General features: G+C 38.9%; 2 protein-coding genes and 1 long non-coding RNA gene across 10 annotated transcripts; 2 read left to right on the forward strand and 1 right to left on the reverse strand.

Moving 5' to 3' along the window:
* The first annotated feature begins 3688 nt into the window (after positions 1-3688).
* Positions 3689-98664, forward strand: PIK3CA (phosphatidylinositol-4,5-bisphosphate 3-kinase catalytic subunit alpha). Of its 6 annotated transcripts, XM_056807455.1 has the most exons (24): positions 3689-3877; positions 19563-19655; positions 25788-25884; positions 35916-36281; positions 45340-45767; positions 46386-46595; positions 48758-49008; positions 52244-52489; positions 54167-54252; positions 59494-59599; positions 60430-60582; positions 60680-60814; positions 64570-64694; positions 68482-68563; positions 68903-69067; positions 69347-69450; positions 74307-74478; positions 75905-76011; positions 77452-77573; positions 88321-88399; positions 92077-92247; positions 93049-93166; positions 93283-93434; positions 94164-98664. In XM_056807455.1, exons 5-24 carry the CDS (start codon positions 45416-45418, stop codon positions 94432-94434), a joined length of 3207 nt encoding a protein of 1068 aa, XP_056663433.1. In that variant the 5' UTR covers positions 3689-3877; positions 19563-19655; positions 25788-25884; positions 35916-36281; positions 45340-45415; the 3' UTR covers positions 94435-98664. The 6 variants fall into 6 exon arrangements, with proteins under 6 accessions (XP_056663433.1, XP_056663436.1, XP_056663438.1 ...); XM_056807458.1 differs by lacking the exon at positions 25788-25884; XM_056807460.1 differs by lacking the exons at positions 25788-25884; positions 35916-36281.
* A 3542-nt stretch (positions 98665-102206) lies between these two features.
* On the reverse strand, positions 102207-115624 carry KCNMB3 (potassium calcium-activated channel subfamily M regulatory beta subunit 3). 2 transcript variants are annotated; one of them, XM_007501962.3, is made up of 4 exons: positions 115362-115624; positions 108249-108443; positions 103754-103952; positions 102207-103177 (listed from the first exon to the last, which is right to left on the reverse strand). In XM_007501962.3, exons 1-4 carry the CDS (start codon positions 115421-115423, stop codon positions 102779-102781), a joined length of 855 nt encoding a protein of 284 aa, XP_007502024.2. In that variant the 5' UTR covers positions 115424-115624; the 3' UTR covers positions 102207-102778. The 2 variants fall into 2 exon arrangements, with proteins under 2 accessions (XP_007502024.2, XP_016280690.2); XM_016425204.2 differs by lacking the exon at positions 115362-115624 and adding an exon at positions 110287-110565.
* Positions 110563-119237, forward strand: LOC103103559 (uncharacterized). Of its 2 annotated transcripts, XR_001624373.2 has the most exons (3): positions 110563-110721; positions 115797-115927; positions 119130-119237. It is a non-coding gene; the product is annotated as an uncharacterized LOC103103559 (long non-coding RNA). The 2 variants fall into 2 exon arrangements; XR_471867.2 differs by lacking the exon at positions 119130-119237 and having other exon boundaries at positions 115797-115998.
* The last annotated feature ends 24942 nt before the right edge of the window (positions 119238-144179 follow it).

Genomic DNA, 144179 nt, shown 5'->3' on the forward strand with positions numbered 1-144179 from the left:
GTCCAAAAACAGTTTCCCCAACAAGAAGTACAGTTATGATTTAGTTACTGGAGAGTGATATGGGAGTTAGATTAAGAAGACAGAAGAAAAGGGGGAAAGGTTGAAAAACGTAGGGACAGGGAAATCAATAAAGGCCAGGTCTATTTTACAGCAAAGTTCAAACTATATCACTAATACATGTGGAATTATAATTTTACACGTGAAACAGATATTTAGGTTAAGACTGTCAGGGATAAGAAAAAAAATTATTCCATATACTGGGTTGGAAATTTAATTCACAGGATTTAGAATTGTATAGGACAACTTAGAGACCCTAGTTCATATTTTGCAAATGAAACAGTTGGCATCCAGAGAATTTATGTGATTTGCCTAAGAACACCTCGGTCAAAATCTGGGTTCAGACCCAGGGCTTCTGGCTCTCCCCTGCTTTCATGGTGTTGAATTAGATGATTTTTGAAGTCCTTTCCACTGTATGAGGCAGGGGAATCTTGGGATGTTGGTTCCTCTGCTCACCATTATAGGATTATGCCCTCTAAATTAAAAAAAAAAAGGCCACTAGGGGGAGTAAATCCTAGAAGCTAGGCTTCCCTTTACAATAATTTGCTCCTGGGAAGTGGCAAGTCCATCCATTTGGCAAAACTTTAAAAATAAGAGCCATCCCATATCACCTTGTGGTTGTCAAAGATAAACCTTCATTAACTACAGCTAAAGTCCCAGACTGAATCCTTCGCTAACAAATAAGCTTGGGCCATCTCTCAAGGAAACATTAAGAGGAACTACATTTTACATAGATGAGGGAACTGAAGCCCAAAGTTTATATAATGCTTCTGGGTTTACAAAGCAACCAAAGTAAAGGATCATAAATACAGAGCTCAAAGGGACTTTAGAGGTCAACTAGTCCAACCTCTACATTTTTTCACAGATGAGAAAATATACCCAGGGAAGTTGAGACCAGCCTAAGGACACAGGAGTGGACTCTAGCAGGAGTCCGGAGAAGAATCCTGCTTTCTGTTCTGGTGCTTTTCTATAGCACACAAGCCAGAAGCTCAGGGAGGGAAAACTGACAAGATCATCAGATCATAGATCTAGAACTGAAAAGTACTGCAGAGGCCAAGCACCACACTGCACCCCTTTCCCCCCCATCATGTTATATCTGAGGAAACAGAACAAAGATGACTAACCATATTACCCAAAGCCCCACAGGTAATTTAGTGAGAGGCAGTATTTGAACCCAGAACCCAGAATCTTTAACACCAGAATCAATATTCTTTCCACCTTGTTGCTTTCTATCATGGATTCAGAACTGTAAGGCATCATTTAGTTCAATTTTTTCATTTTACAGAAAAGAAAACAGATACCTTAGGAAATTTAAATGGTTCATTCAAATTTATGCAGGTAGTAAAATAGCAACAGGTAGATTTGAGGCCACATTCTTTGGTTCTAGATCTTTCCATGACACAAAGCTTTAGTAAAGTGATTTCTCCAAGATCACTAATCAGGAAAGGAAAAGGAGTCATCAGATTCTTCTACCCATTCAGAATAGAAAGGATGTGTAAAGGTCAATTTGTTGTTGATCCTCCTAACTATAGGCAGGACTACTTCTTAGACCAAACTGGTTTTTAAAAGCTGTCTGAGTCATAGAGCTCACTCAGAGTTCTGTTGTTATTGTCATTCAGTTCTCAAGACTCTTCATGATCTCATTTGGGGTTTTCTTGGCAAAGATACTAGAGTTCATTTTTTATAGATGAGGAACTGAGGCAAACAGGGTAAAGTAACTTGCCCAGGGTCTCAAAGTTAGTAAGTACCTAAGGTGGGATTTGAACTCAAGAATTCCTAACTCCATGCTCTGTCCATTGTGTGACCTAGCTGTCCCACCAAAGTTTAGAGAATCAGCATTTACCAAGTGCCTACTATGTTGCCAGGGTCTATGCTAAGATAGGTGAATACAAACAATAAGTCAGCCTTTATATAGTGCTTTGATCTTTGTAAAGCTCCTTTAAAAAAAAGTATCTCATTCTAACCTCCAATAACCCCAAGAGATAGGTGTAGTTATTATCTACATTTTACCATTGGAGAAACTTAAAACAAATTAAATGACCTGTCCCAGGTCATATAGCTAGTAAGTATATGAAGAGTTTAATTTAGACTCCTAAATCCATTAAGCTATCCACTGTGCTACTTACAAAAATAAGAATCAGGGGGCAGCTAAGTGGATCAGTGGATTGAGAGCCAGGTCCAGAGATAGGGAGGTCCTAGGTTCAAATTTGACCCTAGACACTTCCTAGCTTTTGTGACCCTGGGCAAGTCACTTAAATCACTTAAGCCTAGCCCTTACTGCTCTTCTGCCTTAGAACCAATATAGTATTGATTCTAAGATTGAAGGTAAGAGTTTAAAAATGAATAAATAAATAAGAGTAAACTGGATGCAATAAACTCCATCACTCTTTACAAAGAAAAGCCTAAAACTGTAAAATATCCCTGTAACATAATTGTTTTCCCTACATGCTCCTCTCACACAAATCTCCTCCTGCCTGCTATTTCGGGTTTTGGTTGGTGGGTTGTGGCAGGGTTGTTGAGCTACTCTACCCCCTGATCCTAGGTCATCATGTGCTACAGTGTCTTTGTTGGGGGTCATACTCTTTCCCAGACAGTGAGCTCAAGGTGGCCAGAAGCCAAGTTTGGTATAAACTGTTTCCCTTAGGACAGAGCTGTCTGTGCAGCTGGAGATGGGTCAAAGTCTGTTAAGATTTCAATGGTGGGAAAGGGGAAGGAGAGGGACACAGAGAAAGAGAAAGGCAGAAATAGAAAGAGTGAGGGGGAAAAGAGAAAGACAGAGACGGACACAAAGGATGGGAAGGAGGGAAGATACAGAGAATGTGAAAGAGAGGAGAGGAGAAAGAGAATGAAAGACATAACAAAGAATGTGTGAGACAGAGAGGGATACAGGGTGGCAAAGAGAGACAGAGATAGAGAGAAGAAAGACTGAGACACAAAGCCACAGAGAGGAAGAGCCAGGGACAGAGATATTAGAGACAGAGAGGAAGAGACACAGCAAGTCAGAGAGAGAAATAGACACAAAGTCAGAGAGATACAGAGAGTAATAGACAGAAGCAGGGAGAATGCGAGAGAGCAAGAAAGAGGAAAACAGAGAGGCAGGGGTACAGAGATAGATACAGAGACCAAAAAAAGAGAAAGAGAAATCGAAGACCAAGAGAGGCAGAGACAGACACCCAGATAGAGATAGAAAGGGAGATAGAAACCGGCAAAGACACAGAGAGAAAGGGAGATAGAGAGGGAGACAAGACTTCGAGGGAGAGACACAGAGATAAGAAACGTCCAGTGGAAAGGAGGTGGAGGAGCGCCCGCAGGCGCAGTGAGCGTCCGGACCTCCCTCTTCTCCTCTTCGGCTCCCTCCTCGCGCCCCTTCTCCCTTTTCTCCCCCACCCGGCGCCTTGGCTTCACTTCCGCCCCGCTGGGCCTGTGCTTCCGGGGCATGGCAGGCTCAGCCCCTGGGAGGCTGCTGGCTCGCTCGCTCTTCCCCTCCCGAAGCCCGCGGGGGGCGGGGGCGAGGAGCTCGTTGTTTGTTTACATGATGTGAGCGGAAAAAGAGACCAATAAAGTTTATTCTGGAGACAAAAGGGAAAAAAAAGCGGGGTGGGGGGGGGAGCCGGAGGCCGAGGGAGAAGCCGGGGCGGGGGCGCCGCGAGAGAGACGCGGGCGCGAGGGAGAGGCGCGCCCGGAGCGGAGCGGAGCAGGGGACCGCGCGGGCCGGGCCGGGGCCGGGGCGCGGGGCAGCCAGCGGGCCTCGGGAGCCGGGCCCGATGCGGGCGGGCGGGTGGAGCCGCCGAGCCTGGAGCAGACTGAGCCCGAGCGGAGCGTGAGTAATGAGGGCTGCGGGACGGGTCGGGACGGGACGGACTGGACTGAGGCCGGAGCTGGAGCCGGAACCCTGCGAGCCCCGGAGGGGAGCTGGGAGGGTGACAGGGTCCGGGGTCGGGAGGGGAGTGTCTGCGGGGCCGCCCCCTCCCCTCTGCTGGACCCCTTACCTCCCCGCTTCTCCTTCCCTTCTCTCCTCCTGTTGGTCCCTTCCACCTTCTCTCCCCCCTTCCCTTGACCCCCTGCCCCTCGTTTTTGTCCCCCTTCCCTCCCATTTGTAGCACCCCTCCCCTTGACCCCCTGCCCCTTGTTTTCGTCTCCCCTTCCCTCTGCTCCCTCCTTCCTTCCCTCCCCTCCTCCCTTCCCTTTCCCTTGTTTTTTCCCTCCCTTCTCCTCTTCCTCCCAGCACTCCCCGCTGTGTGTGCCCCTCACACACACCCACCCCAGGCCTGACTGCAAGATTGGGGTGTCGTGGAAGACCCCGGTGCGGGGAATGGGAAAACGTTCCTTCCTCCCCCCCCATCCCGGGGCTGCCTGGCTGGAGGGTCCTCAGGTTCCCCCTCCCCCCTTACTCCCCCCGGTGCTGTGTCATTTTCTCACGGGGCGGGGGCGCTTGGAGGGGGCAGTCAAATTGCCCAGCAAGCTGGGAATAGAAAAACTATTTCGTCCGCTCTCCTCTCCAGGCTTTCTTTTTCTTTAACCAAAACAGTAAATCATCCTTCTGCTCTGGGAAACTCAGAGAAACATTGTCTTGCTCGACATGTGTTTGGATACTTATTATCACGGCTGTGTCATACTGTAGCTCCAAAGTGACCGAGGCACAGATAGGAAGGTTAAGTGGTGGTGCCCTGTACTGGATTGTAGAAAGGCTAAGCATTTAGGAAATGTGATTTGATCTTGGCCAAGGGATTGTCTTAGAATGACACTGGTACTTAATGATAGGGGTAGTAGGTACTAAGGCTTCCAGGCTTGTGAAACGATTCTGTTCTCATTGGTTTCAAGAATTTGGAACTGTTTGTGTAGTTCCGGTAAAAGGGGTGGGGTGGGGTGGGTAGTTAAGAGGATGCTTTTTAAAGTTCCCTGGTCATTTTTTTAAAATAAACTGCAGTGATTAATTCTTTTCAGCTGAAGCTTCCTCGTTCCAGGAGTGGTTTTTTTTTTTGGTTTGGTTTTTTTTTTTTGGTACATGCAGGAAATCAGTATAAGGGGTGATGGTTGGACACTATAGATACTATGAAAAAGAAACAAAATATTATTGATTCAGTGTAACTCTTGCCAGTTGCTACATTTGAAGCAACTAGAATGATAGTAGACCTCTTTCATTCCTTGGAAAGTGCCATGAGGTTTTATTTTGGTAGTTTCCATGTCATGAGAGTAAAGATTTAAAGAAATACATTTAATTACTACCTTAAATAAGAGAAACAGAAAGCTGTATTATATTTGTTAGAATGACTTCTGATCAAAGTAGGAATTCAGTTGAATGAAAAAGCATTTATAAAAAGCCTACTACACGCAAGACACTGCTAGAAACTATGATTGTTGATATTGTATATTGAAATTTTGGAAGTTTCTGAGAACAAGGAGCAGGTCTTAGGACATCTTAGATTGGTGATGTACTAAGTATGTATTGTGTATATATTTATATTACATGTATATACATTCATAGGCAGTATATATCAATCAACAAACATTCATTAAAGGACTAGCTAGGTAGTACAGTGGATAGAGTGCCAGGCCTGCAGTCTGGAAGTTTGAAAGCTGGCCTCAAAAGACACTTAGGAACTGTGTGAACCCAAGGCAGTCACTTAACCCCATTTGCTTAGCTCTTACCCTTTTGTCTTAGAGTTAATATTAGGACAGAATGAAGTTGTTTGTGCAAGACAGAGTGCTAGAAACTAAAACTGATTGTCCATATTATATATTGAAATTTTAGAAGTTTTGAGAACATGGAACATTTCATGGAAGATTTTAGACTGATGGTGTGCTAAGTGTGTATAAATGTATAGTTATATATAACATGTATCTATGCATATACACAGTCCATATATATAGGCAGGAGAGATCAAGCAACATTTCTTTAAGCATTTACTAAGCACCAAGGACTTTAAATCTTGAGAATACAAAGTTAAAAAGCAAAACCAGCCCCTGCTTTCAGGGGCTTAAATTCAAATGGGGAAATAATATCTACATAAATTAATATATAGAGAATTCATACATGAAAGGTAAGAAGGGAGATGGTATTAAAAACTGAAGGGATTGGGAAGGCCTGTAGGAGTTGAGCTAAATCATGAAGAAAACCAGGTATTCAAAAATGTGTTAGTCAAGAAGCATTTATTAATCATCTATGGTGTGCCATGAATTGTGCTAATCATTGGGGATCCAAAAAGAAAAGATAGTCCATACTCTGAAGGACCTCCTATTCTACTAGGAGGTTACATGCTCTTCACAAGTAAGTAAATACATGAGGTATATAGAGTAGAAAGTGCAACTTAGTATAGGGAGAACTGACTACAGAGCCAGGAAGACCTGACCATTTCTGACATATTCACTGTGTGACCTTGGACAAGGCATTTTACTTCAGTACTCCAAGCAACTCTGTAAGACTATAAATTGCAGAAAAGTTGCCAATCTGCATTGGGAGAAGTTTTTTCATCTAGAAATCATGAGTCCAGTTCCTGCTATAAAAAATAAATACACACTGATTAAAGGAAGGGGAGTTGTCATTAACAATGAGGGCAGGGGTTCTTAACTGGCTTCATGTATTATAGACCCTCCCCCCTTTGGCAGTCTGAGAAAGTCCATGGACTCTTTCTCAGTATGTTTTTAAATGCATAAGATAAAATACATAGGATTACAAAGGAAAACAATTATATTGGAATACAGTTAGCAAAATAAATAATTCACAGTCCTTTTCTTAAGAATTGCTTAAGTAGGAGAATCAGGAGAGGCTTCTTGAAAGAGGTGGCTCTTCAACTGAGTCTTGAATAAAACTCAAGATTTTAAGAGATAGAGAGAAGGAAGGATGAGCTCAGGCCTAAGGAAGAGCCTGGGCAAAAATGTGGAGACAGGAGATGGAATATGGAAGGAGAAATGGAACAGCAAATAAGCCAAACTAACTGCCTGTGGAGGGATGGAGGGGGCTGAGCAGGGAAGGGGTTGATGTGAATCGGGAAAAGAGAACAGAGATAGAGATAGGACTTGGCAACCAATTGGATATATAGGGTGAAAGAGACTGAAGAGTCAAAAACATGACTAAGAGACTAGTGATGCCCCTAACTGAAATATGGAAGATAGGGGGAAAGATGGCATGCTCTGTTAGAAGTGTTGAGTTTGAGATGCCTACAAGACTGCAGAGATCCTATGAGGAAATTTTTGTTTTTTAAAAGTATTTATTTAGGGGGCAGTGAGGTGGCCCAGTGGATAGACAACCAGATCTGGATACAGAAGGACCTAGGTTCAAATTTAGCCTCAGGTACTTCCTAGCTGTGTGACTCTGAGCAAGTCATTTAACTTCAATTGTGTAGCCCTTATTGCTCTCTTGCCTTAGAACCTACTCTTAATATTGATTCTAATACAGATGATTAGGGTTTTAAAAGGTGTTCATGTTTTTTTAACCTGGGTTTTGTTTCCTCATTGTTCTGTAGAGCAGCTTTAGTATCAAAATCACAAATGAGATATGTCTTGAAATATATCAAAGAATTTAGAGCTGGATGTACCTTAGAGAAATTTTTTCTTTTTTCTTTTTTCTTGCGGGTTGGAGAGAAGATGGAATGTGCTCTGGGCCTATGGTTTCATCTATCTAAGGAACTCCCTAACAAATGCAATTTATAGTCTCAGTCATCTGGGATTATCAAGAGGTTAGGTGAATTGCTCACAGTCACACATCCAATTTGTGTAGTTCAATGTATGTTTCCCTGATCCTAGAAACCTAGAAAACTTTGTCAATTATCAGAAGTCAAAAAGCATTTCATTAAACACGTATTATATGCCAGTCACCATGTTAAGTCTTAGGGATACAAAGGGCAAAAGCAAAATAGTTCCTGTCCTCAAGGAGCTTACATTCTGATGGAAGAAATAATATACATATAAAAGTAAATATAGAATGCATATAAGATGAATATAAAGTTTTTTGGGAGGGGATAACTATAAGTGGCAGTAATAAAAAGATTTCATGTAGAAGATGGTACTTGAGCCAAGGCCAAAGGAAGTGAGGTATTCCAGGGAGTAGAGGTGTGAATAGAAGTACATTTTGGGGGTGGGGAGGGGTATTTAGGTGGCTCAGTGGATTGAGAGTCAGACCTCAAGACAAGAGGTCCTGGCCTCAAATACTTTTTAACTGTATGACCCCGGGCAAGTCACTTAACCCCAAATGTCTGACCCATACCTATCTTTTGCCTTAGAACCAAAATCAGTATCTAAAGGTTTTTGAAAAGGGTTTTTTAAAAAAGTACATTCCAAATTAGAAGGACAAGTAGTACAAAAGTATGGAAATGGTGATATAGCTTCATGTGTACCAAATAACAAGTAGAGCAGTCTGATTAGACCTCAGTGAGCTAAGAGAAGAGTCAAATAAAAGAAGCCTGTAAAAGGAAGCAAGGGTACAGGAAATAAATGGAGGGGCCATAAATTTACTTGGCCATTTAAGTAATGCCAGTTGAACAGTGAAGACAGCACAATTTTACCTCCGTCAAGATATGATTCTCCCTATTGCCAATAAATGTCCTCAGTTAAAACTCCAAATATTTGAACTAATAGAGAAAATCCAATTGTCATAAAGGTGTTTATCCTTTGTAGGACTGATTATTTACTATTAGTATCATTTATGGTTCATTTAACAAATTTTCAATAATTATAATTCATACTTACATAGTGTTTGGTTTTTTTTACAAAGCACTTTATATACATTATCCTATTTTATTCTTTTAACAACCCTTTGAGGTAGGTGCTATTATGTTCCTATCCTATAGGCAGGAACCTGGTGCTTAGAAAGGTGATGACTTGCTCAGAGTCACATAGCTAGGAAGTGTCTGAGGCAAGATTGAAACCCAAGATGTTACTGTCTTAAAGGATATATGTTCTCATTATATGTTTCTTTGAAAGGGGCCAGTTCCATTGGATGGTTGATTTTGAAATCATCCTATCCTCAGTTTACAGCTTAATGAAACTGGCCAAGAGAGGCTAACTGATCTACTGTTGAGCATTCAGCTAAGTGGCAGAGGAAGAATGTCAATCTAGGTCTTATTTTACAGGTTCTAGAGTAACATTTATTTAAAGGATTTTTCCTTTCTTGATTCTGTAAATAAATTTCTTCATGCAGTAAGTTAACTTGCATTTTTAAAGTGGTATTAAAGATGTAATCTCCAGGGATACCAAGAGGAACTATCTTACAACATCATTTCTATCAGATCCCTCTTTTCCACTCTCACCAATGCCCCCCTGATTCAGGTACACCTTCATTTAATCTCATTGTTGTAGTAGCTTTGTGACTAGTCTCTTGGCCTTAGAATGTTATTCTGGGCAAGGTCTCTGACAGTCATATAATTAAGTTCTTTTACTTTTGAGATAAGGTAACTGAGACCCAAAAAAGTAGACTTGGCAAAGGTAAATTCATAGTTCTAATGAGAAACTGTTCATAAATGTCAATTGTCTTAAGGATTAGAATTACTAGAATGTTTTTTTTTTTTCATTTCACACAAGGGAGCCTTTCTGTACATTGCTGCTCATGTGAATTTTAGTCAAAAATTAAAAAATTTAAAATAAGACCTGTTTGTTCCTGTTCTCCGTACAATCAATCACTCAGTCATCAAGCATATATTAAGTGCTTATTTACTAGGTGCCAAGTGCTGGGTTAAGTGCTGAAGATACAATGTTCTCTGCCTTCAAGAAGCTTATGATCTAAAAGTGAGAGACTTGGTGCCCACAGAAGTACATGAAGACTATATACAAAATGATTATGATATAGTTGACAAGGGGGATAGTAGGAGGTAGGGAGACCAGGAAAGGCTTCCTTACAGAAGGTGGCACTTGAACTTGAAGAAAAAGAGGAATTCCAAGAGGTAGAGATGAAGAGTGATAGATCAAAGAAATGGAGGCAGAAGAGAGAGTGTCATGGACAGAATAGAAAGTGGGTCAGAATGACTAGATCATAGACTTCAAGGACAAGGATAATATGTAAGGAGACTGGAAATGTGAGAAGGGGCCTGATTGGGCAGAGATTTCAATGTCAAAAGAGTATGTATTAGAACCTTTCTTTAGGCAGTCAGGAAAGCAGGTTGTTAATATGCCTAGACCTACTTTCTAGGAGAATTAGAACAGTGTATTTTGGAATATGGATTGGAGGGAGAAGGACACCCACCTTGAGAAACAATGAACTCAAACCCTTAATTTTACAGTGAGGTGTAGAGAAAACGTTCCCTCCCTTGTAGGAGGAAACCCAACCCAGAAATGAATGAGGCAGAATTTGAACCCATTTCTTCCTCATACCAAATCCAGTGCCCAATCTACTATAGCAAGCTTCCTTTTCAAATAAGCTATTATTTTGTCCAGAAGGAAGTGATAAGAACTGAACCAGAGTGGTAGCTATACATTCTCTCTTTCTAAGATTAAATAAATGATTAGATATATGGGGTGAGTATGAGTGAAGAGCTGAGGATGACATAAAAATTGTGAACCCGAATGACTAGAAGGATGGTGATACCTTCAATAGTAAAAAGGAAGTTTAGAAAAAGGGATAGGTTTTGTAGGAAGAAAAGAGTATTTTGTTTAGACAAGCCTATATTTTATTCAATTAGGAATGCATGATGTCAATTGTGATACAAGACTAGAACTCTGGAGAGAGACTAGGACTGTATATATAAATCTGGGAGTCATCTGCATACAGATAATTATTGGACTCATTAAAGCTAATGTATTCACCAAAAGAGAATCTAGACAAAGAACAGGATCCAGGGCAGAATTGGGGTACATCTTCATAGTGAGTATGACACTGACAAACAAATAGCAGAGGAGATTGAGATGATTAGACAGGTAAGAGGAGAACCAGGAAAAAACAGTGTCAAATCCAGAGGGGAGGGTGCCCAAAAGGAGAGGGTGCTTAATTAGTGTGTTGCAGAGATGTCTAGGATAATAAAAATAGAGATTATTAGGAATGTTGGCATAAATCAAATTTCAGGAGATTAAGAAAAGAGTGAGAGAAGAAATGGAGGCTAACAGTATGGGTAGCCTTTTTTTCAAGGAGTTCTACCAAGTAAGGGAAGGGAGAGATAGGATAATACCTTGAAGAGGAATGGTGTGATCAAGTGAGAATTTTTAAAGAGAAAAAGACTTAGGGTGTGTTTATATGTAGCTGGGAAGAAACTAGTATGAAGAGATTGATAAAAAGAAGGGGATAATCACAGAACTAATCTGCTAGAGATGAGAGATTAAGATGAGGGATATAGGTAGAGTGATTGGCCTTGAAAAGGAGAAGGGACACCTCTACATCAAAGACTAGAAAAGGAAGCACTGGTAGAGAGTGTTTTGAAAGCATTATGAGATGAAGGAAGAGAGAGAACTTGTTAGTCTTAATTTTTTCAGTACAATATTAAATAAGGGCCTCATCTCAGTGAATGTGGATGGAGGTTATAGTTGGAGACTTGAGCAGAGATGACAAGGTTCAAAACAGCTACTTCGAGAGGTGGGATAGAGAACCAATTAGGAAGGAGTAAAAGGAATTCTGCTGACAAAATTTGATCATATAAATTCAGGATTTCATATTGTTTCCAATTCTGAATAGCAACATGTATGTAAATGGTTAGGAGTAGAGGAGGCAGATGGTAGGAGTAATTCAAGGTTGGAGTTTGACAAAGTCTGAATGGTTATAGGACTAGAGATCAGAGGAAATGAGTAGATGCAAATTGGCTCCCTAAGAAGTGAATGAAGGTGAGTTTAGCTAGGGTCTGGAAAAATACTGGGAGTTGGGAAGATTGCAAAGTGTGGAAGAACAGATTTTGTAAGATTAAAGCATCAGGAAGTCAAGATGGCATGCTTGAAGATTGTGAAAGGAGAAAAAAGTTGGGAAAATCATTGCTATGCTCATGAGATTTGGCAAGACTGAGAGCTTCTTTGTACAGAATTGTTTGCATGTTGTCACTCACTCACCAGGCTGTGAGATCCTTGAAAACAGGGTTGTCTTTTGACTCTCTTTTATCCTCAGTGCTTAGCACAGATCTTGGCACATAACAGGCTCTTGATAAATGTATATTGACTGACTGAATAAACATAAGTTATATTCTTGGAACAAATTTCAAAGCATCAGCATTACCTCTTTTCTTCCTTAATGGGTTCAGAAATGGTACTACATAGTCTTTCCTTGGGCCCCCAAAATGAGTGAAATAAAGGCATGTCAACCAGAAGAAGGAAAAATTCAGAATTGATATTGCTTTACTATAAGAGACAGACTTAGAGGAGTGAGTGGAAAGCTGGCCTTGATCCCAGGAAATCCTGGGTTCTACTTTAGAATCCTGGACAAGTCTCTTAACTTCAGTACTCTAGACCAGAAGGATCAGACCGGGACCACAATACTTTCATGCAGAAAAACCATATTAAAATATAATTGGGAAATTCTTAACAAAGGAAATAATAATGTAATACAATGGAGATAATGTTCACATGCCATTTTCTAAATCAATATGCAGCCCAGAGGGATTCTGATGTATATAGCTTAGTGGCCCTATTTCTATTTGAGTTTGACACCACAGCTCTAGGCAACTCTTTTCTTGATTTGAACCCATTGCCATGTTGATAATATTTGCGTTAGAGTGTTCATTTAGAGTCTCTCCTCTAGGCAACTCTTTTAACCTCAATGCTGCAGAGAAAATGCTGACCTGAACTGGGAGAAGGAATTCTCTCACATGGAAATTCCATATGTCAGTGACATCATAAGCCTGTCCCTTTTCTTAATTTGCAGGCCCCATACATACTTACCAAAAGAAAAAAATAAAGACCACAAGCTATCCAAAGGCTAGACCAGAAGACTGATTGAGGGGGTAAACTTGAAGAACAGCAAGAACTCAAGGAAGGCATATATTAAGGATAAATTAATTGTGTTAGGTCAGCCTTTTCCCAGTACTTATAAGAGGGAAAAAGTTGATTTTATTTTACCTCTAGGACAGTGGGCCTAAAAATTAAAATGGACTAAACAAGGGGCAGCTGGGTGGCACAGTGGATTGAGAATCAGACCTAGAGATGGGAGGTCCTAGGTTCAAATCTGGCCTCAGACACTTCCCAGCTGTGTGACCCTGGGCAAGTCACTTAACTGCCATTGCCTAGCTCTTACCACTCTTCTGCCTTGGAACCAATACACAGTATTGACTCCAAGACAGAAGGTAAGGGTTAAAAAAAATAAATAAATAACACATAGCAATAAAATAATAAAAATAACATTTATATGGTACATTAGGGTTTTCAAGAGTATTTTATATATATGAACTTATATGATCCTCACAACTGTATGAGTTGGGTACTTTTATTATTCTAGTTTTACAACTGAGGAAACTGAGGCAGAGATTGAGGGGCCCCATAGCTAGAAAGTATCTGAAGTAGGTAGGATTCAAATTCAGATCTTCCTGATTCTATGTCTTATACTATACAATGTTCCACCTAGCTTTCCAAAAGATATGTTGATTCTATATATGGTCAGAAAAGAAGTTTTATGGCCCTTAACTGAGAAAGAAAGACAACTGGATAGTTGGAGTGTTACCTTGGAATCTTCTAGATACGTTAAAAAATATCTTATTTTTATTAATACTTTTTTACCACTTTAATTTCTAGACATATCCCTCTTTTCCTCTACCACAAAGCCATCCCATTTATTTATTTACTTATTTATTAAGCCCTTTTGTCTGTCTTAGAATAAATTTTAAGACCGAAGAGCAGCAAAGGCCAGGCAGTTGGAGTTAAGTGACCTTGCCCAGGTTCACACAACTAGGAAGTTGCTGAAGCCTAATTTGAATACAGGTCCTCTCAATTCCAGGCTTTTCTCCACTGCACTACCTAACTGCTCCTTAAGCTATCCCTTTTAACAAAAAAATAAAAGGAGGGAAAAAAATCAACCATCTCTAACAATTTAGCTCCATAAAAATGAAAGAGCAGTGTATTTTTAGATTGGTTTTTATAATTAAAGTGTTCTGTTTTGTTCTTTGTTTTTTCTTCTTATATTATTATACATAATATGTAATGACTATACCATGTATGTTATTTTCCCTTTTCAACTACTTCACTATGAATCAGTTCATATACCATTAAGTCTTCCCTTGCTTCTCTTCAGAGAATTCTTTGACTTTATCACGTCTTAGGGTACAATAATATCCCATTACATTAGTTACCACAATTTGTTTAGTCATTCCCCTTTATAAAGGCCAGTTCTTCACTACCACAAAGAGTATAATTATAGAGATTTTGGTATATTAGATCAAATATCTATAATGATTATTTTTATTATTATAAGTGACAAAATTTTCAAAGTGTTTATATAGAAATATTAACTCATGCATACACATGTGAATGTGTGTAGATGTATACATTGCATGGAGCTAGATACATATATACATATATGTTTGTGTTTATATACATGTACACACACATATACAACATTCTCATTTGAAATTCACAACAATCTTGTGAGGCAGGTGGATGATTATCCCCATTTCACAGATGAGATACCTGAGGCTCAAACATATTAAGTGATTTTCCAATGAGCACACAGTAAATAATAGAAATGAGGTTTGAACTCAGACCTTCTTGATTCTGAGTCCACCTCTTTACCTGTGATTTATTGAAGATCATTGACAAGAATACCACTGGATGTTCAGAGGGCTTTGAGGGTTTATAGAACCAGTCTAGAAGTTAGAATGACTTCATTTTCTGGCCCTGATACTAAGGTGCTCTTTTTGAGTTAAACCATATCCTCCTCTTTCTTCATTAGTAAAATAGGAATTATTGCCAAACAACATAAAATTATATAATTCAGATATTCCACATTTGCTTAAAACACCTCACCTTTCTTGTGTTATTCTAAAGAAATAGCTAATTCAGAAAGAACATGATAGATGCTTGACTTAAATCTAAAATACTCAATTTTATTGGCTTATCAAAAATTATGTTGAATACTTCCCCTAAATAGTTGTAGTTTAACTTTTTTTTAACAACATCATTTTACAGTATATACAGAGAGAAGCAATGATGATAGAATGGGAGTAAAAAAGACCTATATTCAAGCTCCATATTAGAAATTATTTAGCTGGAGGCTCTTGGACAGTCACTTACTCATATATGCCTCAATTTCCTAGGATATATCTCCTAAGTAGATGAGCTTTGAGTGTCTCTGAATGCATGTTCTGCCAGTGGAGGGAGTTTCCCCAGTTAACAAAAGCAGTATAACTGAGCCTCTGGGGTCTCTGTAAAGGGAGGCTTAAAAAGCATCTCTCTTTTTTGACAGCTAGGTGGCACAGTGGATAGAAAGCCAAGCCTGAGGTTGGGAGGACCTCGGTTCAAATCTGGCCTCAAATATTCTCTAACTATGTGACCCTGGGCAAGTCACTTAACTCTTTTTGTCTAGTTCTTTCCTTTCTCACCTAGAGTTGTTACTAAGGTATGAAATGAAGGTGGGAAAAGAGGAAAGAAGGAAGGAAATCTGATTTTAGCAAAGAGCTGGATTCCAAAACATCTATTGCCAGTGGTTTCAGGAGATTTACAGAAATGTTCTCACATGCTTGAGAGCCCTTGCCTGAAATTTTGTAGGTAGAAAAATTAATAACATACAAAAAGCAATGAAGTTGAAAGGTTTTCATCAGAAGTGCCATTCATTGTAGCCTTGCCCTTTCCCTGGTTTTTCTCTCTTGGAACTGAAAATCTGCCTTAAAATCTGCCTTAAAAAGGAAAACAAATCATTGCAAGCTAACTGCTAATATTGTCAGAAGCAAAAGGCCTTTCATGACATTTTAGTGCCTACTAAGGTACGAGATACTCTGCTAGATTCTGGGGATACAAAGACTTTCAGAAAAGTAAACACTACACTTTTCCTTGGCAACTTATTTACTTATTGTCCATAAGGCAGATGTATTTTGTGTTTTCCTGTTTAAAAGTTCAGTTTAGCTCAACTAATGGAGTTTCAGAATTGAGAAACGGGTTAATAAATGTGAGAAACATTAGTTTGCATATTGTTTTAGTTCCTGGCTTATTTTTCCCATTAATGTTCATTCAATCTCAGCATGCAGATTATTTGACTTTCTCTTTTGGATGGTTTAAGCCAATAAATTTATCAAGTAGTGGATATTAATTAAAACTACTTTGAGTATGGAATAATTTTGCAATAAGCAAAGCTGAGTTTTATGGCTTTCCTCTGATAAGTGATATTTTCAAATTATTCTTCATGTTTTTGGATGTTGTCTAATTTATGGGATTCTGTAGGGATTGAGGAAGTATTTACCAGTCTACTAGATTCAATTAACATTCAAATGTCTGTTTATTATAGTAAAGTCCTATGCACTCACTAAAGATACCTGGATGAAAACAAACCAGAACTTGTGCTCAAGAAGTCTACATTCTTCTGAACTGCTAGCATAAGTTGGAATAGAACATTGTCTTTATTTAGCATTAAAGTCTACCTTATTGGACATATCTTCCTCTTCATCCCTGAGCTGCCATAGCTGTCTGCTCTGAGGTGACCTTCCTTTCCATCAATTCACTATTATGTATGTTAGGGATTATTTATTTATTTATTTGGTTTTTTCGATTATTTAAGACCCTTACCTTCCAATGGGGGTTAAGTGACTTGCCCAGGGTCACACAGCTAGGAAGTGTCTGAGGTCACATTTGAACCCAAGACCTCCCGTCTCTAGGCCTAACTCTCAATCCACGGAGCCACCTAGCTGCCCCCAGTTAGGGATTATTTAGATTGTCTCCTCCATTCAAGTACGTTTTTTGAAAATATCCCCAGCACTTAGTACAAGCCTTGGCACAGAATGAAGTAAATGCTTGGTAATTGACTGACTAAACTTTCAAACATCTTGGAATTCTTTGCAGCTGCTATTGCTAATCAACATAAGATTCTAGAATGCATTGTCAGCTATGAGGCAGCATTACCAAGAAAACCATGAAAGAGAAATTGAAATCAACAGCAGGTGAAATCCAACTATACAGATCAGTAAGGACAGCAAATAGTTATACCCTCAATGCTTTGCTTTCTGTTTTGTAATGTTACCTAAGAATCTGATAGCTATGGGATGAGTGACTGAAACATTGGTATTTGCTTTTTAAAGTATTCATGAGCACATACATATTGGTATCTGCTTCTTACGGTCTTCATTTTTAATGACTATCCCAGAAATGACTTGTACTTCTTAAGGGGATAAAAAACCTAGTGTTTGTTACTTGTTCCTTATCCACTCTTCTAAGAGTATCAAAAAGCTTTGGCTCTTCCTTCACAGTAGGTGCAGTAACAGTGTTGAACACGGTATTTTCTAAGCAGGTTCTGTACCCTTTGATAATTATAATATCAATGGAAGAATAAAAGTAGTTTCAAATGGCATCAGTCCTTTTGAGATACTCCAAATGCCAAAGACGCTTTGTCTTCTCCACTGGAAGTTAATGCTTGGCTTAAAGAGGAAAACTACATTCCAATCCACTTAGTTTTCCTATGAAACTCAAAATTCCTTAAAAAAAATTTTTTTTAATGACATCCTTTTTTGACCATATCTACTCCTCTTAAGTATAGCCAAACCTTTCATTATAGCTGCCCTCATAGCCAATACCCACTGTCATGGCTCAACTATTCATGCTGTCATTATTTCATGCACAAATATATAGCCTTTCCCATAGACATTAAAAACTAGTTCTGAAGAGTGGAAAAAGTAAGTGGTAGTCTGAAAAGTTACATATCCTTTTAATGTTTACAAAGCCACTTTTTTTTTTCAGATGTAGAAAACAACTCAGATATGAAAGTGATTATCCCATATTTACTCACCTACCAAGTGTCAGATGTAGGATTTGAACCCATATCTCTTTAACTTAATCTGTTTGTATACCACATTTCTGGGTTTGCTGAGTTTACTGACAATTATAATTTATTTCTGCATTATCAAACTATTATTTGGTCCCTATTCTGTAGAAATATAGGAGTATAGATTGGGATCATCAGTTAAGGAGGAATGAAATAGAAGGTATGGAAGTAAATGGATATGACTTTTTGGTATATAAACTGACTTGTGGAAAGCTTTTTCAGGGTGAGAGCAGCCTAATCTTGGAATTACAGAGCCATCAGCAGATGTCTTCTGGAACTCTGCCATCCGTGTAGTGTCTGCTCTGTACTCTTCCTTACTAATCACAATTTTTTTCATACAGTGTTCTTTACTGTATGAGAATGTACTCATGAGTTGATTTTAGACTTTAGTGGAATTTTCATGTTATATTTTGTAACTTCCCAAAGCTTAGTTTTATGTATCTTGGAGTTTTTACGGCCTTGTGATCTCATTTGAGCATCCTTATAAGCTCATTTATATTCCAAGTTCTTGTTACATAATTTATCACAAACCTAGATGAGGTGTTGACTGCACATGTCACTTATAATTAACTGCTTCTATCATTTCCATCAAATCAGTAGAAATGGAGGAATTAACCTTTGCTTGTCAATATAAGACTGTTGTCTACATGTTACATTTTTCCATACAGTTTCATTATTGCCAGTTCAGCTGTCAAAAATCCTTTCCCCCTCCCGCTTCTCCCTGGCCCTTCACTATCCTCTTCTGCTCTCCAAGAACCCTGAGCTAGTGTTAACAGGCCCCCGTCATCCTAGTTATCTTCATTTCATATTCTTCCAACTGACACTCAAAGAACCTTAGTCCTTTCCATAAGATAGGACATAACTAGTCACCTTCTCCAGTGCAGCATGCTCCATCTAAACTTTTATTTTTTATCCTCACAGGTCTCTTTTTCTCTTTGTTCTCTCAGTCTGTCAGTTCTGCTTTGGCTTTAGTTTTTTTTTTCCTTCTGGTTTTTACATTTCAATTACATGTAGTCTTCCACAAGCAAAACTTGTGTGATGCCTCCTGCACCAGGACTTTCCTTACCTCCTACCTCCAGCTATTAGTATACTCTTTCTTCTATCTTTTTGTATTACTTTGTATAGATTTGTATTTACTTGTGTATATGTTATATCCCCCTCCTCCCAGTGTAATGTAAGCTCTATGAGGAGGGCAAGACTTGTTTTTATCTTTGTATCTATCCCCAGTGCTTAGTACCAACCCCTATCACCTCTCACCTGGACTACTAAAAGTCTTCTGACCAGCTTCCCTGCCTAAACTTGCTCTTCTCTTCAATCCATCCTCCTCAGAGCTGCCAAATATTGGTTTAACCATACTACATTCCTCCTCAGTGAGCTCCCATATTTTCCTGTTACTTTAAGGATTAGTAACTACCTTCTATCCCTAATTATTCTTATTTCTATTCTTCCATCCTCTTACATGCCACTACACAACACTGCATTTTCCATCTGCACCAGCTGTCCAGGATATATGTACAGATGAACTATGTTGACCATCTAATTGCATTCCAAAATCTGGACTAGAGGTTTTCTTTCTGTACTTAGCTTTTCCTGTGTAGAGAGTTGGGCCAAACTCTCTAGTATCCAGCATAATTTCATCTTCCAACAGGAATTTTTGGAGCACCTCATCAACTATAAGGAATCACTTTTCCATTTGGATGTGGTACTGGATGTCTTCCATGATGGTGACAATATACTTTTGGTGAGCATAAGTCTCTTTTTAAATTAGCTATTAATATTGATATTTATATATTAATAACCAGAGCTGATTCATAAATGATTCCTACATTGGCAACTGTCATTTCCTTTTTATTCAGATGTAATTGGTTTAATTTATTATGATGCTACATGATATTCAAAATGCTTAATGCCTCCTGACTCTTGTTGAATAAAATATATTTCTCAGAAAATCTAAACGCTTAATCCTAATCTCATGACAAACTCCACTCGTTTGAATCATGAATTACTCTGGACATCTCTACCTGGATATCTTCTAGGCATCTCAAAATCAGCATGTCCAAAACAAAAATCATTCACTCTCTAAAACCTTCCCATTCTGCTAATGGCTGCAATTCTGACAAGAGGTCTATTTCTAGTCACCCACATTAAAAGTCATCTTTGACTCTTACCTTTCCCTCACCTCCCACTTATAATCAGTTGCCAAGTCTCCTCGAATCTGTCCCCATAACATTCTTGTATCTCTCCCTTTCTACCACCCTCATTCAGGCCCTTATTGCTTTTGCCAGTACTACTGAAATTTCTAAATGGTCTCCTTGCCACTAGTTTCTTACCCTAATCCTATGTCCTCTGTTTAGTTGCCAAAATAGTCTGCTAAAAGGCCATTCTGATTTGAACACATCAGAGACCATTTGAAAACCTTCCATGACTCTCTGTTATCCTTTCTGCGCAATAAAAGAGAAACTTTTCAGCTGGGCATCAGATGTTCACCTTTCCATTATCCCATACTTAGTAGTTCAACAATATTGTCCCTATGTCATCTGCTACTACTATTCATTCTTACAAACTATTCCCCATGCTTCCAGTGCCTTGTCTCCTTAACTCTGCCTTTCAAAATCTTCATCTTCTTTAATGACTCATCTTCAACGTCACCTCCTTCTGAAGGCTTCCCTATTTCTCCTTTTCCCCTGCCAACTATTAGTATGTTCTTTCTGTCCTTGAATATTAAGAATATTCAGTTCCCAACTTAATCTTCTTTCCCAACTCTTTGCTATAGTCGAAAAATGCATTCATATTGTATGCTTATGTTGAGATCTAAGTTTGAGAGATAGCTGGAGAAATGGATAAGGTGATGAACTTCTAGTCATGAAGATCTGTATTTAATCCTTTCTAAGTGAAGCCACATCACTTGCTTGATCTTTTTATATTCACTTTCCTTATTTATAAAATGAGAGCATTAGATTTGCTGTCTGTCCAGCTCAGAATCTATGATACTTGGATCCTGTGATCTTCAGGGCAAGAATTGTTTCATTTTTGTTTGTTTCTTCAGTTCAGCACTTCACTTACAAATCCCTTTCAAATGTTTTGACTCCTGGCCTAGTGGTTGTCCCACTGTGTCACCTTAAGTTGCCATCATGTTAAACATGACCAGTGAGGGGATTGGACTACCAACTTCTAAAGTCTTTTCCAATTCTCAATAGAAAATCTCCTGGTCCAATAATTCTATGCATATATTTTGTTCTTGACCTACTACTTAACAACATTTATTAACTTGTCTTGCATATTCAGTAGAATAAATAGCATAACATTGTACCATATTTGCTGACCAGGAACTTAGAGCTATGCTGTGTGGTTATAGGTAACATAGTTCTTAGTGAATTTACTGTTTATCCTTTTGTCTTTGTGGGCTTATAAAGAATGATAGCTGCCTCACTGTGGTGGAAAGTTTTCTTGAGGTCTTCTGATACATGTAAGGGGAGAGTAAATACTGTTATCTGTAGGTGCCTGAAGCTGATTATCTGGAGTTCTGAGAAAAGACCATATTTGTGCTAGTATACAATTTTGATGGTGCTGAGTTCATTCCCTGGTCAGAGGAGCAAGTAGTTATCAAAAGAATTAGTACCTATATCTTATATTAAACCACTTCCTGCTCTGGTCTTGTCTCTGCTTCCTCTATAACCATGACCAAATCTTTTGCTTAGCCTGAAATTTCAAAGAAGAAAAATCAAGGTAACTAAGAAACTTAATTTCTCCAGACAAATTTCTGTTCAATTCATTTTCTCTTCTGATAGGAACATTGGATAGCCAATGTTTTCATCTTGCTTCCCTTACCATTGACATGATTATTTTTAGAAAAATAACATTTTTAATGCTGTTGTCACATATTTCTCTTTTGGAGGTTAAACCCCCCGTTATGATGCCTTACTTTTAAAAAATTTAATGATATTTCATTTTGAGGTACACATTCTCTTTCTCCTATCCCTTACCCCTTAAGAAAGGAAGAAACTGTTGCAAGCATTTATAGTCAAGAAAAACTAATTCCCATGTTGTCTGTGTCCAAAAAATTCTCAGACTCTACTCATCTTTCACCTGGCTATCAATATCAAGAGGTGGGTAGCATGTTCCACCATGAGTTCTTTAGAATTGTGGTTGGTCATTGTGTTTATCAAAGTTCTTAAACTTTCAAAATTGTTTGTCTTTACATTATTACTGATTCTGCTCACTTGACTTTGCATCAGTTCATACAAGTATTCCCAGATTTCCCTGAAACCATTTCCTTCATTGTTTCTTACAGCACAATAATATTCCACTGAATTCATATACCATATTTTGTTTGATCATTTCCCAATTGATGGGAACTCCACCAGTTTCCAATTCTTTACCTCCACAAAAAAAAGGTGCTAAAAATATTTTTGCACATATGGATGCTTTTCTACTTTCTTTGATTTCTTTGGTCTGTAGACCTGGTAGCATTGCAGTAACCACAATTTACTAACTTTTGGGGCATAGTTCCAAATTACTTAGCAATGAATGAATGGACCAGTTCACAGTTCTACTAAAAGTACATCAATGCACCTATTTTCCCACAGCCCCTCCAGCACTTATAATTTCCTTTATTGATCAACTTTTCCAATCTGATGGGTATGAGGTAGGATCTCAGGGTTGTTTCAAAACACATTTCTCAACTTCTTAGTCTTTTAGTGCATTTTACATATAGCTATCAATAGCTTAGATTTCTAAAAGTTGTCTATTTGTATTTTTTTAAATAATTTTTGACCATTTATAATTGGGGAATGAATAGTTTTTATAAATTTGAATTAATTCCCCATGTATCTTAGAAAGGGTATCTTTATCATAGAAACTTACTTCAAAAGACCCTCTTCCCCATTTCTAGCATCTCTTCTAATTTTAACTTCATGGGTTCTATTTGTACAAAACCTTTAAAAACTGTATAATTAAAATTCCCTATGTTGCCTCCTGGGACTGTCTCTGTCTCGTTTGGTCATGTACACTTCCTCTATTTATAAATTTGACAAGCAGTTTCTGCCCTGCTCCTCCTGATGTCACCCTTTTTGTCCAAATCATGTACTCAGTTAGAGCCTATCTCAGTATATAATGTGAGATGTTTCTCTATATCTAATTTCTTCTTGACTACTTTCCATTTTTCTCAATAGTTTTTGTCTAGTACTGAGGTAGTCTTACTTTCCCTGTCCTGTCCTGTCCTGTCCTGTCCTATCCTGTCTTGTCCTGTCCTTTCCTGTCCTGTCTTGTCTTATCTTGTCTTGTCCTGTCCTGTCTTGGTATTTGCTGAAGGAAATGTTCCCATAATGTACAAAATTATTTCTAAGAAACTATCTGAAGGGGAAGGTTTCTAAGGATTTTAAGTCTCTGTCATTATTAATGGATTAGAAAATGGATACAATGAAAGGTGACAAAACTACAGACCATCCTTGTTCCCTTTTTAAACCTCTAAATTAAAAACACTGGATATGTGACAGCCTTAGGTACAAACAACCATCCTGAGGGATGTGTTAAACCCTGTTCTCCTTGAAGTCCTAAAGCTAGAAATGTTGTTGTTCTCTGAGAGCCTATGTTCCTTTGGAGGAGGAGCAGCACTGTGTTCCCTTCTGTTTGGCCAGTGTGGCCAAAGGGAGTTATTCTTGGCTTTCTATATGCCAAAACAGTGACCTAAGATGGAAGCACTCTTAAAGGGAAAATTTTAAGAAAAAATAATATGGCAAGAGAATTTTTGGAAAGTTATCTTTATAGGAAAGTATAGAGAAATATAAAATAAATGTGATTTTAGCCTTAAAAAAATGTATCAGTGACCTTTAATTTGACCCAGAATCTGTATCTGTATTTGTCCTTTTTCTTGTGTTAAATTAGTATTTAATCTATTTTTTCCCAAAATACTTATTCTTTTGTGAAGTGGTTTGACTTTTGTGGTCAGATTTGAAACTCTTCGGTAGCATGGATTTTTCAGGTAATGGCAATCATTGCATGGACTGTGACACATTATATATGTATTTTAAATTTTTTTCTCTTCCTTCAGGGCTTAGCACAGGTGTCACCTCTTATGGAACTATTTTCCATATTACACCTCTCCCATAGTCCAACCCCCAACTATTAGTATTTTCTTTTTCCTTTAATTAAACCTTCCTGAAGGTTTGTGCCTTCATTTTTGTCTTTGTATCTCTAGTATCTAGTTTGGTAGCTTGTACATAGTGTATTTTTACATAGTATGTGTTCCCTGAAATATTAATTGATTTATATTTTAATTCCATAAAACCCCAAATTCTAAAGTTTTACGTATATTCTATTAGTATAATATGCATGTGGTGGTGTGTTTAATGGAGCTCAGAGGCCAGCTGCACAGTTCAGATCCCAGTGTGCCATAGAATACATGGAACTGTGGTTTAAACCAAATGTCACCAATGAAATATTTAGTAGCAACTGTTTTTTTTTTAAAAGAAACATTTTAGAAAATTACAGTCATTTGTAATATCCTCATATCCAGCTGTCAGCTTTATACTTCTTTAGCCAGTATTTTAAGGATGGAAAACAGAGAAATGGAAAGTAGGGTACTACCGTTATCTATAGGCTAAAGAATTTGAGAATATTGTTATGGCTTACAAAAATTTCCAAATAAAGACCATTAATAAATCTCAGAAGATTTAAAAATGCAAATATTTATAACAACTTAAAACCCAAATGTGATTAATCTAAAGTGCATACACACACACATTTTGAGAGAGAGAAAATGAAATAAACCTTTGATTCATTGGTATAGGGAACTTCCTCATAAAGAAACTTACTTTACTAATAATATAGGTTAGCATCTTCTCTGCAGCTTTTATAATCTTAGAGAGTTACCTATAACACTAAGACGTTAAGTGACTTATTCAGAGTCACACAGGGACTTGATCCAGGGTCTCTGAAGGTCAATTTTTTCCCTATCTACTCTAACATTGGAATACATAAATGTGTTTATGTAGATATGTACATACATATAACTATGCACACAAGCACATGTACATGTATAGTATATATGTATATATAATGGTGTTGATATGAATTGGGAATTGAAAGAATTTGAAGTGTCAATAAACAGTTCCAGCTATTAAACTTAGAGATTCCTGAAGTAAATCTGAAAGCTCTAGCCCCTTTTTATTTACAGTCTGTTCTACCGTTTCTTTGCCTTTAATCAAAGCTTATTATATAGCTATTATAAAGATAGACCATACTAAGTTACTTTCATAATGAAAGGTAACAAATTCTGGCATTAAAGACACAATTTATAGTAGTAGCAAAGTAATTTTAGGCAGTGGAGAAGCATATTGTAAAAAATTTTCATACTTTGCCAATTAGAGAAATATTAAATATTTCAAGGAATCTAGGTTTCACAAGAATTTATTAACAATTTCTACTTTTTCTATATAATAAATTTAAATAGGGGTATTTGAGTTAACAAGAAGGTTATTGATTAGAAATGCAAACAAACAAACAAACAAATAAATAAATAAATAGCGGTCTCTATCCCTTTCAGAATTTTAGTTCTTTGAGAGTAGTGACAGTCTCATTTTGCTGTTTAAATCCTCATACAATGGGTGCTTGATAAATGCTTTCTTTATCTCTTGGAACTCTCTCTCTCTCTCTCTCTCTCTCTCTCTCTCTCTCTCTCTCTCTCTTCCCCTCCCTCTCTCTCCCTCTCTCTCCTCCCCTCTCCCCCCCTCCCCCCCCCACACACACACACTACACACCCTAAACAGAGCAACTAATAATTTTTTGACTTGCCTCAATAATCATTTAATCCTTCAAAAAGTGAAAAAAATCAACAGGAGGAAATTATATACTGGATTTTTTTTTTTTACTAAAGGGAGATTGCTCAGGGGGAAATGATGGGATCCTTCTTCCTAAAGCAGCGATAGAGGAAAACTGGACAGCAGATATAAGAGGAGTCAGAGGAAAGAAAGGTAGGTTTTCATGGACTGGAAGTCTTCAGGAGAAGTTAGCTAAGGAGGGATTGGAAAATTCTCAAGAATAGAATTCTGAGTATGAAGAGGAAAACAACTCCAGTAAAGAGGGAAATAGGAATTGTTTGAGACTGACATAAGTACACAAGAAATGTTCAAGGAGAGTGCACTTACTGACCCAAAGATACGGGAAGAAGATGGTATAAAAGGCAGATCACAGAAGATAAATGGTCTTTTCCTTTAAAAACTCAGAATGAGTGGAGACTGGAAAGGAAAATTGAAGTCAGCCATTTAAAAATGTATATGGAAGGAAAGAGGAGAATCAGTGAAGGGATTTGGGCTGTTGGGAGGTGAACAATATTGTGCTAACAAATGAGAAAAGGCAGAACTGTGCAGTTTTGGCTTCGTTTCTGGTTTCTTTGCCTGTGAGAATGATTTTTGCACTAGAAATGACAACCAAAACGGCTCATAGGGAGTTGATGCTCAAGGTAAGAAAGGAGCCCTATTAACCTTGATTGAATTGAAGATGAATTGTATCCTTGGGAACTCAAAGAAGTAGGAGATATAATTACTATGCCACTGAAAGATTAGAGAAAAATATCCGGGGACCAGGGGCACCATAGGATGAGAGAATGGCATTCAGGTTTTCCAAAGAAGGAAGAGAAAAGACTGCAAGCACTATAGTTGATGAAGTTTCTAACATCAGGAGAATATGTGGAATACTTAAGATTTTAGCAAAGCCATATCCCTTACTATTATCATACAGAGATGTAGATAGTGTAGGTGATTCTTAAAGGAATTCAGAACAATGGTTGAACAGTGAGACTCAGATACTTTATTATTTTTTAATATTTATTAAGCACTTTCATTGGGTCAAGCACCATATACAAAGAAAGGCAAAAAGAGTCCTGACCCTCAAGGAGCTCATAACCTAATGAAGGAGATTATAAAAATAACTAGGTACATTATATTTTTATACACACACAGAATAAATGGATGGTAATTTGAGAGGGGAAGGCAGTTGGGGGCGGGGGGGGGGGGGGTAATAAATATTGGGAAAGTAAGAGTGGAGTGAGTTAACAGGTATCAATGTAAAGTGTCATACTTGATTTCAGAAAATCATTTTCGGGAGAACGGGAATGGGAGGAGGAGTTTAGATAGCACTTTGCCTGAGAAAGATTTTGGGATTTTAGTAAACCACAGGCCTATAGTCAATAGGCAGGGTGATATGGTAGCCCAAAAAATTAAGGCTGAATTCAGAACTTTCCTAAATGAAGAAGTGATGACATTCCCTCTGTCCTCTGGTCTGGGCAGCCCACATCTGGAGCTCTGGGTATATTTTGGGCTGTTATAGTTCAGTAAAGATGTGGATAAGCTGGAAAGTATCCTGAGGAAGACAGTACAGATAGGGAAAGGCCTTGAATTCATACCACATGAAGGTTGAAGGAACTATAGACGTTTAATCTCTTTGAAGACTAAGAGAGGACATGATAGCTCTCAGTTATTTGAAGAACTCTCATGTAGACTGGTTTGTTTGGCCCCAGAGAGCAGTATCGAGAGCATTGTTGCAGAGAGATCAATCTTGGCTGGATGAAAACTTCCTAACAACTCAAACCAGTCCAAAGTGGACTGGCCTGTCTTAGTTAATGATAGGGCCTCTCATTGGAATATTGGAAACCTAGTCTGACTCTGATAGAAGAGATCCCACTGGGGATATGTGCTATACTTCAAAGATGACTGTTGATATTCTTTTCATTTCTTAAATTTGTTGTTTCTTAATAGTGCTTTGAACAGAATCATTGTCAGAGATATCAGATTTCCATCGGTGGGACACTGACAATGCTTTGTACATAAATAGTAAACACTTAATATTGAACTGAATTGAAAATTTTAAGTATCTTAAAGCATATACAATTAATATTCAAAAGACTTGAATACTTTGAAATGTATAAACTAATTTGTAGGATTTTTTTTAACATGGATAATGGTAATGAAATCATAGATTTAAAACTGAGAGAAACTTTAGAGGTCATTTAGTACAACATTCTTATTTTTTTTCTTAAACCCTTACCTTCTGTCTTGGAGTCAATACTGTGTATTGGCTCTAAGGCAGAAGAGTGGTAAGGATTAGGCAATGGGGGTCAGGTGACTTGCCCAGGGTCACACAGCTGGGAAGTGTCTGAGGCCAGATTTGAACCCAGGACCTCCCATCTCTAGGCCTGGCTCTCAATCCACTTAGCTACATCGCTGCTCCCACAACATCCTTTTTTTGCAAAAATACTGAAACTGAAACCCAGAGAAGCTTAGTAACTTTCTCAGGATTAGAGACAGAGGAGTGTTGATAAATGGTAAACAACCAGTCTTCTTAGAATTTAAGTTTAACCTGTATTATTAACATTATCTCCATTACTTTCTTAAGTCTAGATTCTAGACAGTCACTAAAAAAATAAAATTAGTCCCTCTTTTGTAGCATTTCCTGATTTCCATGATGTCAGTGCTCACATTGAAAATCTGGCTCCAAGACATCCTTGATTACAAAATAGCAGATTTGGAATTTGAATCTAAGTCCTGTTGATTCTAAATCAGCCAACAGTCTTTATACTATATTCCATGTATAAAAGAGGGCAAGAAAAAAATTTAGATTATTTTCAGCATTTGAGGGCATTGGGGAAAAAATTGTGAGGTTGTAATTACAACCTTAATATTAAAAGTCTCCCAGAATTTGCCAGTCTTCACATTGTAATGCACAAGCATAATTGCATTGTTGAATAAGGATAAGGCAACATATAAATGTGAGAGCTTTTTACCTACAATACTGTTGAAGTTGTTTCTCTGGCATTATTTCTGTATACGCCAATTTTGGAGTGCCTTTGTAGTAGACACTTGCTCTCTGTTTGTCTGTGTGCCCTGGAAAAATGCCAACCTGGCAGGACAGAGGAACAAAAGAGCAGCCCTGAAAATATCGAGACTGAAGGCTGTTTTCCTGTCACCACACCAGATTTGGATTATAGCAAAAGCAGACAGATGGACAATTCTGCTAGTATAGGAGTGACGAAGATGTTAAAATAGAGAAAAGAAACATTCTGTTCTTTTATTCGAAGAAGAATTTCTAGGCTAAATTACTGGCATCAGTAATAAACTTAACATTCTGACCAAAGAAACATTATTTTTTGCCCTAGGGATAATGACTCACACTCTCTTCTTAGAATTTTGCTTTTGTGGAATCCAGTGCAGTCATAGATATGGCTGTATTATTTGGAACTCCATGCTGTTGATGTCGTTGAGTATTGTGATGATGGATAAAAACAGTGGTATAATGAACCCCACTGTAACAAAAGAACCAAAACCTGTTTTAATTATGACTTTGTTAGTTCTTGAGAAAAGCGAATGTAGTTTCTTTTTTAAAAATCTGATAATCCTACATAGATTATAGTTTTTTCATCATAGAATAGGAAAGGGGCTATTGACTTTTCCATTTGTTCCCTTGTAGTTCTACCTACAGATTTGATCTTCATTCCTATGGCATTAATACAGAAAGCAGATTTATTCTAGTGACTCTTTAGCTATGTCCTACTATGTAAGATTGCCTGTGAGAGAGTGTTTTTCTAGGTATATTTGCTTTCATGTCCCTTGAAATAATCTCATGTTATCAAACTATTATGGACCATAAAACAGCTGTCTCATAGAAACAAACATTATTAGATTTTGTTAGTTTGAACTAGAAACCTGAAAGTTAAAGTTTCACTTTCAATTCTCTTAAACCATGTAGGTAAGGAAATAAAAGTTTAAATGTGGCCCTACTAATGATCTCAGTCTTAGTCCTCACAAACAATCCTTTGGGGGATGAGGAGAAACTGAGTCTCTTTAAATTGCCTGCCCAAGCTGGAATGGCACTGGAATGGAAAGGCCACTTAAAAGGCCTGATACTAATACTGATCATTATGTAAGTTTTAACTAGTTCCATGTATCCAGCCTGTGGTATTTTGCTCCTCCTAGTTCCCTAATGGCCTTCTGCTCTCAGAGGTTCATGTTGGCACTAGGTATAGTGTAGACACCCAGCTGGCTTTAGTCTTGCAGCTCAGAATTCCCAAACTCAAGGAACTACTTGAAGGACTCAGACTCTGAGCCTCAGCTTCCCTAGAAGACTCCAACAGAGATATGTTCCACCATGCCCAACACAAAAAATACTTTTAAAAAATATCACAGATGGTGCCTAATTTATCCATCCCTCTAATTATTTTAATGGGTACACATAACACTCTTCTGCCCCAGACTTCTCATTCCTTCCTCTCTCCAACTCAGGACATTCCATTAATTCAAAGCCTCAAACTCCTTGAGTCACATTTTAATTCTGAAGTACCCTTCTCACAAACATATTCTCTCCCTCTATTCAGGGCATTTGCTCACTTGGAATTGTATACAATTTATGGGATTCTCTTTTGAGAACTTTATCTCCTTCTGCTCCTCCCATTTAATATCAACAAAATGTAGTTAATGAATCATAACTTATGAAATTCACAGATGCAGATATTTAAAAATTGATGAGTTAATAACTTAATAAGCATAATGTCTTTTCCCATTTAATAGACAAATATTGAGGAAATACTTTTAACTTTATTTCATTATTGACTGATTATTTACTATATTCCTCTAGCAGGGAGGTGACCTTGTTTCTTTACATACCAGCAGAGTATTAAGCTCTAGCAGATTCTTCAAAGCCAGGAAGGCATAGAGAAGCCAGGAAGACACGGAGTATAGTCCTAAGGACAAAATGCACCTCCTACCCAAGGACCAAACTAATGATATCCAGTAGTCCATCACTGATAGGTTGGCCATTAGGCATGTCTTTGACCATGTCAATTCATGCATTTCATTTTGATTAGCGGGCAAGATATATTATTAAAATGTATCTATATTGCTTATTTTAATTGATAGTTGACTAGAATTGGTTAAAATCAACAAGATGAGTTTCCTAATTAGATTCATTAGCTTGTTCATTAAAAATATCTTAAACATTTCCATTTAGAATTCTTTGAACTTATGTAGTAAGAACTTTGTTCTCTACCAAGTAAGGTGAATATTCTGTTCATTTTACAAATCTATATTTTAAGGAAGTTCTGTTTGTTGGAAAAGATTAATATATGTCTGCTATTGTTCGTGCATGTTCATATAACTCTTGACTAATGGCAGTTGCTACTCTGTACATACTCCTGCTCTCCTACAGCCTCATGTCTTAGACACACACACACACACACACACACACACACACACACTCACACACTCACACACTCACACACTCTAAAATTGAGCCATTCTTTCAAGTTGCAACACTCATAAGGTTTATCCATGGCCCTTACTTATACCAGCTATCAGTGCCCATATATAGCATTGCTTCAAGTTGCTTTCAGTTTTAATTAAAACCCTTTTTTGCCAAAGAGCAAATATTGAAGGATGAATGAATTATGTACCTGGAAACCACCATTTAAGTTGGAGTTGTTTACAGTGCAATTATTTCTTTGTGGTATTGCTAATAAAATACTAGGGTGTTCTGTTATTTCCAGCAAATGATGTAAATAGCAAAATAACATCAAGGTAAAAAGTTGCTGTTAAGGTTTATAGTTAAAACAAAAGACATGTATTCAGGTTTCCATTGTACATAATGCTTTTCATCAAATGATTCAGAATCCCCTTTTTGAAATAAACTTTTTATCAGTAGATTGACTTTGTGAATGAACAAATAATAGAATATTTATGATAAAATTTGTAAGATTCTAGGGTGAGGCCAAGGGCAAGACAGTTTTACTGCTAATTCTTCTTCTTCTTTTTTTTTTTTATATTTAAACCCTTACCTTCCATCTTGGAGTCAATACTATGTATTGGCTCCAAGGCAGAAGAGTGGTAAGGGCTAGGCAAAGGGGGTCAAGTGACTTGCCCAGGGTCACAAAGCTAGGAAGTGGCTGAGGCCAGATTTGAACCTAGGACCTCCCATCTCTAGGCCTGGTTCTCAATCCACTTAGCTACCCAGCTGCCCCCTACTGCTAATTCTTGATAGTTTTATGTTAAGGAAAACTGAGGAAAACCCATCCATCCTTTGTGCTGCAAAGTAAATTTGACACCTAAAAGAAGTCCAATTAAGAGAGTGAGCTAAAATGAAATAATGCTTCAGTCTGATTGATATCATGTTTTAAGTCTACTTAAAAATGCCAGTATGTCAGTTGTTAAGTCAACAAACCTTTGAGTGCCTAGTACAGTGATAGTGCTGGGGATATAAGGAAGACAACAACAGTTCCTACCCTTAAGGAGTTGAAATTCTAATAGAGGAGACAACATACAAATAATGATGTACTTAGGAGATATATTCTGGGTCATTGGAACTTAATCTCAGAGAAAAGGCATTCATATTTAGGGAGTCAGGAAAATCACTTTCTTTAAAAAGGTGAGACTTTCTCTGAGCCTTGGAGGAAGCCAAGAAAGCCAAAAAATGAAAAAGAGATGAGATAGGAGAACATTCCAAGCCAGTAATAATGCACAGTCAAGAGAGGATTATTTGGAGATGGTGAAATATGAGAAAACAAAAAAGTAGGAAGAGTCTAGGTTATGATGGGTTTAAATGCCAAATAGGATTTTGCATTTGTTCCTGAGGGTAGCAGGGAATTTATTGAAGTTTATTACTGGGGGATGACCTGCACTTTAGAAATATCACTGATAGCTTAGAGGAGGATGTCTTGGAGTAAGTAGAAACTTGAGCCAGAGAAACTAACCAAAACTATTGAAGTAATAAAGACATCAAGTGATTATGATTAGGGCCTACACAAATGTGGTAGCAGTATCAAGAGGAAAGAAGGGAACATATAAAAGAGATATTGAGAAGGTAGCATGGACAAAACTTAGGGAGAAAGAGTTAAGATGACATGTTATGAGCTTAAATAATTGCAAGAATGCTCATAGCCTCAACAAGTAAGTGGAAGTTAAGAAGAGGAAAGCATTTGGATAAAAAGATAATTAATTCAGTTTTGGACATATTTGAATTGAAGTTGTCTATAGGATATCTGCTTGGAAATGTACAGTAGACAACTAGAGAAATGAGAGGTCAAAAAGTCTTGAGATCATTAGTTTCTTTTTCTTTTTTTTTAAACCCTTACCTTCCATCTTAGAATCAATACTATGTATTGGCTCCAAGGCAGAAGAGTGGTAAGGGCTAGGCAATGGGGGTCAAGTGACTTGCCCAGGATCACACAGCTAGGAGGTATCTGAGACCAGATTTGAACCCAGGACCTCCCATCTCTGGGCCTGGCTCTCAATCCACTCAGCTACATAGCTGTTCCCAAGAGACCATTAGATTCTTGAGACCCAGTTTAGGGCTAGATAAGTAGATCTGAAGATTATATGCATATGATAATTGAATCCATGGGAGATGATGAGATCATCAAGCAAAGTACTAGAGAAGGAAAAGAAAGGTGACCTAAGACAGCTTTTGGAGATATCCATGGTTAGCAGACATGACCTGGAGGAACATCTTACCAAGGAGGCAGAAGAACCAGGATAGAGGAGTTTCCTAAAAACCTAGAGGGAAGGGGGAGATCAATGGTGTCAGAGTCTTTAGAGAAATTAAGGAGCATGAGGACTGAGAAAAGGCTAGTAGATTTGGCATTAAGAAGTCACTGTTAACTATGGGGGAGAGAGCAGGTTTTGGTTGAATGAGGAGGTTAGAAGCCAGATTGCATAGAGTTAAGAAGTGAGTGAGAGGAAAGAAATGCAAGCACTGTTTATAGACAGACAGCCTTTTCAAGTTTAGTCATAAAAGAAAGAAAAGATAAAGGACAATGGATATCATGGATGGGTAGATTTTTATCTGCTAAAAATCCAATATTTATTTAAGGATGGGGAAGGCATGGGCATATTTTTGGGAAGCAGCCAGTAGACAGGAAGAGATTTAAAATTAGTGGAAGAGTGGGGATGATAGGATATTTTGCTGAAAATATGACAGATATCACTTGTGCACATGGCAGGGGTTGCTGGTCTTGAGGTCATGACTTCAAGATGGACATTTGCAAAGGACACACAACTGGGTAGGATAGCTAGCATGTTGGATGACAATTAGGATCCCAAAAGAGCTTTGCAGATCATTAGGTCAGGTTAAATCTAATAAGATACATTTGAATAAATATAAATTGTACTTGGCCTAAAAAGATTAATTCCACAAATATGAGGTTGGGGAGGCATGTCCAATTAGCAGTTTGTCTGAAGAAGATGCAGGGTTTAGTAGATCAAAAGATAATTTCCTTGCCATAAGAACTGGACCTTTTGGTCATGCTATGTAATGATCAGTTAAAGAAAGTGGAGATTAAGGAAGAGAAACTTGGGGTAGAGAAGGTGAATTGTGTTAAAAAATCAGAAGAACTGTTCTGTGAAAGGCTTATTTTGCTTATCCCCAAAGAATAATACAATTGGAGCAGTGGGACAAGAAACTGACAGGCAGATTTAGGCTTGATGTCTGGTAATTAGAGTGATTTAGAAGGACATGTTTCCCTGAGGAAATAATAGCTTCCTCATTGATAGAGACCTTCAAACAAAGGCTAGAAAGGGTCCTTGTTTGAGTATGGCTTAATCTATGTGGTCTTTGAGGCCATTTCAAGTATAAAATACTCTGATTTTGTGAAGTCTCCAGAAATGTGACCATGGCCTTTGATGGGTAAACATTTCAATCTTGTCTTACTCAGTCTCAGGCTACCATGTATCTTTCCCGCCATGTCTATACCATGCTCTACACCCCTTTCCTTAATCTAGCTCTGATAAGAACTATCAAATCAGTACCATTTCTGGTGAGGACCTGTTGTCTAATTGCTCTATTTCTGCAATTACTCTTCTAATTTCTCTTCTAAAACACTTTTCTAGACACTACTATGAGATGTTATCTTCTTTTATTAGGATGTAGAGTCCTTGACAACAACAAATAATTTGTTTTCTTGTTGTTGAATTAGTCTGCTTAGCATAGTGCTTGGTACATATAGTAAGTGCTCAATAAATGCTTCTTCATGCTTTCATTCATTGATTTAGAACTTAGCACTCCAGCAGCTTCAGAACCATGAAATAAGTATTATCTTATAAGTATTACATATAGACATATATATGTAAATGGGTATCCAAAATAGAGGACCATTTCACACAGAACTTATATTTTACACACTTATCTAACAATCTTGGATGCCTGGTTTCTAATCCTGAAGAAATTAAAATGGGAACAAAGGCCCATTAGTTGCAGGAAGAACAGATTAAAAGTAATTGCTAAGAACAAAGAGGAATCAGGAAGCCACAAAGAAGACTCACATGTTAACAGAGAACTGTGGAGACCTGCTTAACCCAGAGGCAAAAGCCCTGTGGACCTCAGTGACTAGAGAGAAGGGCATGACTGGCACAGTCCATTCCAGCTATACAATGAAAGCTATGGCAAGAAAAGTCAAAGTTGTGTATGTTCTGTTTTAAGAAGTCAGCCTAGGATATAATATATTTTATACATATTTACATTCCAATTAGTTTATAACTTAAAGGTTTTCTTGCTTAAAGAGCACAACATTCAATATCTAGATAGTCAGGTAATATAAAACCATCCATTCCTCAAGAGTTCCAGAAAACTAAAGTTTTACTGTATTTGTAACCATGTAAATGTTCAGGCCTGAAAGACATTGAGTCACCAGTATACAACTCCTTGACTTGGGTACTGTTTTTTGTTTTGTTTAATATAATAAACATATTTAGGTAATAGTTGGAATGGTGATTTTTAAAAAATAATTATACTCTCACCCTTTATCTTGTTCTTGATACTTTTTTGCTTTTCTACATAGAGATTTGGGGTTCTTTAACACTTGAAATTATATGTTGCCCATTATATTCTAAGGTTATAAAGTTTAATTTTTGAAATCTTCTAATTTTGGAGTTGGGAAGAATGACATTAAAAGGTTATTATAACTGAGTTTATTAATGTCTATTATACATTTTTAAAAGGCAAATTGGTATGTTTTTCCTTCTGCTAGATTTTCATCTCTATAGAAATCTAAAGGGAAGAATAAGAAAATAACCACATGCAAAATTCAGAATTGGCAGTTTCATGCCATCATCAAGAAGGAGAGGATCAGCAAGGGATTCCATCTACCCAAGTGGCAAAGAGTCAGCCTGGACCATATCATTATCCTGGAAGTCAAAGAGCTTTGGGAACTACAGGAACATCCACAGTTGGGTCTCCTTCATTGCTGTCCCAGGGTCTACCCAAGAGGATTAGCACTCCCACTGTCAGAACTGATTCCCTGGAAAGGCATACCACATGGAAACCCTTGATTATGTATTTCCATTTGTAACAGAACCCTATGCAGGGCCAAGCATGGAGAAGTGACCCAAGCAGGGTTAGTATCCAGTCTGTTCTAAAGGTTCCAACCTAATCATGAATGTGACTGGTCCTAATTGATTCCAGTGATCTGAACTGGTGGGTAATTCAAAAGGGAATTTGCTTCACTGAGGAAAGGCATGTCCCTAAATGGCCTTTTTAAATCATAGCTATAGAATGTCAAAATTATGGCACAAAATTATATTTTTCTTCCATGATTTTCAAGGTGTTATATGAGAAAGAACTTGGGGTAAAGCACTTTATCATTAGAATTTTAAAGGTATTATTTCATTTTCATAACCTTTCTAGGTTGTATGTGGCATTTTCTTCCATTTAAAGAGAAGTACTAGAGAAAATGAAATTACCCAAAGGCCCATTTATTAATAGGGAATTTTCAACTCCAGTCCCATTCCCACTGTCCCAGTGTATCTCTCTTGTTCTTAGAAGCAAAAAGAATGTGTGTGGTTGATTATTGATATTTTACATATAAAAGATCTGAAGCACAGAAAAGAATACTAATCATAGCTCCTATTATCTGTATTATTTTGAGGCTTAAAGAGTACTTCCTCCTAACTACCTCCCTGTGGAATACAGGCAGACTGCCCATAGAACACTTTATCAAATCTGGGCCCCTGCTAAACCAAGAATTCCAATGAAACTAGGGCTCTTTCTGCTAAATTCCTTTTGGTCCTAGTACCAAAGCTTCCTCTACTAAACCAGCACTTTTTCGACTAAACTACTTCTTCCCCTGGCACATACTTTGCAGTAAATACATGAATGCCCTTCTCCTTATTTATTATATACAGTGGTTACTTCCTCCCTGTGACATTACATGGGGCATTCAAATTCTATAAGCCAAAACATAAACACAGCTGTTGTTTTGATATGTCTTGTGCTTTTGGTTCTGATTTTATTTGAACTTTTTAAAAATAGGTAAATTGTCAAGTTTAAAATTAGTTCAGTTTTTTTCTGTCCATTTTTATAGCTTTTGTGTGAACATGAAGTGAACTTCATGATTATTTCTTTCTACTCCAACTTTAATGAGCTTGCTTTTCTCCTCATCCTGCCCCCCTGCCCCCCTCCATTTAAATGTTGTTTCTAAAAAGATAGGAATAAAAACAGCTTCATTTTTTAAAGTCCCATGACTTTGGTAATTTCTTTTATAAACATGAAAAATACCCATTATCATTTTAAGTTTAAGTATCTCTTCTTATGGTTTTAGATTTGAATGTTCTTACATCAAAATTAGTACCTCTAGGGAAAAGTTTCTTTATTGTTCTCTGGCCTTCCCCAGAAGCGCTACATGAAGTTTGTAGCAGCTTAAAATTTCCAGGTAGCATTAGAGAAATCAGCAGTTATTTGTCCCAAGATAGCTTCAGAGCTCTAGAGATGATCAGGACATGAGAACATTGGTCAGTCCTTTTTATTTTACACAGGAGAGGCAACTTGAGAACAAGGGGAAAAAAGAATTTGTCCAAGCTCACCCAAGTTAAGGGAAGGGCAGAGCTGGGATTTGAACCGAGCCTCTCTGATTCTAAATCCTCCACTTTTTCCACAGTATCACCTATCAAGGAATTTGTATACCCTAGAAGGTGGTTCTTACTAAGGTCTTATTTAAGTACAGAAATGTTGTCTTCTATATACTTCTCTATAGGGCCTAGGCTTTTTGGCAGAGGTACTTACAGTCTGGTACAGTTATTTTATGCTATGTCTCTGATACAGTTATTCCTTTTTTATAGGATTCCTTCCCTTTTACAAATTCTTATATTATTTACAGTCAGCTGAAACTTAATACTTGCTGATAATCTGCCCTATATTCATCCCCAATTTAACTAAACTCAGCAAACATCTATTTAATATATTCACCCATTTGGTGCTGGGCACTGGCCTGTGCCCACAAGGAGCACATACATATTTGTAAGGGAGAAAAAAATGGGCCCAATTCAACAAACACTTAATAGTCACCTACTTTGTGCAAAGGTCAACTATAACCAGTCTCTACCCTGAAAAATCTTCTATTAAGTTAAGGGAGAGAAAGATATAGTGACTCTCTATTACTTCTGAGATCAACTATAACTTTCTTTGTTTGGCATTCAGAGTTTCTGTGTCTTAACTCTTTCTTTCCATTCTTCTTATACATTACCCTTCTTCCACATACACTACAGACTAGTAATGTTGGTCTGTATGCTGCTATGCCCACTTGACACTCATGTCCCATTTCCGGGCCTTTGCACTGGCTCCTCCATCCCTCGAATACTCTCCTTCCTTAGTTCCCCTTCTTAGGCTCCTTGGATTCCTTCCAGACTCAGCTCAAGGGCCATCTTGTACCTGAGATGCTTTTCCTGATTCCCCCAGCTACTAGTGTCCTCCCTCCCAAAACTTCCTGGTGTTCCTCTTGTGTCTATCAATAGTTCTAGATGCACAGATTGTCTTCTCTGTGTGAAGGTAAGCTGCCAGAGGGCAGCAGCCATTACGTTTATGTCTTTTTATTCCAAATGCTTAACATAGTGCCTGGCACAAAGTAGATGATTAATAAATACTAAAAAAAATTTTTTTTTAGCCCTTATCTTCTGTTTTGGAATCAATACTAATATTGATTCCAAGGCAGAAGAGTTTTACGGGCTAAGCAATGGGGGATAAGTGACTTGCCCACAGTCACATAATCAGGAAGTGTCTGAGGTAGGATTTGAACCCAGGACCTCTCTTTTCTAGACCTGGTTCTCTATCTTCTAAGCCACCTAGCTGCCTCAAAAAGAATTTTTTATTTGGAAAAAGCAGTTGATTGATTGTTCCAGCAAGTGTGCAAAGAAGCAAATGCAAGGTAATTTGAAGAGGAAGGAATTACTAACAAGGCTCTCCAGGAGAGCTTCATGGAAGAGGTGGCACCTGAACTGAACTGAGAAGGAAGAGAAGTCTACTGAGAGGCAGGAATACATGCCCGATTTCTCTAGAGTATAGAGCATGTGAAGAAGAATATCAAATCAATGTTGAAAGGTGGGCTGGAAGCACATGGCAGAAGACAATGCAAGGAAGGGGAGTGCACATTGAACATTGGAAGAAGCCAGAGCAGGAATTGAGAGCTATCTTTGACAGGAAATTATTTTTTTTAAAACTCTTTTATCTTCTGCCTTGTCCAAGGCAGAAAGAGTAATAAAGGTTAGGCAATGAGGATTAAGTGATTTGCCACAGCTAGGAAGTATTTTTGAGGTCAAATTTGAACTGAGGACTTCCCATCTCTGGGTCTGGCTCTCAATCCACTGAGCCCTGCAGCTACCCTCAGGCAGTCTTTTCTAAAGGACCTATTGTGCTTCAGGTATTGTACTAGGTCCTGGGGATAAAAACAAAAGTAAGACACTTTCTATCTTAAAGAAACTTGCCTTTTCTTTTCTTTTTTTATAGCCACCTTTTATTTTAACTTTATATTGAATTTGTTCCAAAGTAACTGACATATTAGGGGCTAATTTTAGTATAACATCACATTTACTTATCCTCAGATTCATCAGATCTCAAACATCACTGTTATAGCTCCTTTCTCAGGTCACTGTCTATGCTGTTTTGCTAGTTTGATAACATTTCACAGTAGCTCCCAAGCTACAACCCTGTCCACTCCCACTTGTACAAGCAAATTTGAGGTCTTTTTCAAGGTAAAGCGGCACATTTATTGTATAGTTTCTGGTGTAGTTGCTGCTGTGCATTGAGGTAGGCTGGTCTACTTCCCCATTCCCACATTCAACCACAGCTGAGTCCCCCTGCATCAGTTGTTGCCTACGGAGCACCTTCTCTCACCTACATCAACTCAACTTTGCCAATCCAGATTCTCTGGGAAATGGGTGCAGGCCGAGCAATATCCTGAAGCTGTTAAAACTGCCACTATTTATTATAGGACAAGTATTTTTAATCCATTTAATATCTATAAAACTGCCACTGTTTTTATTAAAGTTTCAGTCCTTTTTTTAATATGTCACTGATGAAAATTTTGTGCCCCTGACCCCACTTTCTCCATTGGCCCTGTGGTTTTTATTTTGCAATTTTTCACAGTGCAGTGATTTTTAGGAATGAATATTTCACATTATAGCATAAATAAGTGTATATCCCTTCCACCCATTCAGTAAACCTCCCCTTGCAACAAAGAAATATTTCAGAAAAATCAACCAACAAATTGACCAAGTCCAACTATATATGCAATATCCCACATCTGTAGTCCCCTTTCTCTGCATTGAAAGGATAGAAATTTATTTTTTCAACTCTTCTACAAAGCAAAACTTGGTCATTATAATTACACCATGTTCACTTTCATTTTGCTTTTTCCATTTTCATCGTAGTTTTTGGATATATTCAATCAATCAAGCATTTAATTAGCATTATATGCAGACCAGCTATATACAGCATAAATGGGCAGTAATCAGAAAGGATAGTGGGAGGAGAAAGTCTCTTTCAGAAGGCAGAATTTCTACTATCTTGGAAGGAAACTAGAAGGTAGAGGCGAAGAGGAAGAGAAGGCAGTGCAGAGAGTGAAACATCAGAAGCATGAAAGGGAGCATCCAATGCAAGGAATGGCAAAGAGGCTATTATTGCTGGACTGTAGTGTACATTGTAGGGAATAAAGCATAAGCAGTTAGAAATGGTAGAAGAGGCCAGGTTATGAAGGACTTCAAAAGCTAAAAAGAGGATTTTTATATTTGATCCTGGGTATAATAGGGAATTATCAGGGTTTTTTGAGGTGGGGGGTTGGGCATGGTTAGTTCTGCACATTAGGAAGATCACCCTGGCAGCTTAGTGGGTGAATGACTGGAGTGGGAGAGACTTGAAACAGAGACCAACCAGAAAGCCATTGCAATAGGTGATGAGAGCCTGGTTCTGCTTACTTGACTTCACGTCAGTTATTTTAGGTCTTTCCATGTATCTCTGAATTGTTTATATCTATGGTTTCTAAGGATAAATAAATATATCATGGTATTTATGTGCCATAACTTGTTTAGAAAATGATAGAGATGACCTAGGATCTGAGTTAAGGTAGGCCAAGGAAACAAAAGATCTGTGGGCAGAAGACAGTGTATGTTGCAACAATAATCAAGATGGAAGTTTAGAAAAGTAAGATCAAAGAGACATATCTGAGCCTGAAAGAGTGGAAAAGAGAATTTCAGAGTTTGGGGTTGTGGGAAGAAGCCCTTTGAATTGACGCTGTGATCTCAGATAGCAGAGGTGAAGTGAAGAGCTGAGAAGATATAGATAAACTGGGAGGAGTGGGAAGAGATAGCATTCTAAAGAGAATACCAGTAATCCCAAGGGCAGGCATTAAGGTGACATGAGGGAGATGACTGTGAGCTAGTTACTGAACTTGTAAAAGGAGAGAGAATGGCCTGGAGCCTGGTGGATTTCAGCAACAAGTATCATAATCTGTCAACAGAAATAAGTAGCTTCTTCCTCACTGGAGTCCAGCTTACAGAGTTTTAGCAGAGGAAAAGTTTAGAAGTGGCATTGGGGGGCCAGTAGAATGCCGGTTCCTCTTTCTCCAAGAGTATGTGTATGTGTGCATGCACCAGTGTTGGGGAGTGCTCGACAAGGAACAAGTCCTGGAGAGGAAGATGACTAGTTCCAGAGAGAGCCACGTTTGGGAGAATATAAAAAAAGAGAAGGAAAAGACACTTAGGAGGAAGTTAATTTATAGGCCAGAAATTCAGAGATCATATAGTAAATTAAAGCAATGGTAAAAGGACTGATTAGGAGTAGGTCTGAGCTAGGTGGAAATGAAAGTTCAGGGAGAGTTAACAAGAGTGTTAGATTAGAAACAAAAGTAATAGTTGGGGGGAGCTCATATCCTCCTAGGCTCTTTGATGATGGTTCTTTGGCCTCATGGCAGTCTCCCCCCCAGGAGAGTTCTATCTTAGATGAGAAGTGAATAGTTACTGATATGGGACCATATCAGTATCTCTCTCTCTCTCTCTCTCTCTCTCTCTCTCTCTCTCTCTCTCTCTCTCTCTCTCTCTCTCTCTCTCTCTCCCCCCCCCCATTTCCCCTATCATCCCCTCTCCCGTCTCCCCCCTCCTTACAGTCTGTCTTAGAATCAATACTGTGTACTGATTCAAGGCAGAAAAGTGGTAAGAGCTAGGGAATAGGAATTAAGTGACTTGTCCAGGGTCATACAGTTAAGAAGGTCTGACCTGACTCTCATTCTACTGAGCCACTCAGCTGCCCCTGGGCCTCAATTCTAAATCATCAGTATGTTAATTTTAACAGTAAAAATCAACAACAAATTAAAGGAACAGGAATGATAGGAACACTATATAAATATAACAGATCCAAGCTGACATTTTTTGAACAAGCTATTGACTGGAAAAAAAAGGAAGTGGATAAAAGTAAGACATTGATGCTGATTATTATAATTTCTTAAAAGTTGGTCCCCATAGTGAGAAAGCTAAAGCACACAGAAACACCCTTAACTGCCAAATCCTTGAACCCCTTGCCAGACAGCTAGTTATAACAGCCAAGGTCAATACCATTTTCGAGTACATGCTTATTTGCAAAACACTTGGGAAGATAATTGACAAAAGATTTTGAGCAGTATCACCTCACAAAACAACATAAAGGAGTGGAGATGAACAGTAATTTGCCAGAAACCTTGATATGAATTCTCCGAGAGCCTTTAAAGTAGGACAACAATTAAAAATGAAATGACGGGGGCAGCTGGGTAGCTCAGTGGATTGAGAACCAGGCCTAGAGACGGGAGGTCCTAGGTTCAAATCCGGCCTCAGCCACTTCCTATCTGTGTGACCCTGGGCAAGTCACTTGACCCCCATTGCCTAGCCCTTACCACTTATTGACTCCAAGATGGAAGGTAAGGGTTTAAAAAAAAAAATGAAATGAAACACATCTGATAGCCTTTCTATGGTAATCTGTTGTCATTGATGACAATAGAACTACCATGTTCATGTTTTACCACCTTGTTATTTTATATATATAAGCATTATTTAATAGTACTTGGGAGACAAAATTAGCAAGAGAATAGCTAAACTTGAATGCATGCATTCAAAAGCTATTGTTTTGGAAGTGGTGCAGTTTTAAAGGAATTCAGGAATTTATTTCAAAGTTAGCAAGAGAAGATGCCAAAAGAGATCACCACAGTTTTATCTACCCCCCTCCAAAAGGTATCCTCAAAACAGCACTATACTTCTGATCTCTAGAAAAGTTTGGTGAGAATTGCCTATATGTTTCTGGAGGGAATCATTAATGAAAATATGAGTAGGAAATAAACAGGTTTTCACAGATGACTTTTTACTGTAGATCACATTTTCTTAGTTATACAATAAGATTAAAATACTGGTGAAGTAAAATCTATGACTCCATTGATTCTAAAATATCATTTGACTTCATGCATAACACAACATAGTGGCTCTTTTCCAACAAGGTGTCTTCCATGAATATATTAGGATCATTAAAAAATTACCTGATAGATAAAATGAAAGAGATGATTTCATCAAACAGTACTCTGTTAACTGAGGCATAAAGGACTGATACTAACTAACCAAAAGTATTCACCAGTTTCATGGAGGATGCCCCTGAAAGAGTCCAAATGGAAGAAGGGGAATTTTGAGTGTGTCTGTGTTTGTATATATATGCAAACAACCCCCCACCCCACCCCCACACACGTGTTTTATGTATTTTTATATTTTATTTAAAACTTATCAAGAGCTTACCATTTGTAACTGGCATTGTGCTAATTGCATGAAGTCCCAAAATATTGCACCCTCACTATCTAATTAAATAATGGCCTAATAACCCGAATAGACAAAACCAAAAGGGTACAGGATGCATAGTACTCAGGTTGGCATGCATATGAATGGGTAGCCTTCAGAGTTAGTTTATTAATATGTAGGCAGTAAACATTTTGGATTTGAGAACTGATTTTTCACTTTTCATGAGCCAGAAGCTACTCATATCTAAAACAACTTCCATCTTGATAGCCTGAAGATTCTCTTGGTAATGCTGCCCTGAGGCAGCATAGAGGAGTAGATGGCATGTGATTTGGAGTGAAAAGACTTGGATTCAAATAAGCTTTGCTTCTTATCACCCATACAACTAAGACAAAACATCTAAGCTCCTTGAGTCTTTCTTTTCCTCATCTGCATAATATAAAGATTGGACCACATGACTTTGAGGTCAATTTTTTATTGACTGACTGTGCTATTAATCTGGGAAACTACTAACCTTTGAACACCACAGTTCAGAAGAATCAAGTTGTAAATGACCCGGTAGAAAGACACATGGCAGATGGAATTAAGATCTAGCATATATACTACTAAAGGTAGGGGCATGTAAAGTAACAAAATATAACCTCAAAGTTTTGTCCAACTGAAAAAGGAAGTAGGACAATCATGTAAGAAGAGTAGTTGGACAGCCCAAATGTTTTACAAGTGACCATGAAATAGTAAACTAGTACATTAAGTAAATCAAATATACTGTACAAAAAGATTTGTAAAAGGAAATGGTCAATAATTGTACAGGATGAGAAGACATAGATGACTGGTAACATGCCCCACATATAAAAGTTATCCATATTATTAAGCTACCCATCCGTTTTATATCAGTATTGGCAAAGTAAAGAGTCGAACTTTAGTGAGCCATAAAAATGTCATGTAAAGACCTCTTCCCTTTAAAGTATGCATCTGTTTTTTTTAGGTGAATCTTATTTCGTTATTTTTTCTTTTGCTTACTTAGACATTGATTATGTAAAGTAGTAACTTTACTGGTAACCATGAAAAAACTGCATATTCCCTATTAAGTTTTTATAGGAGGAAATAGATGGGGAGGGGGAGCAAGACAATTTGGGAATACAAGGCTAATGCACATATTTTAAGCTGTTTGATTATTTTTGTAGATCTAAAGAGAGATTTTAAAATATCTGTGGGTTTCATTAAAACCTCATGGTTTATTCATTTTGTTGTTCATTATTCTCAATAGTTATGTAAGATAAATTTACCTCAGTACTCAGACTATAGAGAACTATGTTCCCAGTATTATCATCAATATTACTCTTCTGTAGCTGCTGCTCTCCTAATAAATGTTTTTGGTTTGTTTAGGTCTCACCTCTGAATGAGCAACATATTTAGATGCTTGAAATAGTTTTATATGTAAGACCACCAAAATATTAGAACCATGCCTCCAAGACCATCATCCGGTGAACTGTGGGGCATCCATTTGATGCCCCCAAGAATCTTAGTAGAATGTCTACTACCTAATGGAATGATAGTGACTTTAGAATGCCTCCGTGAGGCTACATTAGTAACTATTAAACACGAGCTATTTAAAGAAGCAAGGAAATACCCTCTTCACCAGCTCCTTCAGGATGAAACTTCTTACATTTTCGTAAGCGTTACTCAAGAAGCAGAAAGGGAAGAATTTTTTGATGAAACTCGACGACTTTGTGACCTACGGCTTTTTCAGCCTTTTCTAAAAGTCATCGAACCAGTAGGCAACCGAGAAGAAAAGATTCTCAATCGAGAAATTGGTAAGATGATTTGGTCTCCTATTATATGACCTCTTTATTTTTTTTTCAAGTAAATATTATAAGGATCAATTATTAAGCAATTAAGCTGATTTTTACATTTGACTTATTGACATCAGTACTAGGTACTAAAGAATTTTTTGTTGTTTCCAATTCAGGCCCTTTTAAACTTAAAGTTGCTGTCCAAAGTTATGGCAAATGTAAACATATTTCTGACCACTAGCCCTCTGAACTGACTTTTCTATCTCTTTATCTCAATAAGGTTTCTTTAATACAAATTATTTGGCAGGGTTAGGAGGAAAGTGTCAAGTTTATACTTAACAAGGTTTAAAAGTGAAGTTAATAAAATTAAATTCTTTTATTATTTGCAGTGGTTATTAATGTTATTGACTATATTTTGCCAAATGTGACTTCATTTAGTTTTTAAAATGGTCCTTAGCCTTTTCAGAGTCTTCTTTTTAATAGGCCAAGTATCTCTAATTCTCTCACGGGGGAAAGTAGAACCTTCTTTGCCACATAGCCCCCATTACCAAAAATAAGCAATTGCCAGGATATAGGAAATCTTTTCATACCATGATATTGGTTTGGTTATTGAAAATATTATTTTGAATTTGTTTTAAGGTTTTGCTATTGGTATGCCTGTTTGTGAATTTGATATGGTTAAAGATCCAGAAGTACAAGATTTCCGAAGAAATATTCTTAATGTTTGTAAAGAGGCTGTGGACCTGAGGGATGTCCATGCACCCCATAGTAGAGCATTATATGTCTATCCTCCAAATGTAGAATCTTCACCAGAATTGCCAAAGCATATATACAATAAATTAGATAAAGGTAAGAAGCATTAAACAGTTACCCTCTCTTAACATGTTCAGAGGTTTGCTATTGTTACAGTGATTTGGTGTGATAAATCCCACCTATGTGTGTATATATGTATTTAAAACAATTTTTCGTACTAACATTGTAAATTTTTTGTGGGTAAGGATTATGCCTTACATATTACCATTTCTTGATAGCCCAGAACAAAAGGTAAATATACACATATGTAAAAGATCTCTTATTTTGTCAATGTGGGGAATCATACTTGTGGGGACGTCCCTCAGACACAGATTACTACCGATCTGACTACGCAGATAAGTTGCTAAATTCCTCATAGGATCATTGATTTGGTGCTAAAATGAAAATCAGAGGTCATCTAATTCAGTCCCGTCCTGTAGATAAGGAAACTGAGGCAGAGAGGGGAAGTGACTTCCCCTTTATCACTCAGGTGGTAAAGAGAAGAACCAGGATAACTTACAGTTCCTCTGATTCCAGAGCTAGCCAACTCTTCATTAAACTTTAGGGCAAAGATATCCTGGAGCCAGCTCAGAACCTTCGCAAGAACCAAATCTCAAATGTTCAGTGTGACTACCTCAAAAATTGGCAAATACTACACATCAGGGCTTGATTTATTGTTTTACTGACTGTTTAGACTTAAGGTAACAGGGGAAATGGTTAGTGGATGCATTTTTTCCCCCTAGGGAGCCAGTTAGATATTTATCATCATGTTCCTACTTCAATGTCTCTCTTAAGTACCAGGGACTTTGGTGCAGAGGACTCTGTCAAGCACTTTAACTGAGGATCCACAGCCTGAATTAGATTTGAACATTAGTGTTCTTTCCTCCAAGTCCAGTGTATCAGCTGTTACCTCTCATAGTCAGTTCTCAGGAAGCATCTTAAGTGCCAGGAATCAGATTCCCTCCATCTTGGGGTGCTGATAATGTAGTGAAAATTGTTCCCATGAGGCTCAAACTATTGTCTTAGGACTTGGATTGCACAGTAATTCTCAGTATGAGATTCACAACTCCCTTTTCTCACTTAGCCATCAAAAATGAAATTAGAATTAATTGTCAGATTTTAAATGAAAATGGATATTAATTCGGACATTTTCTGAACATGTTAAAAAGATGTTCGTATTGCCACTACTCATATTCTTAAAAATTGTTGATTTTTGTCTTTCATCATCAGATTAGTAACAATTTGGGATAACTACATGCAAGATTCCCATCTTTTATTTGCTTTTTTTACTAATATAATATCAGGCAATTTCTACAATTAACTATTACAGTGGAAATTGTCCTTTTTAGTGAAAATAAACTTCTCTTTGTCATACACCATGTACTTTTAAAAATAATATTTAACTCTAGAATTTTCATCATTTTTTAAAAGGCAGTATTTTGCATATGACAGATTTATTTTTAATTTTTGTTTTACGAAGCATATCGATTCCTAATTTGTATAATGTAAAATATTTGGTGACAGAATTAATAAATTGCCATATTAACATTTTACTAGTCACCTTTGGGCCCAATTTATGTAACATAAGTAAAGTTCTCTCTTCCCTTATAATATACTTTTGATAGTATGCATTCTTCCTTCCTTTTATGTACCTCTTGCTCTCAATCTTCTTTGCCTTAAGAAAATTGACCATTTTTCATTCTTTTCTATCATGCCTTCATTTATCACTCTCTTAGCTATCATTTCATACTTTTGAAACTTGCTTCTCATTTAGAAAATTGTTGGAGCTACTTTTACTACTCATCCACTTTAGTAGGCTATTTGTCTTTTGCAGTTATGAATTAATCACTCCCATAACCAGTCTGGGATACATCCATGCTGTGTTGCACCATTTTCGTAGTCTTTCTTTTGGATACAGGAAATCAGCTTATAGCTTACTAGCATAAGAAGTGCCAACACATCAGTCATAAATGAATGGGAAATGTATAAATGTAAACAGTGGCATTGGAAAACATAATTGCCACCTATAGGATCATCAAGATTTGATTGAGCTTGTTGAGCAGCAATGAAGCTACATAATTCTATTATTTTACTTCATAGTTACCTGGGTCTTTAGTCAGATTTATAAATCTCCTGAAAATCAAAAATGGAAAATCTCCTCTCTTGAAAATTATGTTGTTCATGTTGATGGTGCATTACAATATTTCATTTTGTTCTAGGGCAAATAATAGTGGTGATTTGGGTGATAGTTTCCCCAAACAATGACAAGCAGAAGTACACTTTAAAAATCAATCATGACTGTGTACCAGAACATGTGATCGCTGAAGCAATCCGGAAAAAAACGCGGAGTATGTTGCTGTCATCGGAGCAGCTGAAGCTCTGCGTTTTAGAGTATCAGGGCAAATACATTTTAAAAGTGTGTGGATGTGATGAGTATCTGCTAGAAAAATATCCTCTTAGCCAATATAAGGTGAGTGGTTTGAGTTTGTAAGTTTTTATTCATAGAAAATAAAATATCATATTACAATATAAAGGCATACCCTGGAAAGAATCACCCCCAACACTCTCAGTATCCATCTACAAATAACACAAGTTCTTTGATGTCTTGGTATAAAATCTATGATGATGCTGTTTTAGATGGTGGCTCTATTTCCTTTCTGTCTCCCAGAAATCAGTATGTCCTTGGATCGATATAGAACAATTTCCCAAATCATAAAATTTGAGAGTCCAGCCCATGCCCCCTATAGCCATAGTGACCTTTAGCCAGCAAGTGACCTTTCTTGCCTCTGCTCAAAAACTTCCTAGGAGGTAGAATATCTTGGATGGCCCAGCTGAGACTAGGGGCAGAAATTGTTTGCTGAGCCATCATAGGAAAGGGGCCTTCCTTCCCTTCTGTTAATGGAGAGGGAGAGATAGCTCATGGAAGAGAAAGAAAAGAGGCTTGACCCTGATGGACCCTGTGTTAGCCTTTTCCCATTCCTTCTCCTCAACTCCTTTTCTGCTCTTCTTGTTTTAAACTTTAATAGTAACTGATGGCCACTTAGGACCATCTTCAGTTGAATTTATTCAGGAAGTATCTTCCATTCAGAATATTTTTCCTTTAGAATGCATTCATTTTTGAGGAACCAATTAATGTCATGTGTTAGAGCACACCTTTTATGATGAGCATCTGTCTTAGATCAGACTAATAAATTTTAAGGTAATGTTTTGATTATTATTAGTCCATTTATTTGCCCTTGATTTGTGCATTGCCTTTCATCCAACAGTTAATTAACAAGAATGAATATAGCAACTGAAGAGACTAAAATGGTTAGCAGTTCAAGTACAATAAAAATTAAGATATCTAAACCTCTAGATTTGTGCTAAAGTCTTTACATTTAAATACCCTCTAATTCAGTGATCAGTCAAGCTCTACTAGCTCTTCCCAGGTTTAAAGAGATAATATCTATAGTGATATTTCTAAGCTTTCTGCCAACAGTAAAAGATATCCACCTTTTCAAAATTTGAAGGCCACAACATTTGAGTTTTAATTTTCTAAAGTAGAGTTATGATTTTTTTAAATCTTCTCATCTCATTCCTCTTTTAGCATTTTTGTCTGTTAACTTTGTTATAAAACCATGGACAGAAATGAACCCCCTTCTCCTTTTGCTTAAATAGTGTCTCATTTGTTTGAAAGTTTGTACCACTATCCTAATGAGCAATCTTCATGTAAATTCCTTATGAAGTTTGTTTGTAGACAACAATGCTATTACTGTACCTAAAGGGCAACGTGCTTTTTTCCCCTTAATTTGTATTCATTGTTGCGTAGTTGGACCTACACTCTTTTTTTTTGAAAATTTTTATTTAATTAATTAATTTTGAATATTTTTCTATGGTTACAAGATTCATGTTCTTTCCCTCCCCTCTCCCCACCCCCTTCCCATAGCTGATGCACAATTCCACTGTGATTTACATGTGTCTTTTTTTTTTTTTTAAACCCTTACCTTCTGTCTTGGAGTCAATACTGTGTATTGGCTCCAAGGCAGAAGAGCAGTAAGGGCTAGGCAATGGGGGTCAAGTGACTTGCCCAGGGTCACACAGCTGGGAACTATCTGAGGCCACATTTGAACCTAGGACCTTCTGTCTTTAGGCCTGACTCAATCCACTGAGCCACCCAGCTGCCCCTACATGTGTCTTTGATCAAGACCTATTTCCATATTATTAATATTTGCATTAGGGTGATCATATTAGAATCTACATTCCCAGTCATATCCCCATCGAACCATTGATAAAAAAGTGGTTTTTTTCTGTGTTTCTATTCCCTCGGTTCTTCCTCTGAATGTGGATAGTATTCTTTCTCATGAGTTCCTAAGAATTGTCCTGGATCATTGCATTACTGCTAGTAGAGAAGTCTATTACATTTGATTGTACCACAAGATATCAGTCTCTTTATATAATGTTCTCCTGGTTACACTCCTTTTGTTTTTGTTTTTGTTTTTTTATGAAACCCACCTCCAACTTTTTAATTAGACATTCTTGAAAACTGATAATTCTTCCAACCCATGCCCCTCTACCTCCCACTTTTTTTTTTTTAATTTTATTTAGTCAATTTAGAACATCACTTCTTGGTTACAAGAATCATATTCTTTCCCTCTCTCCCCTCCCCCCACCTTTCCCATAGCTGATGTGCAATTTCATTGGGTATTACTTGTGTCCTTGATCAGAACCTATTTCCATGTTGTTGAAGTTTGCATTAGGATGTTCATTTAGAGTCTACATCCCCAGCCATATCCCCTCGACCCATGTATGCAAGCAGTTGTTTTCCTTCAGTGTTTTTACTCCCACAGTGTTTCCTCTGAATGTGGATAGTGTTCTTTCTCGTAGATCCCTCCAAGTTGTTCAGGATCACTGCATTGCCACTAATGGAGAAGTCTATTACATTCGATTATACCACAATGTATCAGTCTCTGTGTACAATGTTCTCCTGGTTCTGCTCCTCTAACTCTGCATCACTTCCTGGAGGTTGTTCCAGTCTCCATGGAATTCCTCCACTTTGTTATTCCTTTGAGCACAATAGTATTCCATCACCAACATATGCCACAATTTGTTCAGCCATTCCCCAATTGAAGGGCATCCCCTCATTTTCCAATTTTTGGCCACCACAAAGCGCAGCTATGAATATTCTTGTACAAGTCTTTTTCCTTATTATCTCTTTGGGGTACAAACCCAGCAGTGCTATGGCTGGATCAAAGGGCAGACAGTCTTTTAGCGCCCTTTGGGCATAGTTCCAAATTGCCCTCCAGAATGGTTGGATCAATTCACAACTCCACCAGCAATGAATTAATGTCCCCACTTTGCCACATCCCCTCCAGCATTCATTAGTTTCCTTTGCTGTCATGTTGGCCAATCTGCTAGGTGTGAGGTGGTAAACAACTCTGAGATACCACCTTACACCTAGCAGATTGGCTAACATGATAGCAAAGGAAAGTAATAAATGTTGGACCTACACTCCTTAAGCTATCCCAGAATGTTAATTTTTTTAGTGCAACTAAAAGCAATCTTACGTGATATAAATACAATAATAGTTATAAATATTTCTGTAAATGCTAGTTGTTTTTATCTTTATTTGTTGTATATTTTCCTTTTGATATTTGTAGGCATTTGTCTCTAAAGAAAAAAAATACAGGCACCAATCTTCCTCCCTTCCCTCCTCTAATTTGTTACAGTACATAAGAAGCTGCATAATGCTTGGTCGGATGCCCAATCTGATGCTGATGGCTAAAGAAAGTCTTTACACCCAGCTACCACTGGATACTTTTACAATGCCATCTTATTCCAGACGAATCTCCACAGCCACACCATACATGAATGGAGAAGCTTCAACCAAATCCCTTTGGGTCGTAAATAGTGCACTCCGGATAAGAATTCTTTGTGCAACTTATGTAAATGTAAATATTCGAGACATTGACAAGGTAAATTCAAATGCTGATGCTTAGAAACACAGACATTACAAAATTATTTCTTTGTTTAGACTATCAAGTTTGGGTACTGACACTTTAAAATTGCATTTTCCTTCGATGGAATGTAATCGGGAGTCTAGAATGGGAATAAACCTTTTATTTATATAGTGCTTATGCAGTTATGTGCATTCTCTCATTTAATCCTCAAAATGCCCTTCTAAGAGAAGCAGGCAGGGCAGGCAGATTTGCACAAAGTTTTAGATTAGAAAACAAACTCAGAGTTGGCAAATGATTTGCCCAGGATCAAGCAGCTTATAAATGGTCCAGCTCAGGCTGAGACTCCAAATATATCTAGTGATTTTTCAGCTACAGTGTACCATCCTTCCATCTAGAAAATAATCCAATCCAGGCTGAGAATTAGTTTGTTTTTCTAGTTTCTGCTACTAGTTTTCATCATTGGAAAGCCAGTATTTGAATAGTTCTATTTGCCTTCTTCATTTTGGTTAAGGTAGCACAAAACTGCTTATATTTGTAACAGAGAAAAGAATGCACAAAAATACATCTAATGTTTGTTTTTAGAATGAAGTGCTTTATTCAGCTGAGTTCAGAAGCCACTAATGGCCTGGTACATATAAAGCACTATGATAGATGCAGAGAGAGATACAAAGATTAGTTAAGATGTGGTTCTCATCTCCGTGGAGTCTCAAAGGAGGCTCTCGTAGATAACTATGATCCATAGTTGCAGCTCTTTTATGCAGTGGTGCAGTGGGATCTTTATGGATTGGAGTAATGTGGGAAGTCTTTATGGAGCGCATGGCATTTGGTCAGGAGACTAGGATGAAGAGATAAATTCCATCTATAATGAACATCATAATAGCAGTAATGTCAAGACAGGTATCTTGGGTTCTGTGTTTTTCACTAAATCATGGAGGCCTGTAGGGGAGAAGTAGGAGTTCAAACTAGAGATATGAGCTAGAACTAGATTGTAGATGGCTAAACTAAGAAGTAACAACTGAATTCTGAGGCTAATAGCCCTGAAAGCATTTTTGAACAAGTATTTGAGTACTACCACCAGATCTATACATAAGTCAAATGAATTTGAAGAATGGACTAGAGAAGGAAGAGTGTAGAAATGGGAAGCCCTAGCAGAAATTGGAGTGAACCAGAAAGATCCTAATGAACGCTCATATTAGGATAGACAGTAGGAGAATTTTTTTAAAAAGATAATGGGTACCAGAGGTTTATTTATTTAAATAGCAAATTTCCACATGAGTTTTCCAAAGTCATATGATCCATATTGTCTCCCTTCCTTCCCTCCCTCTGAGAGCTAACAAGCAGTTCAGTCTAGGTTGTATATGCATTATCATACAAAACATATTTCCATATTATTCATTTTTGTGAGCAAATAATCTTATAGAACTAAAACCCCAAAACATATACCCAAATAAACAAGTGATAAATCATATATTTTCACCTGCATTTCTACTCCAAAAGTTCTTTCTCAGTACCAGAGATATTTTAAAGGTAAAACATCAACTGTGATGGAGTATAAGAAGTGAAGGGAAGGGAAGAGGCCAGAATAATATGAGCTCTAGAGATTAAATAGATGGTGATACCACTAACAGAAATAGTAAAGCCATGTTGGTTATCTTAACTTTTAGCCTAGTAAATGTTTTATTCCTTTTTTAGATCTATGTTCGAACAGGTATCTGCCATGGGGGAGAGCCATTATGTGACAATGTGAATACTCAAAGAGTACCTTGTTCCAATCCCAGGTAAAGAGGAAATATGCCAATTTATATTTCTAAGGTCACATTTGTGTTTATAAGCATGTCTAGATAAAAAAATAGATAATTTTAAATCGGTACTTATAAATTAGTTATATAAATTACTAGAGACTCAGAAGTCTGGACATAAAGATGACTTACTGCTCAATAAATATCAATGACTGCATTTGCTTATTTATAATTTTTAAAAGCTTGTGAGAAATAGGATATTTTTATTCTTCTAGGTAAATGGGCCATTGTATGAATAAGCATTATTAAGTGTTCATGTTCTAAATGTTATAAAGTGAGGAAGTGTCAGAGATGACATTTCAGGCTTAACTCCAATAGTGTTCCAATTTTATAGTTATCAAAACTTTCCTTACTAGATCCATAATCCTAGCAAAAATTTTTTTAAGGAAAATTTGTGTACTGTTAGTTTCATCATCTCCATTCCTATTTTAGAGGATGGAAGAAATGAAAGTCAGTAATTACCCAGGAAACCAGATGGGATAAAACTTGTTTAAGAATAAAGTTTCACATCAATGCAATAAAAATTTTATGGAATTAAAAATCTTTGATATGTTTAATATGCTGTGTATATACTTAAAAGAGAGAATGGGGATAACTGGAATTAACATAGTTCTTTATCACTGATCTTCTCTAATTAAGGAAAATGGCAACAGAAAACAAGATGGTTGCATTCCTTTTATCACTTTGCTCCCCTAATGAATTCCTGATGAGAATCAATATGAGAATCATTAATTATTGCCATTATGTTTAAATTATTATTTTCTCTGTAATTTGAGTTTCGACCTACTCATTTCTTCTTCTTCTTCATCATCATCATCATCATCATTCATTATTTAAAGCAAAGGACAGGGGGCAGTTAGGTGACTCAGTGACTTGAGAGCCAGGCCTAGAGATGGGAAATCCTAGGTTCAAGCCTGGCCTCAGAAACTTCATAGCTGTGTGACCCGGGACAAATCACTTAATCCCCATTGCCTAGCCCTTATGGCTCTTTTGCCTTAGAACCAATACACACACAGTACTGTGTTCTAAGAGGGAAGGTAAGAGCTTAAAAAATAATAAATTAATAAATATTAAGTAAGCAAGCAAGCAAATAAACAAATGAATGGATAAACAATCACTCAAATAAATGAACAAATCAACAAATAAAGCAAAGAATATTTACTTAAAATAGAGTAAAATGTAAATAACAAGGAGTTAAATCAAACAGCAAATATTTTAAATAACCCATTTCCCAAACTACTCCTTCTGTTCATTCAGAAACTGAAGACTGTAAGTGTAATCACTATACTACTCTTTAGCTTGACATTAGAGGCCAAGAATAAGAAATGGATGTTGAAGATTTGCCTATTTGATCTTATTCTTTTTAAAACTGTTTATATCTATTATTTTCACATCTCTCCTTTCCCTCTACATCTAGAGAGTTTATTGCCAATTTTATTTTTGTAATATTTTTAAGAGCAAAGAAAGCAAACAAACAAAACTAACATAGCATTCAAATTCAACAGTATATATGCTATTTCAACTACATGATACCCCATCCTTGCAAAAAAGGAAGAAATACCCATGACTTTTTCAGGGTCAAGCCAGACCTGAAAAGCTACCCAGCATTCAGTTTTTATTTTTGTCATCATTATTTCCATTTCCATTGTCATGTCCTTGTGTATATTATTTTCTTGGTACTACTTACTTAACTTTGGGTCAACCCATAAAAAAAGTCTTCTCTTGCCTCATTTTACATTTTTCATATTAGTTGTTTTTTTGTGGTGCAGGCATATTTTATTATATTTCTGTATTTAAACATTGTTTCTAGTTTTCTTTACTATTAAAAAAAAATAAAAGGACCACTATAAATATTTTGGTATATATTGGACTTTATATCTTTGACCTCCTTGGACTACAGTATATGCCTAGCAATGAGATCTCTGGGTCAGAGGATATGAACATTTTGGTCAATTTCTTCTCATAATTCAAAATTGCTTTCTAGAATTAATGAACTAATTCATAGCTGCACCAATTGTACTTTAATGTGCCTGTCTTTCTGCAACACCTCCAACATTGATTCTTTCCATCTTTTGTCATCTTTTCCAGTTTGCTGGGTGTGATGTGAAACCTTAGTTGTTCATATTTCTCTTACTAGTCATTTGGAGCAATTGTTCATGTGCTTGTTAATGGTTTGCAATTCTTGTTTTGAAAACTGTTGAAATATTCTTTGACCACTTGTTAATTATAGAAACAGATTCCTATCATTTTCCACTCTCTCTTTAGACTAACTTCTTTGATTATGTTTCCCTTCTTTCATTTGACAACCCACTGTGTGACTTGAATGATTAGATTTGTGTTGCTTCTATGCTGATGGCTGAATGCTGGGTAGCTTTTCAGGTCTGACTTGGTATCATCTGAGAGAGGCAAAAGTGCTCCTTGTAAGAGCTGGAAGGACATGGAAGGAGACACCAGAAACACACTAAAAGACACTCTGATGCCTTCTATTATTTCTGCCTCTGATAATTCTGATCACTGAAATACAGCTTAATTTACTGATACTGAATGATATGTCATGTAGTCTCCATTTTTCTTTAGCACTCTTCCTTTGTATATAGCTTTTTTCTTACTTAATTATACACTAGTTTTCCAGAAAAGAGATAAGCATATATTCCATTTTAAATTTCCTTTTGGCATAGCCTTTCTCATTTAAAGATTCCATCTTTTTTCACCAAAATCATTCTAAAAGGACAATGTAGCAAATAAGACAAAATAGGGCTTTGCAATCTATAAAGTTTTGTAGACATGTTACATATTGTTATAATGATTATGATTTTGATGGTGATGGTTGCATTTCCTTCTTTTCTTCCAATACTTAAGACTGGAAACTCTTCCCTATAGTGTTTCTGGATCCATCTTATTAAATTTCTAAAAGAAGCAAGGATGAGGAAGAAATGATTTTTTCTGTTTGCATGATGCTGTGGTGTCCTCTTCTCCTCTCTTGGGGCACATAAATTTGGACACATAGATGTGACTAGACCACTTCTAGAATATTTTGGTCATTCTGGAGGTCACCTTTTAAGAATGGCCTACAGAGGAGGGTGACTAGGATGACAGGGACCCTAAAGAACAAACCATACAAAAATTCATTGAAGGAACTGGGGATGTTTAGTAAAGAAGTGTAGACTTAAGGAAGAAGTTATTGACATTTTCAAATATTTGCAAATCTGTCATTTAGAAATAGGACTAAGTTTGTTCTGCTTGACAGTAGGGGGCAGAATAAGGTATGATGAATGGAAACTGCAGAGAATCTGACATCTTCCCTAAAGTAAAAACCTTTTGAGCTCATAGATTCACCCTCTGAAGATTGTCAAGTAAGGGCCAGATGATCACTTCTTGGGGATTTAATGGAAAAATAATTCTTGGCTGGGCTCAGGTTGGACTAGGTGGCTTCTACAAGCTCCCTTCCAACAAAAAACCTGTGATTTATTGAAGCAGGGTTTTTGTAAGACCATCACTTATATTTTGTAGAACTAAACTAGTATGAATAATAAAAATAGTTTTTTGTGTTGATGACCAGAAACCAAGTAAAGAGATTGGTTTTCCAAATGTACATAGCATTAACTACAATTTCAGAATTTCAGAATTTGAAAGTTGGAAGGGGCCTCAGTGGCTATATAGAACAACCCATACATGAAAGGAATCCTCACTGTTTACCTACCCAACAAATGGTATTTGAGAGCTCTAAAATAATGCTTGGCACATAAAAGAATATAATTAACTGAGGAGCCAAAAATCAGCTTATTTGGATAATGAAAGGTAAGTTAGTCTAAACATTTTAGATTGAGTTAGTGAGATACTCATGGAGAAAGTTTTTTCATTTGATTACCATTGTGTGTTGTCTACATAGAAAGGCTCAAGCTACTTGAGTGGAATTTCATGCCATCATTTGAAACTTTAAGAGCCACATTCTTAAGGCAGAATTTATAGAGATATCATCAAGCAGAAACAAGCTCATAGCCTAATGGAGGAGGACAGCCTACATATAACTGTACATATAATACATGTATAATATCAATGAGAGTTAATCTCACACTAGTATTAGAAGTGGAGAATAACCATCTACCCTAATTGCATATGTCTGTCTTTCCTTATTCACCATTATAGAAGTTTAGACATTATAGTCCTGTACACAGAAAAACAAGATGTCTAACTTTTGTTTAGCAGGGCAATTAGGTGATGCAGTGGATAGAGTGCTAGACCTGGAGTCAGAAAGTCTTTAGTTTAAATCTGTTCTCCAATTCTTACTAGCTATATGACCCTGGGCAAGTCACTTAATCTTATGTGACTCAGTTTCCTCATCTGTAAAATGACCTGGAGAAGGAAATGGCAAACCCCTCTAGTATCATTACCAAGAATACCCCAAATGAGGTCACAAAAAGTCAAACAATTAGAATAATTGAGCAACAAATGGCTTTAACATGTTAGTGTTCACTGTCCAAAGTGTATTTTCAGTCTACTTTCTTTTAATAACTTGCTATTCATATTCCATCCCCTTATCCATGGTAATTCATTTGGAAAGGCAAAAATCTACAATTTCAAGGGAAATTTCAAGGGAAAAAGAAGTAGGGACAAAGGAGGACCAGCACTTCCAGACCCCAAACTACATCATAAGGCAGTAATTATCAAAATTGTGTAGTATTAGTTAAAAAATAGAGCTAGATCAATGGAATAGATTCAACAAGAGAGAATCAGAAACAATAGAACTCAATAATTCGGTGTTATATAAAGTAGAAAACAAATTACCTAGGAAAATCTCCTTATTTGATAAGAACTACTAGAGAAAAAGTATTCCAGCCTTATAGTTTCATGGTTAATTGCTTTCTGCTTTATTTGTAGTTAATAGAATTATAATTAATATAACCCAGATCTGTTTGAACACACTCATGTATGGGCTGATTAAATAACATAGACATAACTTCATAATTAATATGCTGGCAGAATAAAAGCCATTTACAGCTTAAAACCTTCATTTACTCATCCTTCTGTGATGTTGTTTTGTTATCTTTTCCTTAATTCTTTGACCTAAGTGTTTTGTGTTTTCTTTAAAAAGTAGGTGTTCTGAAATTAAGATACATTCTCCAGATTGTATGTACTGACTGATAAATATCATGGTAAAGAAATTTGTTAGCTCTTTTGATTAATTATCAAATTCTGTTTAATTTTTAAAAAATTGACTAGGTGGAATGAATGGCTGATGTATGATATATACATTCCTGATCTTCCACGAGCTGCTCGACTTTGCCTTTCCATTTGTTCTGTTAAAGGCAGGAAAGGTGCAAAAGAGGTAAGGATTTGAATAACAAATATTTTTATCTTAAAGATCTTTATTGTTCTTTTTATTGCATTTTCTTAATAGAAATTGTTACATCATGATGGCCCAATAAATAGAGTAGTGCATAGAGCATGGCACACCAAGGTTTGAATCATGGTAGGCCAGGTTCAAATCTCATCTCAGATGTATTTTTTAAAAGCACAAGCAAAAGATACATCTCCAACAAAATACCATAGTGCTTTCCACAGCTTGGGAAGTAGGAAATCTTATGTGTAGTTCAGGATTCTATTTAAAATAGAAAATATTTTCTGAAGCTTATATATTAAAAATCATATTAACCACCTAATCTGTCTATCACATGACTAAGTTGCTTTCTTCTTTCATGATTACATTCAATAGAAATATAGTTAAAGGAAAATTAAAGATTTAAATGGGAGAAAGCAAAGCAATGCCAACACTTAACCTTTGAAAAATCAATCTTTTCTTTTCTTTTCTTTTTTAGAAAACAAACATTTTACAATAAAACAAATATCATTGAGGGGGCAGCTAGGTAGCTCAGTGGATTGAGAGTCAGGCCCAGAGATGGGAGGTCCTAGGTTCAAATGTGACCTCAGATAGTTCCCAGCTGTGTGACCCTGGGCAAGTCACTTGACCCCCATTGCCTAGCCCTCACCACTCTTCTGCCTTGGAGCCAATACACAGTATTGACTCCAAGATGGAAGGTGAGGGTTTAAAAAAAAATGTATCATTGAGAGCAATCACCTGAAAAAATTTATTTTTTACAATGAAATGTATCTATATAGAGATAACTAAAAAGTATTCATTAGTTCTCTTCTCTCAAGGAACACTGTCCATTGGCTTGGGGAAATATAAACCTCTTTGATTATACGGACACTCTGGTATCGGGGAAAATGGCTTTGAATCTGTGGCCAGTACCTCATGGATTAGAAGATTTGCTCAATCCTATTGGAGTTACTGGGTCAAATCCCAATAAGGTCAGTTGTTTGCTTTCATGTTTATTTTAAAAATCATTTTTTAATAATAAATATCTGATACCTTATGGGTAGTTAAGTGGACTCTTTCCTCTCCTAGGAAACTCCATGTTTAGAGCTGGAATTTGACTGGTTTAGCAATCCTGTAAAGTTCCCAGATATGGCAGTGATTGAAGAACATGCGAATTGGACTGTATCTCGAGAACTAGGATTTAACTATTCCCATGCTGGGCTGGTAAGGCAAATTTCTTTTTGAGAATAATGGAGCAATAAATTTTTACAAAAATACATTGCCACTAACATCAGCAGACTTTCTGTCTATACATGAACTTTGTATAGCAAGGCTTCATAGTTTCATTTGGTTTACCCTTATTGGATAACACTAAAGCAAGGTAGTATTTTTAATAAAGCAGTTGTTCTTTTTGTATGTTAATATGGTTTAATGGGGGAAATGCTAGAATGAAAATCTTTCTCTCATATATCAATAATAATAGCTCATAATTATTTAGCAAGTAAGGTGTAGAAAGTATTTTCCATACAATAATCCTGTAAGGTAGGTAGTGCAAGTTCAATGATTCCTATTTTACAAATGAGGCAGTAGACACTCAGAGAAGAAAAGAAACAGAGTTCATAAGTGTTAGGACTAGATCTCAAAATCCAGTCTTCTGGCTTTAAGAATCATTCTCTCTCCTTTGTCACACTGCCTTTATTCTGTGTATAGAAAGCTTTTGGTCTTTCAGAAGAAATATTATAATTCTGTTGGTCAGTGACAGCCCTGAAATTGATTAATGATGCATTTATGACATTTCCTAATAGTTTATCCTTCTATGACATAGGCTCTTAATTTACTTCCTCCTACATCTGAATTGCCATCCTAATCATAGGTAGACATTTCCTTTTACTTAAAATTTGCTAGTACTTCTGATGTGTAAGATAACATATAACAACACATAAAACTCTAGATCTTTCTATAACATATAGTGGTATTACTAAGTTAGTGTTTATGATCTAAAAACAGTCTGATTCTAAGTAACTTCTACTTTCCTCTGACCACTCTATCCCCATTCTATTACTGCAGAGACAGAAAGAGATTATGCAGGACTGAGAGCCAGTTTTAATTTTTCTTTGTTTCATGGATTATAGAATTTGACACTTAGTGGTCACTCTACTAGTTTTTGATCTGTGTATCCACCTTAGTCTGCCATTGTGAGTCCTCTCAATGTGGGATGCTCCACAGCATGGTAACTCTCCTCAGGTTATGTTCTTCTTGCACAGCCTTTGAGAACTCAAGCACCTCTGGGTCATAGTGTTATGGAAAGAACTGTGGATTTAGTATCAAAGACCTGAGTTTCAGACGCTGCTCTTCCACTTACTATTTGTGTGACTGTGGACAAATCAGTTCCCTTTGTTGGACCTCAGTTTCCTCATGTGTAAGATGGTAGATTTGGAAAGATAATCTTCAAAGTCCTTCTAGCTCTAAATCTATAACCCTCTGACCTATGGTCCCATCATACTAATAGTTAACATTAACAAAGCATTTAGAATCTTCCCATGCTACTCTCTTCTAATACCATGATTAACTATTAAGGTGATTATTACAGGTGACCCCCTTTATTTATTAGTACAGAAAGTGAGCATTATATTTTATCACATCTACCTCCTCTTTAAACCAAATAAACATTTTTACATGTTGGTGGTAGTAAAGAAAACGATCAAAACTCTAACTTTTCACAAATTAATTTTAATTATGAGCTGAGAAGCAGAAATGATATGTGCTATGAGAAAAATTGCAGCACCTCAGATGGTTGAGTGTCTTTATTTGTATGTAACTTTAGAATTGTAGCTTAACTGAATACAAAGAAAGAACCATTTGCTTAATCTGACTTTCCAAAGCCAACAGGTCCAAGTTTCTCCCAAGAGTAAAATCTGTTCCTTGGCACTTCTGCTGATATTTGCTCCTGGTTCATAAGAAGGAAAGTCTGTAAGCTTGCATGAGAGAGCTCCTAAAATAGTCACCAAATAATAGTGATATCAGGAGAGCAACATCTATAGACAACATGGGATATTAAAATGATAAGCTGTATTACTCTGTATTTAACACAGAAAATACAACTATAGCTATTAAAAATAGAGACTCAGTAATTCTTAACTATTTTACTTATCTAGTTTAAGTTTTAGTTGTTATAGGTAATTTATGTCACTGTGTTAGTCCTATTAAATTAATTTGGGCTCACATGCCCAGAGAATACAAAATTAGATGTGAATTCAGGGAATCTATTATAGATAAGTAAAGTGTCTTAATAGCTGGTAAAGAAGTGGGACTTAGAAACAAAAACCAATCAAGTCAATCAGATTTTGATTTTGGCTGTCAAAAATACTATGGCACATCTAGGCAGGCTAGGCTAGCTGTGGCAGCAAGACACCCTAAAGAAGAGAAAGCAGGCAGTATATGCCTGGCAAATCAAACCACCCTGACCATCATCTCACCTCAGACCCTGATGGTTATAACCCAGGACCTGAGAGCCTTGGGAATGATAATGCCATCTAAACCACCAGACCTGCTTTCAGTCCAGCCTTTGCAGCCATCATTTAAGGTTGAAATCATTATGGAGAAGAAGCCCTTCTTTTTCATCACCATAAAAAATCACTGCTGACCCACTACCACAATCAGGCAGATGGGCTGGGGGTCTTAGGAGTGGTAGCACCCTGAAAACCTGCTTCCAGCTCAGAACTCAGAGCCATCGTCCAGAGAAGTGGTTCCTGTGGTAGAAGGTCAGCTATCCCCTCTAGCTGCCATCGATAGGGCAGGCAAGCCAGCCTAACTGAAGCAGCAGGGTACCCCAAAGGAGAGATGGGCAAATCAAACCACTACCATCTCCCCTCAGACCCTGATGGAGACAGACTAGAACCCAAACCCAAAGTCCTTAAGAGAAGCATTGCTTCTAATCCTCCTTCTAGGAAGCAACCCCTGTAGAGGTACAGCCTGGCCACTGCTCCTATGGTTGCTACTGAAAATGCAAAGAAGAAAGTTCTTGTTGCCAAAGTCCTTGACACTGTCAAATGGCTCTACATCAGAAACTGGTATGATTTTAACAGAAGAAATGACATTAAAGAAGAGGCATGACTAAGTGCTTTGCTGCTATACCCTAAGGATCTTGGGACCTTTCCATTTAACTTGAGGCTGAATAAGCCTATGTGTGTGGTTTCCTCCATTAGTATGGGAGTTCTTTAAGAGCAGGGACTGTCTGACTTCTAATTGTATTCCAGTACTTAGCACAATGCTTAGTACAAAGGAAGTGCATAATTAGTGTTTCATTCATTTATTCACAATTCAGTTTGTCATAATTGAAAAATCTGATTCACAATGAAAAATAAATGCATAATTTCTAGTTATAAGAAAATGCAGCTATTTTTGCTTGACTTTGTCTTATAACTTTTGGAATTTTACTAGTGTTTTTCTTTGTTTCTTACATATCTAAGTAGTAGGTATTGCTATAAAATGACAGAATTTGAGAGTTGCAAGGACCTCAGTGGCCACCTAGTCCAACCTATACACAAAAGGAATGTAGTAAAAGTCACAGAAATGATTTAGAGTGGGCCTCCAACAGGAATGAACCACCCAAAAGACCTTGAATGCTTTCATTCATTTCTTTGCCAATCTCCTAGCCAGGAAAACAGGTTCTATTCTAATAGTATGGGGCCATACTGTTAGCCAAATAAATGAATTACCTATTATTTGTTTTTCCTGCTGCCCCATTGAGGCCCTCTCACCCATTTATCTTGTTAGGTAGAAGGGTTACTACAGATTTTCAGAGCACTTAGCCAAGATTTATACCAAGAATTTGTTTGACAGTACTAAATGGAAGGTAATCCATGTCAATACTGTAAAAGCATTGAAAATCTGTTTATTGTTAGTACATATAACTCAAATGAATCCAGAAAGAAATACTACAGATGATACTGTAACTAAAATATTTCTTTGTTTTACAGAGTAATAGGATAGCTCGAGATAATGAATTAAGAGAAAACGACAAAGAACAACTTCGAGCAATTTGTACTCGAGACCCTCTGTCTGAGATCACTGAGCAAGAAAAGGACTTTCTTTGGAGTCACAGGTCAGGGTTAGAAGATGCTTTCAAAATATGGTTGTGTTTATAAAGCATAGTATTGATTTTAATAAAGTATTATTTTACTAAAGACTTTTCCATAAATCAAATCTAAGGGAAAATGTATTTCACAGTGCACACAACTCAAAATTATAGTTAAGTTAGATCAATTCATTTAATTTTTCTGGTTAGCTTTGTTTAAAGCCTTTGTGAAATGTCTTCTCTCTTTTCTGTTAGTAAATTACCTGTAGTGTTCATGGGTCAAGCTTTCTTGAGTGATTAACAGTCAGGAGTTGTCTTTCTGAATGTCAAAGTTCATCCTATAGGTAGCAGTCATTTATTTATTTATTTATTTTTAGATTTTATTTAGTCAATTTAGAATATTATTCCTTGGTTACAAGAATCATATTCTCTCCCTCCCTCTCCTTCCCATACCCTTCCCATAGCTGACACACAATTCCACTGGGTATAACATGTGTCCTTGATCAGAATCTATTTCCATGTTGTTGGTGTTTGCATTAGGATGTTCATTTAGAGTCTACATCCCCCATCATATTCCCCTCGACCCATATAATCAAGCAGTTGTTTTTCTTCTGCATTTCTGCTCCCACAGTTCTTCCTCTGGATGTGAATAGCATCTTTCTCATAAGTCCCTCCGAATTGTCCTGAATCATTGCATTGCTGCTAGTAGAGAAGTCCATTACATTCAGTTGTGCCACAGTGTATCAGTCTCTGTGTACAATGTTTTCCTGGTTCTGCTCCTCTCACTCTGCATCACTTCCTGGAGGTTGTTCCAGTCTCCATGGAATTCCTCCACTTTATTATTCCTTTTAGCACAATAGTATTCCACCAGCAACATATACCACAATTTGTTCAGCCATTCTCCAATTGATGGGCATCCCCTCATTTTCCAATTTTTGGCCACCACAAAGAGCGCAGCTATGAATATTCTTGTACAAGTCTTTTTCCTCATTGTCTCTTTGGGGTACAAACCCAGCAGTGCTATGGCTGGATCAAAGGGCATGCAGTCTTTTAGCTCCCTTTGGGCATAGTTCCAAATTGCCCTCCGGAATGGTTGGATCAGTTCACAGCTCCACCAGCAATGAATTAATTTCCTGACTTTGCCACATCCCCTCCAGCATTCATTACTTTCCTTTGCTGTCATGTTAGCCAATCTGCTAGGTGTGAGGTGATACTTCAGAGTTGTTTTGATTTGCATCTCTCTGATTATAAGAGATGTAGAACACTTCTTCATGTGCTTATTAATAGTTTTGATTTTTTTAACTGAAAATTGCCTATTCGTGTCCCTTGCCCATTTATCAATTGGAGAGTGGCTTGATTTTTTGTACAATTGATTTAGCTTATAAATTTGAGTAATTAGACCTAGCAGTCATATATTTAAACACTTGATGATTTAAAAGTCCTTTATATCAGGTTGTTTGTTTGTTTATAATTCAATCCCCTGTGAGGTAAGTAGTACAGATACCATCTCTTTCTCAGGGGAGAGAACTGAGACATAGCACACATAGTAAGTGTACTTCACCTTTTAAATTAGTCAGGGCAGATGGAGTAGTGAGATTATGTCTTTTTTGACCTTCCTCCTTTCCCTGTTTCAGATAATTGATAGGTCAATTCCACTTAACAGCATTCAAGAATTATCCTTGTTTCTTGTCCCTCTTCCACTGCCTTTCCTTTAGTATATTCTGAAAGAAATTTAAAATTAGTTAATCCCATTAATTGTTAACATCTAATAAAAGATTTATTGGGTGAAAAAACTGAAATTAGTGACTAAATGAGATTGGAGCTTAGCATTGGAGCTTAGCATCAGCTACCAGTCTCCCTGGGCTTCATTCCTTTAAATTAATGATGGAGAACTGATTATTGCTTTTACTTTTTTTAAATGAAAAACTCATTTTAATTTCTCATTTTAAATCTCTTTTCTGTTACTTTGTTAGGAGTTATACTTGGGTGTGACTTTCAATGATAAAAAAACCAAAAAACTGGATTTAAATCCTGGCTAATCATTTAACTGCTCAATGTTCTAAGCAAAAAAAAGAAAAAAATTTAAACCCTTATCTTCTGTCCTATATGGGCTAGGCACAGGGGGTTAAATGACTTGCTTAGAAAGTGCCTAGGGTCAAATTTGAACATACAATCTCGAAATTCCAGGCCTGACTCTATCCATTGAGCCACCTAGATGTCCTGTAATTAACTTTCTAGTTCAAGAAAACTAATGTGCTCATCATCAAGTCTACTATGTAGACCTCCAGACCCCCACCTCTGCAGAGAGGCATCAGAATGCTACCACAAAGCTATCAAGGGGCTAAGATTAGTTGTGATGATTTCACAACCCTCAGTCTCAGTTGGTTTGATGTCAATTCTGTTCTTTCTGTTTTCATTTTTGTAGTTGTATATTTTGTTTTCCAACTTTTACACCATAAGTTTTCCGTGCTCTATATTCAGTTTATTCATCTTTTATTTTACTTTTTTTCCCCAAAAAAACCCTTACCTTCCATCTTAAAATCATGTAAGGATAATTTTAGTGTTCTGACTTAAAATCTAAATAAGTGGTTGCCATGGGAAATTCCCAAATATGAAAATACCCAAGTCAGCTGGGGATTTATGGAAATTTTAATTAATAAAGAAGAAGGAATTAAAGGAAGGAGAAAGAGAGAGAGAGAGAGAGAGAGAGAGAGAGAGAGAGAGAGAGAGAGAGAGAGAGATTATAGTTAGATTATATCTTCTGAGTACTTCACACCTCTTTGTTAAGCTTGCCTTTTTAGGTACTAATTAAACCTTTACAGGTACTTAACACCTTTTTGTATTAGATCTAAATATAGACTTATCTTAAGGTTCTAGCTTTACTATAAGGTATGAATTAGGGACTTTCATTGTTCAATCAGGAGTTTTCAACTTTATCTTCCCCATAGGCCCTGTCTGAGTAGGGTAGAATAATTTTAAAAGTTCCCAATACATTCCTGATTCTTGTTAGACCAAGTATCTCCATTGTTATAATAAGAAAATAGCTAAATAAAATCTTCTAAAGTACAGTCTGAGTAGTTTTTAAGATTCACCATCAGTACTGGGTATTGGTTTTAAGGCAGAAGAGTGGTAAGGGCTGGGTAATGGGGATCAAATGACTTCCCAAGGTCACACAGGTAGGAAGTATCTGAGGCCAGATCTGAACCCAGGACCTCCTGTCTCTGGGTCTGACTCTCAATCCACTGACCCACCCAGCTGGCCCCTTCATCTTTTCTTAAAGCAAAATAAAGTCAATTCCATTCAGATACCAGCTTGTCTAGCCACACCCCCACTGATGAATCTTTGCTCTGTTTCCAATTCTTAGTTTCTGCAACATTTACTAGAGATAACTGTAAATGGATTTGTCTATTCTAGCCTTTATTTTTATCATCAGTCTCTTTTCCCCACTTATAATAGCTCACAGATATAATACTTTAAACTTTGTTAAGTGCTTTATAGATGTACTCTTATTTGATCTTCACAACAACCTGGGAGGTAGGGGCTATTATTATCCCTATTTTATAGTTAAGGAAACTCAGATAGTCAGCAGCTTAAGTGAACTGCCCGGGATCACAGAGCTAAGTGGGTGAGGCAGGATTTGAACTCAGGTCTTCCTGACCATGAGTCTACCACTCTACCTCCATGCCTTCCATCTCCTTATTTAAAAATTATAATCGCGTCTATGAATTATTGAAAATTAGTCAATGAAAAAATTTTAATAATGTGCAAACAAAATAAATGAATGTGTCTAATTTGTTTGTTTGTTTATGCACAGGCATTATTGTGTCAGTATCCCAGAAATTCTACCTAAACTTCTTTTATCCGTTAAATGGAATTCTAGAGATGAAGTAGCCCAGGTAAATGTATACATACTCACATACCACATTATATAAGAAAATGTGAAATAAGCCTGTATCCATTGATGGATTTTATTTTTCTCTTAGCAACATACACATGAAGATTGGAATCAGTGGTAAAAGATCTCCTGTTAGGATTAACTGAGTTTATAAAAATGATTAACTTTCTAGTTCGAGAAAACTTCAGCAAATAAAATAATTAGAAAAGTTTAACTTATATTATTTGTAGTATTTTTTGCTTCAATTCTTTTAAAAATTTGGAAACACATTTGCATAAGCTTTGTTTTTAACCATGTATATGTGATATACATACATATATTTATATATTTTCACATACAGATGTATTGCTTAGTAAAAGATTGGCCCCCAATCAAACCAGAACAGGCCATGGAACTTTTGGACTGTAATTATCCAGACCCTATGGTTCGAGCTTTTGCTGTTCGCTGCCTGGAAAAATATTTAACTGATGACAAACTTTCTCAGTACTTAATTCAACTAGTTCAGGTATGCTAATGTATTTTATCAATTAAGATTTCACCCATAAAACATCATCTCGGTTTTGTATATTTATAGTAAATATTTTCCCCTAAGTCTAAGATATATAAAATATATTAAGTCAAAAGCCATCTATGTGACTAACCTGCTTGTTCTTTCTAAAAGTGAAGATTCCTTTCCATTGTACTGAAAGCATAATAGCAACCTCAGTTTTGAATATTTTTCTTCAAAATTTCAACTGTCTATAAGATTTTCTCCAATTCATATAATGATATTTTTATTCACTAGGTTCTGAAGTATGAACAGTATTTGGATAACCTGCTTGTGAGATTTTTACTCAAGAAAGCACTAACAAATCAAAGGATAGGACACTTTTTCTTTTGGCATTTAAAGTAAGTTACATTCCTCTCTCCTCCATCAAATTTTACAGTTGTATATAATGTAAGCATTAGCTACTTCATCAGTTATGATTTACTCTTTCCTTAGAGTTTTGAATTAACAAGCTTGCTTGTAGGTAGTTTTGGGGGGTTTGCTGGGTAAGGCAGATGAAGATTTTTGGATGTTGGTCAAAAGGCACAGAACTTTAGAGTTCAAAAGGACTTCTGAGGCCATTTAACCAAAAATGTTCTTAACTCAAAAGCCTTTCTGAAAAATCCAGGGTACATCCACTGAGGGAGTTTGCTCCACTCAGAAGAAGCTCTAATAGGTGATAAACAGGGGACCAAAATCTTCTCTTTTGCTTCTTTAATCCATACGTCTTATTTTGACTTCTGGAACTCAGCAGAGCAATTTTAATCCCCTTTTACATGACATTTCTTCAAATACATGAAAGATCTTGCATTTTCAGTTATTCAACAGATATTTATCTAGCTTTTATGGTATATAAGACAGCATAATCTACTGAGTAAAAGTGTCATCCTGCTAGTAGGAAGGTCTGGCTTCAGTTCTCTCCTCTGGCACATAAGAGCTGGTTGATCATGGCAAGTGATTTCTGTCCTTAATGCCCCAGGCAATTTGCTAAGATAATAAGTTAAAGATGAGTTGTTGTTGTCTATTGGTGAAAGGAGTTTACACATGGAGAGTTCCCTACTTGGGTAAAATTACAAGGCCACCCCCAACCTCAATTTGGGTGGCACTGGACTAGAAGCTATGAATATATTAATAAGAAAGAAATAACACCTGCCTTCATGGAGCTTAGAGTCCTCTGAGAGGATAGGATATGTAAACAGAGAAGTAAATGTAATATAATTTAAAGGAGAAAAGAGCATTAACAACTAGGGGCCTGAAGTGGTTCTCCAAAGGAGAGGAACCCTGAGCTAAACCTTGAACGCACCTAAGGATTTCAAGAGGTGCAAGTAATTATGGAGGACACACTACGCTGTTCCCTCTAAGCTTCTCTCCTACATTCCAAACATCCCAGTTCCTTTCATGTTAAAAGGCATGGTCTCCACTCCTCCCACCACCCTGATCACCCTCTTCCAAATTCATTCCAATTCGTTGCTGTCTTTCCTAAAATAGGGTGTCCATAAATGCAACCAGAACTGTAGATGTATTCTTTTTATTTTTTTAACTTTTTGTTTTTTCAGAACTCTTACTGTCTTTCTTAGAATTAATACTAAGTATGAGTTCCAAGGCAGAAGGGCAGCAAGGGCTAGTCAATTGGGGTTAAATGTCTTGCTCAAGGTCATACAACTAGGAAGTATCTGAGGCCAAATTTGAACCCAGGACCTCTGTAGATAGAGCAAATATGCCTTCTGTGACTTGATTCAAATTAAAATTGCAGTTGTTGAGATACACAGAGATCCTTAGAGTATTCCATGAAAGACATTAAATGCAAGCATCAAGCTTCCATTACTGTATGCAAGGAACTATACTAGGTGCTGATGATACAAAACCAGAAAGCAATCGTGGCCTTTAAGGGAACTTGCATGGTATAAGAGGGCACAGGCAAGAAAACAGCTAAGTAAATGTTTGAGAAAAGCACTTGCCAGTAGGAGGATCAGGAGAGAGTGACCCCAAACTAAGGTTGAAAGGAAACTGAGTAAGAGTCCAAGGTGAGAAGAGAATATATTCTCAACATGGAGGACAGACTAGCAAAGGTAGGAAGTCATAATATGGAATGAGTTCAGGGAGGACATAGAGACCAATTGGTCTGGAACATATATGTATGAGAGGAAATAATGGGAGATTTGGCTGGAAACAGATGAGGAAGGGCTTTAAATAACAAGCTAAAGGGCTTGTACTTTATTCTAGAGGTAGGAGGGAACCCTGAATAATCTTGAGGAGTGGAATTTTCATGGTCAGATCTGTGATTTAGAGAGATTCTTTTGGCAGTTATGTGTAGGACAGATGGGAGATGGGTATCAGTTAAAAGGCAGAAATGCAGTTAGACCATGGAATCTTATCCTTATGTTATAGAGCCTTGTTCTTCCCAAATCTACTGTGTATACCAGACTCTGCCTGGCATTCCTCTTCTTTTCTATCATGAACTCTTTGAGAGAGTTACCCCTCCCTAACAGTGCTTTTCATGCAGGAGCCAATTCCCTCTTATTGGTCAGAATCCAGTCTGGAATATCAGCTCCCTTTGCAGCTGCTTTTATCTTTTGAAAGATTATCATTAAGAAAAGTCACAAATGTTAGCAGCCAATCTGCTTTTGGCAGAAGTAACTCCAGCACATTGACAGAGTTGGACATCCTCTATCCCCTACATCTTTCTATTCCAGTTTTGTGGTTTTGTTTCCCAGACTCATCTGATATCTCTTTCTATCCAGATGTTCTATGGTGTACCCCTCTGGCCATGTTGCTTCCCCCCCAATGAAGCCTTCCCAAATTTTCTCCTTAGTGTTTGCCCTCCCAGGTTCCAGATTTTCCTCATGATCATATTTTCTTATTCCATTGTTTTCCTACTGTCTTTTATTTGTATATTTCTTTTGATTAAAGAATTCCAAATGTATGAACTTCTGTGGAATTGCTGTAAAGACAAAAAATGAACTGTTTGAAAAATTGTTAAAAAAAAGAATTCCCTTCCAAAGTTTTATTCCAAGCATGAAACACCCATTTAGATGTAGAGATCAGAGGGCATTTGTTTTGGGGTTTTCCAGGATTTCATCTCCCATGGACTAATGATTCATTCTTCTGTTTTGCCTTCTATTCTCTTATATACTGGGATCAACAGATCTACAGTAAGAGGAACAACCACCCACTCAAAAGAATCTTGAACTCAGCATTAATGTGGCAAAGGCCCTTTTATTTTATTCTCACAAGAATGGGTACTCATGAGCCAATTTTACAGGTGTTACAGCAAGCAAGTACAATGAATGGGAGCACATAGGCTCCCTTTTATTAATGTGAATCAGTCCCTTCCATCATTCACCATTGGCTGGTTCCTAGGAGTTATAACTAGTCACAAGAGCCAGCTGATCAGAATGTAATTTACAACCCCAATCATTCCCATTAAAATAAAGCAACTTCACCTGTTAACATCTTAAGGAAGGCTAATCTATCATGTGTTCCTTCATCATGTCCTGTTGACATGGATGTGGGAAAAAGGAACATAAAACTTAACTCAGTTTTCTTTTCTTCTTATTCTATTATACAGGTTTATAAGAGGAGTTGACTATCTTGTCAGGACCTGTTCTGTAGGCTTTCTACCATCTCTTTCCCTTTAAAGATCTCTTGATCAGATCTGCAAGACCTTTCCAAGCCAAGAGCCATCCTATTCTATTCAGCCACAATCCACACATATAAATCCCATTCTCAGACAGCATCTTTTTAGCCAATTATTCTGACTTCCTCTTCATAATCTACATTCATTCAGCAATGATGATGAAAATACCCACCATACCCTCTAAGGTCTTTCTCCATTTGGGGAGTTCTTTATCTTTTTTGTACCATGGACTCCTTTGGCAGTTTGGTAAGGCCTAGGGACCTCTTGGGGGGGGGGGGGATTTAAATAATTGAAGGAAATTGCAATTAGGATAAAGATAAAGATGTAAATTGTTTTCCCATCTAACTTTAGAGACTCCTTGAAATCTATCCACAAAAACTCAATATCCATAGACCTCAAGTGAAAAACCCTTAGTCTAGGACTTTATAATTCTTAGTAATATTCTCTTGGTTCCTATATAAAAATTAAAAAAGCACTGACTTTTTGAAGTTGATTTAACAGAATTCTGCTACCTGCTAAGTAGTTACCCAAGTACAAATTACATTGTGTACTTTTCTAAGATGTAAAATATTCTGAGGAACTTTTCAATTTAATTTTAAGTCAAATATCCAGCTAACTATTTGCACAAGTTTCATGGATCTAATAGGAATAAACAATTCAAAGATTTTTCTTTGTGTCATTTTTACTTGTTCTTCATCTGTATATGTTTGTTAGTGAAAAACTGAAATTTTTTAGGGAGCAGGAGGAAGGGAACAAGCCTTTGTTAAACGCCCACTATGTGTTAGGCACTATGCTGAGCACTTTACAAATATCCCATTTGATCCTCACAACAACCCTGGGTGAGATTTTTATTCCCATTTTAGAATTAAGGAAACTGAGGCAGACAAAAGTTAAAAGACTTGTCTGGGGTCACACAACTAGGAAACATATAAGGTTGATTTTGAACTCGGGATTTCCTGACTCCAAGCCTTAGCCCTCTCTCTCCATTTCCTCATCTGTGAAATGAGCTAGAGAAGGAAATGGCAAAACCATTGTAGAATCTTTGCTATGAAAACCCCAAATAAAGTCACAAAAAGCTGGACATGACTGAAAATGAGTGTACAAAACTACAGCAAAGATGGAGAGGTTTAAAAAAAATAAAATAAAATAAAGTTCCATTTTCAAGTGAGAGCTAAAGATCTTCTTCTCATTGATCTACTCCTATTAGGCTTGAAATGTGAGGTTTCAGATTTTGTTGTTGCAGCCTGGTGCACTGGATAGGAAGCTGGATTTGGAGCCAAGGAGATCTGCCTTTGCTGCCTGTTAGCAATGATCCTAGGCAAATCATGTCAGTCACCCCTCAGTGTTCCCGGCAGCTCTCTGATACTAGAAGTTACAGCAAAGGTGCCAGCCTGCCCTGGGAGAGGGTGACCCTCATCTCCCAGCACTTCTGGAGTCGCAGGCTCAGTTCTCAGGCCCTACCTGTTGCTTTATTAAACATTTAAGTATCCATAGAAATTTAGTCCTTTACGTAGCAGATACAAATGATCCCTTAAAATTAGGTATTTGAAACTATTTTTAAGTTTCAAAATGTCGTTTTAGGTCTGAGATGCATAATAAAACTGTCAGTCAAAGATTTGGCTTACTTTTGGAGTCCTATTGCCGAGCGTGTGGGATGTATCTAAAGCATTTGAATCGGCAGGTGGAGGCCATGGAGAAACTGATTAACCTCACTGACATTCTCAAACAGGAGAAGAAGGATGAGACTCAAAAGGTACATCTTTATTTACAGACTCCCTCTCAGCCAGGAGGTTTCAGAGGTTTCTTCCTTAAACCAACCTCTTCCTATCAAATCCTTTTTAGCAGTATTTCTGAAAGAAACCTGAAGCTGGAGTAATGTGGTTTTCACTGGGTTTGCTGCGGAGCAAGTGAGGTTACTGACATGAATTCCTTATGCATTTTCACACTGTGAATTTGTGACAAAGTTGGTTAGTCTAGACCCCCCCCCCTTCCTATTTGGGGGACAGTCTGCCAAGCAAGTTCTTGTAATATCAAGGAATAGGAAAAAAAACCCAGTAGTTTGTCTTCTTTCCGTACACCTTTCTCTTTTAATTCTATCAACCACTTTCACTAAAAGCAGCAACATTTTTATTGTGTAGGCTATAGAAAGGAATGTTTTTTAGTTTGGGAATTAAGTAATACTACTGTCTAGTTTGTGATATGGGTGGAGATCTTATTTTTAATTGATTTTTCACTCCAGGGGCCCGGTTAAAAGAGCCCAGGTTTCTTTATGCAGACTTCAAGCAGAGGCATAACTTAATGGCCAGCGATGAACACAGAGATAACTACTTGGACTTCTGATTCAGTCTGTTTATCTTTGTAACTCCACGTACTTATTTCTGTGGTAGATTTTAGATTAGCATAGAATACAAGCTAAGTATGTTTAGTATTTTTTAAGTCCCCTGAGAGTATTCCATTAATTCTTTTGCTGCTTCTTACCACTATCTACCCCAAAATAAATAAATCTATAAAGGAAAGTCATTGTGTTAACCTAAGGGGCATCAGTAATATGTGGTTCATTCTTTGGAAAGTGAATACACAGTTTTTCCCCACTGCTTAGAATTAAAAAAATGTATACTTAGCATTTTTTTATAGTAACTGAACTTAAACTAAAATTTTTTTGTTACTCATTAAAAGTTTAATTGAATTTGCATATTCAACTTGTCTGATTTGAGGTAGTCATAAGTGATTTTCCATTCCTACATTAGAGCCCTTTGTATAGGTAAGCACAGATCCTTGCTGAATTCGTATAGCCAATTCTCTACTTTTTTAAATTCTCAGGATAATTTCTCACCACCTACAAATGCAATACTTTTATTTGAAAAATCAAAATGATGTAGACTAATGCACCAGGATATGTCTAGATTCTTCTGCTATAACCAGAATCTAGAATGCTGTGTCAGATGGCCCAGGGCAGCATCCTTGGCCTTCTCTCCACCCCATGTCCTCCAAAGCACGTGCAGCCCTGTCTCTCCCAGCTCCTCTCCTTGTGCTCCAGCCACCTTCAAGAGCTCTATTAGGTGGGCCACAATCCAGAGTCAGAGTCCAGACCAAAGACTAGAGTATCAAGGAGTAAGGGTTGCTTTACTTCTCATGAAATCATTGTAGTTCTCAGACATTGACTGTGATTATTACATCAGGTACAAATGAAGTTCTTGGTTGAACAAATGAGGCGGCCTGATTACATGGATGCTTTACAAGGCTTTATCTCTCCCCTTAATCCTGCTCATCAACTAGGAAATCTCAGGTATGGTGCTGTATCAACCCTTTATGAAGAAATGTAAGGATCCATTTTGAGCTGAGCGTTGTGACATATCCTTGTAGTCCTCGATACCAGGGAAGTGGACTCTAGAGAGTTATGAGTTGCAGTGAGCAGTATGGTTTGTATGTCTGCCCTAAGTTTGGGCAGCAGTCTGATGGGTTTTCAGGAGCAAAGGGTCTCCAGATTTCCCAGGGAGGAATGAATTGACCTAGGTAGGAAATGGAGCAGATCCAAGTTCTGGGGCCATGTAGAGGGGGGAGGAAGAAGAGTTGTGCTGTGAACAGCCTCTGCATTCCATTCTGAGCAAGATGAGAACTCATCATGAATGAATGTATACAGCCTTTTTGTAATGATTCATGTTACCTCCCTGATCCTCAGTTTCACCATTTGCAAAAATGTAAATGATAATACTTATACCAACTACCTCCAAGGTTCATTGTCCAGAAAACACTGTATAAACCTTACGGTACTTATAGAAATGTGAGTTATTAGATAGGAAAACTTTTTTTAGGAAAAAAATTAGGCTTTTCAAAATAGGATAAGTAAATTAGTTGATGCTGTGATTTGATTATTCTTCCCCCAACAAAATAGTAACAGGAAAAATAGTTTAACTCTGAATAAATACAAGCCAGCAGATGCTGTATTTTCTTTGGTAAGAATCTGTGGTATATTTTTAAATTGTATGTGATTACTGTATAACAATGCTTGATTAAAATTTGAGGTGCTAATTTGGAAAATACAGACAGGATAATAATTAGTTGTTTCCATTTCCCTAGAGTACTTCCGAAATATATCATATCTAGCACATGCATAACCTATATCATATCTATTACGACATCAGGGAGGGGAGAGAAGAAGGAGAGAGGGAAAAAATTTGAAAATAAAAATGTGACAAAACAAATGTTAAAAATTGTTTTTACATGTAGATGGGGGAAAAATAAAATACTACTTTAAAAGGTATATCTTCAAAACATAAAAGGACTTAAAACTTTTTAAATATATTGTTTCAAAAAATGTATTGTTTCTACATGAGTCATGTAACCATGGAAATTTTTCTTAATTAGTCAATTAAATAAAAAAAATAAAACTCAAAAATGTATTGTTTCTACATGTAGATGGGGAAATAAAATACACCTTAAAAATTATGGGTCAGGCCTAGAGATGGGAAGTCCTAGGTTCAAATCTGGCCTCAGCCACTTCCTAGCTGTGTGACCCTGGGCAAGTCATTTGACCCCCATTGCCTAGCCCTTACCACTCTTCTGCCTTGGAGCCAATACACAGTATTGACTCTAAGACAGAAGGTAAGGGTTTAAAAAAAAATTTATCATATCTTCAAAACATAAAAGGACTTTTAAAAAATTTAAATGTATTATTTATACATTCAATCTACACTGTATTTTATATAAGTTTTTAATCATTTTGAAGGCTTGAGGAGTGTCGGATTATGTCTTCTGCAAAAAGACCACTCTGGTTGAATTGGGAGAACCCAGACATCATGTCAGAGTTACTATTTCAGAACAATGAGATCATCTTTAAAAATGGGGATGGTAAGGAAACTATTACTGAACTTATAAAACTGATATATGACATTGTCTTTATATATAAGGATTGTAGATACTCTAAATAAATCTATTGCAAATTGTTTTAAAAGTATACCTTGAGGAAGTATATAATTCTGGTCTAATATCTGCCCTTTTTGAGAAAAGATGCAAAGAAAAGAATGATGTTTAACACATTTGACAGGATTAACTTTACAACAACTACAACTATTGAAATTGTTTTTTCCACTCATTAATGAAGTTCTGATATGAGCACTTAATTAAATAAACATGCAAATGTAACTAAGCAAATACTTATTAATCTCAACTATTTTAGGTGATATGTTATCACTCTCAATGAATGTACAATCTAATTCAGGGAAGAAAATATATACAAATAACTATGGTACCAACGAAAATAAAAGGACTGAGAAATTTGAGCAAAGAAAGACTGCGTTCACTTGAAGGAACCATGTATGGAGCTGAGGAAAAAGTGGGCCCTGAATCAGACCTTGAAGAAAGGAATGGTGAACAGATGGCCACAGGGGGATAAGGGAAAGTAGTAGATTCATTCCTTGGTCTGAGAGGCCACATTCTCAGTACAATAGATACTAGAAAGGGCCAGAAGAAAATGACAGAGGAGTCATATGAAATCTAAATCAGCAATGGCTTATTATAAGTTTCCCTACAATACACAGCTGACTGTGCTAGGCATTGGAGAGAGTTAAAAACTGAGCAGTCCCTTCCCTCAAGAAGCTTACATATCAAATGTAAGTAATTACATGCAGAATGTATACAAAGTAAATACAAATTAATTTTAAGATGGAAGGAAGAGCACTCACGTGCATGAGAGTCAGGAAACATTCCTTGTAGGAGATGGCACTTGAATTGAGTCTTGGAAGGAAACTAGGGAATTCTGTAAGGCTGAGGTGAAGAGAAAGAGCATTATAAACATGAAGACAACTTGTGAAATCACACATAGTGGGGAAATGGAATGTTAAATGAGCAATATCAACATCAAAAAGATCATTAGTGTGACTAAAATGGAGAATATATGAAGGGGAACTAATGTGAAACCAGCTTTAGGTCAGATTGTCAAGGATTTCAAATGCCAAACCGTGAGAGTAGATTTTTTCCTAGGGGCAACAGGAAACTCCTAAAGCTTCTTGATCAATGACTTGACCTTCTCAGAGTAGGCTTTAGTCAGTCAGTAAATATTTGTTAACAATTTCTCTGTGCTAGGCAATAGGCAAAGCACCGGGAATACCAAGAAAGGTAAGAGAAAGATCCTGTATTCAGGAACTCACAGTTGAATAGAGAAGACAACATTGCAAATAATCATGCACAAACAAACTATAGACATGATAAATTGGAAGTAATCAACAGGGAATGGCATTAAAATTAAGAGGGGTCCAGCAAGGCTTCCTGCAGAAGATTCCTGCATGGGATTTTAACTGGTAATTGAAAGAAAGAAGGGAAACCAGGAGATGGAGATGAAGAGGGAGAGCTTTCCAGGCATGAGAGACAGCCAGTGAAAATTTCTAAAGATACAGGGTCTTATTTTAAGAACATCATGAAGGCCAGTGTCACTCAATTATAGAGTGAGAGACATAAGACTGGGCAGGGGAAATCGGTTGTGAAAGGTTTTTTATCTCAAACAGTAGGCTCCCAGAGGTGAAAGAAAGTCACTGAAGTTTATCGAGTAGGTGTCAGACCTGAAAATTAGGAAGACTACTTTGTTAGCTGAGTGAGGATAGACTAGAATGGTAAAAGATTTGTATCAGGGAAGCAACCAGCATGCTCTGGCAGTAGTCTAGGTATGAGATGGCAGGGGTCTGTACCAGGATGGTGTCAGTATCGGCAAGTCTTGTCAATAGATTGGATATGAATAGTGAAAGTGAAGAGGTGAGGATACTACCAAAGTCTAGGAGACTGGAAGGGTAATGGTTCCCTTAACAATAATAGGAATGTTTGGACATTGGGAAAGTTTGGGAAGAAAGCTAAAAGACTGAAGTTAAGGTGTCTATTGGATAGCTAGTTTAAGATGTCCAGTAGGCAGTTGGAGATATAAGACTCGAGGTCAGGACTTCATAAGTAAATGTGAGAATCATCAGCATAGAGTTGATAGTTGTATTTATGGGAGCAGATGAGTTCACCAAGTAAAATAGTATAATGAGAAGAAAAAAAAAGAGGGTCCAGGCATAACATGGATGGGAATTCAGTAAAGACAAAGAAAGAGCAATCAGATAGGTGACAGAAAAACCAAAAGAGTGTCTCAAACCTAGAGAATTAAAAGTATCAAGTAGAAGAGGGTGACTGACAGTGTCTAAGGCTGCAGAGAAGTCTAGGAGGAAGCAGATTGAGAAAAAGTCATTGGCAACTAAGAGATCGATCTTTGGTATGTTAGAGCAGTTTCAGCTGAACGATGGAATTGGAAGTTAGACTATAGAAAACTGAAGAGAAATGAGAGGAAAGGAAATAGAAGCACCTACTGTAGACAGACTTCTCAGATTTAGTCACTAAAAAGAGGACAGATTTAGAATGATAGCAGAGATAGATCAAGTGAGGAATTTTTTTTTTTTTGAGGATAGGAGCTAGGGACATGCTTGTAGGCACTAGCAAAGCAGCTGTTATTGAAGATAAATGAGAGAGTGGAGATGATAGGAGGAGCAATCTGATGGAGAATATAGGATAAATGAGCTTATGGTAGCTTCTGAGATCACCTACAGGGAGAAAAGAAGAGGAACAACGTTAAAGAAGAGGATCACTTGTGTTTATAGGGGAGTTTGCCTTGGCAAAGGAAAGAGGCTATCTCATTTCATAAGATGGGTGAAGTATGTGTGAGTAACAGAAGTCATTTGGGGGTGTAAAATAAGAAGCAGGAGAGATGAGATAACTTAGTGAATAGTAACATTTTTTTTTTCAGTAAATTTTGAGGCAGGATTCTCAGTTCAGATGTTGGTGAAGGAAGACTTGTAGAAGATTTGAAAAAGATAAGAAAGTTTTGGAAGAGACATTGTAGCAAATGGGATGGGGAGATAATTAGGGAGGTGTCAAAAGATTACTTTGCAGCAGTGAGGACCCATTTCAGATTATGTAATTTAGGATTGCAATGGACCCAGTCAGCATGCTTTTCTCCAGCTTTCTTAGGCAGAAGATGATGAGAGTGATATGAGGCTAAGGTTTAGAAGGAAAGAAACATGTAGGCTTGAACTTTTTTGTGCAGGAGTGATAGTCTAGGAAGGACCTGAAGGATTGAAGGATTAGAGGCTATGGTATGGATGAAGAACAGAGTTTGGGGTTACAAAGCAAAAGGAGAAGTGAAACAACAATTGTGATTAGATAAGGGAATTTCAGAATTCACATACATGGAAGTGGAGCACATTTATGAAATACCTTAGAAAGATTTCTTTGATGATTTCTGGAGGGCGGATAGAGATAGATTGAGACTGGAGACAGAGAACAACTAGGAGATGATAGTTCAGGTCAGAAGTGAAGGGTCATGTGATCATTTAAGTAGAGAAAAGGTAACATGGAAGGTATTATGGAAGAAGTATTGAGAGCCATCAGGAAGAGTAATTAAAAAATTCTTCTGAGATTGCAAAGATAGTGGCACAGGCACAGAAATGGGGAAGTTAGAGAGATGAGTAGGTTTTGGGTAGAGGTAGGAGATACGCAACTCAGTTTGGCTATGATGAGTTTAAGATATCTTTGGGATTTCCAAAGTCAGATGCCCAATGTGCAATTGTGTGATTGGGACTGGGGGAAATCAGGAGAAAAATAAGGACTGAGCTTGTGGATTTGAGTTCTCTGCATAAAGAAAATAAATGAGCTCATGGTAGCTTCTGAGATCACCTACAGGGAGAAAAGAAGAGGAACAATTTTAAAGCCCTGAGGTATACTACTCAAATGACAGAATACGAGTGAATAGTCAGTCAATAGGCAACTATTATGTATTAGGCACTGATGATGTAAAAAGAAAGAATAAAAAATCACTATGCTTAAGGGCCTTACTTCTTTCAGAGGAGATAGTATTTATATGTGTATATATATACATATATATATATATGCATATGTTTCTACATCTGCATATAAGTATATATAAAATAAATATTTACAGAATAAATACAAAATAAAAGCAAAGTAATTGGGGGGGTTGATCCGGCAAGCTAGAAATAATTTTTAAATGGATAACAGTTTTCAGTGAAGGTTCTTAGGAATAGGAAAGATCTTGGCAGGCAGCTGAAAAGGAACCAGTAGATAAAAAGAATATAGCTAGAAATATATGTTTCAGGAAAAATATGAAATAAGGTAGAAAAAGTAGATTAGAACAAGATTATAGAAGCCTTAGAATGTTTTTCAAGAGTTCATACTTTAATTGGTAGTTAATGTAATGGTGGGAAGAGCCACTTGGAACTACTCTATGGCGACTAGAAATTTGTTTCCACCTGGTTTTGAACCAGGGACTTTTTATGTGTTAGGCAAACATAATAACCACTACTCTACAGACACAAATTGATAATAGAGGAGACATGACAATTCTAGGTTAGGAAGATTAGTTGAACAGTAGTGTTGAACAGTTGAACAGATTAGAGTCTAGACTAGAGATAGGAAAGCCTATTGGGAGCCCAAACTAGGTGAGAAGAAATTAGAGCCAAACTACAATGACTGAAGTAGTCCTAAAGAGGTTGTCTGGCTTTGAGATAATTTAGTAGCATGAAGTGAGAGATGGGCAAAAACAAAAACAAGCTCAAGGTTGTATGCCTGGCAGAATGTTGGTGCCATTGGTGCCATTGATATAGGGGATGTAGAGGAAAAGGGAAAATGAAGAATTTGGAACCAACTGAGTTGGGGTTAACCAGCAAGCTTTTGGAGATACCAAACTAGAGCTATGAATTTGAGTAGGGATTACAATTTGGGGGATCATTGGCAAAAAAAAAAAGTATTAATTCATGCCACTGGAAGTATAAAACCTCACCGTTTACAGAAGAAGACTAAGAAAATAAACTTGGGTAATGGGCATTAGGAAAATGAGGGGACAGTGAAGACGTGACTGCCATGCCTGTGTTATTGAGATTGAAAAGATCATGAAAAACAGGTAAAATACCACAAGCGTGGAGAAGGACAAATGTGCCAACTTTTAAAAAAGAAAAAGAACAAAATAGTCTACTTTTTTGATTTTGAGTTCTGGGAAAATTCTGAAGTGAATTGTTAAAGAGATGGTCAATGTCTAGGAAGCATGGATTACAAAGAGTCAGGATGACTTAATCAAGAACATGTTGCACCAAACTAACTTTACTTTTATTTCTGGCAGGTTTCTTAAATTAATAAAGGAGAGCAGTGCTGAGGATATAGTTTACCTAGATTTTAACAGAGCTTTAGATACAGTAGTTAACAAGGTTCTTGTGAAGAAGCTGGAGGGATATGGTATAGATGACAATATAGACAGTCAGAGGGATTCAGACTTCATTGGATGTCTGTACTTGAGTTAATGCTTCAGTAGCAGCAAGGCAAAGGTCTCTAGCAGTGTACCCCAGGATTCTGGGGGCGGCCCTCTGCTCTGATCAATTACTTGAATTAAAGCATATCCAGTTTACCCATCAAATTTGCAGTTGAGACAAAACTAGAAGGGATATCTAACAAATTAGATAGAGGCTAGATCCTAAAAGATATTGAGAGGCGAACCTAGGGCATGTTTGCTAAAGGGGGCGTTCAGTGCTATCTCTGTGGGCACTTGGCACCATTACCCCAGCACAGTTTGCCAGAGTTCGTTACTAGAAAGCCAGAGGGCCAGGGGCTGGGTTGTTCCCATCCCTTTTTCCATGAGCACCTGAGGACATCTCTCACATCACCCACTCCTCTAAAAGGTTCGCCATCATTGAGCTAGAGCATTTGACTCTAGAATCTAGTAAGATGCATCAGGGCAGATAATTGTAAAGTCTTTCACTTGGATATAAAAAAAAGAACATCACAAGTATGAAATGGGGGTTAGGGAGAGGCATGGAAGTAGATAGCAGTTATTCTGAAAAAGATCTGTGGTTTTAGTGGACTAGAAACCCCAAAATGAATCAGTAGTATGATGTGATGGCTAAACAAGCTAATATGAACTTGGGTTTCCTTCAGAAGTGCATAGTTTAGAGAGTTTAGTGAGTAGAGAGCCAGGTCTAGAAATGGGAGGACCTGGATTCATATATCTGGCCTCAGACATTTCTAGCTGTGTGACCCTGGGCAAGTCATTTAACCCCCATTACCTAGCCTGTATTGTTTTTTAGTCTTGGAACCATTACACAGTATTGATTCTAAGATGGAAAGTAAGAATTATAAAGGGGAGGGGCATAGTTTCCAAGGTTAGGGAAGTTATTGTATGCCCACTGTCTGCCCTTGTCAGACCTCATCTAGTTCTGTGTACAACAATTGAAGAAGGGATATTGATGAGTTAAAGCTAAGCTGGTGAAGCTTTGGCACCGGGAGGGCTGCTCCATCCCCCCTCTTCCCAGTGCCTGAGGACATTTTTATATACCCTGTTCCTCTGTCCAGCCACCTAATGTGAGCACTTACTCCTGCTGTCTGGGGTAATGTGAGGGATTCACAGGCAGCTTGAAGTTGTACTTTAGGCACTCAGTCTTGAAAACATTCACCAACACTGAGAGTGTCCAGAAAAGAGCCCCTAGGGTGGTAAAGGGTTTTGACTCTGAATCTACAATATATGAAAATGATTGGCTGAACTGGGCACGTTTAACCTGAAGAAGAGATAGATGATCCAGGGAATGCATGATAGATGTCTTAAAGTCATTAAAACATTGTCAAAGAAAGGTCATGACTAAACAATGGATTGTTGGAAGTTGTAAAGAAGTAAATTTAATCTTAACCTCAAGAAAAACTGCCTAATGATTAGAAGAATTGTCCAAAAAAAGGCATAGATTGCCCCATTAGGTTGTGGCTCCTAAAAGCTGGATGGTCAGTCATCAGGTGAAGATTCCTTTCATGAATAGCAATAGCCACTAAGGTCCCTTATACCTTTGAAATTGCCTGATCCTGAGTGTTCAGAAAAACAAAACAATCATATTAGAGTATGCTGTTAAGGAAACTGAGGGAGAAAGAATATCTCAGGATGAGGGGGGGAAATATGTTTGTTTCAAGACAAAGAACAACACTACATTCAATCAAAGAATCTGGGGATTCTTTCTTTTCCCCCAGTAGCATGTTTCCATGTTGTGACTTTGGGAAAGACCTTTCACCTCATTGGACCTGAGTTTCCTCATCTGTAAAATGAGGGGGGTAGACTAAACTATCTCTAAGGTCTTTTCCAGTTCTAGAGCTGTGGTCTTTTGAATCATATGAAAAGCCCCAGAGAAATGAAGGAAGCCAAAGACAATAAAAACACCATTAGGCTTAGCGATAGCATCATCATTTGAAGGGTAAGTGGATGATAAGAAAATAGACACACAAGTGGAGATGGTACTTTCTTAGGAGTTCGATAGTGAAGTGGAGAAGAGAGGGTAGTAGATTCCCAAAACTTGTCAAATGCTTGTTAAATCCCTTTATAAACTATATGATATTTGATCCTAAATTTGTTACACAAATGGAATTGTTTTCATTTCTCCATTTTATTTTTTGGTCTGGACATTTAATTTTATCAGTATTGAGAATTTCCAATGGGGAAGTTTTTTCCTTGGATGTAGACTGGCAATTTTTCAGTATCTTAAGGTATCAGAGAGCTGCCTGGGGCCCTGAGAAGTTAAGAGACTTGACTGTGGTTACACAGCAGTTATATGTCCAAGAACAGTACTGTTAACTCCTCACATGCCTGTGCCAGGATGAGCTGTATCCACTCTACACCACACTGTCTCTTATTTTGGTTTTACTTTAAAAAATATTAATAGGGGGTAGCTGGGTGCCTCAGTGGTTGAGAGCCAGGCCTAGAGATGGGAGGTCCCAGGTTCAAATGTGACCTCAGACACTTCCTGACTGTGTGATCCTGGGCAAGTCACTTAACCCCCATTGCCTAGCCCTTACCACTCTTCCGCCTTGGAATCAATACATAGTATTGATTCTTTTCTTTTCTTTTTTTTAAACGTTATTTTATTTGGTCATTTCCAAACATTATTCATTGGAAACAAAGATCATTTTCTTTTCCTCCTCCCCCCCCCCCCCACCTCTCCCATAGTCAACACGCGATTCCACTAGGTATCACATGAGTTCTTGATTCGAACCCATTTCCATGTTGTTGGTATTTGCATTAGAGTGTTCATTTAGCGTCTCTCCTCAGTCATATCCCCTCCACCCCTGTAGTCAAGCAGTTGCCTTTCCTCGGTGTTTTTACTCCCACAGTTTATCCTCTGCTTGTGGATAGTATTTTTTAGATCCCTGCAGATTGTTCAGGGACACTGCATTGACACCAATGGAGAAGTCCATTATGTTCCATTGTACCACAGTGTCTGTGTACAATGTTCTCCTGGTTCTGCTCCTCTCACTCTGCATCACTTACTTCCTGGAGGTCGTTCCAGGCTCCATGGAATTCCTCCACTTTATTATTCCTTTGAGCACAATAGTATTCCATCACCAACATATACCACAATTTGTTCAGCCATTCCCCAAATGAAGGGCATCCTCTCATTTTCCAATATTTTGCCACCACAAAGAGCACAGCTATGAATATTCTTGTACAAGTCTTTTTCCTTATTATCTCTTTGGGGTACAGACCCAGCAGTGCTATGGCTGGATTATAGGGCAGACATTCTTTTATCGCCCTTTGGGCATAGTTGCATATTGCCCTCCAGAATGGTTGGATCAATTCACAACTCCACCAGCAATGAATTAATGTCCCGACTTTGTCACATCCCCTCCAGCATTCATTACTTTCCTTTGCTGTCATGTTGACCAATCTGCTAGGTGTGAGGTGATACCTCAGAGTTGTTTTGATTTGAATCTCTGATTATAAGAGATGTAGAACACTTTTTCATGTGCTTATTAATAGTTTTGATTTCTTTGGCTGAAAACTGCCTGTTCATGTCCCTTGTCCATTTATCAGTTGGAGAGTGGCTTGATTTTTTGTACAATTGATTTAGCTCTTTGTAAATTTGAGTAATTAAACCTTTGTCAGAGGTTTTTATGAAGATTGTTTCCCAATTTGTTGCTTCCCTTCTGATTTTAGTTACATTGGTTTTGTTTGTACAAAAACTTTTTAATTTGATGTAGTCAAAATTATTTATTTTACATTTTGTGACTCTTTCTAAGTCTTGCTTGGTTTTAAAAATCTTTCCCTTCCCAAAGGTCTGACATGTATACTATTCTGTGTTCACATAATTTACTTATAGTTTCCTTCTTTATGTTCAAGTCATTCACCCATTCTGAATTTATCTTGGTGTAGGGTGTGAGGTGTTGATCCAAACCTAATCTCTCCCACACAGTCTTCCAATTTTCCCAGCAGTTTTTATCAAATAATGGATTGTTGTCCCAAAAGCTGGGGTCTTTGGGTTTGTCATAAACTGTCTTGCTGAGATCATTTACGCCAAGTCTATTCCACTGATCCTCCTTTCTGTCTCTTAGCCAGTACCAAATTGTTTTGATGACCACTGCTTTATAGTATAGTTTGAGATCTGGGACTGCAAGTCCTTCCTCTGCATTTTTTTTTCATGATTTCCCTGGATATCCTTGATCCTTTGTTCTTCCAAATGAACTTAGTTATGGTTTTTTCTAATTCAGTAAAGAAGTTTTTTGGTAGTTCAATGGGTATGGCACTAAATAAGTAAATTAATTTGGGTAGGATTATCATTTTTATTATGTTAGCTCGTCCCACCCATGAGCAATCAATGTTTTTCCAATTGTTTAGATCTAGTTTTAGCTGTGTGGAAAGTGTTTTGTAGTTGTGTTCATACAGTTCCTGTGTTTGTCTCGGCAGATAGATTCCTAAGTATTTTATATTGTCTAGGGTGATTTTGAATGGGATTTCTCTTTCTAATTCTTGCTGCTGAAATGGGTTAGAGATATATAGAAATGCTGATGATTTATGCAGGTTTATTTTGTATCCTGCAACTTTGCTAAAGTTGATTATTTCGAGTAACTTTTTGGTTGATTCTCTAGGATTCCTTAAGTAAACCATCATATCATCTGCAAAGAGTGATAACTTGGTCTCCTCATTGCCAATTTTAATACCTTCAATTTCTTTTTCTTCTCTAATTGCTACTGCTAGTGTTTCTAGTACAATGTTAAATAATAGAGGTGATGATGGGCATCCTTGTTTTACTCCTCATCTTATTGAGAAGGCTTCTAGTTTATCCCCATTGCAGATGATGTTTGCTGATGGTTTTAGATATATACTGTTTATTATTTTTAGGAAAGGCCCTTCTATTCCTATACTTTCTAGTGTTTTCAATAGGAATGGGTGTTGTATTTTGTCAAAGGCTTTTTCTGCATCTATTGAGATAATCATGTGATTTTTGTCAGTTTGCTTGTTAATATGGTCAATTATGCAGATAGTTTTCCTAATATTGAGCCATCCTTGCATTCCTGGTATGAGTCCTGCCTGGTCATTGTGGATGACCCTTCATAGTATTGATTCTAAGGTAGAAGGGAAAAGTTAAAAAATATATATTAGCAACATGATGGGCTATTGTTATGAGAAATCTTTTTGAGTGGATGTAGCTATATATGTATATAAATATGTTATTACCTATTTTAAATTTGTTGGAATCACATGGTACTTATTTTTCCTTTATGATGTAGTGGAATTACATATTTTATTTGACTGTTACAGACTTACGACAAGATATGCTAACTCTTCAGATCATTCGAATTATGGAAAATATCTGGCAAAATCAGGGTCTTGATCTTCGGTGAGTATTAAAGGTAACATGATGAATAATGGATTCTTTTTTTTCTTATGTGTGGAAAGTTGGCTTAGCCCAAAAAAGCCACTTAGTCATGATTAAATCAGTTGCTTTTCAGTACTGAGGTTGTAGCATGCATATTTTTTAAGCAATTTCTGAAGTAGTAGTTAACAAGAGTTGGTCAGTCTTCCTTCCCTTCCTCCATCCCTCCCCCTTTCTTCCCAGAGGATAAGAGATTAAAATTATTCATGCTTCAGCATGAATAATAGTGCATGCAAGGGGAGCAAAAGACATGTTTTAATACTAGCTTTCAGTCATTCTCAGAAAAGTTGTCTTTTCCATGTAGTACTAGGAGTTTAAAACAGAGGGAAATCATGCTCTTCAATGCCCTTTTTAAACAACTTTAAACTGGAATAATAGCCCAGTCTTGCAATAAAAATGCTAGCCTCAGTTTCCCTAATCCATTTAACCTTTTTACAGTATTTTCCTTCTAATCATTCCCCCTCTTGTCAATCCAGCCATCTTCCCACCTCTGACATCTCTTTCTCCACTTGTCATTTGTAGCCACCACAAATCCTCATATAAAACAGCAAGCTTTTATTAAGCGCCTACTATATGTCAGGTGCTATGCTGGGCTCTTGGGATACAAAGCCAAACATGAAACTGTCCCTTTCTTTGAAGAACTTATAGTATAGAGGGTGGGGGGAACAGCATGTACATATGTAAGTATAGACACTTAAACATACAAACCATTTTGAAAAGAAAAACATGATCAGGTCACTCAGTCTTTGATGCCTTTGTCTTCTTTGTGGTTTATAACTTGTCAACAACAAGCAAGTTTAGTCACAAAAACCCTTTAAAGCCTCTAACACAAATGGGTGGTGCTGTGTAAAAAGTTATCAAACTACCAAATTACAACCCTCTAGATGTCTGATTTTAAACATTTCTTGGTGTGTGTTGGGCGGGGGTTCAAATACAAACATCTACAAAATTCTACTTCTTTAAGATGTTCAGTAACATCTTAAGAAAATTTTCTAGCTTGTGAATAGGGACAGTATGGATCCCTGTGGGGAAACCGCACCACATAGACTTGAAGGAGATTGCAAATGTGATGATTTACCAATATTATTATAGTTTTTGCTGCCACAAGCATAAGGAAAAGATTCATTTAAGCCTACATGTACAAAAATGTTCTGAACATTATTTGTGATAACAAAAAAATGTGTAAGCAGTGGTTGGGAAATGACTACCTAAATGATGACATAGGAATGTAATGAGATATCATTGCACCGGAAACAATGATGAATGTGAAAAATCCCAAGAAACATGGGAACACTTGTGTGAAGTGATGCAGAGACAAGAAAGCAATATACATGTTGATTACAATACATCCCTGCTTTCTATTACCAGGCAATGAGTGGTTTTCAGGAAATGTTGTCTGTAAGGGGTTGGAAGTGTTTGGCAAATGTCTGCTATGTCCACACAAAATGTGTGAATATCTTAAGATCAATAAAGCAAATTGGAAATATGAAAAAAAATAGCCTAGATATTTCATTCTCTAGTCAACCAACTTCAATGTAGTGCTGCTATGTGCTCCAAAATAAGCAAAAATTATTTGGAGATGATTCTCATAAGCTGATGTAGTTTATGCAAAAGCCCTTTGAAAAGGTCATAGTTATTAGGAGTAGTGATGTTTAAAAATTGTTCCAGGCTCTGCTTCCATGTTACGTTGAATAATGGTGTCAAAAGTGAATTGAGTTTGATTTCAACTTATAATTTTACACATTTGAAGAAAAAAATTAAATAATCCCCATATTTATAGGAAAAGGTAGGTCTGGCCATCTTATTCCTCTTGCTCACCTGCAGTGCCCACCTTTTGCTTGTAGATACTTGTTAGCTGTGTGACCCCAGCAACTCATTTCACCTCTTGGCTTCAGTTTTCTCATTTGTCAAATAGGTATACTAGTAGCACTTACCCCACAAGGTTACTGTGAGGAGCATTTGCAATGTTTGCAAAATACTTTGTAAATCTTAAGGCGTCATATGAGGTTCATTATTATATTTTAGTATTAGCTAAAAGACTTGACTGAAATTTCGGGCATCTACAATCTGGCTTCACCACCCCCTCCACCCACCTTCAGATATTAGCCTCAAAGAAGAGCCCTGGGGTGGCCCCGAAGGGGCCAATCATGGTTTCGTGTAGGAGGAATGTCATTGCCCTAGGGGTGTCCCCAAGTGCAAAGGGCTGCCTGGTGGGTGTGTTCTGGCTATGGCAGCCAGGTCTGGTTGGACTAGATGAGCCCTGAGGTCCATCCCAGCTCTAGAATTCCCATTTGGTCATTTTACCTTTTCAGGCTCATCTCACCCAGCTACACTTTGTACACTGCATCGCGCACACTCAGCTCCTGATGATTTCCGGGTCTTACCTTGTGTTCTTTCACCTCCTTTCATGTGTTCCGGCCATTGCCATCTCCCGAATGCCCGGGCTTCTCTTCCTTTGAGGCTCGAGGGCCACTTCCTCTCTGAATGCTTCCTGGATTCTTCTCAGCTCAGAGCCGTCCGTCTCTTCCTTAAATTTCCCTGGATCATTTAGCGTGACTCTCTCCTTGGCCCCTTCTCTCTTGCTTCTTTGGGCATGCTTTCTATCTTCTCCTCCCCCCAACCTGTGAACCCCTTGGAGCCTCGGAGGTGAAGGCTGTCCTCCTTCATGTGTGCTCCCAAACACATCCTGGGGGCCTCGTCCCTTCTTCCCCGAAGACTCGCAGCACCCCAGGAAGCTTTATTTCATGAGGGTTTTTAGGAATGTTCCTTTTAAGTTTATACGTACGTAGCCAAATGCTCTCTTGAAATACCTTCCGGTTTCATGGTCTTAAAGTATTCACAAACTCCAGCAGCAGCCATTTTTGTCACCGTCTCATGACCCAGGATCCATAAGTTCCCTGCTGGCAGTGGTGTGGTGCTTCCATGTCACGATATGCCACATGTCTGTGGCCAGAAAAAAAAGCACTCCCTGGTGAGAGCAGCCTTAAGCCGGAGGGCTCTCAGGGCTTCCCTGGGCCATCCAGAACTGGCTCGGAGTTCTTCGGGCAGCGTGAGGCCTCGGCATGCCCTCCGCCGGCCTAATCTTCCCATGTGGGGCTGCTTCCACACAGCTGTGGGGCATCAGAGTCTGTCAAGGATCGGCCTGGTTCCCTGATGGCACAGAACTAAAATGACTTCCCGTTTCCATAACATTCTGTGCTCATAAGAGCTTTTCTTATACCTTCCTTAGGAGGGAGGGCCTGTGAATTGTGCAAAGTGAGGTTCTTGGGGACATTGCCAATGATGCTATAGTCAAAGGCCCACTAAAATACAGTTTTAGCAATGCCTAGAGAGGAGGCCGGACGATGAGTGATATAAGTGACTGGCCTTAAAGCAAAAGGACTGGGGCTTGAACCCCAACTCACTCTCGTGACCCTGGCCCAGGCACCACACTCCAAAGCTGCTTCTTTGTTCCCTGAAAAGTCCCCACCTGACCATGAAGCCTGGGAGTGAGAAAAGTGTTTTTAAATCTTGGGGAGCTTTACAAATGGGAACTGCTTTTAAATGCAGTGTTCATTTATTGTGTTGCTAAATGTTTCATTGTTTAAAATTCCTCCAGATGCCTGTAACTTTCTTTCTAACTTTCTTTCTTTTTTTTTCAGGATGCTGCCTTATGGTTGCCTATCAATTGGGGACTGTGTTGGCCTCATTGAGGTGGTCAGAAATTCTCATACTATCATGCAGATTCAATGTAAAGGGGGCCTAAAGGGGGCCTTGCAGTTCAACAGCCATACATTACATCAGTGGCTCAAAGACAAGAATAAAGGAGAAATGTGAGTTTATTTCATCCTCCTTTCTGTTCTCTAGTTCCTCACTATTTGACTTTCCATAGATCTTGTAAGTCATTACCTCGGGGGTTAAGGTAAAAGGTCTTTAATACCTTGGTTGTAAAAGAAAGAAATGAAGTGACTCTTAGATGTAGGTTCAGTTAAATCTTCTATAAAAGTTAAAAGAATCAAAGTTTTTGTGTATGTTTGAAATTTTCTTGTGGAGATCTTATAAACATATTTCTTATGTTTAGTCTAAATTTTTTTGCTAATAGAGTGACTTTTTAAATAGGGTTCCTTAAAACCCATCATCAGTTGACAAGGAAAGGCGCAGTCTACTTTCAAAATGATGTTAATGAATCCAAAGGACTCAAAAATACTAGAGTTTAGGTGGTATCCTTGCCCTTTTGGTCCTAAAAAATGTTTGGCTATCAATACATACTCCAGTCTGTGTATTTGTTTTCTTCACCGTTTTTAATAAACAAGGTTGTTTAAAGAGGGAGTTTGAGTCCCAGTGAATTGGAAAAAAAAAACCCAGTACATTAATAACTTTTATTGTAAGCTTTCTCTATATAGGCGTACTAAATGCCTCTGGAAACTTCCTTAGAAACTATAGGTCATCCTCATCAGAATCTCAAAATTGCTTAGAAAGCCAGCCAAAAATTAGATTGAAGGATCACATTTGCTACCTCTACTGTCAAAAGCTGTGAACCTAATCACAGTGGAATGGATGGCTCTCTTAAATTGAGCAGCAAAGTGAACCCTGTTATATTTGCACTAAAGAACTGTTCGATTTGTTCTCTATAGATACGATGCAGCCATTGATTTGTTTACACGTTCATGTGCTGGATACTGCGTGGCTACCTTCATTTTGGGAATCGGTGACCGGCACAATAGTAATATCATGGTGAAGGATGATGGACAAGTAATAAGCTTCCTTTTTTAAAAAATCTTTTGATATTAGAACCTTTCACAAATTAAGTATGTTACATGCTTACATGGGCCAAAAATATAATATGATTTCCCCCCCTTTTTTTTAAGTTATTTCATATAGACTTTGGACACTTTTTGGATCACAAAAAGAAGAAATTTGGTTATAAACGAGAGCGTGTGCCCTTCGTCTTGACACAAGATTTCTTGATTGTAATAAGCAAAGGAGCCCAAGAATGCACAAAGACGAGAGAATTTGAGAGGTAAGATTCCAATACAGATTCCTTAAGGCACAGTTTTCTATGTTCAGTTCATTTAAGGGGGGCAATTGTTGTATTAAGTTGTTTTAAGAGGTCTGACAAGGGGGGGGCGAGCAGTGACTCAAACTCGAGGGACCCATGTTGACAGCTAAGAGGGACCTAGGATGGCATGGATCCTTTTGAATCCAATTGAGAGGTTTTCCTTCCATCTAGTGCAGGCCCCTCATTTACAGAAGAGAGAATGGAGGAGGCACACATTTTACAGAGGAGAGAATGGAGAAAGGTCACATAGGTAGACCAGATCTGAAAGAGGAAGGAAAGAAAAGAAGCATTTATTAAGCTTATACTGTGTACCAGGCACTGTGCTCAGTGCTTTATAAATAGTTATATCTTTTTCAGTACTTGGTGCCATTATCCTCCTTATTTTGCAGTTCAAGAAACTGAGGCAGGCAGAAGTTAAATGACTGGTCCAGGGTCACACAGCTAGTAAGTGTCTGAGAACAGATTTGAACTCATGTCTCCGTCTCCCTGATTCCAGACCTGGCACCGTATGTGCTCTGGTGCCACCTTGCTGAAAATTGAACCAAGGTCGTCTGTCTGCAAATTCATGTTCTGCTGCTCACCGTGGTAGACTAAATTCTAGCTTATTAGAGAGAAACTAGAATTGCAGCCACAGTGAGATTCTACTACCTTTTACTCCCTGGTGATCCAACTGCAATTTTCTATTTACAGATTTCAGGAAATGTGCTATAAGGCGTACTTAGCTATTCGGCAACATGCCAATCTCTTCATCAATCTTTTCTCCATGATGCTTGGCTCTGGAATGCCCGAACTACAATCATTTGATGATATTGCATACATTCGAAAGACCCTGGCCTTGGATAAAACTGAGCAGGAGGCTTTGGAGTATTTCATGAAGCAGATGAATGATGCTCATCATGGGGGCTGGACAACCAAAATGGATTGGATTTTCCATACAATAAAGCAGCACGCTTTGAACTGAAGCGATGGCGGAGCCCCAGCACCAGCCTCGGGGACTGCTCGGCACTGCTCCTCACTGTCAGCAGGCAAAGGCTGCTTGCATAGGAATCGCACAAACCATGAACAGCATTAGAATCGACAGCAAGAACCGAGATAAACTCTTTCTTCAACCATTGAAACAGTGTAAACGCAAACAGGGTTTGATAGCACTAAACTAGTACATTTCAAAATTAAGCTTTAGTATAATGCGCAATTTCATGTTATGCCTTAAGTCCAAAAAGGTAAACTTTGAAGATTGTTTGTATCCTTTTTTTAAAAAACAAAACAAAATATATAGAAACTGATGGCTAAGGAGAGAGAATAATGTTCTTTTTGTGTTGCAAATGTTGTATGTTTTAAAACATGGAAGTGACAGTCTGTCATTACATCAAGTCCAAGGAAACCACAGGGTGGTGTTGAGCTGCTTGAGAATGGATAAGAAAGGAAATCCATCACTTTCCCGTTGTGTTCACTTTATAGTTTGAAGTGAGTTTTTTGACTCCCAGTTCTCATGAAGAAAAACACTTGGGGTGGAACAGAATCTTTCCATTTCATTAGGGACTTTTCCTTTTAAAAACAAATCAAACCTTTTAATGACTGGGCCTTATCTGCAGAGTTTGGTGAGTAAGTAGAACTGAGACCTTTTAGAAGGTGCTTTTCCTGGATGAGCATTTACCAGGGAAATTCCAAGTTCCTACAGAAACTAAACTGCCATAGAAAAGGGATGAGAAGGACTAGCTGTCATGTACTGGAATCATGCAGTGTTCCCCTTAGGGTTTGACATTTTCTCCTCATTTTGCATTTGAACTGAATACATTTTTCATGCATGTTTTCCAGAACCTAGAAGAAAGTGTTAATGTTATTAAAAGATTATTTTTTATAAAAGGCTATTTATATTATAAAAACTTATCATTAATATATATTCTTTATTTAGATTATCTGTCCCATGGTCATGCATTTATTTTATAGCCTCATATATTTTGGGTTAAGACTCTGCCATCCGTAGTGACATCATCATTCCCTTGGTCTTTGAGAGAAGCCCAGGCACTCTTCCATAATGTACACCATTGCCCAGGGATTCACTGTTAGAATTGGCTAAATAGCCTGCTCAGGACCACCTCTTTTCTCCTTTTTTCACTTTTCCTCCACTTTCTCTCTTCTACCAAAAGACACTTACTCATTTGCAATCAGCTCAGTAACACAGATTCTTATCCTATATGCATTAACTCCTCCTAAAGTGGAAGCACTTATAAAGGAAGAACCCCTGAGAGCAACAGGGAAAAAGAAGCCAGGAATGATGCCTGCTTGCAGGCTATTCGCCTGTGTCTCCAGAATAAAAATGAAAGCCAAGGTGATTCCGATTGGCTCCCACTTGAAAGTAGCCAGAATCCCTTTTCCAAGTTTCTGAAGTTGCACTTAAGCCCAAGTAAATTCATAAACATTCTGAAGAAGTGTTTCACCCCCTATTCTGGATTGGGAGTTGCCAGGGAAGTGCTTTCTTCACTAGAGATAGACCCAGCATTCCACATGGTATTTGGAATAAATGCCTGCAGGCCCGGGAAACAGCTTCTGCAGAGTCTTTGTGCCACAGGAAAAAAATGTGCAATAATGGCGAGGGGCTGCAAGTGTCTAGATTAGGCATGGTATTGGAATATAACTATAAAAACTGTACATTGCGTTCTCCGTATTGGTAATGAGCTATTGAATGGTTTACTTCATTTAGAAAGTTCTTTAATGAAATTAGTTACTTATACTAGAGCCTTGGATCAAGTAAACCAGGGACTGTATTGCCAAAACTCATAAAGTATATTTGGCTATTTTAGGACACATAAGGATATAGGCTCCCTAGAGTTAGTTGTTGAAGATTTAGGTACTTTATTAAAGCATGTAAATAATACTGTCTTAGTGAAAGCCACTGAGAAAAATAAATTTGGAGTATTGGAATATTCATCTTTTCATATTTATAATTGACTGTCTCAGAACAGTTAGCAGATTTAAAACCCTTTGTTTGATCATTGTTCCCCTTTGCAGTTATGAAAGCTTTCATGGCTAACAGATTCCATCTTCTCTTTATTTGACGCGTATTTAACTATGATGTGTCATTACTAATCTGCACTTGACACGTGTTAGCATTTTACCTTTTTCAGTATCAGGGATTGATGATGGGACACCTTAGTGAAATAATGGGCATCTGAAACCCTGATACTTAAAAGTCATCACAGAGAATCTTGGTTTTACCCCTAAGTCCCTAAAGCAGTGGTTTTTCTGAGACTCCTTGCACGGAAATAAAAAGATGTTTGCATTGCCCACATCAATATAGATCGCTCTCTAGGGCTCCCATGAAAATTTGTGGTTTGTATTTATTTATCTGCATGAATTACTGCAGCTAAATTATTTTAGTTCCAAATTTTCTGAGCCGTGTAGAGGAATTGCTGGGGAGGGAGCATGGGAGCCAAGCTAAGGGACCTGAAAGCCGGCTCAATTTTAAGCAAATCTAAGCAGAAGAGAGCTTAGGGAAAAAAATTAGTTGAAAAAAGGAAAGGAGAAAAGGAAGATTCCAAAAAGCCAAGCCATTGCAATTTGAATTGAGTATACTGCTGGATGACTAAAATTGATTTCAGGTCAGAGGTCATGGAACAGGCTCTAACATTACCTATCTATTGAAATTAGTTAAATTCCCAAAACCACATCTCAGATTTTACGCTATGAACATTGACTTTAAATATCATTGGATCTCCCAAGGAATATTTCTTGCCTAATCCATTTGGAGAAAGAGAAATGGAGCACATTTTTGAAGAGCAGAAGCCCTAACATTTAATATCTTCTAGAAAGAAATGTAAAAGCCTGCTTGACCTTTCAGCATATTCTCTCCCTAAAGGGACACACCCATTTTGAAGACTGAGAATGCATCTCTAAATCAGAGTAGGTTTTATTTGACGTTCTACCGCAGAGCTCGTTTCTCTTGGTTCTTACGTGTCACCTGTAAAAACTGTGTCGAAAATAATCAATTCTGAAATTTGTCCCAAAATCTATTTGTGTTTATAAGCCCATTAAGAAAATGGGGAACTGGTGAATATGTAATGATTTGTAAAATATTTTAATGTAATTTTTTCAACTGTGAAACTGACTTGGTTTTTTCATGAAAACAGGCTGCTGATAAAGTATTTTTCTGTAAAGTGTAGTCTTTACTAAATGAGAATATGATGTATTGATTAGAGTGTGTGTACACTCTTGGGTTTTTTCCCCGTTTTCCTTTTTTAAAATGTATTGATAGGTTTTCTGATAGGTAAACCAGACTGGCTGTATAAGTTTTTCCCTTTTTTTTTTTAACTGAAAACTGAATGGTTTGGGATCTTTTAGAAAAGGAGCCTGCATATTTCAAAGGCACCACAGCAATTTCACAGCTTGTAGATAAGTTTGTGTTTGATTATTCTTTATTGTTTTGTTTTTTCTCATCTCGTTTTGTAACTCCATTTTAGTCCTATCACGATCAATAACTCATGCTTCCTAACTCTTTGAAGGCATTTCCTTTGCTTCATTATTCTGTTACCAACAAGTTAATGTCAGCTCTAGCAACTATCATGTTCCTTATCTTTTCCTGTCTGTACAGGCTGCAGACCTGGGCTGGACCCATTCACCATCTGAAAAGTCCCCTTTAAGAAATGATCATTTGGATGCCTAAGACATCCCCCAAGCACTTCAATTTTGAAAATAGTGTGACGTTAGTGAATTGTTCTTTGCTTCTTCTATCTAAACACAGTTTTCTTATTTCTGACTTTTTAACTTGACTAGATAAACAATCCTCTTTTATACCAGTCCTGTCAGATGCATGCCCTATGTTACACAGAGAGCCAAAAGCTTTTAGCTTACATTGTCCATGTAGTGAACGTCAGCCCTTGCAGCTGAGACCGTCTTGTTTTATAGGATTGATTCCCCTTGTTCAAGTAGCCTGCCAGTCTACGTTGGGTAAGATGGTTACAGCAGTAGTTCCGATTCTAATTTATGGTAATCAATTATGCATTCAGGCCACTGTCTAAGAACTGTGAAAGATGCATCTTTAAAATTGTCGTTGAGATAACCACCGGATAGGAAACTTTAGTTACAAAAAGACTAATACAGCTGGGTTGTTTTTGTTTTTTAAAGCACATCCACAAAATCTGTATTTATTTTTCACTACCTTTTTAAAATAAACAGCTTCACATCTGGGACTTGAGGTGCTGTGGCCTTGAGAAATTCTTTTTTTTTTTTAATCCTTCCCTTCTGTCTTAAGGCAGAAGAGGGGTAAGGGCTAGGCAGTGGGGGTTAAGTGACTTGCTGAAGGTCACACAGAGATCAGTTTTGAACCCAGAATTCTCATCTCTAGGCTTGGCTCTCAATCCACTGAGCCACCTAGCTTCCCCCTCCTTGAGAAAATCTAAAACAAATGAATCTTCAATTCCAGAACATGCAGACTTGTGTGTCAACATAAGCGATGACCATGGATCTTACCAAATTTAATTAAAGGTTTTCCTCTTGGAAAACTGATGGAAAGAAATACCCAGGACTTTCCATTCAGTGCAACAGGTGTTAACATGCCTGAAGTTCTGCCAGGCAACGCATTGATGATTTTTACTATCAGAGCACTTATGGAGGATCTTCACTAAAAGCAACTGGAAAGTTTCTCTTTTTCCCGTCATTGGGCCAATTACATTTTGGAGGGGGGAAAAAACCTGCCAAAAGACTCAATAGTACTGTGAATATGGAGTTAATTCATTAGCTTTATTTTCTTCATTGATAGCAGGCTTGGTTTCCCTGTACACACATGTACACTTAATTCTGCTGAGGTCAAAGTACTTTAGATTTGAGAAGGGTCTTTGAGAAGCATTTGGAATACACTGTATTTTCCAAGTCTGGGAGTTAACTTTTCATTGGTTTGTATTTCATTTCCTGTAAGCCATGGATATAAGGACACCCTCGTTTTTTACTTTGAATAGCTACAGTACAGTACTGTCCTACTTGGTCTTGGGAATATTAATGTATTCATTCCAGTCAACCAAGTTACTGTTAACTAGGACTCCGATTTAGAGCTTAAAGAAAATTTTCAACTTGAAATTTTAGGCAAGAATTTTAATTTTTGATCATTCATAAAAAATAAAAAATTTGGTCCATTATACTGGTGCTACGCTGCTTTGGGCAGCTAATGCTGACAGCCTACCAGCAGTGGAATCCTACATTTATACCTGGTAAGTGTGCAAGAATCTAGAAATGCCTGTGCACGATTGTTTTATTTTTTTTAACTATCTAATTTAAACTATCACTAAGATAAAGTTGTCCTGTGTGATTTCAGCTGGTTCAGATCATTTTCTATCCATCTTGGGTTGGCAAGGAGACTGGAAGAGGTTCCTGTTTTGTGTTCAAAATAATCATTCAAATCTGGGTTTCCAATTGCAGTGCAATTTTTAGAGAATGAGGTCTTTATCTGCTGATTTTTTTTTTTAATAGCTAAAAAGCAACTGGACATGGTAGAGCACACTAGTGGACACTGGTAGTGTGGAGGTTACTGTTTATGGATCTCCCATTGGGGAGTTTTGAACTACAGTAGGCAAACGCCTGGTACCAGTACCTTGCGCCATCAGGCTGTCTGATGACTAGCAGAGATCAAGATTAAAACTAAGCCATTGCTGGTCCCAGTTTAGTGTTCTTTCTAAAAAACCATAGGACCAGGGTGGCACAGTGGATTGAGAGCCCAGAGACTATAGGTCCTGGGTTCAAATGTGGCCTCAGACACTTCTCAGCTGTGTGACCCTGGGCAAGTCACTTAACTCCCATTGCCTAGCCCTTACCGCTCTTCTACCTTGAAACCAATACACAGTATTGGTTCCAAGGTGGAAGGTGAGGTTAAAAAAAATAGGAAGGACCCATAAGAATATCTTATTCTAAAATGTCAACAAATCTCATCAATAGCCAGGAAAAATTAGACCAGGAGCAGAATTGGAACCTCTGAAAAGGAGCTATGACACCCGTTTCAGCCTCATCTGCTATATTAATTAAATATATCAATCTGCTATATGCATTGCTCTGTCATTATTTTGTCATTCTCTAGGCTGCCATCTTGGGATATAGTGCATCATGCCTATTGTAAAGGCTTATAATCATAGGCTGGGAAGTATTTAAGACACAGCATGATGCATATGTTCATTGCACTGAACCTGCAGAATATGGTGGTATCCATTCCATTTCAGACAGCGTCTTTCCTCAGCCCTGCCAGTCCTGGCAAGAAGATGCTGACCCACAGTTGCACGCAGCTGAGTTTGCTCAACAGAAACAACTGCTTTTTTTTTTTTAAAGGTCAAAGCAAAAGATGATGCTTTGTATTCATGTGTCCAGACATTCCTTTGTGTTCTTTGCACTTGAAAGAAAGTCCCAGTAAAGTCTGGATGGTCTCAAGGGTTCATAGTATCTGGATGGCGCTCTGGTGGAAAACCGAATCCTCGGAGGCAGCAGAAGTCAAAGAAGGAACTTGGGCCCATCGTGCAATGGTTTGGGTTCTAGAATTTAGATCTTGGCCATAGTGGCCAGGGCTGGGGAAGGAAGGGGGGGGGGGGGCTGCTATGGTCAGTGCGAAGAGCCGGTGGCCAGGAGTCATTGAACGTTTAACACTCAGGAATGGAAATGATCCCATTTCTGCTTTGTGTCGGTCCCAGGCACTTTTTCTCTAGCAGGTAGTGAGAGACGCCTCACTTCTTACACACTTTCCCCTCGTCACCTAAGGACCAAGTCTTTTCCTAAATTAACTCTTCTTCTAGTCTAGCTGTTTCACTTCCTTGAAATGGCCAGTGAGTACTGTCTAAATGGAGGATTACGGTCATTAAAGCAGCTTTAAAGTAGATCATTTCCCACATTCTCCATCATTAATCCAGGATCAAATACTCAGCTTGCCTACAGTATGGACTGGAGTCATTTCCCTAGAAAAAATAGCTCTTATGGTAGCACTCTCCAAACTAGGAAAAATTATTATATCCCAATGGATATTGGCCTCCAGGGAGGCACCAAAACAGGCTACCTCCAGGTTGCTCAGAATTGATCTGAAAATCATTCTTAAAGTCTCAGCATCCATCCAGGATCTCTGGAATGGATAAAATCAGCTATTACTATGACTTTACGAAGTAATTCTCTTAAGTACAAATTCACTACGAGGTTGGCAGGATCACTAAATTTGAGAGTTGGACAAAAACTCACTGACCGGTCAGTCTAACTCATCCCCCCCCCCAAAAAAACTCCCTATATTAATACGTAGTAAGTGGTCATCCCAGGGGAACTGAAGACCTCCAGGGAGTCACCACAATCTCGCCCAGCAGCCAGTCCCATTCTTGGACAGTTCCTGACAGCGAGACTGTTTATTTCTTTTCAGCCTCCAAGCATTGCTCCTACTTTGGAGCTCTGGGGCCAGAAACAGATCCCTCCTCCATGACATAACCTTTCAGTACTTGAAGGCAGCTACGTTGGCCCTTCTAAGTGTTTTTTCCTAAGCTAAACATGCCCAGTTCTTTCAACTGATCCTTTGAAGTGGCAACGCTCAGTGCTAGAATCTAAGGCTCTGGGATTGGGCACGTGGATAGCGTGCTGCTTCTGGAGATGGGCGATCTTGGGTTCAAATGTGGCTACTTCCTAGCTGTGCGACCCTGAGCAAGTCACTTAACCCCAAATGCCTAGCCTGTGCGGCTCTTCTTCATTAGAACTGAAACTCAGTATCGATTTTAAGACAGCACGGCTTGATGATTGATTGATTTTAAATGTTATTGAGACACGGTGGGCGCCAAAACAGGCTACCACCAGGTTGCTCAGAATTGATCTGAAAATCATTCTTAAAGTCTCAGCGTCCATCCTGGCAGGATCTTTGGCAGCACAGCTCGCTGTGGCTCCTTTTGTGGGAAGAGTAAAGGCTAAACCCTGGCCAGCTCCACCTCAGGCAGGCGGCTTGTGGGAAGCCGCACGGAGGAGAGTTTAGATAATCTGCAGTAGGGTTCCAGCTTTCTCCAAGGACTGAGCGGCTGCCTAAGGCAGGTTGGGGGGACCCCCTAGGCTGCATCCCACTTAAGACGGCGCCTTCCCTCAGGCTAGGCAGACTCACCATCCGGAGCCTGGCTGTGCCTGGGGCGGAGGGGTCGAAGCCTCTTCTTTTAGCCGGGAGGGAAAGAGCGGGGGAGAAAGTTTGCTAAAAGGCGTTCGTGGCCCTTTTTTCACACCCGAAAGACCACGTAACTGCCTGGTGCAGAATCCACTTGCGGGCAGCCTTGTGCAGGCCCTCCCTAAATCGGGGAAGGCCAAGAGCGGGGAGGACGAGGTTTCTAACTGGGCCACCCTCCCGAGAGCCCTGGCTTCCTCCCTTTCTCTCTCCCCTTCCTCCACAGTCTGTGCGGGCGCAGTTCCTTCTGGGAAGCGGCCTTGCCCGCGTCCTCTCTCGCCACGTGGGCGTACTCGTCGCACAGCACCGACAAGTGCTGGGTCAGCTTCACCATGCCCACGATCAGCGCGCCGCCCAGCAGCGTCAGCGACGGCCAGAACACGCAGTGGAAGACCACCGTGTGGTCGTACTTTCTTATCAGGACCACGTCCTCGGGCTTGCCGTCGGGGCTGTAGAAGCAGGAGAAGGGGGTCCCGTTTTTGTGGTCGAAGAATTCCTTGATGTCCAGAGCGCTGCTGAGGAGATCGTTCCTATCCCGATGGCACTTCGGTGTGTAGAAGCACTAGGAGGGGGCGGGGAAGAGAGAGACACGGACACGGGAATGAAACATCTGGCGTGCGAGCCAGCGGCAGGGGCATGGGGCAGCGCCAGCGTCTGGAGGGTGCGGCGGTCCTTTTGTTGACTCAGCTTAGGAAACGAGCGGGCTTTGGAGGTTAGAGGGCGCCTGGCCTGGACAACCATTGCTTGTACGGGCCTTCCTTCAGCCATAGGGATCCCACTGTGGTCCTGTCTCCCCTTTCTGTCATCTTCCCTTTCTGTTTTAGTGCCCACGTATCCGGTTCTAGGTCTGGGGCCCTTGTGGCCAGCAGCTAAAATACGGATCAGGAACATCTCCCAACTGTGCCCAATTGTGGTTTTGCCCTGACTGGGTGGAGGAGGAGAGGACTGAGGGGTGTGGAAGATGGGGGAGGGGTGTGGAAGATGTGGAAGATGGGGGAGAGCCTCCCAAGGCTCTTTGATCATTTAGAATACACAATGACTTCCCAAAGTCCCCTGCGAGTAAACTCTGGTCCCTGAACAGATGGAAGAGGAAAAGCCAAGTCGTGCCCTTTAAATATATCATCAGTACATATATTACCTCTGGGTTTATCTGAACAGCTTCTTCATTATAGTGCAGAAAAGCTTTCTGGCCAGAATGGGAGAGGTTGACGGACACCTGGAGGCAAGGGTACTTGCCCTGGCCCCGGCAGTCCACCCCGCAGGTGAATGAACAGTCCAGCCAATCATCCTTCACACGTGTGTCCATGATGGTACAGTTTGCCTCTTCTCGCTGTGTGCTTGAATTAAAAAAGATTAGCGATTCGTGTCTCCCCCAAAGCCAACTTCTGGCAGGTCAGCATTTGAGATACAATCAAATAGTTTTGCAAGCTGCCTTTCTCTTTATCCACATTGTTGGTGAAGGGTTAAGTTGGAGTCACCATTCGGCGTCCTCTGGACCCTGACTTCTGCCTTGCCTCTAAGATTTATCTTTTTTTTTTTTTGGAAATTTTATTTAATTAATTGATTTGGAATATTTTTCCATGGTTCCATGATTCATGTTTTTTCCTTCCCCTCCCTCCCCCCTTGTAGCCAATGTGCAATTCCACTGGGTTTTACATGTGTCATTGATCAAGATCTATTTCCATATTATTGATATTTGCACAAGGGGAATTGGTTTAGAGTCTACATCCCCAATCCTATCCCCATGGACCCATGTGATCAAGCACTTGTTCTTCTGCATTTCTACTCCCACAGTTCTTCCTCTGAATGTGGATAGTCTTCTTTCTCCTAAGTCACTCTGAATTGTAAGACTTGATTATCTTGAGCATATCAACAAGAGGGTTATTCCACCACCACCCCCAAAAAAAACCCAAAGTAGTCATGGGTCAGTTTGACTCAACAAGAATTTATTAAGCACCTACTATGTGCAAGGCCTGTGCTGAGGGCTTGGGATGGGCCTAGAGTTGTGAATTCCTATTCTTAGGTAACTCTCTGTTCAGAAACTTCCTCCGCCGGGTCAACCACTATTCTAGAACTTTTAGTCTGAGTCCCTCAGAAAACTAAGGAGTTAAATGACTTGCCAGGTTCCAACAGCTGGTATGTGTGAGAAACCCATACCTTTTTCCCTCCAGGACCCAAATCCACCAAACAGCACTACTTGGGATTTGGGATATAAAGACAAACTGCACTCCAGCCACTTCCTCTCTCCTGACCAAACCAGGTGATGGAGGTGTGACAAAGGCTGGCACTAAAGAAAAAGTGCCAGGCTGAAGAGTGTATGAAACTGATCACCTCAACGGGGGAGGGGCCTCAAGGGATTGGAATCTTCAGGAGAAGACTGACTGGGAGAGGAGTTGGTCTCAGACTTGAGAAGCTGAAGAGAGAAAGTAGAAAAAACTTTCTCCTGAGGGTTACATACTTTTTCCTGCTTGGGATCAAATGTGACTTCAAATACTTCCTAGCAGTGTGATCCTGGGCAAGTCATTTAAGCCCCATTGCCTAGCCTTGCTACTCTTAAAAGTGACCAAGAACACATGTAACACCCAGTGGAATTGTGCGTCAGCTACAGGAGGGGTTTGGGGAGAGGGGAGGGAATGAACATGACCCTTGTAACCATGGAAAAATATTCTAAATTGAATAAAAATTTCAAAAAATAAAATAAAAATAAATAAAATAAAAAATAAAACTGAAAAACATGATATTAAGAGAAAAAGTAAAGGTTAAAAAAAAAAGCTAAGCTTCCCCAGAGAAGGAAGAAATCTGACTGTCACCTGTAACATGAGTCAGACTAAAACTATCCATTGCAATCACCTACTCTAGGAATGAGGGAACTTCCTTCACCCTCAAAAAAAAAAGTCTGCTCTTTCTGTGCCTGTCCAAAAGGAACAAACACTGTAATATACTTTGGTTATTTATTTCCTTCAACATTTCCCACATTCTGATTTAGTTTCCAAGATTAAGAGAGAATGAGTTAGCTGAATCCCCTGAAGCAATCACATGTATTTGAATCTGTACTATTTGAAATTATAGAAGTATGGTTATTGTTCTAGCCTAATGGCAATATTCAGTGCAGGTTTGAAAGATGTCAGCACTTCAGGAGATTTGTTTATTTTCACTGATAAGGGCTTGGCTGTATAAATAAAAAGTCAAACTTCTATATGAATGTTGGGAATTTTACGGACTAGGGGCTCTGAGCTATTGTTATTGTATAAATAATTTTTCATCTCGAATAATCTCCATAAAACAGCAAAGAAGGGGGCAGCTGGGTAGCTCAGTGGATTGAGAGCTAGCCCTAGAGACGGGAGGTCCTAGGTTCAAATCTGGCCTCAGACACTTCCCAGCTGTGTGACCCTGGGCAAGTCACTTGACCCCCATTGCCTAGCCCTTACCACTCTTCTGCCTTAGAGCCAATACACAGTATTGACTCCAAGATGGAAGGTAAGGGTTTAAAAAAAAACAGCAAAGAAAGAAGCTGCAGGGCATTAAGGGCCATTACATTATCCCTAGGCTACAAATTAACTACTTCTTGTAACAAACTAGGTTTAATTAAGTCTTCCCTTCCTAAAAAAAAAAAAAAATCAAGAATATGGGAATTTGTAAGACCAGAAGTACCTTCCACTGCAACACCTACAAGTGTTATAGAAGTGTTATCCCTATTTTACAAGGAGGAAACTGAGTCTCAGAAAGGTTTAGTGACTTGCCTACAATCACAACTGCTCAGTGTCAGAAGTGATAAAAATATCATTTAGATTAGATAATCTCAACATGCCTTTATACTCTGAATCTATGATTCTAATCTTGTCATCACTATACTCCTAGAGGAAATATTTATTTTGCTCCCATTTGTCTGCTTTTGTTTTTGTAATTTTATAATGATTTTAAAATACTCAATTACCACTTTAATTATTTGAATTTCACATTTAATTATATGTGAACTTATGGGGACTATTAATGGGCCTTTTTTCAAGTAATCAAATAGCATTCATGGGCATAATAGTAGTAATTGGTATAATAATTCAGTAACTGTGGATAGAGGAATGATCACCATTCATTAACCCCCCCCCCTCCCAGATCCAGAGTACCCACACGAAGAGCTTTAGCATCCATTATCTCCACAATATCTCATGCAATATCAAAGTGACTGCTGGTTCTTTGTTGGATAGAGCATCACTTCATTCCAGGAAAGCCCAGGGGACAGAGTTACTGAAATACCACCTCTAGGAAGCATCACATCAAGAGAAAAGGGATGCAATGCCACTATACTGTCCCAGAAAAGAATTGGGCTCCTCTAGGATATTGTGTGGGACCTGAGATATATTTATCTCCTTGTTCGATGGGAAATGCCTCCCTGACTCATAGCTAACCATCTTAGGATAATGACTTGTCAGGACTCCTACCAAAGGAGCTCTTTAAAGACCTTTTCTTCTCTAATGAGCTTTCCTGCCTTTACTAGTTCAGATTGTTTTATTGTCTAAATTTTACTTGAGAGGGGTCTGAGAAGCTCAGGAACTCAAAGATAACTTTCCCACCAATATCTGCCATCCCTAAACAAGTGAGGGGTGAGCACCATGGTCTCTTTTTCATTCATTGTGAGATCTTGGGGGAATGTTTTTCCTTCAGGAGATTTGTTTCCTTCCCTCTAAAAAGTGTTTTTTTTTTTAAACCCTTACCTTCCATCTTGGAGTCAATACTGTGTATTGGCTCCAAGGCAGAAGAGTGGTAAGGGCTAGGCAATGGGGGTCAAGTGACTTGCCCAGGGTCACACAGCTAGGAATGGCTGAGGTCAGATTTGAACCTAGGACCTCCCGTCTCTAGGACTAGCTCTCAATCCACTGAGCTACCCAGCTGCCCCCCTAAAAAGTGTTTTTATGGGATGTACAGAGCCTCCTCCCGATGCTAGCCTTCTTTGATTCTAGACCACTGAAAAATGTGCACAGCTTGGAAGTCGCACCATCTTCCATGAGCACAGATTAATGAGCAAATTTTAGCCCTAGGAGGTCACAGGATCCTAGAGCTGATGGTGAAAGGGGCCTCAGGCAATCTGGGCCAATGCTTTCATTTTACATATAAGGAAACAAGCTTAGCACCCTGAAAAATGAGTGGGAGAAAGAGTAGCACCATAGCTTTCCATAGCAGGGGATAGCATAGTTTCAAGAATTCAAATCCTATACATGTAAAACCCAGTGAAATTAATTGTTCATCAGCTCCAGGATGGGGGAGGGAAGAGGGGAGGGAAAGAACATGAATCAGGAACCATGGGAAAATATTCTAAATTAATTAACTAAATAAAAAATGAAAAAAATAAAGAATTCAAATCCTACTTCAGATACTGACCTATGGACTGTGGGCCAGTCACATAACCTTACTCAGCTTCAGTTTCCTCCTATGCAATGTAAATTTGGGATTAAAAAAAAAAAAAAAAGCACCTTCTGGGAGCAGCTGGATGGCTCAGTGGATAGAAAGCCAGTCCTAGAGATAGGAGGTCCTGGCTTCAAATCTGATCTCAGACACTTCCTAGATCCACAGCTATAGTCTACCCAGACCATAAGCAGCAATGCCCCAAATTAGCACCCCTTTGGCTATTTATTTCTTACCTGAGCAAGAAAGGTTTTAGAATGGTGACTCCGAGTAAAAAAAACATCAGAACCGAAAAACCCATCATTACAAAGCCCAGGAGGATGGCGCGATCTTCCCCCGCACTGGAGGGGGGCTTTCTCGGTACATCTGCGGCTGAACCCCCATCTCCACGGTCTTTCTTTTTCCACCTCTCTGAAGCAGAGCAGCCTGACCTTGGGAAAGAGGGGTTTAAACATTTTTTACAAATTCTCATCATAATCTTGTATCAGTATAAAAATTTTCCAGCTCCCCCAAAGAAAAGAAACAATCCCATTTGTAGTCATTCCTCAGATAAGACTATAAATGAAAAGAAAGTGAATCCACTTCAGTTCAGACAGGGTAGGAAGACAGATCTAAATTAATAAAAAGTTTCAATCCTGGAATTTTAAAAAAATCAATACAATCTGGTTCCTTTCAAGGAATAAACTCATCTGATTGTTCAATGTGATACAGAGAAAGAAGGTTGACTATGGAGTCAGAAGACAAGTTTAAATCCCAGTTATGCCATTTTTTACCTGTGTGACCTTTCCCAGCTACTAGCATGTTCCTCACCCTCATCCATCACTCTGAATCTGTTTTGTAAACACCTACATGCAGGAGTCTCCAGTCTAGATGTCCCCAACCCACTTCTGATTTCCTTGTGCCTATTTTGTAAACGTTAGCTCCAGTACTGACCACTGGACTAGGCACACAGTAGGCACTTCATAAATATATATTGATGATATGATTTTGTACATACCAACATATGTATATGCATCATCTATCCCCTTCCAACTAGACTACAAGCTTCTTCTTTTTTTTTTACCCTTACCTTCTGCCTTAGAATCAATACTAAGTATTGGTTCCAAGGCAGAAGAGGGGTAAGGGCTAGGCAATGGGAGTTAAGTGACTTGCCCAGGGTCACACAGCTAGGAAGTATCTGAGGCCAGATTTGAACCTAGGACCTCCTATATCTGGGCCTGCCTCTCTATCCACTGAGCCATCTAGCTGTCACCCCACAAACTCATTTTCTAAAGGAATTTTTTCTTTTTTTCCCCCAGGTAGCATCCATTTCATTTCATTTTATTTTGGTGAATTGAAGATTTTTATTTAATTAATTTAGAGTATTTTTCCATGGTTACATAATTCATGTTCTTGCAATTCCAGTGGAATTTACTTATAGGATTGTGTTTTCTTGAAATCTGGCTTAGGGAGGATTTTATGAGGGCTATCAATAAATCTCAGTGATATAAGTGTCAGCAGACCAAGGGAGGGGGGACAGACAAGGTCATTCTACTGCCTCTAAATTTCATAGGATCATGATGTTACCACTGGAAAGTCCTGGCCTTAGAGGCCATCTAAGCCAATCCTCTCATTTTAACCAACGCTCAGAGTTCCCCAAGATCATCTTGGGCACTTGGGCATGCCAGGCAGTAGGATTTAAATTCAGATCCTTTGACTCAAGACAATGATCTTCCCACTGTGCCATGCTACCTCTGACGTCACAGAATTGCAGCTTAAAAGGACTTAAGAGGCCATCTAGCTTAACCCCCTCTTTTTTTTTAATAATTGATGAAACAGAAGCCCAAGGAGAGGATGTGATCTGCCCAAGATCACACAGGTAGAAAGCTGCAGAAGCAGGATGTGAAACCAGATCCTCTCCCTCTCCAGTACTCCCTCCCAAATGCCCTTAAACAACATCACAAGCCTTATAAGTATACCTTTCCTATGTTTTAGGCTACTCCCCCACCGACAAATCCACGGAGCTCTTAGGCTCAAATATTTACAGAGAATAGGTTTCAGGTCCCTCCCTACTGCGCCCCACTACACCTTCACTTTCTCTTTTTTCCTCTAGTACATTCCCTCGAGTATTCTCTTTCCTCTTCCCTTGGCAGGACATTCTGGCTCTAGAGACTGCCTCTGGGAACACAGGCAACCCCCAGAAATCCCAGGAGTCTGCCTACGAAAGCCCTGATTCTGAAGTTGGCAGGACCCATGGCAAACTATTTACCACAAAGCTGTGAGTTAGTTTGAGACCTTAAAGATCCCTTGTTTCTCTGTCTAGATCCGGCCCCGCCAAGGCAGAAGGAGTAGAAGAGAAGAAAACAAAATTCAGACATTTTTGCTCTGAGAAATGAATGACTGAGAGGCAACATGAAGTCCTGGACTTGAGTCCCAAATCTGTAACCAACAGGTGACCAGGAACAAGTCATTTGCCCTCCCTGATTCTTCTATGACCTCGGGGCTATTGTGAGGAAAGTGCCTTGTATATTTTAAAGTGCTTTGGAATCCCTAGCACACAATAGGCACTTAATGAAGTCCAATTAACATTGAATGAGGAGAACAAGAGATTTGGGTATAAAGCTTAGATCTTCCAGGCAAGCACAAGTTTGGTCAGGATGCACTACGAGCTCAGAAGGTGATTTCTGGTACTGTGGACAGCTCCGGAATTATGCCAAAACCTTCCAATGGGTATGCTTGAAGACTCAGGGTGCATTGTGGGAGGAATCCTCTCCTAATAAGGTCCTGCTGGGATTATTAGCATTTTTTCATGGTCTATCCTGGCACCAGCATGACTTAATAACAAGGGATGCCTTTGCTCATCAGTTGGGGAATTGTTAGGCCATGTTCCCCTTTCTAAAATGTTCACCTGTGGGCCTTTTAAAGAACAGTCATATCTCTAGCTCCCCAGCTCTTCAAGAAGGGAGTTCATAACATTTGCTGTTTTGCAACCACTTCTCTTTAGAGAACTACAGAGCGCATTTTAAGTGTCATAGGGGAGCTCCAGCAAGACCATTGCATTAAGACGATCACTTGCTCTCGGGCAGCACTGTGATGAAATAGGGGAGGAATATTTTTCTGTCCTTTTGGCAGATCCCTTCCCCCAGCTGCTAGTGCCACCCCCAATCACTCTGTATTTTGACCCAATCATTCTGTAATTTGAATAGACCCACAAGTGGACATGTGGTCTCTCCTGGATAGAGTGTAAACTCCAACAAGACAGGGACTATTTTTCTCTCATCTTTCTATCCCCAATGAGTCTTATACATCCTAGGTACTTAATAAATTGATTGACAAAGTGTCAAAAGAATACTTTGGGGGGCAGCTGGGTAGCTCAGTGGATTGAGAGCCAGACCTAGAGACAGGAGATCCTAGGTTCAAATATGACCTCACACTTCCTAGCTGTGTGACCCTGGGCAAGTCATTTAACTCCCATTGCCTAGCACTTACTGCTCTTCTACCTTAGAACCAATATGCAGTATTGATTCTAAGAGGGAAGGTGAAGGTTAAAAAAAAAAAAGAATCCTTTGTTTTTGGTTCTCTCTAAGCTCCACTCTTGCTTGTGGAGATGTAACTGAGAATTCTAGCAGAAGCTAGGGAAGATAAAGGGAGAGGGGCACATGAGATACACTCCAAGGTCAGCTTGTGTCACTGTGACCACTTATCTACTCTTGTTAGGAAAGGCAAGTTCATGGAGAAGCAAGTGAGGATGACAGAACACCTGAAGGAGGAAGTAATTCTCAGGCCAGATGAGAGGGGAAGGAGCACTCCCTATCTTCAGTCCTGAAAGGGTGAGAAGACAAAGTGGTGCCTTTCCTTGGCAAAGCTTTGCAGTCCTCCACTAGCCTCACAATGCCCCAAATGACTGCCCAGAGAAAGAAAAGCAGTGCCTTCACCACCACCAGGTCACACTCCCAGATCACAGCTTTGATTGTCCCACTAGATTATATTTTTGCTTATCTGATGAACTGGAGCCTAACACCTCTGTCATCATAGGAGTATCAGAGTTCAAAGAGACCTAGAGATCATCTAGTCAAACCACGTCCTTTTACAAATAGGAAAACTAAGGTTAAGTCACTTGCCAAAGGTAGTAGGAGGCAGAACAGGGGTTTGAACTCAGGTCTTGGGACTCCAATTTCCCATTTTTTCCCCACCCCACCACACAGCCTCTGAAAGGAGAATCGATCTGGAATATAAAGAAGCAAGCATCTAAGGGATTCCATAACAAAGAGGCAAATTGGTTTGTGTTTTCCAGTAGAGACCTAAATCCCAGATAGGATTACTGGTACATTTCTAACCAAATGTCTTCTAATTTCACAGAACTGCAAAATGTGGGGGTGGTAAGTGGCCTCAGTAGTCATATACTCCAATCTGTACTCAGCAGGGATTTCCATTGTCGTAGACCTGACGTCAGTGATGGATTTAATCCAAGTAAGAAGAGTGCCAGAAAACTTTTTTCAGTTGTTATTGTTCATTCATGGCCAGCGCTTTGTGACCCCAGTTGGGATTTTCTTAGCAAGATCCTGCAGTGGTTTGCCATTTCCTTTTCCAGCCCATCTTACAGATGAGGAAACTGAGGTAAACAGGGTCTAGTGGCTTGTCTATGGTCACACAGCTAGTGTCTGAGACGATTTGAATTCAGGAAGATGAGTCTTCTTGACTCAAACCTTGCCCTATATCCACTGTGCCATCTAGCTCTCCTATAGTGTCACCTGACTTCTTTATCTTAATTGAGTCCTTCAAAGTGCAAGTAGCCTCTCCTTGAACCCTGAAGCTTGTTAGTATTCGGTAGAATAAGAACAAGAATAGCAGTTGCCTCTGCCTTTATTCCTCTTAGGGCTTTGCTTAAGCCTCTCTTTAGTCTTGTGAAGGTTTAGACCTTCCCTGAAATGCGACCATTTCTTCAGTGGACTCCCCCATGGAAATGGAGCACTTCTGAACAGTTGATTTACTGAATCAATAATATTTCCTTTTCATTGTTTCTAAGGCATTGAAGACTTTCGCTAGTCATTTCTACTTTCTTAGTTTAAAAGGAAATTATTAAACAAAATCTCTCTCTGGAAAACATGGTACAATTCATCACATTGAATGGGAAAACTTGTGGGGGGTAATTAGTCATTTTAAGAGGGAGAATAAGCAAGCACTTCCTTTGGGGGCAAACTTACAACTAATTATATTGTGAGCAGTCGTCAGAGTTGGGGGCAGAACAACATGCCTATTTCCTGCCTGATTTTTTTAAACTTCTAATGTAAGGACAGTTTGGTAGCACAGTGGACAGAGAGCCAAGCCTGGACACAGGAGGACCTAGGTTCAAATTTGACCTCAGATACTTCCTAACTGTTTGACCCTGGGCAAGTCACTAACCCCAATTGCCCAACCCTAACCATTCTTCTGCCTTGGAACTAATACTTAGTATCAGACAGAAGATAAGAATGAAAAAGCAAGTCAATGTGTTCACAAACTGTTTCCTTGACATGTAGCAATAAGGGTCACTTATTTTCCAGAAATGTTGTTTCCTGGGATTTGTTTTTACTCCTTCCCCTATTTGGTCTCTGGCTCCTGCTTTCTCCATCATTTCCCCTAATTTCTTTCTCCCTTGCACCCTCCTCCCCCTTGATTTAGCTTTCTTTTTATCTTTCCCAGTCTTCTATGTATCTATTTATGTATTTAAAGGATAATAAAATCAAAGATATTGAAGAGGTAATTAAAAGCTTTAGTATCTTAATCCTTACTTTCTCTCTGCTGGCCACAAGAGTGGAAAGGTCCTAGAAAAACTCTGCCTCCAACACTGCCTACATGTATAACCCTGAGTAGATCACTGAATTTTTATGAGCCTCAGTTTTCTCATCTGTAAAATGAGGATAACTACATATCTCACAGGATAGTCAGGAGGATCAAATGAATTGATTTAGGTAAAGTGTTTCATCAGTCTTAATGTGTCGATCTGAATAATATTATTTATTAGACATTCCCTATTCAAGTCCTCTCATTTTACACCTAAAAATACTGAGGCTCCAAAAGGTTTTAACTGGCCTACGGTCATATGGTTGATAAATGGGAGACCTAAAAATTGAATTTAGATGGTCTGTGTTCAGATCCAGTGTTCTTCCAATATGTGATCTGATTCCTAGATCCTTCTTTGGTCTTAATACCCTAATAAAATTTATGGGCTTGGCAAACCTTTAATGAGTTCAAGTGCCCAGGGGGCAAATTCAAGTTCTCTGTGAGCCCCTGGATTACAGGGGAGAGCTGAGGGAGAAAATGCTCATCTTGGGTGGCTGGACAGAGGGGTGAGGCATGCAAAAAACATCCTCCAGAGCTGGGAAAAGGGGGAATGGAGCAGCTTCCCGAGTGCCAGCTCTGCACGTGTGCCACGTCTTCACCAACACCGGCTTAGGTTCTTTTTCAGGTGATCCAAGAATTAAAATGTTGCATCTCAGTCACTAAGCTTGTATATATTGAATGAATGCCTCCTGCCTAAGATCTGTCTTTGCTGCTACCCTCCCCATTTTTCTTCTTTTTTTTAAAGCCCCAATCAACACTAGGTATGGGCTCTCATAAAACTGAAGACTAGTAAGGACTAGACATTTGGCGTTAAGTGACTTGGCCAGGGTCCCACAACTAGTAAATGTTTGAGACCACATTTTGACTCCGGGTCTGCCATCTCCAGAACTGGCTCTCTATCCACTGTGCTTCCTAGCTGTCCCTCTGTCCCCTTCCCTCAGGATCAAACCAAGAGAGAACACCATACAGAGAGACTTTGGTCTCAAGGTGAAAGAAGTCTTAGCTCGTTGGAATTCAACAACCCTTTTAAGGAGCTCCTGTTTGCCAGAGGCAGGGCCAAGTGCAGGGGATCCAGAGGCAGAAGGGAATAGCCCTCGGCCTCAGGAAGCTTACACTCTACTGAGGCAAGATAAGGCCTTGGTGGATAATAAATACCAATTCATGGAATACATAAAGGTGTATCAACACACACTCAGTGCATCCAAGACCCGGTGTTAAGCCCTAGAAACAGACAGACAGAATGAAACAGTCCCTGCCCCGAGGGTCTTTCCAGGGGAAGGGTGTTGGGGGGGGGGGGGGGGCAAACGATATCTACTTAGGTTAAAAATAACAGAAATAGCCCAAAGCAAATTCAGAGTTCCGTAGACCCTGCCCACAAGTGGAATGTCACCAGGGTGATGGTTTTCCTCTTCCCTATTTGCCCGAGAAAGCCTAGAAGTCCTTCAGTGACAAAAATGGAAGTGAATCCAATAAGTTCTTCCCATCCTGCTCAGTTCTCATTCCGTTCTCTGGCCTTCTGCATCTGGGGAGACCCTCCCGTGGCTTACCTTCCTTGGCGCCTTCGGCCGCCCTGCAGTGTGATCTGAACAGGGACGATGAACGGCTGCATGAGGCCGGGGGCTGGGCAAAATGGCCTCCCTGCACTTGAGTCATGGCCTCCAAGGGAGCGGAGCAGAGGGAAGTTTAAGACCAAACGGAAGTGCAGTCCCTGAGGACGCCAGCAGCAGCAGTCTCCGGAGCAGTCAGGAGAGGAGCCCGCTGCCTCCCCCAGTTCTTTCCTGCGCTGCTTTTAGGGGATCCTCGGCGTCCTTGAGGGGGTGGCCATCCTCCTGGCCCTTGGGATGCCGAGGGTCCCTGCTTCCTTGCAATTGGCCATTTTTAAAGATTCTCAAGAAAAGGAGTCAGTCTTCTAGGCATGAAGCTTCTAACCAATTATTGTCTAATTAAAAGCTGCTTCTCTCTCACCTGTGTTTCTCCTCCAGCAACCTGATGCATCACCATGGAAACCTAAACTCCTGTGGAAAGTTAGGAGACCACAAGGGACCACTTTGTAATCAGTGAAGAATATTTTCAGCTCAAGGAGAAGGGGAAAGGGACATGCCACCCTCACCAGGTTAATTTGTTGCTGTAAATTCTCTGAACTCAAGTCTGATTGGACAATAGGTTAATCTAAGTGAATCTCAAGTATTCTGGCTAATTCCTAGTTATGTGACTCTGGGCAAGTCCCTTAACCCTCATTACCTAGCCCTCACATTATCTGTTTCTCTGCCCAGCAGTCCAATGGGGGCACTTTCTCCCTCCCCTGTCTGGAGTAAAGTGGGGGGCTCACAGGCACACAGTGGAGAGGGGGAGAGCAACCCCCTCTGACATGTGTCCAATAGGTTCACCAACACAGATATACACTGACAAGTAAATATAAAGTTATTTCAAGGAGAGAGTAACAGCTGGGGACGTTTATTTGGTGCATTTTGTCCTGGTCCCATTAAGATTCTAGTCTCTTACCCACTTTTATGCCCTGAAAATTCATATTATAGATTAGAATACACTATTTTGATTTGGAAAATTTTATTAAATTAATTAATTTAGAATATTTTTCCATGGTTACATGATTCATGTTCTTTCCTTCCCCACCCCCACCCCCACAGCCAACAAACAATTCCACTGGATTTTACATGTGCCATTGATCAAGACCTATTTCCAAATTTTGCACTAGAGTGATCGTTTAGAGTCTACGCAATCATATCCCCATCAATCCATGTGATCAAGCAGTTGTTTTTCTTCTGTGTTTCAGCTCCCATAGTTCTTCCTCTGGATGTGGATAGTGTTCTTTTTTTATAAGTCCCTCACAATTGTCCTGGATCATTGCATTGCTACTAATAGAGAAGTCCATTACATTCAATTGTGCCACAGTGTATCAGTCTCTGTGTACAATGTTTTCCAGATTCTGCTCCTCTCACTGCATCACTTCCTGGAGGTTGTTCCAGTTCACATGGAATCCCTCCAGTTCATTATTCCTTTGGGCACCATAGTAAGAATACACTATTTTAAATTAATGAAACTTAAAATAAAACAAGTGTTTATGTTATGTTATGTTATGTTATGTTATGTTATGTTATGTTATGTTATGTTATGTTATGTTATGTTATGTTATGTTATGTTATGTTATGTTATGTTATGTTAAGACTCTAGGAAGGAGTATAACCCATTACTCCTAGTGAAGTATGAAATCATGTCTTCACCAACCCTGCTATGCCTAATGTCTACAAGCACAACCCCAGGCCATACTGGGATTGTGGCTAGTCCCTCAGTGTTTTTAGTCTAAACAGGCAAACAAGAGGGGCAGGTAGGTGGTCCAATGGATACAACACCAGGTCTAGAGACAGAAGGTCCTTGATTCAATCTGACCTCAGACACTTCTTAGCTCTGTGACCCTGGGCAAGTCACTTAACCCCAATTGCCTAGCCCTTACTACTTTCTGTAGTGGAATCAATATTTAGTATCAATTATATAGAATGTAAGAGTTTGTGGGTTGTTTTTGTAAGTCCAAGGAGAAGAGTCAAACTCGTGGACTGCCACATTAAACCTTATACTGCCTCAATTCATTTCTCCAATCATTTGTAATTACATATTTTAAGTCAAGAACTATTTGAGGTGCTAGGGATATAAAGACAAAAACACAACATCCCTTGCAAGCATGTGGCTCCAAGAACAGAGCACTGGACCTGGAGTCAGAAGCATCTGAGTTCAAATCAGACTTCAGATATTTGCTGACTGGGTGACTCTGAGCAAGTCATTTAACCTTTGCCTCAGTTTCCTCAATTGTAAAGTAGAGAGATAAAAGAACAATTCCCTCCTGGAGTTGTTGGGAGGATCAAATGAGATGATATTTGTAAAGTGCTTAGCACAGTGCCTGGCACAAAGTAAGTGCTATATAGATGCTAACTGACTGACTGACAACTGGTTCTGACACTCATTACCTGTATGATCATGGTCTAGTGAGGTTAGGACTGGTCTCTAGTCTCTAGGACTTAATTTCTTCTTCCGTGAGTTCCTGGGATCATATATCCAAGACCACAGAGGCCATCTAGTCCAAACCCTTCACTTTATAAATGTCCTGAGAGTTGATCAGAGAGATGTTAAATGAGATGGTTGTTTATGTGACTTGCTCAAGGTCAGTCAGGGAATGAGCATCAAAGTCGAGATCTGAACCCAGGTCCTCTAACTTGAGAATCAGTAATTTTCCATGTGTTGTGCCACTGCTTCCTTACAATGAAATGGTTCTAACTGGGAATGATTTAGCTCTTCTCAGCACTGCAATGCTCCCAGACAATTCTTAAGGATTGATAGTGAAAAATGATATCTACCTCCAGGGGCAGCTAGGTGGCACAGTGGATAGAGCTCTATGATAAAGTCAGGAGGACCTGGATTCAAATTTGACCTGAGACACTTCCTATCTGTGTGATACTGAGCAAATCATTTTTACCCTGTTTACCCTGTTTACCCAGCCCTTGCCTTTCTTTCTTAGAGTTATTACTAGGAAGAAAGAAAAAGAGAGGAAAGAAGAAAGGAAGGGAGGGAGGGAGAGAGGAGAGAAAGGAAAGAGAGAAAGGAAGAAAAAAGGAAAAGAAAAGGAAAATGCTGTCTATCTCCAAAGAAAGAACTAGTGAAGCTTGAATGCAGGTCAAAACATGACTTTTTAAACTTATTATTAGAATTCTGTATCTATGATTGAGCTCTGTGAATATGAATACTATGATGTGACATATAAATATTCATAGCAAAGTGGTACCAGGGAGAAAGTCCTGGAGCTAGCTTTGGGAAACCCTGAGGTCAAATCCAACCTCAGACACAAGCTGTGTGACTCTGAATGAATCATTTCATGTCTATCTGCCTTGGTTTCCTCAACTATTAAATGGGAATGAAAATAGCACTCAGCTTGAAGGGCTGTTGTGAGAATCCAATGAGATATTTCTAAAGTGCTTAGCGTAGAGCCTGGCATAAAGTAAGTGCTAATAAATGCATATTCCTTTTGTTTTTCTCTTTACAGGATTCCTCCAATGATTGGTGCTCTCTCCTTTTTTTTAAATTTTATTTAAATTTTTTCCATGGTTACATGATTCATGTTCTTTCCCTCCCACCCCCTTCCCACAGCTAATGTGCAATTCCACTGGGTTTTACATGTGTCATTGATCAAGACCTATTTCCCTATTATTGATATTTGTGCTAGGGTGATCATTTAGTCTCCATCCCCAATCCTATCCCCATCGACTCATGTGATCAAGCAGTTGTTTTCTTCTGTGTTTCTGCTCCCACAGTTCTTCCTCTGGATGTGGATAGTGTTCTTTCTCATCGATCCCTCGGCGTCGTCCTTTATCACTGCATTAATACTAATGGAGAAGTCCATCACCTTCGATTGTACCACAGTGTATCAGTCTCTGTGTACAATGTTTTCCTGGTTCTGCTCCTCTCACTCTGCATCACTTCCTGGAGGTTGATCCAGTCCCCATGGAATTCCTCCACTTTATTATTCCTTTGAGCACAATAGTATTCCATCACCAACATATACCACAATTTGTTCAGCCATTCCCCAATTGATGGGCATCCCCTCGTTTTCCAATTTTTGGCCACCACAAAGAGCGCAGCTATGAATATTCTTGTACAAGTCTTTTTCCTTATTATCTCTTTGGGGTACAGACCCAGCAGTGCTATGGCTGGATCAAAGGGTAGACATTGTTTTATCGCCCTTTGGGCATAGTTCCCAAATTGCCCTCCAGAATGGTTGGATCAATTCACAACTCCACCAGCAATGCATTAATATTCTCTCCCTTTTTGAAACTACTTTATATATACTCTAGTTACTCCAATGCCACGCTGCCCATTCACCCACCCTGAGTTGTAAGCTCCTTTGTACCCCCAATGCCTAATGATTACTGCGAAGGATTTCATTGGTTTAGAAGACTCTCTGATGAGGAAATTCTCTCTACCAATAACAACTGATGGCATAGAATTAGAGGAACACTGAGAAGGGACCTGTCCAAGGTCACACAGGCATTATGTATTCAGAAGCTTAATCCATAGTAGGAGCAATTTCTGGATTTTAGAGACCTCCTGAGGAGAAAACCCCATCCACCAATGCAGATTGGCACCTATTCTGCAACTTATAATGTTAAGAAGTTTCTGGGACACTGAGAGGTTAAGATGCCCAAAGTTGGGGGCAGCTCAGTGGATTGATAGCCAGGCCTATAGACAGGAGGTCCTGGGTTCAAATTTGACCTCAGATACATCCCAGCTGTGTGACCCTGGGCAAGTCACTTAACCCCATTGCCTAGCCCTTACCACTCTTTTGCCTTAGAACCAATACATAGTATTGTTCTAAGTATCTAAGGCAGAAGGAAAGGGTTTAAAAAAATAAAAATAAATAAAATGCCCAAAGTCACACAGTAATATGTCAGAGACTGTACTGGAAACCATAGCATTCTGCCTCCAAGGCCAACATTTTGTCCTCTACACCATTCTGACTCTCCTAATTAATCCTTTAACTCCATCATTACCCTGATTTCAACTTCTGCAAAATTGGGTAGATCCAATTTAAATTGTAGGATTGTGGGCAAGATTAATTAGTGCCTGTAAAATGTAAAATGGAGCTCTCCAGATGAAAAGTACTTTACTTGCAAAGCATTGTGGTCAGATGTACCATTCTCCCAAATTTTCAGGAGTCAGCAGGCATGTTCATTGGAGGTAGCCAGATGGTTTTTCCCCAAGGGAGGAAAGGACCTCTCCCTCCCTTTCTCTGGGACTGCAGACTACACATGCTCCTTCTTTTTCATTCAATTCCAGCTACTTCTGCTCTAGCACTGGGAAGAATGGACTGGTTGTGAAATAAATCCCTTCGTGTTCTGTGTTCCGAACTGCCAGTTCTCCTCAGGGTAGATTTTCAGACTGTCAGCTGAGTCATTTAGAATGACTTACTTTAAAAGTCTGAAGATTCCTGGAGAGAGGGAGGGGGTGTGTGTACAGGAAAGTAAGAGAAGCGCTAACTGCTCAGCCATCCTGGCACATTCTCTAATTTGGGGCCATTTGCCTTTGCTTCAGCAAATAATTGAAGCTATCATGGGCACCTCCTGATATAGAGCATACATTCTCCTTGTAGGTAGGAGATGAGCAGACAACAGAGGAGGCTATTCTGTGTGCCACAAATCTATAGATTCCTAAAAACACTATCTCCTCTCCTCTCCTCTCCTCTCCTCTGCTCTCCTCTGCTCTGCTCTCCTCTCCTCTCCTCTCCTCTCCTCTCCTCTCCTCTCCTCTCCTCTCCTCTCCTCTCCTCTCCTCTCCTCTGCTCTCCTCTCCTCTCCTCTCCTCTCCTCTCCTCTGCTCTCCTCTGCTCTCCTCTCCTCTCCTCTCCTCTCCTCTCCTCTGCTCTCCTCTGCTCTCTTCTCCTCTCCTCTTCTCTCCTCTCCTCTGCTCTCCTCTCCTCTGCTCTCCTCTCCTCTCCTCTCCTCTGCTCTCCTCTCCTCTCCTCTGCTCTCCTCTGCTCTCCTCTGCTCTCCTCTCCTCTCCTCTCCTCTCCTCTCCTCTCCTCTGCTCTCCTCTCCTCTCTTCTTTAAAAACAAAACAAAACCTTACTGTCTATCTTAGAATAGATAGCGACTATTGGTTCCAAGGCAGGAGAGTCATAAAGGTAAGGCAGTTGGGATCAAGTGACTTGCCCAAGGTCACAAAGCGAGGAAGTATATAAGGCCAGATTTGAACCCTGGAACCTCCTGTCTCCAGACATGATTCTCTATTCACTAAGCCACCTAGCTGCCCCCCACTCTTTTCTTTTTACTTCATAAGGGAAAAGGAAGAAAAAGGAACAAGCATTTCTTAAACACCTTCTATGTGCCAGGCCCTGTGCTAAGTCCTTTACAAATATTACTTCATTTGATATGAACAACAACCCTGAGAGGTAGGTGATATTATGATCCCTATTTTATAGTTGAGGAAACTGAGGCAAGCAGAGGTGAAGTGATTTGTCCCAAGGCACACACCTAGAAAGTATCTGAGGCTGGATTTGAACTCAGGTCTTCCTGAATCCAAGCCCATCACTCTGTCCACTATGCCATCTAGCTTTCTTTGTTTTCTTAACTCGTGTGTCTGGAAACTATCTCTACTAAGGCATAGAAATCTGGCTTTCTAATAAAGTACCCTAATGTCTAAACTAATTATTTTGGAGCTCAGAGTTTTTCTTTCACTCAACAATGGAGAAAAGTTAGTGTTTTGCAGCCATTTAAAATTTTTTTTCTCAAGGGGGATAGCTCACTGGAGAGAGAAGGTAAGGGAGATACTTGGAAATGAAGATCATATAAAAATGAAAGATAGCAATACTTTTTAAGAGGGAAAAGGGGGCATTCAAATTCAGATCTTCAGGCCACTAGATAGCACAGTGAATAAAGCATTAGACTTGGAGTCAGGAAGGCCTGGGTTTAAATATGGTCTCTGACTTCCTGGTTATGTGACCCTATTGCCTAGTCCTTACCACTCTTCTACCTTAGGATCAATACTTAGTATCAGTTCTAGGTTATAAAACAGAAGGTAAGGATTTTTTTTTTAAAGAAAGAAAGAAAATTTCTAAGTTGTCCCAACTCTCCTGCTTACTAGCTGTGTAACCTTGGGCAAGTCATTAACTTCTCTGAGATTCAATCTCCTCTTGCACAAAAATAGAGCTAGATAAATAATACTACCTATAGCAGTTGAACCACACAAGAAAACATGTGGAAAGTCACATTACCAACATGAAGAATTGCATAGACATTGGCCATTGTTACCATTAATAATCCCCCAAATGTATTCATGTTTAATGGGGTTGTTTTGTTGATTTCTTTATAATTAAACATTTTTCCAGTATTTCTCATATATTCCTGAGAGACCTTAGAGTGTATGTTTGGTAAAAGCAATTTAATCCCTAGAAGCTCTGGAAACAGAGAAGAGTTGTGCATAAAATTACCAAGAAAATGGAATAATTCTGATTTATGCTTTGGATTCCCTATTTGCTTGTAGAACAAAGGAGACACTTTGAGACACCCACAAACACACACACACATTCCCTGCATGATAACATATGAGCTCACTGCAAACCAATGGGAGATTCAAGAAAGGTTCATTGGCAATACCATCACTGAACCTCAACCATGGGATCGATGTCATTCCAACCTGTGCTGGGATGACAGTATCCCAGGGAATAAGTTACCCTATGTAAAGTGCTTTGTAGCTCTATGTAAAGGCTGGCTATCATCATCACCATCATTATATATACATCATCCCTGTACTGCTTCCAGGAGAATCATAATGCTGGAGAATGGGAGTACCATGGACAGAGCCTGGAGCATTCTTCTGCGACTGGGCTTGGTCTGTTAACCAGGGATGTTCAGCATCCTCTTTCATTGGACCAATTTTCTGCTTAAGGACCTCCAGAGAGGAAAAGCCCATCACTTCTTGAGGCAACCTTTAGGCTAACTCTAGTTGTTAGGAAGTTACTTTCTTTTTTTTTTCTTTTAAAAAAATTCTTATTTATTTATTTTAAAAATAGTTTTTCATGTCAACATGATTCATTTTCTTTCCCTCCCCTCTTTCCTTCCCCCTTCTGGAGCCAACAAGCAATTCCACTGGGTCATATAAAAGTTATCACTTGATGCCCATTTCCATATTATTCATTTTTGCTATAGAGCAATCTTTTAAAGTCAAAACCCCAAATCCTATACCCATATAAACAAGTGATAAGTCATAAGTTTTTCTTTTGCATTCCTACTCTCACAGCTCTTTCTCTCAATGTGGAGAGCATTCTTTCTCATAAGTCCCTCAGGAATGTCCTGGCTTATTGCATTGCTACTGGTAGTAAAGTCCATCACATTGGATAGTTCCACAATGTTTCACTTTCTGTATATAATGTTTTCTTGGTTCTGCTCATTTCACTCTGCATCAGTTCATGGAGGTTCTAAGAAGCTTCTTTCTGACAACAAGCCTAAATGTGTCCTTTTTTGCAACTTTTATCCATTCCTGCTAGATCTGCTCTCTGGCAGGACCTATCCAATCTTCCTTCCATATACTAGCCTTCCAGACCCCCCCCCTCAAAACAGTTTTCTTATCTCTCAGAATCTCTCCTCCAGGTTATACTTTCTTCAATTGGGGCAGCTAGATAACTTAGTGAATAGAACATCAAACCTAGAGAACAGTGGTCCTGGATTCAAATTTAGTCTCACATACTTCTTACCTGTATGGCCCTGGGCAAGTCACTTCAACCCTGGTTGCCTAGTCCTTGCCACTCTTCTTAGAATTAATACTGCCAGAAGTTAAGAATTTTTTTAAAAAAGAAATACACTTGGGATGTATTTATTAAAATAAATAAAAATACAATAGAACACATATAGTGTTAACATGTAGTTTTCTAAGTCAATATTAGTCCACAGGGATCCTCATGTGTGGTTTAGTAACCTTAATTTCTACTTGTATTTGACACTACTGGCCTGCAATGACCATTCTAGTTTCCACTTCAAGGCCTCTCTGCAAATTAGGAATTCACCTTCCAAAATGACCCATTTCACTTTTGGATCTTTTTGCTTAGAGGATCATGGGATTTAAAGTGGAAACATCCTTAGACTTTGGATTGGTTCATATTCAACCTCCCACTCTCTTTCTTTGTGAAGAAACCAAATCCCAGAGAAGGGAAGGGACTTACCCAAAGTCCAGATCCTCTGGCTCCAAAGTCAGCACTTTTTCTACTGTACCAAGTAATCTCCATAATAATGTAACTCACATATATAAATCCCTTTATGGTTTGTAAAGCATTTTGATATGAATAACCATATGAAGTACAAATTTGTAATTTATACAAGTGTTATGATACTCATTGTCAGCTATCTTAGTGTCTTCTATCTTTAAGGCCAGTCACTTTGGTTGTAAAGAATTCATATCCAGAGGCAGCAAGGTGTCACAGTATATTAAGAGCTAGATCTGGAAACAGGAAGGGCTGGGTTCAAATCTGCCTCAGATACTTCCTAGCTGTGTGACCCTGGGTAAGTCATTTAACCCTAATTGCCTAGTCCTTGCCACTCTTCTGCCTTGAATCTGATACTTATTATTCATTCTAAGACAGAAGATTAAGTTTTTTAAAAAAGAATCCATATCCTTTCAAAGTTATATTTTTCTTCTGTTTTGACATTTTTTCTCCTCTTCTATATTTTTAAGCTCCAAATCCATCACTCGTTTTCAGAGCTTCTCCTTTAAAGAGATTCTTCAACATGTGTAAACTAGTGGAATTGCTTGTCAGCTCCAAGAGGGGGAAGGGAAAAAGGAAGTAAGAAAATATGAGTCATGTAACCATGGGAAAAATATTTTAAAATAAATACTTAAAGATTGAAAAATAAAATACTCAGTATTTCACTAAAAAAAATTATTCATTATTCCATGCCTTGTTGTTTATATTCTTTAATTTTGTAGATAGTTCTGATTTCCAATGTAATTTCCATTCAAATATCTTCTTATACAAGTTCCATTTCTCTTTTGATCCTCTTGCTGATGTTCTGTGATCTCTGAGGAGCCCACAGAATTCTCTATTTTCATCAATACATTTTGATTCATTTGCCTTCATCATGTAATGGTTATTCAGTGTATTTGTGGTTTCTCTTGGAATTTTTACTCATTTTCCTTCTGTTTTTATGAGTCTCTAAATTATTTCATATCCTTGGGATCAAGATTAATATCCAGCCTTTCCATTTTGGGCTGGTTTGTTTTTTTCAGGTTTTTGTTTTGTTTTGTTTTTTTCTTTTCAGGCTTTTTTTCCCCTTGAGTAATGAATGATTGGCCAATAAGCCATCATTATGAGCCTATAGAATGCATCGATGTATGCATCGATGTACTGGACTGATACAATTTCCCATATAAAAGAGTTTGAGAACCTACTTCCAGGAAAATCATATTGGCATATAATGGGAGTACCATGGAAAGAGTCTGAAACATTCAGAGATATTCTGTGACTGAGCCTGCTCTATTAACCATGTAATGTACAGCAGCCTCTTTCATTGGTTACAGTTCTAAAACAAGAACAAGGGGTGCCTTCAAAATGTCCTAATTGGCCTCTGACTCTGTTCTTGGTTGCACCACTGCTCCTGGTTTGACTCCGCCCTGAAAAACACCCCTACTAGGAGAGATCTGGTTCTTCTGAGGCCAATTAATGGCCCCATGAATATGAGCCTTGGTTCTTTTTTTCATGTAGGTGAAAAGTAATCTGGAGGCTTCAATATTATGACTTTCAAAAAGTCAAGAAAAGCTGGGAATCCAGGAAGCCAATCCATGGTGGGTGCTAAAGCCAGCTCAGCTCTGATGTCTTAAGGAGTGAGGAGCAACTTCCAAGACCTCTCCTAGCAATAGCAGAAAGCATTAAGGCTTCCTTTGTATTTGAATTTGGTAAAAGCCAAAAAACTGTGTTAAGTCTGAGCCTCTTCTCTCCAGGGGAAAGGACTGATCCCAGCTATGGTTTTTCTCCCTGTCGATTTCCTCTTTTTATTTTTTTCAGGTTCTTAGTTGAAGTGCTTTGCAAAACCCAACTACTCTACCATCTTGCTGATCACATGCTCTCTGTTTTCTTTTCACAGAGAAGCCAGCTAACACCCATGGTTTCATGACTAGTAATTGTCAGAGTTGATGAGATTTGTGCCCTGATCTCCAAGACCCCAAGTCCTATTCTCTTCCCCATTGTATCTCACTGTCTCTTATAGCTGTACTTCCCCAAGATGAGTCAGAAGCCTTTCTCTAGTTAGAAACTTATTATTAATGATTCAGCTTTCCTAACAGTCAAATAGTGACCTTAGCTGTGGTTAGAGGACAACGGGGAGTTGCCTAGCAACAGAGGAACTGACAACAGTGAAATCTGATTTAGGATATAGAGATGTCTATTGCATACACATTTCTATAGCATCTCCTAAAAGAGAATGAAATGTTTCTGTTGGAAATTCATTCAAATGACAAATTCTGTTGAAATTCTATTGTGAATTCATGAATGAAAGGATGACTCAGAAAAATGGGATTAAAAATCGAGTTTGGATACAGATCTCCCAACATGGCAAACAAATAACTAAGGGAAACATGAATCTTCCCAAAACAGTGGTTAGCACTATCATACCCACATGCCCACATATCTTTATTGTTCCCATGCACAGTCCTAGTCTAAACTTTAACAATAGCCCGTAAGCAATATTTTTGTTTGTGGTTTGGAAACCACGGATCTCACAGTGTTTCAAAGTTTATTTATATTAACTCGGTGAACATATGATTCTTTGCCAGTAACCCTAAAAATCACAAGATCCTAATTGTAGAGTGAAAGGGAAAAGAAAAAAGAAAGACAGAAAATCTGTTATCTAGATCCTCCTCTTCCCACCAGAAAAGCACTGCTACCACATGCTGCTCCATCAACCAGGAAGGACCTGGAGAAGACACAGAAAGTGAGGAGGGAAATCCCTCAGAAGAGTGTGTATCTTTAAGTCCTACTTACAACTTTTAGTCTAATTGATGTTTTCTTACTAAAGTTTCTGTATCTGTTTGTGAACTCCCTCTGGGGGTTGCTAACAACATTTCAAATTCTCAGTCAGTTTTGAATCAAGAAAATTCTTCCCAAGTAAACCATAGAAAGCTGCCACCTCAGTCTAGTCTCATGACTCATTGGGCTTACTTTTCTGAAGCCTATTGCTTTGGTGAAATTTGAGTAAGTAAATTATTATGCCTTCCCCATTTCCAAAAGAAGAGATAGATGGATGGATGGATAGACAAATCAACAGACAGATGATTTAGAAAAAGACAGAAAAAAATGGATGAATGGATAGATGGATGGATGGATGGATGGATGGATGGATGGGTAGAAAGACCAACAGACCGATAGATAGATATAGAAAAAGAGAAAGATGAATGGATGGATAGATGGGTAGATAGGTAAATATAGAGATAAGTGAATAATTATGATACAGCCATAAATGACTTAATATGATGCAGCTTATGGTCAGTAAAAAGGGTAAGGGATACCAGGTTCAAATGACAGTGGTGTTCTGGGACTTGTGACACTGGCAGTCATAATTTCCCAATTTTCTTTATTGATGAGTACCAGTATGGAAGAAAAAAGGTGAATAAATCTTCCCCTTTGTTTTTGTTTTTCAAAAAGTTCTTGAAGGGTTTCTGTCACTGCCTTGGCCAATGGGCATCTTAGGATCATTGCACCAGAGCTGGAGAGGAACTCAAAAGTCACATAGTCCAACCCTGTCATTTTACAGAAAAAGAAACTGAGATGAAATGATTTGTCCAAGGCCTTGTGCCAAGTAAGTAGCAGAGCCAGGACTTAAAGATAGGCTTTCTGAGCTCCAATTTGTTCCTTTTCCATTGCACCATACTGCCCCATTCCCCATATTTCTCAAGGGCCAGCAATGAGATGGAATAAGACACAAGGAGTCAGAGATGTGTAGAAAAGATGGTCTGAATACTCTGTTATTCATAATGGTAGGCAGAATGTTTCATACTCTGTTGTGCTGGGTAGTAATTAATTAGCCCAAGAGGCATCTAAGTGGGACAGGTAGAGATATAATAATGTATTTATATATTAGATAAAGGTTGGACTAGATGATTTCTGAGGCTTCTTCCAACCCTGTCTCTATAGGTTGCCTGCCTCAATTTCCTCTTCTGTGAAATGGGCGTGATAATAGCACGTACCTCCAGGAGTTGTGAAGATAGAGAGCTATTTGTTCCTCATTTTACTTTGTAAATGCATTTGTATAAAGCACTCTAAAGTTTGTTTATAAAACACTTTACATGAAGGGTTCTCTCGGGCCCTGATTAAATGGAATTCCATCTTTAGCTAGTGGGAATGGACTAAAATGAGTATACCCTGAGCTGCATAGTCTCTTCCAGTCAGGCAACAGGATCCTGACAGGCAGACAGGAAAAAGTCCTGGAGGGTCTGCCACAAAGTCAGCCAGATAAACTCACGTTGCCAGATTAACACTGACAGAGACCATCTTGTGGATAGTCCTGACAGAATCCTGCTCGATCCTTCCCATGGGTTCTGGATAAAGCCAGAGTGGTCTAAGTGCTGGAAGGGATCATTGTCCACAGATTTAGGGATGGAAGAAGAGCCCTTAAAGGTCAGCTAACCCAAAGGCTTTTTATTACAGTACAAAAACATCAAGCATCCTTCGTTGTATGAATGTGGAAGCTGAGAGATGGCATGCACTGGCCAAGGTCGCTCAGCAGGAGATCTGGGATTCACCTCAATCCAGAGCCCCCTCCCCTAATGGATCTCCTCTCTGAGCGCTGCCAAACCTCCTCAGGGAGGACATCCTCCACAGAGCCCGCCAGTTCTGTCTTCCATGCAGCTGGGGGTGGCCCAACAAGTGGCCTGCTTCCGGAGACCAGCCACATTGGCCTCCACCATAGAAGTCTGGAAACAGCTCGCCCTTATTTAGGGGTTCAGGGAGGTGGGAAAGAGTTTTAGGCAGTCCATATCCTCTGGCTGACCTGGGAAAGCGCTGCCAAGTGCTTCCTGAATTTCAAATTCACTCCTGCCAACTTTGGGCAGAGCCAGCTCTTCCTATCTGTGAGCCAAGGTCCAGCCGACATTGCTCTGGGGTCTCTGGGGCCCCCTTCTGGGGATCTCCAGTGCTGCAAGCAGCTCGAGGCTAGTTGGCCACCTAGTGAGGCAATGCTGGGTTACCACTGCACAGGTTGGGGGGATGGCTGGGGCAGAGTGCTCGGGGCAAGCGGTGGGGGTCTGACTTGGGGTCCCAGAGAGCCTGGCTTTATACAAACTGTATAATTATATAATTATATATATACTTATATATATATAATTATATAATTATAATAATGTTTATACCAAAGGCCAAGTCAAATGAGGAATCTGAGGTTCGTTGGAGCAAAGATGCCAGTTGTAGCAAGGCAGCTCCATTATTGGATGTCTGGAGAGTCCCAGATGGAAGGGGGAACCCAGTGGGATGCCACTTCTCCCTCCTCCCATCCAATCAGAGTGTGAGCTCTTTAAGAGCAGGGACTGTCTTATTTTTACTATTTGTATCCCCAGCCTTACCACAATGATTGGTATACAGTAAGTGCTTAATAAATGTTTTTTTTCATTCAGGCATGCATACATTCATTTGGTAGCCTCCCAACTGGGCTTCCTGGTTCATCCTCTTCTCCCTCTGATCTAGCCTCCACATAGCTACCAAATTGATACACTAAAAGTGCAGGTCAAGCCATGTCACTTCCCAGCTCAAGAAGTTTCCATAGTTCTCTATGGCCTCTAGGATAAACTACAAACTCCTCTGTGTGGCATTAAGTGGCCTCAACAATCTGGCTCCAACTTATCTTTCTAGACTCACATTCCTTCCCTTCACACATCCAAATTCATCTCTTTGCTATTCCTTGTGCATGATACTCCATCTTTTCTGTCTCTACACGTTTGCACATGTGGTCTGATCAAACTTTGAAGATCTTCTACTTCTCTCTCTTTCCTTGAAGCCCTAATTCTCTTCAAGGCTTAGCTCAGGTCCTATCTCTTAGTAAATAAAACCTATCTTTATTTCTCCTATTACCAGTGCCCTGATATGCCCTCTGAAATTATTTTGTATTTACTTTGTCAATATTTTGTATTTATCTAGCTATGAACAAGTTGTTCCACTCAGTAGATTGTAAGGTGAGTGTAATGGCTATTAGCTATTATTATGGCTGGGTAGACAAAAGAAAGAGATGAAAAATGGCTTTCTTTTTGTCTTTGACCATAGCATAATATCTGGCCATTTCTTTTTAAATATTTAAATATTTTAAATATTTTATTTTTAAATATTTAATTTTTAAATATTTAATTTTTTCTAATTAAACATAAAAATAATTTTCTTACATTTGTTTTTTAAGATTTTGAGTTCCAAATTCTCTCCCTCCTCCCTTATTGAGAAAGCAAGTAATTTGATATAGACCATACATGTATAGTCATGCAAAACATTTCTATATTAGCTATATTACATAAAAAACACAGACCAAAAACAAAGACAAGAAAATAATGAAAGATTTAAAAGTGTACTTTGATCTGCATTCAAACTCCATCAATTCTTTCTCTGGAGGTAGGTAGCATTTTTCACCATAAGTTCTTTGAAATTATCTTGGGTTGTATTGCTGAGAATAGATGAGTCATTCATAGTTGATTATTTAGTATTTCTATTGCTATGTATAATGTTCTCCTGGTTCTGCTCACTTCATTTTGCATCAGTTCATATAAGTCTTTCCAGGTTTTTCTGAGAACATCCTGCTCATCATTTCTTATAGCACAACAGTTTTCCATCACAATCTTGTATCATAGCTTGTTCAAGTATTCCCCAAATGATGGGCATCCCCTAAATTTCTAATCCTTTGTGCGCACGCACGCGCACACACACACACACACACACACACACACACACACACACACACAAGGTTCTTTTCCTTTTTCTTTGACCATTCACGTTTACAGAACTAGTAGTGGTATTACTGGATCAAAGGGTATTATTCACAGTTATATAGCCCTTTGGGCATAGTTTCAAATTGCTCCCCTGAATAGATGAATCAGATCACATCCACCAACAATGTATTAGTGTCCAAATTTTTTCCACATCCCTTCCAACATTTGTCATTTTCCTTTTCTGTCATACTATCCAATTTGATAGATATAAGGTTATTTTTTCATGCTTTTGTTTTTGTTTTATTGTTTTTTGATGTCTGATGAAGTCAGTGGCTTCTATTTGCATAATTCTAATTTTTAAAAATTAAATTTCTTCCATAACTTTTTGATCCTCTTTTTCCATTTGGTCCATTTTACTTTTCATGGAACTTTATTTATTTATTTATTTGTTGTCTCTTTTTCCAGTAGGCCAATTCTGTTTTTTTTTTAGAGCTGTTTTCTTCATTTGATTTTTGTGGCTCTTTTTCCAGTTGACCAATTTTACTTTTTCAGTTGGCATTTTCTATTTGCACTAGTTTAATTCTTTTTCTCATTTTTCTTCAACCTGTCTTATTTGATTTTTTAATTCCTTTTTGAGTTCTTCTAGCTCTTGTTCTTCTAGCACTTGAGACCAATTTTCATTTTTCTTTGAAGTTTTGCATGGGGTTGCTTGAATCTCATAATTCCCTGTTGATTCTGTCCTTTGCTCTTTGTCACCATAGAAATTTTCAAGGGTTAGGAGTTTCTTTTCCTGCTTGCTCATTTTCCCAGTCTTTTTTGTCTATGTACTGGGAATTCTGAACCCTACTAATTCTGTCTCTTCTATTGCTGGCTTTTAGGGCTCTGCACTGTGAGCTATTTTGCCCTGTGGCTAGGTCTTCACCACAGCAGTGCAGCCTTGAAAGGGCCTAGCCCTATGGACTTCCAGATCTCACTGCAGGATGGTGGCAAGACCTGGGATTTCAAGGGGTGGATCTAAGGTGTTCTTTTGTTGGTGTAGCCCACCTCCTGGGATCCTGAAGTTGGTCTATTCTCAGACTCGGAATCTGATGCAATAGGTGGGGGGTGGTTGGCTAGCACTTCTTTGTGTGTAGTTTTGCTTCTGATTCCCCCTTATGTAATGAAAATCAAATTGCTCTACCTACCTTTCAAGTTGTATTCAGTAGGAAAGCCCCCTCACTCCATCTTGCTATGGTTTTTGACTGACTCCTATCATTAAAAAATTTTTTGCTCATGGTTACATGATTCTTGTTGTCTCCCTCCTTTCTTCTCTCCCCCCTCCCCAAGTTGACAACCAATTCCACTGGGTTACATATATATAATAATTGTTATTGTTATTACTCAAAATCTATTTCCATATTATTCATTTTTATAATATAGTAATCTTTTAAAACCAAAACCCCAAATCATATACCCATATAAATAAGGGATAAATCATATGTTTTCTTCTGGATTTCTACTCTCACATTTCTTTTTCTAAATGTGGATAATATTCTTTCTCATAAGTCCCTCAGAATTGTCCTGGATTGTTGAATTGCTTTTAGTAGCAATGACTCCTGTCTTTTTGATGTGCTTTTTAAAGATTGGTTTGGAAGGATTGTCAGAGCAGCCTCAGCTTTTGCTGCTTTTAAGCCACCATCTTGGTTCCACCCCCACGTTGACCATTTGTAAACCATTTCTAAAGGCAGGAAGCATTTGGATTTAACAGCAAGATTTGAAGATTTCATGGAGTAAGATTTGAAGGGAGAGTAGAGAAGGCAGAGAAGAAAAACTCAGAATTTTGCTTCAATCACTAGTTCCTATGTCATTTGAGCAAAAGGAAGAAAACTTTCTTGAAGGTATCTCCATCTTCATCATAAGTCGTCTTCATCAGTCATAGAAATTGCTTCTTAGATGTCAGCTAGCCCAATGCTCTCCTTTTATAGATGAGGAAACTAAGTCCCAGAGGAGGGGAAGTGACTTACCCAAGTCACAGAGGTAGGTAGGATTTGAAGGGAAGTATGTGGTTCTTGTGCCTTTCCCCATATACCACACTCTGGCAGTTAAGATACTGCCCTGGAAAGTGTATCACAGTGAAAAGAAACAGTAGCTCATCAGTTCTCTGTCACAATAGCCCCCTAATGACTAAGTAAAGAAAAAAGTGAATAGAAAATCAAATTTGCCTCTGGGCCCATTATCAACCATCGTTTCAGTCCTGGGATTGACTTCCAATACATGGGATGTTTAATCACCCACTTTCCATTAACAGATACTTCCTGAACCCAAGGAAACTGTTCTCCCTCTGAGCCGATCCTGTATCATGTTTATTTACAGAGTGCACACCACTGGCTCCCCAAGGATCTGCAGATAGTCATCAGGGTTGATAGAGCTGTCAGCCTCGTTAACTAATTCATCTGACTCATCAGAGCCAAAAGGGCTAGCTAGGACATATCACTTTACCAGGTTAAAGAACAGGAGTCCAAAACAAGCTCATGTCAGCCTCAGGAGAGCTGAGTCTCCAGGTGCCAGAAGCATAGATCCATTACTCAGCCCTGGAAAAACAAAACTTGGGTTTCCTAGTCCTGCCAACCCTCTTCAAAATCAGAGACAAGGATTCTTGCTGAGTGTCTTTAAAGATCTTTGAGGAGAAAGTGAAAATAAGAAAAACATTGAACTAGTAAATAAGACAAGGAACTGGTTGATATGCAAAAGGCCAATAAAATAGATAAACCATGGGTCAATTTGATTTTTAAAAAGAAAGAGAGTTGAGGAGAGTCTCTTCTCTCTCTGGAAGATTTGAATTTTTCCTTTTAATATCTTTCTAATTTCTGGAAACTTTGACTTGACCAACATATGACTCCAAGTTAAAAAAAAAACAAAACTAAACTAAATAAAACATTACTCTGACTGAGAAGTTAGAGTGTGGCCTTCCACCTCTCTTTTCTAAAATAAGGGGCCTGGCCAATGAGAGGCCCATCCCCAGAGCCTCAGCTCTGCCTGCCAGCCATGGAAAAGAAGCTGAGGAGCATGCTTCCAGAAAGATGTGTTGCTATATGATGGAAAGGCCTTTCTCTCAGACTTGGAGTATATATACAAGTATCTTGACTGTTGCCAGTCCTCTTGCCACATGAAGAAGAGAAATCTTTAGGTTGGCTTTTTAGGACTGAGAAAACATTTAAGAGGTTCTGACTAGCCATGATGCTTTAGCTTTCCTGATGCAAGAGCATGCAAGGAAAGAGTAAGCCTTCCACTGTCACATAGCCTTGTTATTGCTCCTCTCTGGATTGTGTCCATTCTTCTTGCTTTTAAGTAAAGGAGATTGGAGGTGACTACAACCGTGGGGAGCTTGGAAAGGCCAGGAGAGCAAATGCCAGAAGCCTAGCCATTGGAGTCTTGCCAAAAATTGCCAAAGCCTTAGCCTAGGTGAGGAAGCAGCCTTGACTCAGCACACTGGTAGCAGAGACAGGAAAACACCCAGCAACTATGCTGTAGTTGGAAGTGAACTCCGTAGGAGAAATGATTTGTAGAAACTGCTTTAAGTTTGATCCCACTTTCCCCATTGCCTGAGGTGGGATGGGGTGTTGGCGGTGTCCTCCCAGGTGTTGGAGGAAAGTGTTTGTACTCCTGATCTCAACATATCTTCTCAGTAAATCTCACGTCATACAAGCTAATCTATAATAATTAGATGACATAGAGGCACTAAGCGGTGGAATGTTTGGATGACTTAAGGAAGATATTATCCCTGGCAACTAATGTTGGGGAATACATGCTGAAATGGGGCCATGACATGACAGCTTTAGAAAATCATGCCTAGCCCCTCCGAAGTACTATCTCTAGAATCCTGACTCATCAGTGTGAATGGAAGTAAGAAAGAGCATCCTCTGAGTTTAAAAGGCTATACTTTGGGGGCAGCTTTGTGGTACAGAGGCTAGAGTGCTGAGTTTGGAATCAGAAGGACCTGGGTTTAAATCTGCCTTCAGCTACTTCCTAGCATTGTGACCCTGGACAAGTCACTTGACCCTATTTGCCTAGCCCTTGCCCTTATGTCTTAGAGTTGTTACTAAGACAGAAAGTAAAGGTTAAAAAAGACTATACTTTGATGAATTTGTGATGCCACTTCCTCTAACAGCACTGATTAAAGCTCTTATCTACATCTTCCCATAAATCTCCAATAAGGGGTCCATCCAATACTCTGGGAGGCTTTCTTTATATCTCCTGATAACATGCAGATGATCTATTGTTGCCCTCACCTCAGGACTAGGCTTTTTTCCCCCCTGATCAGTCATTTCTCTGATGGCCTCTTTTATTTACACTGATTGCTCTGCCAGTTCTTCATTGGCAATGTGTTTGCCACCTGCTCACACCCACCATGCCCCTCTGTGCTGCCCTTTGGCCGATCCTCGGTTGCATGACTTTTGAAACAGTTGTTTTCCATGACTCAACACTATCACATATCATCAGAGAAAATACGGATATGAAAAAATGAGTCTTTGTTTCAAGGAGAAGCTTGGGGTCATTAAAAACTGCATCAGTTCCTAATGACTAGAAATAGAAAATATGGACACTAAGGCAGTGCCAGGTGGCTACAACCTTATCCATTTAGGATCCTTTTTCTAGATTTCTACTAGAGTAAGATGTCATACCACCGAATGAAAGAACCAAGAAGAACCTAGAACAGATCATTCTCTCCTAATCATATACCCCACCATCATCTGCCCCAGACCACCTGTGTAACCTAAAGGCAAGTCACTTAACTCCTTTGCTTTTCCTTTTCTTCATCTGTAAAATGAGGGAGGTTGGACTCAATGATCTCTAAAAGCTCCTTCTTGATCTAGATCTTGGAACCCATGACTCTGCTTGAATCATTCCATGTCTCTGGACCTCAGCTCCTGTGTCTTTAAAATGAAGAAGTTGGACTCTATGACCTTGGTTCAGTCATTTTTTCAGTTATATTCAATTCTTTGACATTTTTGTTTTGGGTTTTCTTGGCACAATTGGATACTGGCATGGTTTGCCATTTTCTTATCCAGCTCATTTTACAGATGAGAAAACTGAGGAAAAGAAGGTTAAGTGACTTGCCAAGGGTCATAGAACTAGTAAGTGTTTTGAGACCAGATATCTTCCTGATTCCAGGTCCAGTGCTCTTTCTGCTGTACCATCTAGTTACCGGGAATGACTTTTAAGATTTTTTAAAACTCTAAATCTACAGTGAAAGATTGTGATCCCTTAACTCCTGATGCATCCCAAAAACATAATATCTATTCTGTTACAGTGGAATGAGCGCCAGTTAGATATTGAGAGTACCTGGGTTCAAATCCTGCCCCTGACACTAGCAAGATTACAAGAGTGTAACCTTGGCTAAGATGCTTAAATTCTCAGAGTCTCAGCTTTCTCGTGGGTAAATTGAGGAGTTTGGACAAGATGTCAAGTGTGGTGCCTTCCCATTAAGTCTCTGATGCTGTGATCTGTCAAAAAAGAGCTTCCTAGCAGCTGTGGTACCAGCAGGCTGAGGGTTATTTTAAACCAAGAAACCCTATTTCCTTAGCAACATGGGCCCCATTTGTAGCCACATCGACAAGGTTGAAAATAAAGCTGGCAGGTGCACTTAAGGGCCCTCCAGCCTCCAAGGCTTCAATTAAATGGGCCGGAACTGAAAAGTCAGCACTTTCTGTTCCTGGCTGGCTCTACCAGCAGGCAGCCAACAAACAGCCTGATTTCAGCCTCTGTGAACCCTCCCATATGCCTCCATTGGTCAGGCTTGTCTGAGCTGGTTTCTCCAGAAAGCCTGACTTGCTAGACAAGAATAGTTGGTTTCACTGCTGAAAATCAGAAATCTATTCCAAGGGAAGCATCCTTCTCAGTCAAAGGATTGGACCCAGTGTCAGGAAGACCTGTGTTCAAATGTAGCCTTACACATTATATCCTCTACAGGATGAAATGATTGAGGAAACACAGGTTCCATCTTCTGAGTATATCAATTTATTAAGCACTGCATACCAATTGCGTAACAAATTGGGACCAAGTCCTTTCCTCAGCTTAGGGCTGGACCCCGAATATAGGAGGAGACTGGCTCTTATACATTAAAAGCAATTAATCAAGTAAGACCAATTAAGAAAGGGGAAACAATACAACATTAGGTAATCTGATTTCTAATTGCCGAAAAGATTGGGTACTCTCCCAGTTAGGAGAGGGAAAATAAACAGATGCAGTTCCCTGAGTTCAGAAAAAGAAGTGTTCCACTTCTTCCCAAGTATCTGTAAACAATCAAAGGGACACAGAAACAATAACTAGCTCATCAGTAGAGGGCCAGTTTCCAAATAAGACATATGGGTTGCTTGAGATTTACAATTAGGAGAAAACTCCTTATATCAGTCTTGGGCTTTTACTGCATTTCTGATTAACTTAGCCTAGGTCTGTGTTAACAAACCTATGGCACACATGCCAGAGGGGGCTGCTCCCCTCCCTCTCTCCACAGCACCTAAGGATATTTCTCCCATCACCCACCTCTCTGCCCAGCAGCCCATTGGAAACACTTCCTCCCTCCCCTGTCTGAGTCAAAGGGGTGGTTCATAAGCAGCCTGCAGGTTGCAGTTTGGGCACTCCATCTCTAAAAGGTTTGCCATCACTGGTCTAGGTTCTTTTTTAAGGGTCTCTGAACAGTAGGTACAGGGGGTTCAGCTTCCCAGCCACTCAGAGATAGGTACAAAGAATGCAATAAGGATTTTTCCTAATTCCCACAATTGAATAGTTTTCTCATAGGATAGAGGTTGGATTAGACCCACAATTGAATAGAAAGGGTCAACTAAGCCAGATCCAGAATTGAGTCACAAGATAAGAGGAAGTGTGGCGAGCCATAACTAGAGACAAGAGATCCTGGGTTCAAATCTGAACTCAGACACTTCCTGACTGTGTGACCTTTGGCAAGTCCCTTAACCTTGGTCTTTGGGACCAACACCTAATATAGATTCCAAGACAGAATCTTTTTTTTTTTTAATCAGTATGACTCATGCAGTTCTTATAATTAATCACTTGCTGTCCTAATCCCCTCAATTCCTTCCAAAACTTACTAGTTGTGTGACCCTGGGCAAGTCACTTAACCTCTGTTTGCCTCAGTTACTTCAACTATAAAATGAGGATAATAATACAATCACCAAGGGCTTTTGTGAAAATCGAATGAGATAATATTTGTAAAGTGCTTTTTAGCAAAGTGCCTAGCACATATCATAGGCACTTAATAAAAACTTATTCCCTTCTCTTCTAGAAGAAGAATAAAATTCTTGGCACCAGGGATAACTGGAAAAGAATAGAGTCCCAAGTCTCAATAAAATGCTCCTTGTTCACATGGCCAAAAGAAAAGGTGAAAGCAGTTTCCCTCCTTTAAACCCCCTGCTGATTCTGAGTTCAGAGCCCTGTCTACATTCTGATTTTTAAAGACCTCATTCCTTTATCTCATGAAAGCCCTTTAGAAGGACACCGACCCAAAATCAAAAAACGCTTTCAAGGTGACCTGTGCCTTCTAAAGTGCTCATCTAGAGGGCAGCTGGGTGGCTCAGTGAATTGAGAGCCAGTCCTAGAGATGGGAGGTCCTGGGTTCAAATCTGATCTCAGACACTTCCTAGCTGTGTGACCCTAGGTAAGTCACTTAACCCCCATTGCCTAGCCCTTACCACTCTTCTGCCAGTATTGACTCCAAGATGGAAGGTGGGGGTTTAAATAAATAAATAAAGTGCTCACCAAACAGGCGTGGGACTGCTGACCTTGGAAGTCCTGTAGGTGAAGGAATCACAAGATCTAGGTACCAAAAATTTAGAGTTTCTCAGGACCTCAGCTGCCACCTGGTATGGTGCTGTCACCTTCCAGATGTGCAATCAGGGTCCCAGTAAGATGACAACAACTCACCCAAGGTCATACAGAGAAAGACTCAGAGAGAAACAGAGACAGCCAGATGGAGACAAAACAATTGGATAGAGACATTTTAAAGCATGATACATACTAGGGATAAAAATATAAGCAAGCAAGAATAGTGCCTGCCCTCAAGGAGCTTGCATTCTGATGGGGGGAAGACGATACATGAAAGGGCTCTGAAAACCTGAGATGGTGCAGAGAAGACAGGGAGTTGGAATCTGGAAAGACACCACGTAGAGTAAAATGCAGCTTGTTGGGGCTCTTCCCAAGATTCCAGAAAGAGAATTCAATGTAGAGGAAGGCCCAAGACAAAGGACTCCCAGAGGTCAGTGCAATGGGAGAAAATATGGAAGTGGAGACCAGAGACAGGGTTTGAGCCAGGACTTCTGATCCCCAGGGAGCACCCTTTCCATGGGCCAGGCTGACTGCCTCGTGCCTGATGCTGAAGCCTTTGTGAATTCAGAAGACTCCATTATACATATGGATGTATACATATATAGTTGGTTTAGGAAGCTAAAAACATCCCTACGGAGTTATTAAAATGTCAACTGCAAAAAGGGATTTGGGGCTCATGTTAATTTATGACAGGCTTGTCTCTTGTTCCAGCTGTGAGCTGAAGCCTCAGAATACTGCAGGGGAGCCCTAGTGGGACACACAGAACTCCTGCTTTGGCTGCTCTAGCTTGCTGGGACTGTGGAACAAGCCAAAGCACCCCTGAGCTGAGAACCTAGCAGGGAGCAGAGGTGCCCTGAGAGGCTCCTTTCTGATTTATTTCCTTATGATTTACTTCAACTGGGGAAACATACACGGACGCAGAGTACCAAAAGGGTAAATCTAACATTCGGGCAAAGCCGAAACGAGGGTGTGAAGACTGGATCTCTTCCCAGGGCACAATGATAGCACTTGTTTTCAGCAGCATGAAAACTACCAAGCTTACCACCTCACTAGCATGAATAATTACTTAAATTGGGAAGCTCCTAGATGGTAGGGTGAGAGTAGCACCTTCCAAACCTGTTTCTCAATTCACATTCAATAGGCTTGCGTCAGTGCTCCAGGATCTTTATCTTGCCTTTGTGCGCAGGGTTCCAGCTGCCCCCCCCCCCAATACACCTTCTGCTGCCACTTAGTTAGGATGCACTTGATGGTGTTGGCCCTAAACATAATTTTTGATACTTACTCAGAATGTATACATTCTTTTTTTTTTTAATCCATTTAATCCATTAATCCATCTCCCATTAGAATCAATTCTGTATTGGTTCTAAGGCAGAAGAGCAGTAAGGGCTAGGCAAAGGGAGTTAAGTGACTTGCCCAGGGCCACACAGCTAGGAAATATCTGAATTCAGATTTGAACCCAGGACCTCCCATCTCTGGGCCTGGCTCTCCATCCACTGAGCCATCCAGCTGTCCCCAGAACATATACCTTTTCTATTCTAGAAAAGCAGTGGAGCACATTAGTGAATTAACTAATTAATTAATAGGCATTTATTAAGTACTCAGTAGTGAGTGCTAGAGATACAAAACAAAATCGTAACAATCCCTGCTCTCAAAGAGCTCACATTCTAAGAGGAATTCAGGTGGCGCTGACTTCAAATCTCACTCGAAACTTACTAGTTTTATGATACTGAGCAAGTAATTTAACCTCTGCCTGTAAAATGGGGATATTAATAGCACATACCTCTCAGGGTTGCTGTAAGAATCAAATGAGATAATATTTATAAAGCATTTGCCTAATAGTAGGCACTTAATAACTGCTTGTTTTCTTCCTTTTTTTTCTTTTTTTAAAAACCCTTACCTTCTCCAAGGCAGAAGAGTGGTAAGGGCTAGGCAATGGGGGTTAAGTGACTTGCCCAGGGTCACACAGCTAGGAAGTGGCTGAGGCCAGATTTGAACCTAGGACCTGGCTCTCAATCCATTGAGCCATCCAGCTGCCCCCTTCCTTTTTTTTTTTTAAACCTTTACCTTGTGGGTAGCTTTGTGGCTCATTGGATTAAGAGCCAGGTCTAGAGGCAAGAGGTCCTGGGTTCAAACTTGGCCTCAGACACTTCTTAACTGTGTGACCCTAGACAAGTCATTTAATCCCATTGCCTAGCCCTTGACACTGCTCTTTTGACTTTTGACTTGGAACCAATACACAATATTGATTCTAAAACAGTAAGGATTAAAAAAAAAAAAACTTCCTCAATTACTTGCCTTTGGAAATAGCCACCAAGCTGGCAAGCCTTTAGCCAGACAATGTTGCTCCCCTCAAATTCCACCAAGGAGAACGTCTCCATACTCCCTAAAGGGACCAGTGAGGGGAAAAAACTTTTTCATGATTCTCTGTCTGACCCAAATTCCTCGTCTCTTTTCCTCATTTTTCCTGTACCTACTCTTTCTCTCCAGCGTGACCTCCAATCATTTCAGCCTTCCATGCTATCCCAGGCCATCCCTACAAGCTTGGCTACACTCTCTTCTATTTCCTTTGGTAAGCTGACAAACTCGTAGCCCAGTTTGACTAGCTCTATCATATCCTTGACTCTCATGCCATTTAACCCTCCTAATCAGACCACTGGAAATCATGCCTGGGAGGAACGAAGCAAGTTCGTTTGGCGTTCCCTGGAATCCACATGGCCTCCTCCCCACACTACTCAGTTTCTGGCCAGCTCTCTTCTCATCTCCTTTCTCTCTCTTGTCCTGGGAGCTGCAATCAAACCCACATAGCAAGTGTCCATGTAGAAAGCATGTTAACAGTTTGCTCCAATGTTACACCCACAGCTTTGTGACTTCTCACATCTAACTCTGTTCTGTAAAATTTAAATTTAAATCTTAATAGGAAAAATATTCTATTTTAGGAGGTTGATTAAATGGTCATTAGAAATCAAGGAATAAAGAGGATACAAAAATAAAGACCACGTGCCCATGGCTGATTAGCCATTTTCAAAATCCCCACTCACTGCCATCACCATAATGGCTATACACCAAAGAGAGAGAGAGCCTCAATGCCCACTGACTTTATACTCTGTCTACAGGAAGTACACAATGACAGGAAGTCAGTGGGCTCCCGGGAAATGTAGTTCTTTTTTAGGGTAATAGATTTTCAATTATACAATTCACAGGCTCGCACTTCCCTACATGAGTGGTTTCGTTCATTAGAGGATGGGCACCTAGTTAGCCCAATGACTAGAGTACCAGCTCTGGAGTCTGGAGGAGCTGAGTTCAAATCTGGTCTTAGATATTTCCTATCCATGTGACCATGGGCAAGTTACTTAATCCCAATTGCCTTGCCCTTACTGTTCTTCTGTCTTAGAATTGATATTAAGACAAAAGGTAAGTGGAAGCCAGGAAAGGTAAGAGGACAAGAACTGTCTTGATTTTATATTTGTGTTCCCAGAAAAATATTTGTAATGCCAGTGCTTAGGATGGTGTTTGGCAAAGAAATAAGCAATTAATAATGCTTTTTATTCCCTCTTTCATTCACCCATGCATTTATTCATTCCCTACAAAATTCCGGTCCTCTATTACTTATACCTTTCACCTCTTTTCTCTTGCTCCAACTCAAAAGCTGCTGAACAGAATGGGAGGAGATCACAAAACTATGCTGACTAGTTCCACTACCCATTTAGGCTATTTGATCTCAACTGGGCCTTCATCGTCCTCCTCCTCCTCCCTAATTTCTATAGCACCAGAGTTAAACACGTCAAGCTATTCAAGAGTATAATGGGCTACTGCAGGAGGTAATAACAATAATAATAGCAAACATTTTTAGAGCCCCTACAATAGACCAAGCACTGAGCAAAGTGCTTTTCATATATTATCTCATTTAACACTCACAACCTCCCTAGAAGATCGGTACTATTCTTATTCTCATTTTGCAGTTGAGGAAACTAAGGTAAATGGGAGCTAAGTGACTTGTCCAGGGTCACATAGCTAATATCTAAGGCAGGATTTAAATTCAGATCTCAGTCTTCAGGGCCTCCTGGCTCAGCACTCTATCAACTGGGTCACTTAGTAGCCAAGCAATGGGCTACGACTGGTGATCTTCAAACAAAGTCCGAATGATCCCTTGTCATGTGCATTGGAGTGGTAGCTCATTTTCAGGTGTGGATTAGGCACTGACATCCCACCCTAACTGAAATCCTGTGATTCTGATGCATTTATGGGTTAAACTAGATAGATAAACTCTGAGAATCCTTCCAGCTCAGAGATTTGATGACCAGCAAAATGGAGAGAAAAAAAATGAATATGGGCATAATTTTTACAGAGTTCATAAGCTTCATTTGTTTTGAAATTTCTTCCCATGGATGATATAACAGAAACATCTCGGTTTCTTTTTGCCAAGAACTTTGCAAACACCGTTTCTCTTCTCATTATGCCCTGTGGCCCCACCAAGTCACTATTGTTAACCCACTTTTAGAGGCAGGAAATGGAGGTGCTAAAAGGTTCGGGCTGTGGTTCAAGGTTATAGCCCAAATTCAAAACCAACAGGCTGGAGAAGACTCCGGATCTTTGTCAGTTGCCTGGATGGATCTCTGAGTCACAGTGCCTCCCTTGATTAACCTACATTTTCCAAGCAAGAGATGAGGTCTGAATTTCAACTACAGAGTACTGATGTTAACAGCCTAATAGACTCCACTTGACTAGAATAAATCCAGCATTTTATTCAACTGAATGGCAAAGGAAAGTGAATATTGCTAAGCCAAGGCACCGCTCTGGTGAGGACCAAAGTGACCCACAAAAAAGCCCCAAGCCATCTACTTCAAAGGCAGGTCTTTCACCTTGATTTTGGAGGAAGGCACAATAGCAAGACAGACATCAGGAACAGGACACTGGGATATTGGACAGCACTGAATCCAATTAGATCTCATTTATATAGGAAGAATTACACATCACTCTTATTTGATTGTGGTCATTGAGTTCCAAGAGTATTTAAAATAGGGCTATGATGACTCAAGACATCTGTCATTCTTCAAATAGCTGATGGGCCTTGGATGAAGCTAAGGAAATAGGTTAAATGTGGGAAT

This window comes from Monodelphis domestica, chromosome 8 (genome assembly GCF_027887165.1).
Source record: "Monodelphis domestica isolate mMonDom1 chromosome 8, mMonDom1.pri, whole genome shotgun sequence".
Taxonomy (NCBI): Eukaryota; Metazoa; Chordata; class Mammalia; order Didelphimorphia; family Didelphidae; genus Monodelphis; species Monodelphis domestica.

What these genes read in the sequence shown, in the direction of transcription:
- PIK3CA (XM_056807455.1), top strand. Translation starts at nt 45,416, where the DNA reads ATGCCTCCAAGACCATCATCCGGTGAACTGTGGGGCATCCATTTGATG. An exon ending in GATTCTCAATCGAGAAATTG is followed by an intron (nt 45,768 to 46,385) that starts GTAAGATGATTT and finishes ATTTGTTTTAAG; the next exon opens with GTTTTGCTATTGGTATGCCT. An exon ending in GTACCTTGTTCCAATCCCAG is followed by an intron (nt 54,253 to 59,493) that starts GTAAAGAGGAAA and finishes AAAATTGACTAG; the next exon opens with GTGGAATGAATGGCTGATGT.
- KCNMB3 (XM_016425204.2), bottom strand. Translation starts at nt 110,462, where the DNA reads ATGACTTGTTCCTGGTCACCTGTTGGTTACAGATTTGGGACTCAAGTC. An exon ending in CTAAAACCTTTCTTGCTCAG is followed by an intron (nt 103,953 to 108,248) that starts GTAAGAAATAAA and finishes TTTTAATTCAAG; the next exon opens with CACACAGCGAGAAGAGGCAA. An exon ending in CTGTTCAGATAAACCCAGAG is followed by an intron (nt 103,178 to 103,753) that starts GTAATATATGTA and finishes GCCCCCTCCTAG; the next exon opens with TGCTTCTACACACCGAAGTG.